The sequence below is a fragment of the Ornithodoros turicata genome, chromosome 1, assembly GCF_037126465.1.
Source record: "Ornithodoros turicata isolate Travis chromosome 1, ASM3712646v1, whole genome shotgun sequence".
Lineage (NCBI taxonomy): Eukaryota > Metazoa > Arthropoda > Arachnida > Ixodida > Argasidae > Ornithodoros > Ornithodoros turicata.
The window spans coordinates 35,020,903-35,165,081 of record NC_088201.1 but is presented as its reverse complement, the minus strand read 5'-3'; the positions used below and the strand labels follow the sequence as shown (position 1 = coordinate 35,165,081).

Here is a 144,179-nt window from a genome sequence, read left to right as displayed (position 1 = left end):
GTCACTTTTTCTTCTATCGCTCTGTGGGCTGGGTTTCCAACCTCCTTTCGTCGGACTGACAGCGATTGCTCTCAAAGAACCCTCGCGCGTTATACTCAAGTGCCCCGAGAAGCATGATGTTCGACTATTTCTCCCGATAGGATAGATCCTGAATATCACTGTCAATTATCATGAATTTGAGTAAATTCGGCACGCTCTTCATGTTAGTGTGATAAAAAGGCGACCTTTACTTGGCAAATTTCCGAGTTCACTTCGCAAAAATTTACATAATTAAACTTAGGTTACATGACATGCACATCAGGAGATCGCAAAAACCTAGTAAGAACAAATACCGTTGACCGCATCATTCTAGGTGGCATAGTTTTTTTTTATTAGAATTCAATGACACGTTTTCTGGGACACCCTGTATATGTGGCACCATGTAGCTACCTGCGTCCGCAAGTCAGACTACAGGAATGCCTTTGCCGCAAGACCAGCCTACTAGAAACATTTTCGTGGCATTCTTTTTATAAGTGCCACATGCTGCACTTCCTATGGTCTCCGATAACACACTTTGTTCAATATCTCGGAGATGCAATAGTTCTAGACGAGTCTTCCATGCAGGGGGTCGGAGACTCATCCGACTCCACGCGTTGCCCGTATGCCTTCCCGAACCAAGAGTGAATGGCAAAGTTTGAGAGAGACTTTAATCGTCAGTCATAAAGAACCAAAGTTCGTCCCGGGTCTGGAGGCAAAGTGGTATTGGTATATCCCAGCCGTGGACGTCCCATCCAAATTGGCCCTCCACGACTCCCGGTCGTAAAACTGTCCAGGCAGTGTGTCTCCACTGCATTCGACCAATCTAACCTTGGGTCCTGATTGACGTGTACGTCTGGTTATCAATCAAAGCTGTCCCCGTTTACGAGTTTCTCGTACATTGCTTTTGTAATTCTCTCGTGCTTTCCGTTCAGCCGAATACGAACCCATTCACGGTAGTTTGGCTGTAAACACTGCCCTGCGAGTCCCGTCCGTCCAACTTCCTAAATTTCGAGTGGAGCTACCGAAGAAACGGCGATGACTGCGAATGTAGTCGAGCTTGCACGGGAAGTCTGTGAGCAACGTTGCCAGTTGCTGCCGGTGAGGGAATATTGCAAACGGGAGGTCACTTCGTAAGTGGTCAGTGAGCATTCAGAGCCGTAAAATAATCTAATCTTGTGTAGTGCCTGCCAAAAACATAGTTTGTATGAGAGCACAACACGTAATACTTATGTTAATTTCGTGCCCATAAATTTAATGGTGATGGACAAATCATGACGCGAATAGAGACGAAATACGAGAGAGACTAGAGGGAATACATATAGCAAGTAAATATAACAGACGAGATGTTTCCAGCATAATTGAAAATGAAAGCCGTCGAGAGCCGGAAGTGGCAAATCTGCGCATTTGGGTGTCCGCCCATTTCGTCAAACGCCATTTCATCGAATGCCGCTTCACTCGCCAAGTGACCATGTGGCTTGTATAAGCCATGCAGATACCTTTCAGGGTCCTTAGTAAGCATAAAATGTTCTTGTTTCCGCACAATAACTTCGATATTTGGCAGTCTATTGCCGATTCAATTCAAGAGTGTCATAACTCTCTTCCTGATCATTGCTATATACGATCTAGTGTAGGGTAGTCGGTAGAGTAAACTACTGCGTGACTGATTCCATATGAATGTCTATTCTACTCGTCAGCTAAATCATCTTCTGACCAAACAAAAAACGAGGAGCGGCCTCGACAACATAGCCCAGTGGTGCCTAGAATGGTAGTTAATTGTTTCTGATTAAACTATCTATTTCCAGACTACAAAAAATATACGGGTTGAGTTAAGTTGAAAAGAAAAGAAAAAGAAATGGAGAAATAGGCACTCATTACGAGAACCGGCTACTCCAGATCACTTAGGAAAACACAAATGGCTATCTACAATAAAACCAATGAGTGACAAAGACTCTCAGTCAGTCCGTCACACACTCACACACACTCACTCGCACACACTGTCCACACACGCTGTCCGCACACGCTGTCCACACACGCTGTCCACACACGCTGCCCGCGCACGCTGCCCGCGCACGCTGCCCGCGCACGCTGTCCGCGCACGCTGTCCACGCACGCTGTCCGCGCACGCTGTCCACACACGCTGTCCACACACGCTGTCCACACACGCTGTCCACACACGCTGCCCACACACGCTGCCCACACACGCTGCCCACACACGCTGCCCACACACGCTGCCCACACACACTGTCCACACACACACTGTCAGTCACACTGTGTCCACCAACTTATAGAGTCTGCGCAAAATCGCACAAACGCTTGCATGGCGTGAAACTGATAGTCGGGTGTCCAAGGGCCCAGAACCCTAACGACATCAAATGGCCTGCCATCCAGCCGAGCTAAGGGAGATTGTTGAGATTGTCTGTGCTGCTGATACCGTGGACAGGATAATAAGATATGTTCAGTGTCCTCAACAGTCCCACAGGTGCCACAGTTGGGTGAATCCGCCTTTCCAAGCTTGTGAAGAAGACGTTGGCTGTAGGGCACGTTGAGGCGGAGCCGGTGGCAAAGTGACGCAAACGGCCTAGGGAACGATGTCGGGAAACTAGAGGCAAGCTCCGGGTCAACGCGGTGTAGCAGCGAGGCGCGAGCCCCGCCAGAGAGCCACTGTGCCTCAACCAGTTGGCGACACCAAGCAGTCAACATGGCCCTAGCGTCGGACTTGGTGAAATATATGAGTCGTGACGCACGCTTCTGATGTGCTCTGCGTGCCGCAGCATCAGCCGCATCATGCCCAGGTATAACGCAGTGTCCTGGAATCCAGTGAAAGAACATGTCGTGTCCAGCAGCCACCGCCTCTGCGTGTAGTTTTACAACATCAGCAACTACAGGGTTGCCAGCACTGGTAGTTTCTGCAGAAACAAGGGACTGCAGAGCAGCCTGGGAATCCGAGATAATAACCCACTTGGTCCGTGAATGAGCCGACGCTATATATTCCATAGCCATGAGCAGAGCGTACAGTTCAGCTGCTGTCGACGATGTCGCATGGGACAAACGCACTTCACTTTCAACACCACAGGCAGGTATGACGAAGGCACTCGTCGATCCAGTCGTTGTAGTGGAGCTATCGGTGTATACCACTACTCGATCTTGCATGTTATGTATTAAGTCGGCAGTCAGCTGCCGCTGGACACAGATTGGTACATATTTCTTCACAGAGAGATTCGGAACCGTCAGCCTCACCCTCGGGATCGCCATACTCCAGACAGGAAGCGGTGACTTCAGCCGCCTATGTCGGGGTGTAGTACCACGGTATGGTTGGAGAGCTTGTGAGTAGGAGGAGCACGACCTCTGATGCATGGCCTGAACTAGGTAGTGGCAATTATGCCGCGTGGACCAACGGGCGAAATGCCGAAGCGACTCTTGCATCCGAAGGGCTGCCAGCGGTGGTTCCCTGGCCTCAGCAATCGCCAGCTTGTTTGATGTGGATGCGTGGACACCTAAGCATACTTTGACGCTTTTGGCCAGTACACTCTCGAGGACAGACTTTGTAGTGCTACACAAACCATGTAAAATCGGGACATGATACGCCAATAGTCTGCGAATCCGGGAGCGATGTAAAGTCAGCATAGCTTTGGACGACGCTCCCCACCGGGTGCCGCTGATGTATCGCATTACATTAACAGTAGAGTCCGTCTTCTCCTTGATGTGCCGTACTTCTGCAGACCAGGACAGCGATCTGTCAACGACGATCCCTAAAAAGCGATGATGAGTGACTCTTCGCAGGCGTTGCCCGTTGACTTGAAGATGAAAGTCCTGAAGAAGTTTTCTTATGAAAGGTAACCACACCGTCTTTTCGTGCGAGATGTCCATTCCCCTCTGTGTCAGAAAGTCAGCAACCATGTCGAGAGCATTCTGCAGACGCGCGCACAGCGCTGGTCACTGCTTACCGGATGACCATAGACATATATCATACGCATAGATGCTAATGTGCACTCCTCGCGGTAAAAGAGATTGAAGAGCAGCCAACAAGGCGTTGAAAAGTGTGGGGCTAAGCGCACCCCCTTGAGGACCTCCAGAAACCACTCTGAACTTCTGTGTGTCTCCTTCGCTGGTACGCATGAAGACCGCTCGTCCACTGAGGTAGCTGGCAATCCATCGTAGCGCTCTGCCCATTATTCCCAGCGAGAACAACCCATACAAGACTTGAGCCTGACTAGCAGTGGCATAGGCCCTCTTGATATCAAGAAACACGGCCGGAGTAATCCTTCCTTGCTCACGCTCTTCCTCAGCTGATGAGACGAGGTCAACAACACAGTCCATCGTGCATCGTGCTCTCCTAAAACCAGCCATAGCCCGGGGAAGGCAGTTGCGAAACTCCAAGACCCACTCAATTCGATTAAGAACACGGCGCTCCATAATCTTGCACAGGCAGCTGGTGAGACTTATGGGACGAAAAGGGTCAACCGCATGCGGAAGCTTCCCAGGCTTCTGAACAGGCACAGCTTGAGACATCTTCCAAGACTCAGGCGCAAAGCTAAGTCTCCAGAGGTTGTTAATTATCTGCAAAAGGACACAAAAGGCTAATGGGCCAAGACGTGCCACCGCATGGTATGTTATTCCGTCCGGCCCTGGCGCTGTCCCCCGGCGAGACGACCCGATCGCTGTTTGTAACTCCTGAGCGTTGAAATCAGTGTCCAGGATGGGATAAGCTGCACTTGCCTGGAGAGCTGCCTCAGTTGCGAGCTGGTACTGGCGAGAGGAAGCAGCTGCGGACAGCTTGAGCAGCATCTGGCAGCATATTTTGAAAATATTTTGAACTACGCTGTAAGCTATTGAAGAATGTTGACTACTTGGGTGTCATTATTAGAAACGATCTAAAATTGGATAGCCATATTGAACACATGTGTTCTAAGGCTACTCGACGACTTTGGATGTGAAAAAGGACATCTCGCTTTGGAGCAACGAAATATATTAACAATATATAAGTTATTAGATCTTCGTTGGAATGTTTGTATCAGGATTCTGTCAATTCCATCGGTCTACATCTGTACGTCGCTCATAGCCACAGTTGCTTCGCGGCGCTGACACGGAATTTAAAAAATATGCCCATGAACGAGAGCCTGCTTCATGATATAGTAAATCTATTTCAAGTACATTACATTACATTAAGGTAGTAATTAATGACGTTTTCTTTGCAAACAGGGAAATTTGCTCAGAGTCCTTTTTTAAGAGGTAACTCGAATGCATCTGTAACAAAAATGTTTCGGACGAAATAAAAAGTGAGTCGATGAAACGGCGGTCACCGATTCAATGAAACTGCGTTCGATGAAACATCCATTTTTCGACGAAATGGCGTTCGGTGAAACGGCATTCGATGAAATGTCCCGGAACCCATCATTTCTGCATCGGTATTAGCTATGTCCATATGCATTGTTGTCAATTACAGATTGGTAGATTGCGAGGGTTATACAAGTTGTATATGTGATGACGGAACTCATAGTTCAATTTAAGAACGAGTTGCCAACCGCTGCATCTTTTGTTTTTCCCGGAAAGACGCCATATTGAAAGAGAAATCATAAAAAGATGCCATGTCCTAAAAGCGCTCCTGGATAATGCGGGACTACGTTCCCCAACGTTTTATCATCATACTTGTCACAGTGTCAAGTGGCTCCCTCGTGCCACGAGACACCTTATTACTTATCTAAGTTTACAGTGCTTCGTTTTCTGGTTACTACCTTTATTTCGGTATTTCCCGGTCAACAACAACAACAAATAAATCATGACTATGGCCTGGGGTGATTCACCGCTTGAGAGCAGTACACTACCCTATTACACGAGAAACATGAGATGTGAAATATGAAAATGAAGTTATGTGCAAGTACAACTCTTGAACTCCCCTCCTCTGGTTGCGCAACGCTACGTCATACAAAAGGAAGAAAGAAGCACATGAAAGAAGCGCCAATGGTCCTTGAGATGCAGGGGAGGACCCTACAGCGTCTGGAGCAAGCCGGTAGCTAAGAGGAACTCCAAGAACATCAGAAGACCTCGACGGTGTTGCACATGGCTGTGACATGGGCCAAGAATTGCAGCCAGGTTGAACCTCTGTCGGCTAGCATCACTAAGCCGAGCACAGAGTTGTCGCCTCTCCGTTTCGTACAGCTTACATTCTATTAGGATGTGCTCAATGTTCGCTACGACGCCACATTTGGAGCATAGGCTGCTGTCACAGTATCCGATTCGGCACTTGAATTGGGGAGTGAAGGCTACGTTGAGACGAAGCCTGTGCATGAGGGACATAAAATAGCTCGGTAAACGGTCAGGAACTGAGAAGGACATAGTGGGATCCACCGAATACATGAGAGACCTGTCAGTGATGTCCCGACTCCACTGCTGGCGAGCTAGTGGCTGAATGAGCTCATTCAGAAGTGATCTCCTGTCTCCTCTTGATAACACCGTTGGTATAATAGTCCGAGACTGTTGGGCAGCCGTTGCCGCTATGTCGGCTTCTTCGTTTCCGCTCAAACCACAGTGACCCGGGATCCACTGCAGGGATATATGATGACCGTGATCGCTTAGACGCTGAACCTGATGGAGGATATCAGTGACAACTGGGGCGAGCGATCCACGTATTCCCATGTTGGCTATACATTGAAGAGCAGCCTTTGAATCCAAGTAGATGACCCAGGCCCGCAGATCGTCACAGGACGTCTTACGTAGAAACAACAGGATAGCATATAGCTCAGCCGACGTTGATGATGTGCGGTGTGAGAGACGGTATCCATGTGACACACACACCGTCAGTTGGAATAACAAATGCAGACGATGAACATTCATGACTGGAGGATCCGTCAGTAAAAACTGCAGTGTGGTCAGAATATCGACTGTGCATCATATCCGCTGCAAGCTGTTTCAGAACTGATGTAGGCAATTGGTTTCGTTTGATATTAAGACCCGGAATTGACAATGCGATCGATGGTACTGGAAGCGACCACGAAGGCGTCGTGGATACCACTGATCTTGCAGAAAACGGGGAACCTTAGGTTTACCTTCCATGAAACAGTTGTATGCGTTACATTGCTTCCGGCGACAAACTTTTGCTATTAGTGGATGGCGGCGGTGGTGTGCTCTGAGACGCAAGTAATGGCGAATGGTCTCCCTCTGCCGTAAGACTTCAATGGGTATTTCGCGGGCTTCTGCAATCACCATCCGCGCTTCCGCAGCTCTCGGGACGCCAAGATTTACCCTTAAGCTCCGTGCTGGAGTACACCGCAGTCGTTGTTCTTGCGTCTGTGAAATTCCGTGCAAGACTGGTAGGCTATATAGCAGAGTCACTCGGACTAGAGCTTTGTGGATGGCCAGAAGAGACTTCTCATTCATTCCCCACTTCGGCCCAGCAAAGTGACGAATGACGGAAATCCACCGGTGTGCCTTTCTGTCCAGGTGACGATGTGTTTCTTCCAGGACAAGTTGGAGTCTAGGATGACACCCAGGAATCTATGGCGTGCTACCTGCCTAAGAGGGGTATCGCCAAGGAAGAGCTGATACCGATGCATCCCGGTCAAGCCCCCCCCCCCCTTCAGTGCCATCCACAGTTCTTTTTCATTCACCTTCTGAGGAGCAAACAGCGGACTTTGTGTTCGTACACCGTTAAGCGACAAAGTGGCCGTTCGTATCGCTGCACATAATCACGGTGGAAACGTTGGCGGGGTTAATGCGCCGTGTCCAAAGAGGGGGTGGGGCTCACGTTAATAACTACGTAAGAACCCAGGCAGAATTTCTGCACCTGTCCCGAGATACATCATCCGCTAAATATACACGCACGTGTGGTGAGCAACAGCACGCGATCTTTGTTTGAGCCGCAACCGAGATAGAGTTAAGTGGAGCAAAGAGGAGTACGACACTTGTGACAGATTTCTTGACTGATTGGCTCACTTTTACATGGTACAAAGTGAAGTCAGATGGTAACCTTTCTTCGAAGAAGACTGGGGCTTTCATGAAAGCCGCTCACCTCTCCTGCAAGGAATTGGTCATTGGTCCCGTACATTTTGTGTCCGATACCAATGTGGGCGTTACCGGGGAAAGATTGTCAATGAAAACGTGCTCACTGTGTTCAGTTGCACCCAAAACCCATCGACAAAAGCAGGTTTTAGTAACTGTGTAATTTCGTCGGGACCTTCTTGGACGTGCGCTACACAACCGCCTTCTCATCAAATGAACTTACCGCATAGCACGCTCTTAGCCAACCATGATCTGGAATGATATCGTTATCTTTCCTGATTCGTTGAAAACGGGAGGCGTACGCCTTTTTTGTGGCACTTATGCTGTTCATAATTGTCACAAAAAAGGCGTACGCCTCCCGTTTTCAACAAATTAGGGCAGTTAACGATATCATTCGAGATCATGGTTGGCTAGGAGCCTGCTATGCGGTCAAATTCATTTTTAAGAGTGTACACTGTTAAAACAGGGGGGGGGGGGGGGGGGGGGTCGAGGTAGCTTGCCGTTGTTGGCCGCACTCAAGTGGTCATCGTCACGACTATAGCCAAAAAAAAAAAGTGGGAGAGGAGAGTTGAGGACTTCAAAGTGATGTAGAGGCAGGATGACCGATACTGATGGGACGGAAGCACACTGTAGGTGAGAGGTGCACTAGAGTGGTCTCGCCGCTAGGCCCGTGTGGTGAAGTTCTGTTAAAACAGAACTTCACCACATAGCACGCTCCTAGCCAACCACCATACAGAATGATATCATTCTGTGTCATGATTCGTCCAAAACAGCGGGAGGAGCCTAACTGGGACAAGCATAATGTGTCCCAGATAGGCGCCTCCTCCCATTTTCAGCAAATAAGGACACAGAATGATATCATTCGGAATGGCGGTTGGCTAGGAGCGTGCTATGTGGTGAAGTTCTGTTTTAACAGTGTAGTCTTATAGAAACGTTAAGGGGAGAGTATCAGCACGAGAGCCGACGATATTTCGAACAGAGGCTGTCCTTTCTATTGTGCCCAGAAGAATAAGCATCCATTTTACACCAACTACTACTTAGTATACTTTTCATTTATTTTTATTTTATTTTTTTTTACAGTTCCGTCTTTGTGTGACTCTTCGTGAGTCTAGTGTAGGTTTTCTTAGTTGTCTACATGGTATGGAGTAGCCGGCTTCCACATTGGAGGTGCCAATTTTCTCAATTTTTTCTTTTTTATTCACTCACTCACTCACTCACTCACTCACTCACTCACTCACTCACTCACTCACTCACTACTAAATATCGCCAGGACCAGTGCTTCCCTATGAAATGAGTTTTCTCCACACGCCCAAATGTCTTACTTGCGATGTTGAAGCTGATAGTTCACATCTTCTCCTCGACTGCCGCAGACTCGACACCCCTCGAGTCACGCTCACTGCGACGTCTACTCGAGCTGCGGTGCACAGACTCTTCTCTGGCCCCTCTGTTCGGCCCAGTACGACATCCCAAACAGCGGTCTGTGATCAAAGCAGTTTTGACGTCCCTCAGCGACACGGGTCTCATGAACAGCCTGTGAACTCAAGTCTTGTCATCTCATTCGTCAGTGTTCCACTCTTACCTCTCACCCTCATACAAATTGCTATAGTCTTTTTTTTGTATATATAATCTTATTTGTATTTACTCTATCGCATCCTTCTTTCATCTTTTGTTGTATCGTTTATCGTTTAGTTCCTAATTCTTTTCTTTTCATTATTATTACCTTTTTTTAACTTCAACATTTCTAGGCTTATAGAGAGCGATACAACTTGAGTCAACGTCTGTCCCTGTTCGTGAAGAAGGCGTAGCCATTGTCATAGCGATGACTTCCTTATAAGCTTCCCCGTAACAATTCTAAGGTAGTTTAACCATCGGTAAACTTGCATTTTTTATTACTCTTCCTATACGTGTGTTGTCCGCATCTAATTTATGTTTTTACTTACATCACTTCATTAATCAGGTATTCATAAGGATGCTTTATTTGGAAGACTTACAGCACAGTCAAATAATAGTACGTCAGTGGAGCTGAGAGTATGAGTGAGCAGCCATACGTTCGTGCCTCTCATTCGCGATCGCTTAATCGCTTCCACGCGTAACGAGCTATCGAAGTCTGCCTTAGAAGTCTGCCCAGGACGCACATTCCCCCAGAGCTTTAGTTGTGACGTTGCCCACCTCTGTGATAAAACGCGTGCACGGCGCTCTTCGCGCGATATGTGAAGGGCGGAGCATACGTCACGCGCAATGTGGCACGTGCTCGTCTTTTTGAATTTCCCGCCACTCGTTAGCTCGTTAGACGTGCAAGCGACTAAGCCCCAGGATTTAGTTGTTATGGGAAAATTTATTATGAACGGAATACGCAATTTGTACACAACGCAAACTAAACCGATTACGACAGGGAACTATAGAGACTCGAATGAGTATACACCGCACGCGACACGCAGTCACTATATGCAGGATAAACTATATACACTAGATACATCTAAAATGTATTGGCCAATACACGACCTGGACTATAGGCTACACCATATGTATATGTAACTTAAGTCTAAAACGTAAAGAAAATATTTGCGCAACGTACACTATGTAGAATCGAGGCGGTGTTAGCTAGTGTAATGTCCGCTCTGGAGTAATCAGCGAAACTACTCTACTGCGATGCCGTCATCTTGCACGGTTAGAAATGAGTTTATTTTCCAAAATCTCAGCAACCAAAATGCTTTCTTTTTCTCTTTCTTTCTTTCTTTATTTTTTTATTTTTTTGTTCCTTTCTATTCGTTCAGACTTGCGGGCGTTACAGACATGCAAGCGGTCATGTGACCCTTTCCCCAGCAGTTCATCGCTGTGTCAAGGCAAAACGGCAGCGGTATTGATTTTCGAGGCACCGTTATTAGGAAGTTGGTTATGTGTGTGCATATTGTAGAAGAGTTGCAGCCCTCCTTAAATCTACCTTGTGGGGTTGCCTCTTGATTAAGCTCGACGAAGTTCCTCAAACGTCGTCATGCCCTCACCTTCTGCGTATTTTTGTAACTTGTATTCCGCTTCCGGACATTTAGAAATTAATAAGAGCTTCAGTGCGACGTAAATTGGCAGTGACTCGAGCGTTTCGGTCAAGTAATTTAGATTAAAGTAAGAAAGGCAGTCCACCTATTCAATCATATGTATGCGGAAAAAGCACACGTTCATATAGTGCTGCCGGAGGAATTCGATTATGAGTCTCCGTAGAATAGAAACTTGCTCTTTCACGTCGATATTTGAAAATTAAACGTCCCTGCAATTTTTGTTGTAGCGTTCAAACGCAACACTTGTCTTGGCACGAATTATGAGAAATGTGATCAACTTTGGGTGGTTTCTCACAGGCAGTCGGAGTATGTCGCACTACAAGATGCTGAATGCTCGCTTGTTTATCCATTAGGCTGACTCACCTTATGCATAAATCTACTCCCAATTATTATTAACCTTTATAGGCGATGACGTTGTGTGGCATTTTTAAATCGAATCTGCTTTTAATGTTGCACTGCACGGCTTCTAACGCGCGCGCTTACGTATATATCCATAGATGATGATGATGATGATGTGACTTAGAAACAAACGCAAAACCTCCGTAAATTGGGAGAGCACGAATATATGGTATATTTGTGTGTGTGTGCGGGTTCTTAATTTGTCTGGCCCCTTTTCCACGTCCTCGGTAGGAAACCCTAACGGGTGACGCGCATGCCAGTCACGTCATCAATGTGGGGCAAAAACAACAAAGCTGATGCTCGACTGGAAGGGAAAACACGCCCGTCTTCAAAGGGAGCCGTAAAAACAAAGACGTGCTCGGCGAAAATGTGGGTAGAAAGACTAGGAATCCTACACGCTTGCCGCCGGGAACATTTTCCACTATTTCGGGCCCCCTAACTTCCCGTGTCAGGGTGCTCAAACCTCGGCGATCCGTGACGTCACGCCGATGTTACGGAGTTGCTGCTGGCCGGAAGAACCCTTTGCTGCCGTCTCTTTGAGTATCGTGTTGACGGTTTCGGGGATGAATGACTACTGGGAACGCGACGTGCTCACCTTGGTTAAGTTGCGAATCCCCCTGTACGACTCATAAAGCATATGCAAATAACGTCACTGTCGACCGTTGTACCCGGAATAGATCCGCCTCAGGATATAGGATGTGTTCCGAACACAAAACCTTGTGTGACGAACCCTTAGTAATGACGTATATGGTGAGCATAGGCCACGTTGCGGGCTACAGTGTAAGATAGAAATACGAACGCTGGATGCAAAAAGGACAAGTCCAAGAATATCGACAACGAGCGTAAGTCAGCTGTGAAAATGAGATAAATAAACTCTTCCCGCGCACATATCGCATTCAACACTCGAAGTCATAAAGCATGCAGCAAATTGAACGCATTTCATGTAATCTGTCTTTGCTTATTATTACGTGTTTTGGACGAGTTCGCCAATGGCTGGGAAATCCGAGTCTCCTATTTCGCGTTAACGATGATATGAAACGACACTGTAGAAACTTCCCGGGATGTGGCGCTACCGTGTTAGTGTCGGAGTCGCATCGTGTTTTAAAACACGTGGTTGAGTGGTATGTACTGAGTGTGAGTAAGCGACCTCAAGCAAGTCAAACACATCAACAAGGGCCTAAGCTCCTACCAGCATTATGGCCCATAAATCGTTCTTCTGGCAGCGAGAAGGCTCTGTGGCCACATGCTCCTAATTTACAGCTCCACTAGTTCGCTTTGGCAGCGTCTGAGCTTCAGAGGTGGAACCCGCGACACCCAGGGGCTCGCTGTTCTACTTATATCCAATGAGCACGGTCAACGTCGACCTTGCAGGCTTGAAGGCGTTAGCTAAGAAGAACAGGTCAGATGTGTACGCATACAATCAGGCTGTTTCCAACAATGATTTGACCAACAGTAGTCTTTTGAGTGACATGCAACGCAGCAAATATGTAAAACTACACTGAAAAAAAAAAAAAAGAAATCTGTTATTTTACCTACAAGTGACTGCTAACTCTGTTGTCGTTATATGTGCCGCAAAGTAGTTATTGCAAAAAATTTGTTTGGAGTGCACACTGCACAGCTCCATAAGCGAAACGAGAGCCACTTACATTAAAGGGATATTAAACTGTGAAAACCCAGTCTGGAACTGTTCAGTGTGCACTCCAAACGGATTTTGTACAACATATATATATAGGTTACGGCACATATGCCGGCGACAGAGTTAGCAGTCACTTGTACAGTAAAATTACGGATATTTTTCTTATAGTTTAGGTAACATCGCCATTTTTTTCTATCTCATCTAATGTAGGCGATTGGTTAATGGGATGACCGCTTCACATGTGAAAGAGAGTGAAACTTCAAGAACATGAAGGATAAACCCAGAGAAACTCCCTAGCTAGAATTCAGTGGTTCTCACCCTCTTTCGCTCGATGCACCACTTCTGCCGTTCATCAAAGCCGTTACCCCCCCTCCCCACCCTTCCATATAACTACAAAAGCATAGACTCATCAAATGTATTTTATTCCTTCTTTCCAGTTTTTTGAAAGTATTGTGTGTGGCGATAGCGCCGTTTGCTAGATAGCCCTTCCAGTACCCTGCGCACCCAGGAGCCACCATGACATACCGTACAGGTGTTTAGGTGTCCTGTGAATGATCCACTACGCAGAATGCGCGCAAATTAATTCCTCACAGATTGAGAACCCCTGTTAGATATTGTGTGCCTGATAATTGTGTCCGGCGTTGGTCTTTCCGCACTCCGTGTAGTATTCCGTTACATCCTCTCTCTCTTTCAATACACTTTCACTAATGATTTTTTTTTTCTGTTTTCTTGGTCTCTCGTTTTGCAGTAAATAGCCGCTTAATGATCGCTATATTAATCGTATGGAAATACTTTTCCTTTCGAACATGCCTAAAATGAAAATGCGTTGTTGAAAATGGTTATACCAACATGAAAATGACGTGTCAACGCTACACCAAGTGGTGTTGCACGTTGAAGGGGAAATTTATTGAACCAACCATAGTTGTTTTCGTTACTCAAATTTCATAGATATGTTCTGTGCACAAAACCAATGTAAATGAAAACTATGTGCCTGAGAACCAGTTAAATCCAGCACCCGTCTCATCCAGTCTCCACTTGAGTACATTTTGACTGTGGATATTTTGTTAGCCAACAGAGGGTGGAGTGACAAGGATATAACCTAGGGACCGCGGCGAATACATGTGTACGTATAATGAGAGGGCAAACCACGCATTTCACAATTTCACTTAACATCCCAGACCAGTCGTGCACATGCTGCAGCATGTTCCCTGTCATAAAAGCGTAGCGGGAGACCGAAGTTTGACGCGATATCACCGTCGATGAAACAGTTTTCTTTTCTGCTTCTGGAATTTTTCTTCGTCGTCCAGCCTCTTTTACCCCTTACGGGCGACTAATAGGTAAACGGTGCAAGTTAAGAGCCACTTATTAAACTTATTTATGTACCGGCGGGCCCGCAAATGTGGCCAGTGGAGCAGACAACCATTATGAGCTGGAGATCATACAGCGAAGGGGCTTTATTTACAAGCGGCTTTCTTCGTTCTCGCTCCTTTCCATGAAGCTGTCATTTCGCCAGCATTTAATGTGGCCACAATTAGTGGGCTTTCCAATTCATTAACGGGTTTCCACAACCCTGTGTGTCGACCCCAGCTTTATAGGAAGCTGCCTTCACCTCATTACGCGATTGCATAAGGTGCCGCTGCTTCGATCCGTACCCTCCTGCCTTTTTTAACTCGCTAATTAGAAAAGAGGATAGCACGCTCTCGGCTATGACCAACACTATCCCATTGTGTGCGTTGAGGTGAAGTCTTTTGATTTTGTGCCGTCGTTAAGGTGTGCTGGAACAAAGATTCTCCAGGGACCCATGCTGACGCTCTGTTCATTTCCATGCTGCTACGTGTTGTGACGGGGGCTTCTTTTTTCTTGCCCACCGCTACCTTTGGTCCTTTCCAAGTTCTGCCTCCACTACGGTAATGAGAAAGTGTCTGTCGTCTTTTGTGGATAACAAAAAAAGAAAAGAACGAAAAAGAATAAGGACTTTTCCTCTTTAGAACACTTCGAGCCGGGTGACCACCATGCACGCGCTCTTGATGAATTCACGCAACGTCAAAAGTATTTTGCCGAAATGGACAACACATCGCTTGCGATTTGCACGTGCAGTAAATAAATAAAGTGCTTCACGATGCATTCTCCTTTTCCACTTCGCACTTCATTTCGGTACACGCAGGCATCAGGGATGTACAGACTGCACGTCACAAAGTTGACACAGTATACGGCAGTAAGGCTGCTAGAAAACTGGATTGAGCGGAAGCGATTCCCGTCGGGCGCTTAATGTTTCGCGATTCAAAACATTACTGTTTATTCATGGCAATGTATCACAACATTACAGAAGGTAACTTACGCGTGCTGATAATGCTGTAGACCGCAACTACAAATAAAATAGTGTCTGTTACAGACCGTGTAGTCTGTGAGGCATGAATGGTGGGCTGGCCACTTGCATGTAAGCGGTCAGTCCATCAACGACGCACGTCAAAGGGTCGTTTCTATCCAGGATTTTCGGAAGGTGACGTCGGGCAGATTTTTATGACCTGCATTGAAGTAGGATGCACTTCCGCCTGTGTCTTGCGCTTCTCCATACGCAAGACAGTTTGTAGTCATTCGCAGCTTTTGGAAAGGTGCGTGTCTGTCCGAATGAAATATGTGTCACGATGTTGGTGAAGAGTCAGAGTGATGGTACCGAGCGGCCCGAGGCTATCCGACCAGCGGGACAAAATAAGTATCTTTGAAAGAACTCTGCCTCAGCTCAAAGGGGACACATTAAACAGTTGACTGGTTATGATGACGTTTTTTTTTGTTTATTTATTTATTTATTTTTTATCCTACGGCAGGACCAACTGGACCGTGTATGGCTGAAGCATCTGTATCATTCGTCGTGTGATGAAACATCGAAAGCGCGATAATCGAATGTCCTAGGAAGATCTCCTTTGACAGGAGCACGTCGGCAACAAATTTTGATACATAAACAAAGATATATTTACACTGATCTCGCAGCTCGCAGAACGCTGTCATCTGATCCAGTATGCATGCGTGGACACAGTAGTAAAAAACGATCGAGCGTTTATTTGAAGCCTGAAATTCAGTTTGAATAACGAAGTCATTTATTTCTTTCGGTGCTCCCAGACCCACGTAGGGAAAACAAATCCTCGACTCAGGAGAGCGCACCATGACAAGTTGTACAAATGAAATGCACACATGTTACTAAACAGCAAAATACGCACGTACGAAGATAGTTATCACATACGCTATAAGTTATCATATAGGAAGGAGCTATGAGAACGAGCACAAGTGGAGCAGCGCATGCTCTTTATACCTTTTTTATGTCAAGGAGGGAGTAAGCACTTGCAATCCTTACGTATTACTGGTTATGGCACATTGCTATTAAAGAGCTTATTTTCTGTAGAATATAATTGGTGTGACCTTTTGGTACAGATAGTTGAGGTGTGGAGCACAGGGTATAGGGCGCCCAGTAAGGCAAACCAAAAGATGAGAAGAAAGAGTCGTCACTGTCTTTTCCCCTGGCGATTCTCATTAGTTGAACTCCCTCTCCTCCTCTCCGTCTACTTCTTTTATTTCCTCCGATTTTTACTCGGATTTTCTTTTCATTCGCCAATGAAGTGTAGTCCGCCCCTGTCGCGACTTACGTCCTGCTCAGCAGCCTGGATGAGGTGACAGTACTAACGTTTGCAATGGCGCGTATAGCTCTTTTTCTGTACTTTCAACAAACTATAAAAAAAGAGTTTGTGTAACTGTATACTGTTATACAAACTTAGTTTGGGTTTACCAGTGGTATCAGATACAGAATATGCTTTGCTGGTATGGGGTAGACATTCCTAGTCCTACATAACATGCCGGCTTCTTTTGCGGTCTCACTTCAAACCAGCATGCGCACATGCTCATTCCATCAAAGATTATCGCCAAATACAACTCCTAGAAATTTTAAAGGTGTAGCTCGCTTAATCCTAAGACCATTGAACACCATCACATGCTCATTGAAAGCGTAGCGGCGTAGCGGTATGCATATCTGAGCCGAAATCAGAAGACCCAGGTTTGATTCCTGGCTTCAGCACCTTTTCGTGTAGTTGCTTAATTCATAGAAAACTGGTTCGTTACGGGGTCTGAACAAAACATATTTAGTTTTCTTCACATTCAATCGACGGTGATTTGCCATCAGCCAGTTGCAGAGAGCAGTCGTCAGCACATTCGTTTGTTTTTCCAGGTGTTGTAAGGTGGAGTTCGAAAGAACAGTGTCAGTGAATCAATATCGGAAGAACAGCTGTATGCATATACTCTATATACTCTAGCTATATATAGTCTATCTATATACTCTAGAACTGACGCTGCATTCTTACATTTCCGTCCTCAGTTGTCTCGCGACGTATAACACTCAATTATTAATTATTAGATTTCCGTAAAGCATTCGATGTGGTCCCACATACCAAACTTCTACGTATATAAGCACTCCAGTCTAAATCTGAATTATCATGTTCTTCGGTGGATAGAAGCATTTTTTATAAAACGGTCATTGAACTCATGTAACAACTTCCATTGTCAGAAATCCCAGTCACATCTGGCATACCGCAGGGCTCTGTTCTCGGACCTCTACTGTTCCTCATACATATATCAATGACTTACCCAATGGCCTAACATCAATCGTTCGACTCTTCGCTGACGATTGCGTCATATGTCGTAAAATAATTTCCCCTCTGGACCACTCAACGTTACAAAATGATTTAACACAAATACAGGAATGGTGCACAGCATGGCAAATGCCCTTGAACATAAATAAATGTAACATTGTCTCTTTCTCACGACAACGACTCTGCACCCTTCCCCCATTTTCTTACATAATCGATAACGTCATTCTGCCACGAGCAGATTCTTACAAATACATTGGCATTCATCTCTCAGCAAACTTTACATGGGATACGCACATTTAGTACATAATTTCGAACGCTAATCGTTTACTTGGCTTTGTCCGTCGAACCTTGAAGCAGGCATCTCTTCACTTAAAACTTCTACATACCTCAATCCGCAATATGGGATCCTGCTCAAAGAACCTCATTGATAGTCTTGAACGCATCCATAACAGGGTTTCACAATTTATATTCAACAATTTCTGCACCACGACGTCAGTAACTGCCTTGAAAGCTGACTTTAACCTCTCGACCTTAGCACATCGTCGTACTATTTCAAAGTTATCCCTCTTTTACCAATTTTTCCATACTTTTTTTTACTACATTTTTCCATCAAGTCGATGGTTTTCCAGGATGTCCGGGATCCCAGGGTGCTGCATAAGAACTATCTCATTGATGACCAATTTTCTGTCGCTGTCTCCCAGGGTTGGCAAACTAGGGCTAGTGCTGTGGTGTGCAGCAGATGCTAGTTGGTCGGCTTTTTCGTTGCCACTGATGCCGACATGGGAGGGGATCCATTGCAGGGAGATGTCTCCACCGATTGTCTTGTATTGGGCACATGACGTTCTGATACACCGGGCTAGAATGCTATTGCATGTGGGGTTCATCACCATTTGGAGAGCGCTACGCGTGTCGGTGAGGATGACAGCCTTGGTGATTCCCTTGACCTGCACCGCAGCTGCTGCAAACAGAACTGTTGCTGCTTGAAACAGAACTTCACCGCATAGCATGCTCTTTGCCAACCACCATCCCGAACCCCGGCGTCGGGATAGTGGCGCTCCCATCGCCCGGCAGGCTTTGCCTACCGCAGTAACCCTCTCCCACCGCATGGCAGGGTCACCATGGGAGTAGTAGACCCCCACACCGAGCTGTGTGTGGCAACCCGTACCCAGGGAGAAGGGACCTCTGGTGACTGAGCTGAACCTACAGATGTTTCGGACCCTTGCGGCCCTGTGGGGGAAGCAACACGTCACTTTGACCCCAGATTCCTGAAGACGGGGACCCTGGAAGGGCCGGCCAGGGTCATTCAGCTAGTTGCTTTCCTCTCTTTTTTCCATTCCTTCCTATCCCTTTACTGTCTCCTCTCCTATCTTCCTCTTTTCTAGCTTTGGCAGCAAGGGTCAACCTTGTACAGGGCTGCTTCATCAGATAAAATCCTGTACCTGGGTATATTCTTTTCCTAAGCCTGGTATTCGGACGAATGCCCCCTTGTTGGGCTCCGTGGTGGGCGGACTGGGCAAAGAAGAACACTTATCTTTTTCATATGGCTTTTTCAAAACACAACACTACGATCGTGGCTGCTAAAAGGCCGCGGACCGAAGACATAATTTTTGAGATAAATAACTCGCAAGACAAAACTTCCTTGGTTGTACACTCAGCATCAGAGACCCCACTTGGGAAAATGTCCCCTTTTGTCATAAATAGGGCGATCACCCAATCATTCAATGGAGCGTCAAAGATATCGAAACTGTGGAATGGAGACTTCCTCGTCGAAGTTAAACTTCCAGAGAATCTCGAAAAACTTTTGCACATAACCAATATGGGTGGCATACCGGTTGAGGTATCCCTACACCGAAGTTTAAACTTCAGTAAAGGGGTCATTGCAGTAGATGACTTAATGTAAATCTCTGAAGACGAAACCTTGGAAAATATCAAAGACCAGGGTATCTGCGAAGTAAAGAGAATCAAGATACGTCGAAATGGCGTAAAAATCCCGACAAGAAATTTAGTTCTCACTTTCAGCATGACAAAACTACCAGAAGAAATCAAAATAGCTTACCTGAACTGTAAAGTACGCCCTTACGTACCAAATCCGTTGCGGTGTTACAAATGCCGAAGATATGGACATGCCACTAAAACGTGTCGGGGAAAGGAGACCTGTGCACAGTGTGGAGGAAAAGAACATGATAGCAAAACTTGTACCGGACAACCAAAATGTGTCAATTGCTCTGGCCCCCATGCAGCTTATAACCGTATCTGCCCACGGTGGCGGGAGGAGAAGGAGATACAACATCTAAGAGTAACAGAACATTTAGCTTACCATGAAGCGAAAAAAACGAATCATGCCTTTCAGAGCGTCAAGAAGCATTGCTTCCAGTAATATAGAGGATATAAAGGATTTCATGCAGAAGCACAAACCTATTGCTTTTTTGCCTTCAGGAAACTTTTCTGTCTCCTGACTACCGTTTTCGACTTGGAAGAAGTAATATTTATAGAAAAGACAGATCACCACAAGAACGTGGTGGTGGAGTTGCAATAATTGTGAGGCCCGACGTATCATCAAATGCTATTACATTGAACACGCAACTTGAAGCTGTTGCTGCAAGGGTGGCCTTTAAAGGCGCTAACGCCCTATGTTGCCTATATCACCGTCCAAATCAACATGTAACTCGTGAAGAGTTAAGGAATTTGTGCCAGCAACTCCCACCCATTTTTTACTTCTTGGAGATTTTAACGCCCACAGCACTTTGTGGGGAAGCACACACCTAGACTCTAGAGGCAAAGTAATAGAAGATTTTATTCTGCAAGAGCAACTAGTTTTATTGAACACCCAAAAGCCTACCTTTTTTAGTTCTGCGTCGAATACCTTCTCGGCTCTTGATTCGTCTATGTGCTCACCATCACTGACTCCCTTACTACATTGGGAGACATACAAGAATATCTTATGCAGTGATCATTACCCTGTTGTAATCAAGTATTGTAAGAAGCAACCGTGTGTTCCGAACCGTCCCCGTCGTTGGCTCCTTGAGAAGGCAAATTGGGACACATTTAAATCACTAGCTGACCTACAACAAGAAAGTTTGCTTAGTGACGACGTACAAACACACACACACACATACATTGGATGGTGATGGGGTGGGCGATTCACCGCCGCTGAGGCGGTACACTGCCCTATTTCGCGTTGGGGGAGGATGAAGGGATGATGATGGGGCTTTCAAAGAGCCGTCGCCAGACCGGTGGAGCACAAGTACTCCGCCAGAAGACGAAGGCCCTGCGTCTGGTGGGCAGCGTTCGACCACGGACCGAGGACCAGTGACGACGTAGAAACTGCAACGTCAGACCTGACTTCAGTCCTTGTAGAGGCCGCACAGGCCTCAATTCGAAAAACATCATCACGTTTTCCAATGTACCCAAGCCATGGTGGAATGCAGATTGCCTGAGAGCTCGTCGTAAACGGAATGCAGCATGGACTCGCTTCAGACGATACCCCACCTCTGAAAACTTGATGCTTTTTAAAAAGATGAAAGCACTGTTCCGTAGAACAATCAACCATGCCAAGAGAGAATCGTGGCAGCAATTTATATCAACAATTTCCCCAGAGACTCCCTCGCAGAAGGTGTGGGAGATAAGAAAAATACATGGCCGTTACAGAAATAGGCCATCGCCTATAATAATGCAAAACGGACAAGAAATTACAGATCCTAAGCAACAAGCAAATACACTAGGTGCTCTTTTTCAAAATCTGTCTAGCAGCTGCAACTGTAACTTGAAATTTCAAGTTTTCCGGCAGGCATCAGAGAAAAAAACAACTTAACATAACTTTGGATAACACAGAACCATATAATTTACCTTTTTCTATGCAAGAGTTGGAAAGAGCTATGAAGCGTGGAAACAAGTCTGCCGCTGGTCCAGATGATATCCACTATGAAATGCTTACTCATTTAAACCAATCTTCCAAACGTACACTCTTAGATTTCTTCAACCGACTTTGGGACAGGGGTGAGTTTCCTTTATCGTGGCGGGAGGGTGTGGTTATCCTTGTCCCAAAGCCTGGAAAGGATGATGCTTTACCCACAAGCTATCGACCAATAGCTTTGACGAGTTGTATTTGCAGAACGATGGAACGCATGGTGAACAGTCGAAAACGGTGCATGGTGAACAGTGGGAAATGTAAGAGCTGACAAAGCAGCACGTGTAAGTGATCACCATCACATCCTGGAGGCAAAATTGCCGCACACCGACCTTCGGCCCCTAGTATTCAAACACTTAATGCAACGATGGCAACAACGGTGGGACTTATGCACTGCAAATAAACTGAGAATGGTAAAACCCTCAGGTAAACCCTTGGTGCACAAATACTGACACGCCCAGGGCCCAAAAAATTATACTTACGAGACTACGCATGGATCATACGCATATGAACCATGAGTATCTGCTAGAAGGGGAAACTATACCATTATGCAATGTCTGTCTCGTACCTCTTACTGTGATACATATTTTGTCTGGATGCCCAAAATATGAGGCACAATACAAGCACCATTTCGGGATGCTCTCAGATTACTGTATCCCATTTCATCCCATACTAATGCTTGGGGAGGATCCGCTGATCCCTACAGAATGCTTGTTAAGCTACCTAGAAGCAACTGGCCTTACTAAGTCAATATCGCTCAGCATCTCATCCGGGCGTCTGCTGGTTGTGGGTGTGACGGAACCAGGAGAATAAACAACCACCCGCCTGGGCATACCTCGAAGTCGTGTGGACGGAGGAGAAATGGCGACTCCCTCGCCTGGGGATGCCCAGAATCTCAACATGGGTAGGGGGTTCGGGTGAGCTCCTCGCCCCGGAAATGTCTCGAAGTCTTTTAGACAGAGGAAAATACGCGACTTCCTCGCCAGAGACTTTTTCACAAAGCTTCTGAGCCGTCGCAGTGCGGTGGGCGCCATGGATGCGACGATCACAGAAGGGAGGCCGGAGGGTATTAGTGGCAGTTTATTGCCGTTGCTAAATCCCACATACCTTTCCGTGCCTTGCTTCAAGCTTAACAACACACCTATTTTTTCTTTCTTAGCACGGTAGTCAAAACAAAAACAGTCACAGCTCCTTTTAAACAAAAGACACATAAGACCCTTCTTGTTTCAAACCGGCACAGAACATGCAAAACACAGCACGGAGAATAAATCATGTGTCTTGGCACTATTTGGCCTTAGTCGCTCTTGTGCCATAAAGCACCAAAACACTACCCTTCCACAAAAGCAACGGCACAGAGAGCCGCCACCACAGCTGCGGTGAATGGCCCATATCATCCTATCTATATGCATGTATGTGTGTGGGTGAGTGCTTCCACGAAATCTCTACCCGCATATTTCAGTTTTCGGAACCTCTTCACCCGCCTATTTATTTCCTACCGTTTTTAATCTCACGCGGTGTGCTGTAAGTCACCTGACATTAGCGGCATTTTTCTTTTCGGGCTCAGGATCGTTAGCAGCAAAGTTGGAATAGAACTAGTTAGGAACCTCCAGAGAGTTGAAAGTCAAGCTCAGTTCTTGCTCGCAGTCCAAAGCGGCGTTCATGCACCACCGCCATCTCGAGGCTCTTTTGCGCGCCCGACGCATTTATTTAAGTGCGGACAATGGATCCCGTTGTAGGCAACAAGAAGGCGTGTGGCCCTCCAGCAAAGGAATGAGCGCAGTACAGGGACGTCACATTAATTACGCCCCCTTTTAACGGTAGCTGCCCTGGAAGACTGCCCGAATTGAAAGTGCTCCCCACTGTTACTTCCGGGCGGGTGCTCATTGTTTTTTCCCCAATCTGTTTGTAACACAGGACACTACAGCAGCCGTTCGGACGCGACACATTACCTTACACCTGACTGATGGTGTTGAAACAATTCAGCATTTATAGACATGACCCTGAGTTTGAGGTAAAGACGCATGCGACACACGAAATAGAGAGGGCGAGACTCTTTTACGTCTCATCAATTCACGAGCATTTATTGCTGCCGATGTACTGCTCAACGTATTTGAGCGTATAAATTGTGTAAGGTGACGATAATGTCATACTTGTTAACATTGGCACTGGGGCAGCGCCCAGCCTGCTGGCCGGCATCAGTCTCATCTCATCATCGTGTTATTATGTGTGCGTGTGTGTCGTGCTGCACAACTCATTACAAATATACTATAGTCTATAAGTTTACAGTCAGGTAAACGCGGCCAGGGATTTCCTTACAGCCCCTGGTTTTTTTGCAACACCTGGGGGTGTACTGGGGGAACTACTGAACGCGACTGCAGCTGTAGATAACATATGCTTGTATACCTAATAAATGCAATGTGGTCATTGATACCGCTTAGAGATGCAAAATTTCCGGAAATTTTGAATCGCTCGAAAAAAAAAACGTTTTTTTAGGGGGGGGGTTCCGAAAAATTGGAAAAATGGAAACAAACGTGGTTACTGCTCAGTCGAAGCATTGCCGGCCAAACCACAGCATACAATGAGGTAGGAGATTTAGTAGTGTTCATCCTCTAGGCATAAATGCAGAGCATAGCATCCCATGACACTGCTGTCTACCCAGCGATAGGTAATTAGAACAACTCGTCCATTCCGACCACGAAATAGAACAATTCCCATATCGGCCCCCACTCCTGGGAACAAGGCTAACCGGAAGTCGCGCGTACTCTTCTAGTAATGAATTGCGCTGTTATTTGTAAATTTCTAGGTGAGGTTAGGTTGGTTAGACTAACAGACTGCGAAGCCGTTGGCTAGGTCGGTGCGCCATGGCAGAAGCATTGCGGCAGGCGAAACAACCGTTGCTGCATCAGCTGCACTTCCGTCTAAGCCTCTTTCCCAGTGCTAAATCTGAGCGTGTCCAATGTGGGACATGTTCCGCACTCATTCCGACCAGAACTCCGACATTATGTGAACGCGATGGCGATCGCTTGGAGCGGCCAGACGGGGCTCTAAGTTGGTGGTGGTTGGCGGATTAGAGGCACCTAAGGCACTGTTGGCGTGTTGGAACGCATCAAATGCACGAAAATTAACATTTTTTAATTTTGTCGCCTGGAGATTTTGGGCTATTTTTCCGGAGACGGAGGGAAAAAAACTAAACTGTTTTTCCACGCAGGTAATTGCATGGAACTGTACCTCAACCACACAGCGCGCAACATTTACCTGTACAAATGAATTTTACTTCGATTTCTGGGAGGAACCAGTCTTGAAGGCCGTCCTTTGATACCGTACCTGATGTTAGTAAGGTGAGCTCTTACTTTCAGTTTGTAACTTACACCGTTTTGCTTTCGAATGGCAGCATTGCTACCGTGTGACATTCGATGGTGCTAAGTTATTATATTAATAGGAGCCTTCATGATGCATATAACGGCGGAAGATGTGAGACCCAAGAAGGGCCATCTCACGAGGTAATGTTGTTCCGGAAAATGAGCACTGCTGAATACTCAACTTTTCGCGTGACGTTTTGGGATATGAAACAGTACGAGCGACGTTGCTTTGATCACTGGCGCCTCAATGATGAATATACGTCCAACGTCCATACGTCCTTTTTTAGCAGTTTAATGGAAATTGGCATGCGGACTGTTAAACGCGTTTCAATAAAACATTTTGGAATAGAAATATGAGCTCTGCGTGCGTATACCTATAATGCATAGCTGTTCCGCCGTAATGGTCAACCAAACACCAAAAGGCGGGTGCCCTTTCGACCGTCATCATTTCAACGTCTCATATCATATCATCTCATCTCACCTAATCCTGGCTACAGTCGTGACGCTGCCCGGATGAGTGAAGCCAACACCGGCAAGCCGGTTTCGTCACAATCACCGCCACCCTAGTCATTCCTTCTTCCAAGCTGTGTCGAGCGAAAGGGTTTTTGTCACTCTTGTGGGAATCGTTTTCCACCAGCAGATGACTGCGCAGTGAAGACCGTGATGTTAATTGCTTGACCAGTCTCACTTAGAGTATAGTTTCCCATTAACAAAAAGCTGGAGAAGGAGAAAAAAAACTTGTCTCCACACTTTATTTGCATAAATCGCACGGAGAAAGGGTGTCGAAGGTTCAATATCCACGGACCTATGTCATGTCGGCGGTGACGAAGCAAGCCCTTCTGATGGGGGACGCGATTTATTGAAAACTGCCACCCTTATCATCATGCAACACAGGGCTTCCTTCACACTTGTTGAGGAGAAGGGTTGGAGGAATGTATCGTTTTAGTTTGTCTGTTCCTGGCTTTCCCTGTGTGCGCACTCGTGTCGAGTGAGAGATTAAAATGTAAATCCGCGCGCGTGCCGCCACCGAAAGCGCAACCAAAGTAGAAAGCGGAAAATCAAAGCCGATGAGAGTGATATTGAACGCGGAATGTTTATCACCCCATATTTTTTTATTATGGAGGCGTTTTTCTTTCTTCTCTTTTTTTCTTCTTTGTGTTAGAGCCGCATAGAAAGAAAGAGGTATACACCAACGTCAGAAACGAATGAGGCGCTTCTACGAACGAGCAAGTAGAAACACTTCAGAAAGAGGAAACCTGCCTGTCTACGGATTTGCATTCAGATGGATCTGGAAGGTTTGAATCTCAAGCAGGTGTCTTCGGAACTTTCGCGAATTTCTCATCAGGATGCAGATGAAAACTATTACGGTTATTACGAACGCTTGCCGTCGTTGAGGAACGCCGTCCTTTGCGTTTCTTAAGGGCAACATTTTCGGAGTATGCACAGACCATACACAGACTATATGTTTCATTTTATTGTAGCATTTATTTTCATTCCATTCATGTTAGCATTCTCCCAACGTTATAACATTTTCAGAGTTTCAAATGTTACAACATTGGGAGAATGCTAACATGAATGAATGAAAACAAATGCTCCAATAAAATGCAACGTAGTCTGCGTACACTCTAAAAACTGAACTTCACCGCATAGCACGCTGTGCGCCAACCATTACCACGGTTGATAGGGTTATAGCTTCTGATCCGAGGAGAGAGGGAGGCGTACGCCTTTTTATGTCAGTTATCATGTATCCAAATTGTCACAAAACAAAAAGGCGTACGCCCCCTCTCTCTCTCTCTCTCTCTCTCTCTTCGAATCAGAAGCTATAGCCCTATCAATCGTGGCAATGGTTGGCGCACAGCGTGCTATGCGGTGAAGTTCTGTTTTTAGAGTGCATGGTCTGTGCACAGTGCAACATCGTCTGAACGGACCCTGTGCTCATTAAGCGTCGCACGAGCTCATATGGATTTGTAGGGTCTGACTTCTTCGGGTTAAACCCAATTTGTCTCCTCTTTGAAGTGTGATACGCCTCCCGTTTTCAACAAATGGTTCCGGGTAGGAGCGTGCTATGCAGTGTAGTTCACTTTTAAGAGTGTAGGGTCCTGCGACCACCACGGGGAAGCATCCCATGTCGTCATCATTTTCCCTTCATTCCATTCCATTTCTTTTTTTTTTTTTTCAACCATTAAACATATCGCTTCTTTTCATTCATTTATTATTATTGTTGTTGTTGTTGTTCTCCGAATTCCAGTCACGTATATCACGTTTCATTACGATACTATGTAGCAGTGATGTCAAATAGTTAACTACATGTAGTTAAACTACCTGATTGTAGTTAAAAAGTAGTTCAAAAATCAACTACTTGCAGAAATGTAGTGACAACTACTAGTTAAACTACTATTTCGAGTAGTTAACTACTGTAGTTAGGTTACTGCAGGCGCCAACTACTTCCGATTTTGCCGCAAGCTTTACGGCACGATTCTGCTTCCGACTTTTACCTTGAGCTACTTGTTTGATGAGAACGGAGGTACAGAGCAATTGTGCCGTGCATGTGTACTAAATCTTCACTTTTAATGCTTGTCTAGTGAAGCCTCATTTGCTGTGAAATAATTCTGCAACTTAGTTTATCGCGTAGGCACAGAAAGAATCCCGCAGCAAGCTTTGTATTTGACGATCGTAGCGGCCTGCGTAATACCTTGGTTACCGTACTGGTGTGCACATAACCGCATAGGATGGCTATCGTGATCGATTATCGTGGCTAAGCGAAAATATTTTACGGTCCACAGTGGTCCAATCGGCACCCACCACAATATTTGTGCGTGGCGCATTGATCTGTGACGAAGGAGCCTGAGTGTAAATCTCATACATGGTCCGTCGTATGTTGTACGTACCTCTTTTGTCAGCGCATAACATACAAGAAACAGGCAGTGGATTTTACGACAGTATGTGAATTAAGCGGCGTAGGCACAAGGGTATATTTTTAATATCATTATCACTGCTTGTGATTCACATTTAGGCGTCCAAGAACACTACAAGGGATTGGTGTTCATGGACAACGTTAAGTAGTTATAGATGTAGTTAAAATACATTACAGTAGTTAAAGAAGTAGTTTTAGCTACTCCCCTGAAAAGTAGTTGAACTCTTTAAAGTTAGACTACTCCAGCGCGAAGTAGTTATAGTTAAACTACTGTAGAAGTAGTTAGCGGCCATCACTGCTATGTAGTACCAATCCGTGCGCATGTATGATGTAAATATTATTTGAGTGCAACAAGAAACTATGCGAAACACGTTTGGTGTCACAACATGTGGTACGTGCCTGTGACTATAATTAGCGAAGGATGCATGCTCGACCAGTATATGTACATTTAACTGCGGGTCGCTTCCTGAACAGAAAGAAAACAAAAATAACCCGATTTTTCCCCCTCCGAATCTGGGAAAGCATTTAACCCGAAAAAGTCAAATCGGTGCATGTATTTTCTATGCATCGGACTTACTCTGACTTCGCAACACGTACGAGAATATTGCCAAACAGGGGAATAAAAAAAACTCATTGAAGGCAGAAAAGCCGGAAAACAAAAATATAAAAGAAAACACGAGGCCTTGAGTTTTAACAGCTTAATTTACGTGACGTTTCGCGCAGAGTTAGTCGAATGCACGGAAACAACACACACTGCCAAAATGACTTTATATTATACTCCTTGGTTCCAATGCGTGTCGTGCAGGCAAGTAAAAATAAGAATTGATACACGTTGACACCCTTCATTCTCGGAACCCCTTCCTTCAGTGAAAATAGGCTAGCATTCAAACATTCCCATATCCATCTCATCACCCTAGAAAAGAAACTTCTCTCTTTACACCGTCCCTCCTGGCTGGCTTCTTAATTATGCGGTATTGGAAGCATTTAATAACGACAGCAGCCCAGGTGTTGCTCTGGAAAGACGGAAAAGACGTTAGCTCAAGTTGGCGGGGCGCATGTTGCCGAGCTCGGCAGAAACTTTGCTCATCTCACTTTGTTGCGGCACCAAACTATTGTTTATTTAAAATAGGAAAGCTCTGGATAACTCGATTTCCGAGCAAACGGTTTCCCGGCTACCTTTGCTGTTGATTCCCGCCCGGTGACTTCCCAATATGCGCTCCATACATTCCCGCTCGCTAACTTTGTTTTCGCTCTCTGCTGACGCGCTCGGGCTTTTGAAAACGTGAGGTGTGAGATCCGCAAAAGCGAGCGCTAATTGGAATGAATTACGCCTAAACTGCGGAGAAATCATTTGATGTGAGCCCATGTTGATCAGTGGGAGGCAGACTTGGAGTTGACTAAGGAGCTCTATTAGCCCAACGTCTATTAGAAGAAAAATGCCGACCGGCTTGGATTAATAATGCAGGCATGTGCGAGCGCACAGAATGTGTATTTTGTGTGGGGCGCCGTTATAGCGCTACATGAAGGATATCGCGGGGAGTCTGAGTTCGGTAGTAGTTGGAATTAAAAATAGCGAAAAGAGCAATATATATATATATATATATACATACAGGATGTTTGCTCTAACGTGTCCAGAAATTATATTTAAAGTGAGCGATAAAAGAAAAGTAAGTGGTACTTTTCTGCTACTTGAGTAAGAAACAGGTACTGCTTCACTAGTAGCACCTGTTTCTTAGTCAAGTAGCTGAAAAGTAGCGCTCGTTTCTCTTTTATCGCTCCTTTAAATAAAATTTCTGGACACGTTAGAGCAAACACCCTGTACATATAATTGCATAGCAAAATTTGGCGATTTATATCTCAGAGTACGTGCACGTTCCATGATATTTAAAAAGAGATGGGCTTAAAGATTTAAATAATGGCTGGCTCCAATTCTCCTCTCTCGCAAATCCTCGAAAACATCTAATTAATATGTTCATTAATAAATTGTATGTAATTCGTCGTCCTGTAGTACACGCTCTTTCCCGCAGGATGTCTCCTGGCCGCATAACCCACCTGTGAAAACCGCATCTAGGTAGTTCTCATAGCTTTATTGTAAAAATTCTGTAAAGGATAAAAAAACGCCCTGTATAATGTGTACTAATTCTTACTAATAGTAGTAACATTGGCAGAAATTCTATGATGTTTGCTTAATTCTTTCAATTTCAACATCGCGCTTCGTGGGACACTCTTAAGCAACGGTACGACAACTCCGATAATTTGAGCGGAAGTCTCTGAGTTCAGCTCACCCGACTTCTTTGTGTTGTGCGGAGAGGGTCAAAACATTGTTTTACGTTGTGAAAGCTGTAAACATATCAGGGAAGTCCTTGGAGTGGCAGCATGAAGAGCGATGTCGAAGGCTTCTACCGCCAGCAGATGTCTCACGTGGTGATGGCTGGGAATCGATGGTGATGGCTTCCAGCCAAAGGTCTTTATCGGCTTACGTCAAAAATAGAGGCGTTCGCGAGCAGTCATTGACGTGACAGAGACGATTGCGGCAGACCTGGCCGAGAACCCGACGGGTCGTCCACTGGTGGTTGCACACCTCTTTAGTGTAAAAAAGGTATATCTCGAAAGAGTGACTCCGTGACCTTATTTAGAGAGACATCCTTGTCGTACGCGTGCTGTATCCTCACATTCGGACTTCGAGGGTGGCTCTGAGCGCGGACAGGACTTTTGGAATTGGATGGCTGTGGCGATGTCCGCGGTATTTACAGACAGGAAGCGCTTCCACATGAACGTTCTTGCATTGAACATAGTTCGGATGAAACATAATTGAAAGCATAATGCTCGACTCTTCCGGAGGAGAGGTCTCCCCGATGGTTGGTCACGGCAGTTGACAAGTTCAGTGAGATCTAGAAAAATGTCACTGCGGGTGAACGAGAGGCTGACTGCCAGATCAAAGTAACATCAAAGTTATTCAGCCTTAACAAGGGAATCGCTTTTATTTGCGAAATTAAGAATCTTTCGTTAAACATCTGTCTTATGTTCTCGTTCTACAAGAACCCATATTGAATCCGTTATATCCTTCGAGGAGGTGAAGAAACTTGTATCCAGGAAAGCATTTATTGGCGATGTTAAAAGAATTGTGCATCACATGTCAACGCGGGTTCTGAAGAGCGATGAGGCGCGCGCTCACATCTGCGTCCGCGTACCGAAACATCCGCTGGCATAGAAATCGCAGCATAGCTCTTGTTGATAAAATAGGAGTACAATAACCGTGTATTCACATGAGTGACATCCTCACGGAAGATTCTAGTGGAAGAAAAAGCGAAAACACTGCACACAGAGCCGGAGTTCCGTCTTGTGTTACGCTGAGTATTCACACGGTGCGCAATATCGGGAGTGGCGTGCTCCACACTTAGCAGACGACACTTAGCATACGCATAGGTCGGCGCGATCATGATCGCGGCAGCCTTGGCAGTGCTTCGTGATCGCACTCATGATCGCGATCATGATTGCACCGACCTATGAGCATACGACACCGTCAATTCTGCTACCCCCAAAAAAAGTTCACCGATGATGTATCTTCTTCCTCAAAATTACTGTTTCCCATTAATGATAGTCCACAAGGGCAATCGTGCAAAACGGTCTGGACAGCGTTATAAGCGGTAAGTTCCTTTCAGTATAGTTGAACTGTATAAAACTAATGTATCGGGGGCTTGTGGTTTTGGGTCCCATAAGAAAATAACACCGCTGCAAGTTAGTGCTGTCCGCTTCTGTTATAAAGCCGAAGCAGTGATTTGTTTGAACTTCTTGATACTCGAGCCACTTCGCCATGCACGTAAAAATCATCCGCGGACCACCAGCACCCCAGACCATTTTTAATTAAATGGCAAACCACCAGCCCATTTTAAATTTGAATAATACCCCCAACGCGATACAACCAAAATAGTTGAAAGTGACCATTTTCTTACTTAGTGGCTTGTCATACGGGTTACTCATCAGTGTCGACTCATCGTCAGTGTTACTCATCAAATTAAGTGCCGTAATCCTCTATGCCTCCACATGGCTCTGTCTTAAAGCATATGACGAACCACCTCAAACTTGTGGGGAAATTTCCCACTATGTGGTCCCGAATCCTTTGCGAAAGGCCCCAGAAAGAAAAGCATATCACACTATGGTATAACACGAACAGAATAGGTTCTTCAAATACCTTCAAAGACCAGCCACCCAAGTTCGCCTTGCCTTGCCTTCCTTCCTGGGCCCTTTGGCAAAGGGTTCGGGACCACATGGTCGGAAATTTCCCACAGACTATACATCGTATCCCACTAGAGACTAGTAGACCACACTCTAATATCCACTTTCCCAGAGGGACATACAACGATGATATTCTGCCCTAATAACCCAACTCACCGTTATAATTTGCCTCATCTTTCAATAAAAGGAAGATTACAGAATATATGAGTCCTTCCAAGAACATGGGCACATACGTTCATGATTGAACGGCGTGATGGAACAGCATGACGGAACGGCTACAAGAAGGTTTTCGCGTTGACAGAGGGATATGATGCATGGCAAGTTGGCAACGGAGTGGTGTGTCTCCACCTGTGGAGGAGCAGTTTAAAAATACGGGACCGAAACAACAAACGCACGCAGCCATCTGGGTGCGCCCGGCAGCAGCTTCCTCTGTTTACCTCCAAGTGTCTAGTTTTCGGCCGCAAAATGCGAACTTTGTATCGCCGTGATTCAACTTCCCGTAAAAGAACCCTGGGAAACTCGTCGTCTGCCATCGCGTGCCCACGTTACGACACACCGGTTACGATCATCGTCTGGAGTTCCATAGTCTACTGACCGAACCTTGTATCCTTAGCCCGCCTTTGTTGGGAGACCTTGTACAACCTCTAAGGACGCTCCTGAGCATATTGTTGAGAGCGTCCTTTCTAAAATTCAGCCAAAAACGCCGGCGCGTTATAGTTACAGCTGTAGTTGGAGAATATAGTTACTTCCCCCTGTCGTCTGTGCAGTTTTAGATATTGTCAGATTTGGAGTCTTTACGCCGAGAACTGTACACTAGTTCTAACCAGTTATATTCCGATGTCGACAAGATATTCTGGGGTGTACTGATTCAACGTTTGATTTGTTAATACTACGGTCCCTCAATATACTCTTTCTGGTCGAGAAACTCCGCTCGAATACAATAGGAAAGGTCGCTTAGGGACCATAGCTCCCGCCCGGGGGCGATCGCGTCGTTCGGGGGAAGACACCCTCGTGGAGCAGACGACGTTTTCGCAGCACTGCGTGTTCTCATCGAAGATTGGAACTGTTATTTTTGGAGGTTAGTTCCTGGTTCAAAGGAGAAACAATTAACACTCGAACCGATTCATGATTTGAATCTGTACATTACGATTCAGTGAACCGATTTTAGGCCTTTTGACCATTGATTGAGCGCAGATTGCAACTTTCGTTGTTGTCTTTTTCTAACACGCAAAATTTTAAATAAATGAGATTACAACATGATTTAAGCAGGGTTAGATACACAAGATCGAATTCCTTCTTACTAAAGTGTTGCCTGATAACACTTCCCGGCTAGAAATTGGCTGACAATATTCGGATATCACATTCAGCTGCCAAACTATCATTGTGATGTAGATAGCCTGGGCATATGAGTTAGGTCAGTTCCAGGACATTCCACTGAACAAACTATCTGACATGGTGGAATGGCACGTAGAGTTTTATTTGGAAACGATCACTGTTCTCATAGCGCAACAGGAAATTTTGGGATTGCCCAGAAACTACATTGACGAGGACAACGTGGTGGTAGTTGGTGAGAAATAAATAACAGCTGGAAAGAGATAAGCAGGGGGAAAGGCAGTAAATATCTTGAGTTATTCTAGCCCTTCGCTTGAAATTCATAATGACGACAAGGAAGCGATAATCCTCACCTAATAGCACCGAATCCTCTGTTTTGTGTGTTTCGTCTCGTGAAAGCGTAAGGTTCTCATACGAACGTGCTTGATTTGCCTTTTGATTGCCTTGATTTTGCCCGTTTTAAGTAGTTTGTTTTTAATTAGTCGTTAGTTATGTTTTCAAAATGTAGTGAAAGGATTAGCACTATGCTATATGGCTTGCAAGAGAATCAGTACAGGATTGGTTGTTTCATGCAAGCTTTTCAGCTGAACTGTTTCGCGAAGCGGTAGCTGCTTCAGGCTATTTCGTCTGAGCAGTAGAAACCATTTTCGGTTCGCTTCCGGTTGAGCAAAAATAATTGGTATGAGTGATCTTCGTTTACAAAGCAGATTTGGCAAAACATCTTTCCCCGCAAGTTCTGCTCTCAGACATGTTATTCTATTGACATCGTGTAGAAAGATCCATCCTTTGAAAATTTTACGGTTCTCGGTGTGTTACATATGTCACCTAGTGATCTACTCGAAGGAGATCAACAGCTCATCGCAGTACATCTCCAATAAAGGCTGTTAGCGAAAGTTTTCTGTTTATTCGCGTAGGCAAAGGTATCGTGATGCAAATCACTGTTTTGTAGACCAAGAAAACATACTTTCGTTCACTTCTCGTGAAGTTCAGGCTCCCCTTGCATGAAGAAAATAGTCATCACAAAATGCTCCCCGCTCGAATTCTGCGAAGTCTCCTGATGTGTGTAGATCATTCTTACATACACACAGATCGCAAAGATTGCAATAACCTTGAAGAACATTTCAAAAAGAACCTCTGCTTACGCACGAAAAACTCAAGCATCAAAAAGAAAAAACGTGTACACGTCCGAACACCCGCAGAAACACCATTGAGGCCATACGTGCAGGCACCAGTGGACACCAAAGGTCTCCCCCGAAACGACCGATGCGCCGCCACGCATCATCGGGGCGCTCTAAGCGAACTTTTCGCCGGAGTTCCCTAACCAGAAAGAGTATTGAGGGACCGTGCTAGCACCAAGTTCACCAGAGAACAGAGGCAACAACAGGAACGAAGCCTGTGGATCTCGTGTCCAAGGTTGCCTGCAGCGTAACTTGGCTTAAGCGCTTTTATGTTTCAATCGTTATTGCATTTCTTTCTCCAGTTTTCCTCCGAACTGGCTGTGGAAAATCTCCAGATTATCTTTCTCGAACACGATATAACTCCGTTCCCACAGCGTAATCATAACTAACCCAATCGGCCTGTTGACACTAGACTCTTAAAAATGACAGTGGTGGTGGTGGTGAAAGGGCTCGCCATTCTTAAAAATGAACTTCACCACATAGCACGCTCCTAGCCAACCATCATCCCGAATGACAACGTTCTTGCCCCTGATTTGTTGAAAACGGGAGGCGGAGCCTATTTTGTTACATTATGTACGGCATAATTGTACAAGAAAGGCGTACACCTACCACTGTCATCAAATCAAGGGAGAGATCGTTGTCATTCGCGATGATGGTTGGCCAGGAGCGTGCTATGTGGTGAAGTTCATTTGGTGACGCCTGCTGTGGCCACTGTCAAGAACCCGAAACAATCGAACACATCCTGCGAGACTGCCGAGCATACCATTCTGCGCGCGAAACACATCTCCCTCGCTCCACCTCGGGCTCGCTAGCAGACATCCTCTACCCCGCTGGTTCTTCTGCCGAACGTTCCGCCAAAGCAAGAAACCTCATTCTCTTCCTGCTGAAGACAGGCCTTGCTGATCGACCCATCTAATACTGTACTCTCCCCGATGAACTCATGCACCTCACCGCATCCCCATCCTTCAACCTCCTCTATCCTCCATCCGTCCGTCCTTCCTTTGTGTTTTGTTTTGCTATGCGCTTTCCTTTTCTTTTTTTGGCTATAGTCGTGACGACGCCCACTTCTGTGTGGCCAACAACGGCGAGCCTATCCTGCCATCACCCCCCCCCCCCCCCCTCATTTTTAAGTGTGTACATGGTAAGACTTACCAGATCCCGTTTTACCAGATACGCTCTTAAAACAGAACTGCACCGCATAACTCTCTCCTAGCCAACCATCATCCCAAATGACATCGTGCACTCCCCTGATTTGTTGAAAATGGCAGACGTACGCCTTTTTGTGACACAAAGGCGTACGCCCCACGCTTTCCACAAATCAGTAGTGATAACGGTATCATTCTGAGCAGTGGTCGGCCTTCAGCACGTTATGTGGTAAAGTTCCGTTTTAAGAATAGACTGACTGACCTTACGTGGAAAGTCCGTGCACATTGATATGGCGAGCGCCAAGGTTTCAAATAAAATAAAAATGGAAGTACAATGGAAAATTACTGGCGACTATGATACACCACTGCTAACAACATGCAGTTGGTTCCATTCACGTAGAGAACTCAGTGTTTTTCGTTTTCTTTTTTTTTTCTTTGTTCTTTTTTATTATATTTGTGTGCGGACATCTCGGTACGGATATACAGCATACTTGCATAAATGAAATCAAATGGCGATGATGGCTCTCAGGTGTTTCGAACCCCCTACTTTGGCGCTTCAAGGGGAAAATACAACGCAAAAATAAAAGTTTCCTCAAGAACGTTTTCTCATGAAACCAGAACCTGTAAACTGCATCACTCTGTGCAGTGATGTGCTATGAGTACGTCATGTCGTGAGATTTTATTTCCTAGCGTGAGGGCGCATTCCCAGCTTCTCAGGCCGAAATACATGTTACACCGAGACTGAAGCGCCGTTAATATTCTAGAGGTACGAAGTATGGCGTACAGAAACCGTGGTTTACCTGAAAAGCAGTAGCCTTATACCTAGCGACAAGCAAACAAATTACGTAATCTCCGATGATGACGCTATGTGTCTGATGGGCTGACGTACTAGGTGCTTGTGAGGTATACTTGGAAGTCGTATATCTAATGTATTTTGCTGGAAGGCCATCGTACATTACTCAAGTTCGTGTAACCCTAGCCATGAATTCGGTCGCACATTATACACGCAACGCGGGTGTATATACCAGTACGTTACATTGAACAAGTCTTCTTTCTTTGCAAAGCAGCATCTATATCAAAATATCTGCTGCGCGAGCGTAAACAGAGACACGATAAACAGAAGTAGCGTTATGGATGATTAAATCTTCAATATTCTATAAAACGCCGTGAAATATGTTGGCATCTAAATGATGTGTCGTTTTGTTAAAAATATTACACCGTGACATGTATTTATAGAAATCGGCTTAGACGTAGACTGACGCGCACGGCTGTGTTCTTGTTCCGGCTTTTTTCTTTTTTCTTTTCGTTGCCCGAGGTTATTCCGGTGGGGATTGCAACTCAAGAAGCAAAATGCACTGAAAGCTTCAGTGCATAGGGGCGCACAGGTGTCCACGAGCTTTGCGTTTGGTGCCCAAGTAATGTTGCTAATTGAAGCGCTGCGCTGATGGGGTTCGTGCCAAACTTCGAACCTGCAGGCTTAAATAATCAGCGTACGTCTTCTTAGCAAACATTAGCAAATATTTATATGATTGAGCTCAAAGTGACAATGAAACGGGACTTTGTCCCAACGCATACCATGCGTATCCACGACTTAGAAGCGCGTTTGTTTTTTAACAATCTTGACACCATTTCCGGGATGCAGCTGGCATCTTGTTGCGTAGCAGAAGTCGTAGCGTCCCCAATCATAAAACAGAGCTTCACTACATGGCACACTGATGGTCAACCATTTTGCACAGAGTCATACCGTTATCACTCCTAATTTGTGGAAAACGCGGGGCGTACGCCTTCGTGTGACAATTAACATAACTGCATAAGTGTCACAAATAGGAGTACAGCCACCGCCCAGATATGCCCACCAAAATGGCAAGCTGGTAACGCTATCATCACCACCACCTCCTACATTCCATATACTCATTTCTATAAGCATAATTGGTTAGAAAATGGAGCATACTCAGAGTTTAACCCTTGTAATTAATTTGGTGAACGCTCGTACATCGCGCTTAATTTCTCTAAGTAACGTCCGGCGGTGTTGACATCGCAACTAGAAAGTGTTTAGATAGCAGTACCGCATTTCTTAATGGCTTAGTACTGTGATATAACCTGAACATAAACTTCGTTTATTTAGACGTGCAGTTATAGTGACAACGTATATCAGACACATTTTATTTACAAGTGTACGTAATTACGCGCGGTGAAACGTTCTTTTCGACTACAGGCCGGAAATACTCGTATATCTACAGGCACTTCAAGGAAACCTCGAGTACAGTTCTGGACGACAGCTCACGGAACACCGGAGCATCGTCCTTCTGCTTCAACCTGGCGGTGGCCGGAAGCGGGCGCACATTCCGAGGGATTGTCAAGTTAAAATCCCAGGAGGCCGTAGCTATGAGCTTAATGGAATGAAACGCTAAATGGCCACAAAAGTGCAAAAATTTCTCCTCGCGTAAAGATGCCGTTACGTTGACAGCGACACAAAAGGAACGGGATACATCGGTTGCGGCGTTCGTGATTTATGATCGATAGCAAAAAACGCAATGTACCCTTCCTCTCTCTCTCTCTCCTTCTCAAGAAGGCTGACAAAGCGGAGCTGGCTCTCATGGTCTCCTCAAACGATTTGCCCAATAATCGCGAGCGTTTGAGGAGGCCAATCCGAGTCATCTCCGCATTGTCGCGCTTCTTGAGAAGGAGAGGGAGAGCATAAACTGCGGGTTCTTTCGCTCATAAATCACGAACGACACAACCGATGTATCCCGTTCCTTTTGTGTTAGTGTCAAGGTAACGACATCTTTCATTCCGCGAGGAGAAACGTTTGCACTTCAGTGTGTCCTTTCAAGGGAAGATCCTCAGGACGAGAGCCGCTGATATATCGAACAGAGAACAGAGAGAAGGGATTGAAATATTGCAGTTGTCGAAAAAGTCAGGCACCACCTCTTACCGTGACCAAGAGGTGCAGGTTCTAGTCCTGCTGCTGTCTGGCTTTTTCGACTACTACTATATTTTAATATTTCACATTCTTAGACGCTTTACGGCTGCTTGTGTTGTGTCTGTGAATTTGCGTGTGCCAGTATCAGAACAGTTACATTCCATCGCTCCAGGAGAGTTCTCGTTTCGCATACTTGATCAAAAGCCCACAGGTCACTACATGGTCATACTCTAGGGCTCTGAAAAGAATGAAAGTATAAGCTGCATTTGTAGCAGAAGCATTTTTTAAGGAAAGCTGCGTAAGCATTATTGTAGCATGACGCTATTGTGGCTGGGCTATGAGCACATGACCGTGGCGCTGTTCCTCTGGCAAGTACTTGGTCTGGTGACATGACCGCGGCAACTGGAAACCCCCAGAGAGTGGGACTTGCACGAGAGCGCACGGGAATGAAACACAATCTCGGCTGCATAAACTTTACGCGCGGAAAGGGGAAGGGGGCAGTAGCGCGATATTCCGTGAAAGGCCATTTATAAACGGATATCACCCCAGACTTAAGGTAAACACCTGCTCGGCTCGTTCGACCTGAGACAGGCACGTCTTTCCTGCAGCATTCAGGAATTGTTGCAATCCATGAGAGCTCATAAACAAGGAGCACTGCGCTTCACCGTGTAATAAATGACGGTCCAATGTACGGCGACGTGACGCGTGCAGTGCCGCGAGGGAAGAGAAGGAGCGCATGTAGTGTACCCGGCAAAAGAAACGGATTGTCCAATTATACGTGAATTCTCTGCGTTAGCGGGAGACTGTGGGAAATGTTTCTCTTGCGGAGGTCACCCGTGTGATCCCCGCGATATGTATAATTGGAGAGTCTGCTCGGCAGACGTAACCGCAACAGTCGTCTTCCATTTCATCCACTTTGCCCCATTTTCTGGGAGTGGGCCACGTTCCGCAAGAGTAAAGTGTCTCGCAGCAGGTAAAACGAGCGAGTTCTACTTGCCAAAGAGACTTCGCCCACGCATAAGATGCATGGAATGGCCGTAGACATGAAGTGAGTGGCAGTCGAATGATGAAACGGAGAGCAACAGGAAAACCCATACAGCATACAATTTAACTTACTGAACTGGTGCATTCAAAGACTGGCGCACCGAAAGACTAGTGCATATCTGTGTGAGGTCGACAGTGGGAAGCCAGTCTACCATCAGCACCCGGACAAAACCAGGTGGGCCATTCCAGCCGAAACCAGAGAGAGGTGAAGGTCTACCCTCTTAGATTTCGCTGAAAAAAATTGTGTGCATTCCATTAGGGGTGTGGATTTGTTCCCGTTCCATATGCCCTTCAGGAAGCTAGATCGACCCTTCCCCTCTAAGACCAGGCAAAGAAAGCGCAGAAATGTCGTCTGTATATGTCAGAAGGACGCGCGAAACGGACAACACTTTTTCGTGTTTGCCTAAGTTCGAGGTGCCCCCAATGTTCAAGAAAACAAAATCTTGAAACGAAAAAAAAAATATATCCCACATACACACCCATAAGGGAATGCATACATTTTTTAGGCGAAATTTAAGAAGGTCGGGTACGAGCTACACCTCTAGCTGGTTTCGGCTGGAATGGCACAGGTTGTGATTCACCTTCGTTATCAGCGTCAGCACTTGAGCGTATTTGACCAGAGCACCTCGAAGCAGCCATGAATGGGTTACAGATGTTGACAACTGAGAAGATGACAGCAGGAAAATGATAGAGGGGTCAGGTGTCACATCTCCATATTTTTTTATTTCTGAATCAATCGATCAGGGAGATCGTCTGCTGAAAAAATAAACGAAATATATTGAGAAGACAGCGGATGGCGGGATTTCTCACTCAAATTGCTCATTTATATCAACAGTTACTCCGTCTTGTCATTTAGTTCTTTTACTGATAGTTTGTAACGGTGACGTTGCGCAACAAACGGGAATTTTAAACACTTTTCGGAGTTACAAATTAAGTTTGTGCACAGCGTAGACTACCAGCATCCCCATTCCGCGTAGTTACAATGACCATTCGGTTCTCGTGGCAAATTTAGGGTTTGTTCAAGGTTGGAGTACGGTTGTCGTATAACACCACCGCATCCTTCGGTGCTTATCCTTGTAGTAGCATCGTCTGCTGCCAAAGCAAACGACTGACCTTTGCTTTGTTACCTAGCTTCGGTTTCCTTTACTGTGCGCGTGCAGATAAGAGTGTCACTTTCACTTCTTGATAAGCTTGCAACATAGGAGTGCCCTCGAGATTCTTTGTTATCTGTATGCAAATGGGGCGCAGACTATTCGTTTGCGGCAGACAGAGAAAACGAAGCCAATCGTGTTTTGGACCTTGTAGGGAGATATGGTGTTGACACGGCACAGATTACAAATTCACCAGTGAATGTCATCTTGATATAAGACACTTGTGGAACAAGACAGGTGCCCGTTAATGCTACAAATAATACAGTTTTTTAATTACCGAAGTTAACGAAAATTAATATAGGTCATATAGGCGCATATCTAGGTTAAACGTAAAGTCTTGTTGTCAGTGCAGCTCATACAGCGAATGCCAATTGTTGCCACACAAATTTCGGATCTGTTTTGCCGACAAACAATCGTAAGTTTCGGTTTGCAATTTCGTGTGCAGTGTTGCGTAATTTAGTTGCGTAACTCACACGAGTTGGAAGCAAATTTACATGTCTGCGGCCAGTCCTGCGAAGAGGAGTAAATTCAGCAACAATGTCGTCGTTAAATGAATGGAAGGTCTGTTCATTTAGCTAATTATAATGATTACCTACCTATTACCTATTATTAGCTAATTATTATGACAATTGATCTCAGTTGTCTCGCGACGTAAACACCCAATTATTATTATTATGACAATTCATGGCTTTGCGCCATAGTTGTCTCGGTACGTAAAAGCCAGGAATTATCATTGTCAAACTTGAAATCAGTAGAGATAGACGAAGCGGCAATACAATATTTAATCGCAAGCTTTCGTGCATGACAACAGAACTCCGACCTGTCGTTGCTTCATTCTCACCATAATTCATCCTCTCATATTAACCACTGTGAAATGGGGTAGTGTCCTGTGGCTACCACGGGGAAACATCCCATGTCATCATCACTTCTTCATTTATTGTTGTTGTTCGTGCATGAGGCTGCACTTCTTCGGATGAAAAAGAAGTATAGACTAAAAAGGTGTGATTACTATGCGTTTTATTGGTGCGTCGTCCGCCTTCATTTATTTTTCAAGTTTTTAGGCTTCACTAAGCTGTAAGCATTAATTTGCCTTACTCCAGTTACCTTGTAATTATCCTGAGCCAAATGAATACATGTTCCCTTCAGTTGGAACACGTTACTGCATTTAACAGACATGTACGCTGCTGTCCCTCACGTTTGTGGATGGTATTAAAACTGGAAATGGAAGAAGAAAGAAAAAAAAACTCTGTCGTGATGAAACCATTCGATGAAGCCAAAAAAGGCACATTTCGCAAAACAAAATTGCCATTCCGGCCCACGCAACCCATAATGACACGCGATAATGTGGTTGTAGAGACACTCCTTTACGTTTCGGTCTTTTCTTTTTTTTTTTTTTTTTTTTTCTAACCAATCACCAGACTTTTCTCTTTTTTGTCCACTCGTGAGAGTATACAATATTTTATTTAGTTTTACTTATTACGCGTACTTCTAGTAACCCTTCTGGGTAGTTACACGAGAGGGTTTGAACACGTAAAGAATCGAAATTCCACACACCCTTGAAACACAGGTGGGGGTGACGAAAACCGGCTTGCCGTTGTTGGCCTTACTTATGTGGGCAGCGTCACGACTAAAACAGAACTTCACCGCAAAACACGCTCCTTTACCCAACCACCACCGCGAAATGCATCGTTCTTTCCGCTGATTCTTTGAAAACGGGTGGCGTACGCCTTTTTGTGACATTTATGCGGTTTTTAAATGTAGAAAGGCGTCCGCGCTTTCCACAAATCAAGGGTTATATGTTGTGACTGCACATTTACCTCTGTTTCAGACCCTGTATTTCTGTACTTGAGTATTTCCAATTTTTTAGATGTGCCACTATTACCTTTACTAGTTTCTATTATGTTGTTGATTGTGTTTGAATTTGGGGTGCACCATCACCTAGGCAGCTGCTGTTCATGGGCACCATAAAAATACCAATAATAAATAAATACCAATAAATAAATAATAGTATCATCATGTGCTCCGTGGTTGGCCTTCACCACAAAACACGCTGCTAGCCGACTGTCATTCCGAATTATACCGTTATCACACCTGATTTGTTGAAAACTGGGTGGATCCACTTGTCTATCTTCTTTTTCTTTTCCGCCTTTTTTTCCCGGTTTGCATAATGTTTCCAAAAGAGGCGTACGCCTCCTGATTTCGACAAGTCAGGAGAGGATATCATTCCGGGTGACGCTTGGCTCCGGGCGGTGTTATGTGGCGAAGTTGCGTTTGAACAGTGTGGTGACTAGGCTAAATGTCAAAGTGATGAGCGAGAGAGAAAGATGAAATAACATAGGACCACTTTGATGCCGTGAGAGTTGTCCCATTCTATGACGCTTCCCGGGAAGGATGGACGCGAAAACTGAATGCTATAATATACAGATGTGTAGCAAACGCGAAAAATTCGATTTTGAAGGACCCAGTCTATAGAACAAATATCAAAAGCTGGAGTAATTATATATGATGCGGTGGGACGACTGCGGGAGAGCTTACGAAGGAGACGTAGACGAAGGTTGGGAAGGCGAACAGAAATCAGTTAGTACATAGGCCGAATAGCTTATGCAAGAGGTATTCAAGGCTGTATCGTTATCTGCGACGTAACCGACACCGCAGCGCGTATAGTAATACGTTTCCCCAGCCACCGAAGCCTTAACTTGGTAACGTTTTCGTTCTTACACTGTCACAGAAGACCAGAAGCCCTAACGTTTCTGGATGTACAATGTGATTCGTAAAATACTCCTTAGTCGTCCGTACAGGCAGATTTCTTTCTCATCGGAGAAGTGATCAATAAGCTTCTCCATACTGGGTCCGTCCAACGTGCTTGGTGTGTGAGACACTGATATTCTTCTAATAAATATTCTTCATTGTAGGCAAAACTATAGCCACAATTACCAGTGTAAAGCCCTCGATAGGTATACGAAAATGGACCAAGTTATGTGAGACTCCGGACCAGCGGCATGTCCGAGCGGGTTAGGGCATCCTCCTCGTTGATGGTAGCCAAGGTCGTGCTACAGACTTGGACGTGGTGAGTTCGAATCCTACCACCGGCTGTGCTGTCTGAGGTTCTCCCTGGATTTTCCGAAGACTTTCCAGACGAATGTCCGCACAGTTCCCCTTGAAGTCGGCCCAGGACGCATACTATCCCCCTGTCCCCCACTCCTTCCTGCTGTCCTCTCTCCATCTGTCCACATCTGTACGCGGCTCATAGCCACAGTTGCTTCGCGGCGCTAACACGGAATATATATATTTACATATTTATACATATATATATTTACTTATTTCTTTAATGGCTTTTTCCCCTCTTTATAATTCACTGGCTTGCACTGTGGCATTGAGGAGTGCTCAGTCACCCTCCCAGGTGTATATCGCTCGCTGAGTGACCCCTGGTTTGCCAATCCCGAACGATGCGCAGCTACCCAGGGCTGACGAGCCGCAAACACGGCGAAACACGTGTCCTCTGGTGCTGTCGCATCGTTCCATGAGTATCTGTTTCTGTACGTGCAGCCATAGAAGCCATCTTAATCTGTAAGTTTGAATTTCAAACACGTCTAGCGTAATTTACTTATTTCTTTACTGGCTTTTCCTCCCCTCTTATATATATATATATATGAGACTCCACATTCACATCTCTTCGTCGAGCGATGCCTCGTTTTGCCTCATGTTAGTACCGTTGCCAACATTTGGTTATTCTACGTCGCCTAGTACGTTTATCTCTATTGTGCTTATCGGGAAGCGAGCAGAGGTCACTAATTCTATGCAAGAATAGCGGTGGAACTACAATGCTCCAAGTTAATGCAATGACTCGTACGCACCTCTATCTCTTACCTGATCTTTTTTTTTTTTTTTATCAGTCTATAGGATACTCTGCTTCCGTACATGTTGTTTAACCATTCGAAGTTTATCTTTCTGGTACAGATTGCGACAAAAACAACAGATAAATTAATGGTGATGAATGGGGAAATTCGCCACAAACAAAATATCAAATCATGCTAAAGTATATCTGTGTGTAAGTTAGTGTCATCTGGTATTTGCGTATTAGCGCACAAGTTGGCTAGACCACCAAGTGGTGTACGTCATGGTCACGCTTCAGATGCAAGAGGACGTCAGCATCACCACCAACAACAAACATATAGTGACGATGAGTGAGGAGGACGTCAACAATTTCGCGTGCAAGTTACAAAAGTGTGCCTCTTCCAACGGGGACGTTAGACAGTAGAAAGTATTTGTATAATGGCTACATTCCTTTGTTTTCAGACTTACAGATGGCGTAATACAATTCACGTTTTGTGTAGTACCTGTAGCGTGCTTTTATGTAAGTTCCTCCTCTCGGTTTCTAGACTGAGATCAAACAATCTTGCGGTGGCTGTCGCTGAAGACTCATCGAAAGAAGCTGTCCACCACCTCATACGACGGGTCACTCGATCGTTACTACCGCCACCCTATGCTGCTGTCAGTATGAGCGCTGCGGGGAGTGTCATCGAACATCCAACCGGCAACACGCTCTACCGCCCTCTCCATCGGCAACCGGACATGTACACCTAACGTAATCCAACCTAGGTATTAGTGTCACCGGAGGGCCTATTCCGAGCTTCCGCGTATTCTCCAAAAGAACAACAACAGTAATTAAATTATAAATGGGCCCTAAATATAATAAAAAGCCTTGAAATGGGTCTCATCATCTTGTAATAAAGTTGTTGTTTTTTAAGAAAAATAAATGAAATTAATGAAATGAAATAATTATGTCATTGGGGTTCCCCCGCTTAGGCTGCGGGACCCTATCCCAGTGCATGTGGGTTGATATAATTTTATGAGTTAGCATTACACGCACGGGAAGGAAGCAGGACAAAAGCTTAGAGTTCGTCCAGTAGACCTGTGGCTGTTAGAAACGTCATAAGTGATCGAAGAGACCAGAGTTGGTGACCAGGTACAAGAATCAAGGAATACTGAACAGTCTGGCGTCGATGGCTTTTAGTCTACGCATAAGGGTGTATTGTCCCCTCGTGTAGTGCCTGCTAAAGGAGGACACATGTAACACTGGCACAAATGATCCGTCAACTGTTTGACTTTTTAAGCTGGAGACAATAGACCTAATGTATACACCGACGTCTCCGTAATTGCCTACGGCGAAGTGTACGCACGCAGTCTCTAACTTCTCTATTGCTGGCCTCGCCAAGTGCTCTCAGAGTAGACAGGCGCAACCGCTGGGCTGCAATATGCGACCATGGGGTTCATTGCACGTACACGTCACCGCTTGCTGGATCATTCACATACGAGTCAAAAGCTGGACTAACAACAATGATGGAAGGAATAGGTCGTCAACACACATAGTTATCTACATCCTTGCATCATTGGGATAAACGTCCGACAACAACCACTACGTCAAATTTCAATGGAGCTCCGGTAGGACAGGCAATGCGGCAGCAGTGTGCAACGTTCACAGCATGCATCGCGTCCAAGTTCTATCTATTTGACGAAGAGTCATGTTAAGCTAATGTTTTGTCCTCTACATCTTTGATCTGTGGGGAATCTATGTTCATGGGAAATATTAGAGATTCATCGTGAAAGAAGATAAGATCGGTCGGAACTTCGGATCGATGAGCGATCGGATATATTTATTAGAACCAGGGTGTCGAACCACAAAAAATACGGGTTCGGTTCGGGTTCGGGTTCACATTGTTTTGATTTCGTTCCGGTTCGGTTCCGGTTCGGCCACGCCAAGAATCGAACCGGTTCGCAAACCGGTTCGCAGCCCCGAACCGGTTCGCGAACCGGTTCAACGCTTCCGTTTTATATGTTCCATAAAACAGCTTTTATCAGGAAATGCGTGGCTAATAGCTTACTGCTGTTGTCTGCATTGACGTCTCTAGCGGTGAGGTAGCCCTTTAGCGAGAGAAATGAGGAATGGATGAACACTTATTGCAAATAGAGTCCACGCTGTTGAAGCGGTGTAGTCCTGCTACTTTCTGTTCCCAAAATCTCTTTTTTCACACGCACAGTGCCAGCAAGATACACTTAAAGGAAGCCTAATAAGATGGACAGCGTAATATAGACGACAGTACTAGCCGGCACACTGCCTTCGCAACGTGAATCGATCTGAAACCGTACTGAAGCATGTCGAAAATAAGCCTGCCAGCATTACTCTGTCCGAGCTCACAGCAGTGTACTAGTTAATCCACAACACAAAGGCAATATGTCACGACACAACTGCACTACCAATAAGCAGAACCACATTTACTTTTGAAGCCACGACCAATCAAACAGGCACCATTCTGCGTACGCTCCTTCTCCACTTCTCATGTTTCTGACTTGTTTAATTTGTACTCCTCACGTGTAACGGGAAATCTTGGGCACTTATTTGATCGCATATTCGGCTTGTAGAGCTACATAACTGGCCTACTCCATTCCTGTTTCATTCGTCCGCGTGGCACCTCGTCTCTGAAGAGTAGATGCCGCACCGCGTGCGTGGGGCGCTAGCCGCGGCGCTCACAAGGACAACTGCGCTTCAACATGTTAAAAAGACGCTGAAAGTATACTTACTATACGTCGTCGTCTCACTGTTAGGTGAAAATTTCTGAAATCCATGATATAGGCGCGTGATGATGATACCAATGTCTCTTCGTTCGGGGATAGAGAGGAACTCTTATGCTGACTTCTTTTATGTCCGAACCGTTTTGTTGCGAACCGGTTACCGCTATTATTTTTTACGGTTCTGCTCCGGTTCGGGTTCAACAGTGTCATGAAAATTTCGGTTCGGGTTCGGTTCCGGCAAAAATAACGGTTCGGGTACGGTTTTCGGTTCGGGTTCGGTTCGACACCCTGATTAGAACAAAGGAAAAAATGGGGGAAAGGTCAGCCAAACGGGACGCCGGCTTGCTATTCCCAAAGAAAAAAAAAGAGAGAAATCAATTAAAGAATAAAATAAATAAAAAAGAAAAGAATTAGGAAATAAAGGATAAATAACAAACGGTGAAAGAAGGATGGGATAGATTAAAGACAAAGATGGCAAAAAAAAGTGACTAACAAACGGTGAAAGAAGGGCGAGATGGATTACAGAAAAAGATGACCTTAAAAAACATGACGTTAATGCGTGGAGGGTGAGAGTGGGGAACTTCAGCTTGATGGTGGCGGTCACCGTGACGTGGTAAACATATGGTCGTGGTGGTGGTGATGGTGAAAGGGTGACGGTGGTGAACAGATGGTGGTAGTGGTGGTGGTGGTGAAAGGGCTCACCATGAAACAGAACTTCACCACATAGCACGCTCTTAGCCAATCACCATCCCGAATGACATCATTCTACCCCCTGATTGGTTAAAAATGGGAGGCATAACGCCTTTGTGGAGCACTTATGCAGTTCCAAAAAGGGCGTACGCCCTGCGCTTTTCACAAATCGGTAGTGATAAAGGTATCATTCTGTGCAATGGTTGGCCTTCACCGTGCTATGTGGTGAAGTTCTGTTTTTCAAGTGAATTCAGCGACTCCTACTTGATATGAGGTAGACGCCATGTGCACAATTCAGGCAACCCCGATTGTGATGTGTGTGTCCGTGTGTGTCTGTATTGTGGTGGGGGTCGTTGAGAATATCCTCCTTCGGTGCTCAGGCTATTGGAGCAGTCCTTAAGTCTGACCTCGTTCGATTAGATGATCCATCATTCACGACAGGAAAGGTTTCAGGACGCTCACCAGCCCAGCTAAATGTTTAAGCACTGCATACAGAAATATATCTCGCATTTTTCATATAAACTAAATGAGTCGCGTACTGGGATGCATCAACAGCAAGAAATGTAACAAAAAAGCTGGTGATGAATAGAAGAAAAAAATGGCAAAAATGCTCTTTGTTAGGGTTTAAGCTATTTAAACGCATATTACGGCGGAGGCAGGAAATGCCTTTCACAAGATTACTTCGCAAACATTGCATCAGTCACCAATACAGCTTTTTCGTGTAAAGTACGTGATAAATGTATATAAAGGTTAAACAATAAAATGTGCGAAGCGTAAGTTGTAAGCCAGCAATCTTAGACTCCGGGCTTGTGACAATCACTGATACCAATGGTTCATGACAGTGGCGTAACCAGAAAACTATTTTGAGAGGGATTCTATGGGAAATTTGCGAGGATGATTTCATCCCCGTTTTCCCTTTTCCAAATGCACTTTACCAAACGCAATGCATGCAATTTACCAAAAAATACGAGTCCGGGGAAGGGTTTTTGAACCCCCTAAAAAGTTCATGATGTCTGTTTTTGCAATACGTTCCACGTGATCAACGCACGAAATCGAATTCGTAAATCCAAGTCCTGAAATCCGTTCAACCGTCTCATAACTGCAAACAAACAAACAAAATACCGCGTAGACAAACTGCACAAATTTGCTATAGCAATGTGCATTTTTGCCAAACCAACGGGTCAGACCACGGGTTTGCCATCCGACTACGGGGTACCACAGGGAAGTGTGCTTAGCCCGCTTCCCTTCAACGTAGTTGTGGCCGGTCTTAAGGACTCCACGCAGTGGATCCGTCTCTCTCATTGTCGCTTCCTCATCGTCATCCGCGACACTATGCATCTCTTCTCCACCGCATGCGGCTGAATGTTGCATTTGCACCAGTTATGAGGTAGCGTCTTGGCCGTGCGCCATCGGACCTTTGGGCTTCATGCAATGTGCGCGCTGGCCTGCACCACCTGCTTATGGACTGCCCTGACTACCAGCGGGAGAGCGAGATCTTGCAGCACGGACTGCATGCAATCGATCACCGCCCTTTCACCATAGGCAAGGTGCTGGGCTCATGGTCCAGTGCCGTCCATATGCACCAAGGTCTCCGTCACCTTTGGGATTTCCTGTCATCAACAGGCCTCTCCACCCTGCTTTGATTACCGGAATCCTCATCTCCATTATCATCTCTCATTACCTACAAATGACACTGGTGTGTGTGTGCGTGCGCACGCGCGCGCGCGTGTGTGTGCGCGTGTGTGTGTGCGAGTGTGTGCGCTCCGCAAAAACAGGTTAGTGTCATACTCTAGCAAATGCCTGAGGATTTGACTTCGTTGAACAAAATAATAATGTCGTTCATATAAATCAGACGTTGATCGTCTTCGATCGACCGCATCAACTCATTCTTCACGAACCGCATGCTGGCATCAGTCTACCAGAAGCACAATCCACTCGCGGATTAAATAAAGAACGCACTCAGCAGCAGTCCCACCTACGTTTGGGTGCATTTTAAAAGGTTGCAAACGAATGTACTGGTATTTCATAAATAGCAACGGCAAATGATACTATATTCTTTTCAGGTGCTGAACAGTATTCCAGGTATTGAAACAAAATTTCTTAAACTGGCTATTAAAAGTGTTTCTAAAACCTACTTGTAGCAGAAACAGTGTATCTATCCTTTGAACTTTCATGGAACAAGGGAAACTGCAGATGCGCTCTCATCGGTCTTCGCCTGTCAGACGAATGAGGAACTTGACAAATGGAGACGCATCGCGAATGCATTCCGCACCGATAGCTGGGCGGTCACCAGTCTTATTTCGCCTCGTTAGCGCTTCGAATGAAGCCTCGGAATGGTAAACCCTTGTGCACCTGCGCTCTCTGTACACAGGGAACTTGAAACTGACTTCCAAACTGACGGAACCGCGAATGAGTCTCTGAACTGAAGGGTCACGCCGTGCTCTGTCGCTAGACGGGGTCTGCGCGCTTCTGTGCCACCCTGTCGTCCCACAGCCAACCTTATCTATACTATTCTGTTATTATCTTATCTAGCCAATCTATTAATCTTATGAGTTACGCAATGCCCTTGCGTGTTCATCTGTAGGGCCAGCACTGTGGTCACAGTGTTTGAGGGCCCTGTCTGAATAAACTGTTCCCCTCGCGTTGTTTTAATCACATTCGATAAGGATAGATAGATGTAAAAAAAAAAAAATGGAGACGTAGGTCGCGCCAGTGCGACCAGCTGCTCCATGACGCTTTGTGCATGAGCGCGCGGAACACTAGGTGTTGAGCAAGCAACCCGTATGTCCTCGAGATAGCTCAGGAAACATCAGCGCGGCTTGTGGGTGCTCCTTTGGCCGGCTCCTCAGTACCTTCTCAACGCTGAAGGGTCGATGGTGTAGTTTATCAAGGGCGTTCTTCGATGTTTGCCGACTAGTAGCGTCGGCAGGTGATCAGTATACGTGCTCCGTGTCCTCCAGGGTTCGGCATGTTGAACAATTCGGAGATCTTATGCAGGAATGCTGCTGTTAACGGGACATTGAGTCGCAGGCGATGCGTTATGCACTGTAAGGCCGCGTACCCACATGCGGCAAAAGCGCGCGGTAAAGCGTATGCGGAGCGAAAAATTCTTGCCGCGGTGCGGAAGAAGCCGCCTCCGCGTTCCACTTAACCTCGACCTCGCAATGCACGATCTTTAGCGGCATGCCGCGCATCTTCGTCTAATCCGGTGGTCAACAGAGATTGCGTCACGCTCTTGTTTTCTTCCGGCCACTCACGCAGTCTGCAGCACGTTGACGCGTCAGCGTTCATATCTTGAGAGCCGCGGAACCACAGGCGGTATAGCGGCTGCTAGGCGGCGGCAGCGCGCAGGCGGTTTCCGCACGTGTTCTTAAAGAGCCGATTTCTTAATGAAGTGAGCAAATTCGATCAGGAATGATGATATATCTAGATTTCTGCGACTGTGGGCGAGAAACCTGTTCTGGATTCATTACTAGTTTTATATATCTATGTTCAAGTTTAGGCTTTCATTCCTCCTTTTTTGCTCGTCTAGGTGGATCAGCTCGTAATGCGTCCGTTCCTTGATCCCAAGGTTTCGGGTGCGAACCCGACCGAAGACACCAGCAACATGGTATATCGCAGAGTACAAGCAGACTCGTCGTCCTCCGCGAGAATGGTTCAATACGGTGTGGCGAATGCGGAGGCTTCAGCGCACTTTAACGAACCCCTAGGTAGGAAAGATTAATCGGGACCATGGTGGCGCCTCTCGTGACCTATAGCTGCCTCGCGACGTAAAACTCAGAACTATTACTAGTATTATAAGTTTAATCGATTGATATATGATCTGATATTGATATATCTGATCTGATATCTCGTTTTTGATGAATTGATATGAATTGTGAATTCAATTACTATTATCTATTCCACTATTAGCTTCGCACGATGAGCAGCCGTTTGGTAAAATAAACCTAGAAAGCTAGCGCGACATCCGTGCGTAATTTTATGACATTCTGCCAATTCCATTTGAATCCCAGTGGTATAGATTGGACATTGATTAATCATGTCGCTCCAATGCACCACAAGAGTAATCGCATTCCGCGCGACAAATTCCTCCAGCAGGTACTACTCCGGGACTGTTCTCAATGGACCCAGCGTTCTTCGAAGCCGAGGCGATAACAACCCGAGAAAGCAAGTCACTTAACGTTCGGTTAATTAATGGCTGCACGATTCGTCCAGTCCGTCTTCAGCTTTTACAGAGCACGTGGGAACAGATATCGCGACATCCTAAAAAGGGCAGTACGGTCAACTTTGACAATAAGCGCTTCCGACGGATGATAAGGAGGCGAGAATCCGCGGATTCCGCAAAGAACCAACTCATTTCCTCTCACTGGCTACACAATAGGGTAGGTACCGCCCCGATCACCGGCCTGTCCTACCTGGAGATAATTCTTCCATCAGTGGGTTTTCGCCGGACATTAGGGATATCACCTGGAAATTCGACTCGTGCTGGCAATGGAAGTGCGGTCCTAATGTCTCACAAGTGTTTCGTCGCGTTATTTTGTAGATATATTATGCATCATTGAAAGTGTCATCGAACAATGAACGCCGTTTCATCCGACGACGGATTCCATGTACGATTGTTTCAAGGCTCTCTCGTGCGGCCTCCCAATAACGAAGTCCTTCACAGTGTAGCCTTCTGAAATGTCGATATTGGGTACATTGCTGCGTTTTTTCTCGTGTGCGTTTTATTATTGCAGTGATTACACACGTGTATAGCCTACCCTGCTAAACATCAGCGCGGTTCTTGCTTTTCATTTCATTTATTTTATTTTATTTCAGTTTGCTGAAAAATATCATCCAGAAATTAGTAAACATTTAAAATTCGCCAGTTTCTTTCTGTATAAATACTGTGTTTTCGTTTTGGAATCTATCGAGTGAACTTTCTGCTTTCGAGGACACAAGATGTAGCTAAACAACGAAACTCGCAATGCCTGCATGGCCGATGCCATCCATCACCCTGTTTATATGCAACGCTTTGAAATCGGCGGATTCTGTCACTGACCCTGAAATTCTTTACGATGAAAACGGCGATAATGTTTTAATAGTAACGAATTTGAGATGGTTTTTACTCAGTCCGTAGCATAACCGCACCGTACTCACACCTAACCCTTTAAATATCATGCCAATGATGAGGACGGTGCCCAGAAGAAGAACAGTCTCTGTTCGAAATATCGGCGGCTTCTGTCCTGAGGCAACTCCCTTCCTTTATTTTCCTGAGACTGTTAATTATTTAGTTTAATGGTCCCTTAACAGTGTGTCTCTTGAGTATTCTGCTTTGAAGATAATCTCGGCAGGTACTATGATTAAAAACATTTGGACATCATTAAAGCATTAAAAGATCAAGATGGAGTAAAAGTTACTATAATGTGAAAGAATTTAGACAGTCTATGTCAACGCTGTTTAAAAATGATGTTGTTACCGGACGCTGATATGATGGATACGTTGCAAGTATACGAATTTCAGTCGAGAAACTTCATACAACCCATCCGCGTCGCAGAAACCCAACACACCGTGTTCCGGCACGTTCCATATGGAGCATGCATACAAATTGTAACGAAACTGAAAACAAAGATCGCTTGGAGCCAATATGTTTGCCGAAAAGCAAAATGATATCAAAAGCCTGACTCGCGCGTGCGACAGTAACCGGAATCGCGTCGAAATTTTAAAAAATCGACAGTTAGCGATCTTAGGGCGTAAGCTGCCCACCTTACATATGCGTTTTATTCGAGGCATGCCGTCGATTGACATGGTTTGTCGGCCGGCGAGTTGTCCAACGTTTTTCCTTACTCAGGAGTCAAACTGCCACGCTTGCTTAACCCTACTAGCAGGAACTTAAATGGTTGCACTATTTCAACGTGGAACACTGATTTGGAACGTGCGCTTTTTGTCTGTACTCTTGCCCCTTTTCTCTTATCTCAGCAACATCTTTTGTCAGGATGCGTCGTTTATTCATTGGATGCGACTCAAATTTCGGTTGCACTGCTCGGCTGCGTTGCCGCTCGCCAACCGTGGACTTGGGGAGTCCCCCAAGCTAGCTGCCAGAACTGTGGTGACTTATGGCATCTTCGACTGGTAGCCACCGATCGCTCTATCATCGATTGGTCAAAAGGGAACGCTCTGACAACAGTTTCGGCAGTTGTTTCTTTCTTCAATCTTCTTCCTTCCTCTACCGGCCTCGGTGGCTCAGTCGGTAGCGTGTTCGCCTTCTGATCCCGAGATCGCGGGTTCGAACCCGGCCGAGGACGCCAGCAACTTGGTGGCAGGGTACAAGTTGCTTAGACACGCCGTCTTCCGCGAGGGACGTTAAATACGGGGTGCCGTGTAATGAGCTTTCATTGCACGTTAAAGAACCCTCAGGTGGGCAAAAGCAATCCACAGACCGACCGCTGTGGCGTCGCTCATGATCTCAGTTGTCTCGCGACGTAAACACCCAATTATTATTATTATTATTATCTTCCTTCCTCCAGCTCGGAGCGTTCTGGATTACAGCATTGGTACTGCCAGTCGAAGATACCATTAGAAAATCTGAAACACCTCCTTCCCCATTGCCCGCACCACTTGCCTTTCAGCACTACATTTACAGTGCTAGACTCCCGCCCTCTCGCCATGATGAAATTGCTGTGTCCATGGTCCAATCCAGCTCACTAACACCACGCCCTAAATGCACTGCTTACCTTTCTCGACGCTGTGGGACCCTCGGTCCTCACTGTGAATCTCATCATTATATTTTTACCAAACTACGGCGACCAATGAGGTAGAGAATCGCCCATCGCGATGAAACACCCCACTCATCTCACCATCCATATTGTTGGCGGTGTACATTTCTGCGCATTGCCTGCTTGAAGTTTGTGAACGATCGTTTGAACTTGCGTGACACCCATGTCATCGTCACTATCTATTTGCTTTTGTTGTTGTCCGTTTCTTCCAAGATTGTTGCGTCCGGTTTAAATTTGAACTGTCTGTAAGTAATTGAATATGTTATGCGGTAAAGCTGTTAGTTGGTTGGCTCGGTTAATTCTGGAACATAAATGGTCTTTTAAAGTGATTGCAGCCTGGATATTAAAGCACAGATATGGCGAATTTAGGCAGTATAATAAAAGGCAGAGGCATCACTCTCACAGGAAAGTTCTTTACTGTCAAAGCTATGGTACTTCCGTTGGTAATTATGGCTGTTAGAGACCCAGTATGATGAAAGTTGAGCGGCGAAGAATTGGAAGTTTTCAAATGTTGTGCTCGAGAAGACTTTTCGGGGGCAGCAAAGGGATCGCATCAATCAATATTAAGAGAAATCAACACGGATTGAAAGGGCGGGTATTGAAACTAAAGCTCAAATACTTTGGCTGCATAATAAGAAGTAAGAAAGGAGATGACCACGGAAGACAGTGGAGGACAGGAGGGCATCACGTGCTGTGTTTGATATATACGGTTACGACGGGTTGGACACAACTGTGAACGACACACAGCGTTATTTAATTTCGTTTTTCTCTGTCTTCCTTTGCAGTTCCTTAAGCCGCGCCATTGTGTGAGCGGACTATAGGACGACAGTGTTATGTTGCTGTACACATCACAGCGGAAAAACGCCGTTAGGTACAATGACGTCAATGCGAGCAGTATAGTAGTGCAATTGTCAAAACAACTGGGGTAGTCAGACGTCTCTCGTTATATAAGCGACTCATTTATTTCGTCTTTGGTTGCGCATCACATAAACAATAGGCCAACATCCTGTTTTGTTGGTATAGCGCAGTTCCTAGGCCAGTATAACTCTGCCGGCGTAAATTACCCAAGCATTTTGCCTGCGAGCATGATATCATAATTCTTCAGAAGATTATGGGCCACTTGAGCTCGACAGACGGCAGCTGATACGTGTCTACGTTTATTCTGACCTTTTCAAGTGAGAGGGGTATCTAATTCAGCTGAAAGTAGTTCATAGAGGGGTCCATTCGTGATTTCTTCTTCGTACACATGACCATGGTCACCATGACTTTGTATTCGTCAAGACTCAGGAGCTCTACCTTTCACGTTAGCTGGTTCTTATAAGGTGTCTTATCAGAGATGTCTTGACAGATATGTGCATATATGCATGCCACCAGAAACGAAATAGAGAGGGAAATAGAGAGATAAACCGCAAGCCATATTTGAAGCCACCCTGGATGGCGCCATGTTGACCTCACCTTGCCTTGTTTACAAATGGCGGGCATTAGGGACTCACGCTATGAGCGTCTCTGTACGTGTATGCTTCGAAATTTCGTGGCATTTATTGGTTCCGTAATGCCGCCAACAATTTAAGGAACCGGCTTTATAGCAAATTGAACTGGTTGTTTTGGTGCAGAAAAAGTTGCACTGGCTCGAGTGTGCATGTCACACGGCCGCGTCAACCCAGCACTCACGTTTCATTGGTCCTTCGGTTCGTTCTTCGTTCGTTTGTGCCTTGAACGAAGGAGTGCGAGAGGTGTTCTTGAAGTTTCAAAGATCAAGGGGAAAGGCCGGGCGGTTGCGCGCTCTGTGTATCTCTATCTATTGGCCACCAGATATAAGCTCCGTCAATAAGTCCTTCGTTCTCGGGGTTATATAAAACCCTTACACTAGAGAACGTAGAAAGAACACACACAAACAAGGTCTCAAACAGAGACTGTTTGTGTTCTTTTTACGCTCCTTGGTATCGGGGTTTTTTGTCATGAATCCTGTCCTTCCTGCCGAGAAGCTGTTCGAGAAGGTTAAATTCCGCCGTATTTTCCTCCAAGAGCCGCTGAAGTCGAGCTCTTTTCCACGTCCTTTTTCTCTCGCTCCTTCTCTGAGGTTATACGAAGGCTTTCTCGGGTTCTCTTCACCCGTCGCTGTGGGAGAGAGAAAGGAGGAGTATCCATGTAGCGCCCAAACAGCGGTAGCAAAAAAAGCCTTCTTTTCACCGCTGGGTCACTTTCATAAACGACAGTGGTTAATGAGACGGGATGAGTGAATATTGTGGGTAGTTCTAGCTCAGTACGTTTGTTACGCGTGCCAGGGAATGATGTTTACCAATTCGAGTAAATCAAGAACAAAAATACTTGGACCTATTTGTTTATTTATTTTGAGTGCATAAACTTTGAGACGTATGTGGACATTTTCAGATAATTTACGGAACAATCAACGACATTCATTTGAAAATGGGGTACTTCGAACCAGATGGAGCCACATGTCACACCTCCCACATTCTTAAAACAAAACTTACCAGCGGAATGGCCGAGTGGGTGAAAGCATCCCCTCGTTGGTGGTAGCCAAAGGTCGTGCTGGAGACTGGGAGGTGGTGGGTTCGAATCCTACCACCGGCTGTGCTGTCTAGTGAGGTTTTCCCTGAAGTCTGCATAAGATGCACACTAACCCCCCTGTTCCCGACTCCTTCCTGCTGTCGTCTCTCCATCTGTTCACGTCTGTGCGCTGCTCATAGCCACAGTTGCTTCGCGGCGCTAATACTGAATTGAAAAAAAAAACAGAACTTCACTGCAAAACATGCTCCTAGACAACCATCATCCGGAATGTCATCGTTTTCTCCCCTGATTTGTTGAAAATGACAGGCGTACGCCTTTCTATGACGCTTATGTAGTGATGTTATTTGTCGCAAAAAGAAGTACGCTCCACGCTTTCCACAAGTCAGACGTGATAAAGGTATCATTCAGTGCAGTGGTTGACCTTCAGCGTGTTATGCGGCGAATGAGCGTAAATTTTCGCTTTACAGGAAGATCACGGCACTTTCGGTTTCAGTTTCTGGTTTGTATGCACACCTGCGCCACTGCTCGTGGAGTGCGAGTGTCTTAGGGTCTCAAAATATTGATTTTTAGCCACATTCAAATGCAAGGTTATGACTGTTGGCACCACCATTACGAGATGTGACCTAAAAAAATGTGACACGAAATACTGAGCATTTTCAATCACCTGTCCCGTAATGATGCCAACAAGGCTTATGCAAAAAACCTTTACTGGTACCCTTCAATAAGAAAGAGGGTGACGTGGTTGTTGTAGACAGTGTTGGTGGCCCAGGCTGCTACAGATGTATAGCACTTCGACATGCTACCTAGCTTACTTAAATGGTCGTGCTTAAATCCTCAGCAAAACAAGAAACCATTTGTGTGCATTGTCAGGTGTTGGGTACTCTCGCAATGTCGTGGGTAGGTTTCATGAAGAACAGTGGAGGACATCGAGGAAACTTTAGCACGGGCTATTTTTGCACCATTACACACCGGCGCAAGCTCTCTATTACGGATATCTGTCTGCCGTCGAAGTGGTAACGCGGTGATGGGACCTGTTGTGCCGTCGATGGAAAGTGTCGGCCATTTTGACACGGACGTCCTTGGCGTACCAGCTAGAAGAGCAAAAGGGCGCGGCGGGAAGTAACATCGTGAAAAAGAGGGCCCTTTCGGGCGTCGCCAGCTCGAGGGAGGGGCCCCCTGTGGCCAATGAGAGGCCCCAAAGGGTTACGAGCGGGCCCCAGACGGGCCCTAGGCTCCACCTCCTTTGTCGATCGATGCGCATTCCGCAAATTCCGTATAGGATGCTCCTCAATGTTCGGCATGCCGTCGTCCAATGTCCGCATCGCGCACCGTGTCCGGGGCGAGGGCCCCGGTCGGCTAGCGAGGAGCAACAGCCCTTCCCTTCGTGAACCGCAAAAGCTGTCACCGAAAGACCTTCCAGTTGTTCTGGCGCAGCATCGTTCTCCGGAAGGGGAACCGAAACCTAGACTCGCTAGCAAAGATGGCGAGAGCTCCATTTCGTTTTCTTTCCTTTTTTTCTTTAAAAAGGGACGGTATTGTATAAAAATCTTATTCTTGGGAGCTGCTTGAATTGCATAACGATATCAACTTCAACTGCGCTATAAAACGAAACTTCACCGCATAGTGTGGTCAAGGCCAACCACTGCGCTGAATGATCCCAGTAACACTCCTAATTTGTGGAGGGGGCTTCCGCCTTTTTGTGACTGTTAATATATATGCAACGTGTCCCAGGAAGACATACGCTTCCCATTTTCAGGAGAAATAACGATGTAATCCGGAATCATGGTTGACTAGGAGCGTGTTGCGTGGTGAAGTTCTGTATTCAGTGTGCTATTGACATATTACACATCATGTTCCTCCGAGGCTGGCTTAAAGATAAGATTTGTCTGTGCACACTTTATTTACAACACAAGAACGATCTTTTACATAATCCTTTCAAAATTTGTCACCTTCGATTGCAATACAATTGTTCAATTCTTCTAGGGGCCTGCTGATTTGAAAAGTTTATTGGCTACTTGTTAAACTGGCTGCGCGCAGCTTCGATGACCTCTTCATTGTTGTTGGACTTTTTGCCTCGTAAAGGTATTTTGTAAGGTCGTCTAAATAATTAATAGTCGAACTGAACCACATCACGGCTGTAGAGTTGGTGATACAAAACATCCCACCTGCGTTAACGGACAGTTCGCGTCCAGCGAACGAGCGGAAGCCTGAATCAATCTGGAAGCTTAGTCTTCGTTTACAGGGAATGGCTTTCATCCAACGGTGCTGAACAATACTACACAGTGGCACTTTTCGAGTGGTAAAAAAGTTCAGGTTAACACCCTTTCAGTCCAGAACACTAAGAACTTGTCTTTCCTTTACTCGGAAGAGAGACGTCCAATGTTTCCGCTGCATACGTTTTCGCTCAGGTGCAGATTGGTTGCTCGTCGTTGGAAGCAATGGAGCTTAAAAATTTGCTTTTTTTCTTTCTTCTTACTCACGACGGTCCACAGGTAGACACTTCTAGTAACGTTCAACGTTCAGAACGTCGTCAACTTGAAATTGCTGTCGACAACAAGTACGTACATGAAGTGGCGATGAAAGAGGAAATGTGCCACTTAATTTGTGGTTCATTACTTCGAGCCACAGTGGTCAGTGTATGATATGAAACGATGAGCTAGGAGGCAAGTAATGTTCTAAGCGTTCTTTGTATGATAAAATAACACGTATCCATGCACGACATTCCCAAAGTTACGTATGTACACCGCGTAACATCCTAGTACAAACGTAGCAGTCACAGCACGAACCCATCATAACCAGGTAATGTCATTGCACACGGCTTAAAAGTCGCGATATGAGTTGAGATCAGTTCAAGCTGCAATGAAGGACCAGTGCTCCTTGGAAAGTTTGGGAAGGAATACACACGTTGTCAACACGAAGTTGGTCTTAAAAATGCGCCGTCCAATGATGACAGCGCAGGTTATTGCATCACGGTCAGTGAGTTTAGGCTTTATAGCAATCGTCCTCCCCAGAGATAATGTCCGTCGGTCGGCCACCGTTTACGACAGAACAGTGAGACGTAGCGCAACCAGAACACCCAATACAAGCGTTTATTGCACAACCAAGAGACATTTTTCTCGCGAAAGAAAATTACTGTCACATGTGTGGTAAGTAGCATCGCAACGTAACATCATCCATATTCCTGGCAGCGTTAGTTGTCTTTTGGATCGTACTTGCTGAAATCTGATTAGCGTTTATCCAGCGAAAGGAACAGCACGCACAAGATAGTCGTCATTTTTAATGGCTTCTGCTGGACAAAATTATTTATTAAATTAAACAACAAGAACACGCTGTGTCACGGGTCCTCCTCAGCTAAAACCCGGACCACTGAATTCAAAAATAAATAAATAGTGAACTCAATTGTTCGAGTTGTCATTAACTGTCCTGTCTCATTCTCTGGAACTTCTTGCGTTTCTTATATCTGACAATTTTAGAATGGCAACCCAAGCGCTTTGGGACCCCAGAAGGAACAAGGGGTTGTCACTACGCATACAATGAAGGCAAACAGCATTTTGCGCAATGCGGCTCCGTATTTCTTTGCGGGCTCCAAAACGCTCTGTTCTAGAACAGATAACTCTGAATCTTAGGGCCTGTTCTCACATGCAACGCTTCGCTTCAGAGCGCTGGAAATCAGGCACTGTTTTCTACCTTAGCACACAGCGCTCGACCGCCTCGGAAGTTCAAGTCTCGCGAAACATCATTGCCGACGTGACGCAGCGTCGTTTCGTCTTTCTAACAGACATACTTCCAAGAACGTTTGCTTGGCCGAATTGCATGGAAATGCAATAGAAGAAACTAATAACTTTCGGAAAAAGAAAGTACCGTTTCACAGGTACAGCAGATCATATCACGCTTTGTTCGCTCTAAAACAGGACTTCTCCACCGCACAAAGATCTGGAGCCTACCCGAACGGTCTGTCTGTCCCCCGACTTATTCAGAGCGTAGGGCACACTCCCTTTCGCGGGACAGTTCACTTGACGGCGCACCACATAACGTCATCATCACTCATTGCCAATGCTTCTTTAAATGACTCTCTAAACTCTTTAACATTCTAAAGGGATTTGGAGAGCTATATTCTCTAATAAAGAGTTTTAGCAAATCGTTCATAACGTTGCTTGCGTCGAACCGTATCAACCAGAACCAATCAGTGGAGAAGATTCTGAGTCACACACGACTGCGATTGGTTCAGATAGGCACGATAACCTTACCAACGGTTTGCTAAAGCTGCCTATTGTCTTGTGGTCGCTATGTTATGCACAGTACAGTGCAAGCGTGTAAGCAGTATTTTTCGCGTGTTGAAATTGAAACTATGGGTATTTCCAACGACGCCTGCGGTGTACTTTCAATATGCCTCACCAAATTTACAAGGCACGATGTACATCACGTCAGTACTTAAATGGCAACATTCATTAAAGTAACAGAGAAACCAGACAGCATGCAATACCTAAGGGACGCCACGAGGTTTCTCTGCGTGGTCCACCACGCGAAAGCTTTTACATATTAAACTTAGAAAGCTTCAGTGTTGTTCTTGAGTGTTCAACATTTCATATCTTCCAACTTAAGATTTAGGTGCTCACTGGTTATGAGAGCATGTGGAAACGTGCAACATCATGGCTCGCGCGAGCATGAGGTTGATAATAACTTAACTTCGTCGATAACACGCTCAGCGTCAGTCATGCAGGTGCGGAAGGCCATGCATCTTCGAATTTGCTGTAAAAGGATGCCTTCCCTGCCTTGTTAATTTGCATAATGTGACGGAGGCGCAGTGGACGCAGGCGTCATCATCGCGGCCGCCACAATGTGGATTGGACTGGAAAATAGAAATAGGGAGAGATTGACTCGTCGGGCGACGAATTCTGCTACTCTCATATACAGGGTGTTCCAGTTAAATCCACGGACTAAATAATTCGCGAACCGGTGCACCAATCGAATAACTTTCTTTTTTACAAGTATCTGCCCAATACCGCCTACAAGATGCGCACCGCGTGAATGAGCGGGAGGCGCTCTACCCCTTCTGGGACCTTCAGTAGATACCTTTTAGAGAAAAATCTGCAACCGAAGCCGGTCATTTGTTGCAGTAATTAACTGGTTTCGGTTTACATATTTTTGTCGCGGCTGGTCGCGGTGAAGCGCAAAAGGACGCTCTTTCACTCCCATGTCCACCAATGAATTATGTCCTTACACCAATGAATTACACCAATGAATTACGTCCTTTTGTGCTTCGCCGCGACCTGCCGCGACAAAAATACGTAAACCGAAACCAATTAATTACTGCAACAAATGACCCGCTTCGGTGGCAGATTTTTCTCTAAAAGGTGTCCACTGAAGGTCCCAAAAGGGGTAGTACCCATTTTAATGCCGACGGCGCCCTGCTTTAGAAATTAGCTTTTTTCACGAAACTCATTTGAATTTTTATTTAAATAATGAGCGCCTCCCACTCATTCACGCGGTGCGCATCTTGTAGGCGGTATTGGACAGATACTTGTAAAAAAGAAAGTTATTCGATTAGTGCACCGGTTCGCGAATTATTTAGCCCGTGAAACACCTGGTATACGAGCAAGAAAAGCATTCTGCTTCGCACTGGTCATTATCCTAGGCTATTTCATTCTTACATTTCGTGGAGGTGCTGGGTATTGGCATTTATTCTGTCACGGAGTGACGATGGCGTTATGCGGTGCGCCCTCAAGTGAACTGTGTCGCGAAAGGGAGTGTGCCCTATACACTCTGAATAAGTCGGGGACAGAGAGACCGTTAGGTAGGCTCCAGATCCTTGTGATGGAGAGATCCTGTTTTAAAGTGAACAAAGCCTGGTATCTGCTGTACCTGTGAAACGGTACCTTCTTTTTCTTAAAGTTATTAGTTTCTTCTATTGCATTTCCGTTCAACTCGGCCAAGCAAACGTTTCTTGGCGTTGTCTCGAGACGTAAAGCCCCGAATTATTATTACAAGCGTTCTTGGAAGTACATATTCCTGTTAGAAAGAAGAAACGGCGCTGCGTCACGTCGCCAATGAGGTTTCGCGAGACTGCCGAGGCGGTCGAGCGCTGTGCGCTAGGGTATAAAACAGTGCCTGATTTCCAGCGCTCTGAAGCGAAGCGATGCATGTGCACTCTAAGAAAAAAAGGAGTACTTTTACTCCTTTGAGGGACTAAATTCATTGCCACAAAAAATAGTCCCTTTCGGGAGTAAATGCACGGGAGTAAATGAATGTCACAGAGTGGAGACTGCATTTCACGCGCTGTTGTAAGAGTCCCAAGTAAATAATTCGTGTGCATGCATGAAAATACTTTGAAGCAAACCGTCAACCGTGATATACGTAAAATCTTGCGCCATACATAGGGCACAATTTGCGAATAACGATGTGCTAACTGTTTCTTGCTCGGTGTGGCTGGAAAATTGCTACGTTGGCTGAGTTATACAGCCTTATGCCGTTCAAATTGACCAAGGGCGCATGTTTACGTAGACTGTTGCATTCAGGAGACCATTCGCGAAGTTCAGTGACAATTTGCAGTCCTGGGGAGTAAATGTCGGGACTAAATGTCGGGTTAGGGGACTAAAATGGGGAGTCATTGGAGGGCAGACTAGGGGAGTAGAAGCTGCAATTACTCCCCGTTTTACTCCTTTTTTTCTTACAGTGTGAGAACAGGCCCTAAGATTCACAGTTACCTGTCCTATGACTGACGACGTCTGTTAAGGTGTTCATAAATATACGCTACTGTACGTGTTAACGGAAGAGGCTCAGGACGAGAGACGCTGACATTTCAAACAGAGAATGTTCTTCTTCTGGGCACAAGGACGGTGCCCAGAAGAACCGTTTCTGTTCGAAATATCGATGGCTCTCGTCCTGAGGTTCTTCCTTCAACATTTCCTCACCGCTTCGCTGGATTTTCTGCTTTTCTGCACTGCGGTACGTTTGTTATCATACTCAAAATGTTCACAGTCACCCGGGGTATAGTTTTAACAGAGCTTAACCGGGACCCTGCGTACGCATCCATCTAGAAAAGCCTAAGCAAACGCCTAAGCAAAAAGCTCACCTATAGTCCATATCGAATGTCGTCGTATGTTACGCGATAAAGTCCTTGACGACTTTGATAAATTGTGGTGAAACGACATCGTTCGTGTCCACGCATAAACTCCCGTTGGAGAAACGGTGGCAAACGTGTTTCTCCACAGTTCTTGCCAAATTTAATGTGTCGTGGGACTACAGCGCAGCGTACATCTCTTGAAGTCCCATAAGACCTCATGTAACATCTTTGTAATTATCTGCATCATCTGTAGTTAAATCCTTATAATGTTTCTACATGACTACACGTGTAAAGGCGAACCGCGCCTTGTGCCTTCACACAGACTACAGCTTATAGTCTTCTGTCATGGGTCATTACACCTTTTACCCTGATGCAAAAGGTTTGTAATGGGATTAATTATACCCAACACTCTTAAAAATGAACTTCACCGCATAGCAAGCTCCTAGCCAACCATCATCGCGAATGATATCGTTATCTGCCTTGATTTATTGAAAATGGGAGGCGTACGCATTTTCTGTGACAATTATGAACAGCATAAGTGTCACAAAAAAGGCGTACGCCTCCCGTTTTCAACAAATCAGGGCAGATAACGATATCATTCGAGATGATGGTTGGCTAGGAGCGTGCTATGCGGTGAAGTTCATTTTTAAGAGTGTAGCCACACATGCAAACTTAATGCATTAAACGGAATGGCAGTAACTTCACCTCCTAACCAACCGTCATCTCGAATGACATCGTTCTCTCCCCTGATTTGTTGAAAACAGGAGGCGTACGCCTTTTTTTTTTTTATCATTCGAGATGATGGTTGGTTAGGAGGTGAAGCTACTGCCATTCCGTTTAATACATAAAGTTTGCCGTGTGGCTAGGGTATAAGGGTCTGCACCTGACCTTATGCAGCACACCCTCATATATTCATACCGGTCATATAGTATCTGCACTCTTATAACAGATGGTGGTGACTTGACGACTTCGGCTTGAAGTTCTTGAAACCAAACTTTGCGGCATAAAAACCCTCCTTTCTCTCTCCTTATTTTCTGAAAGTGGTAGGCGTGCACCTTTTTGTGACACATGACATTGATGCTAATTGTGCCGTGCTCTCTCAAGTCAAGGTTGTTAACGTTATCATTCCGTCTATAGTGGTTAGCATTGAGCGTCTTATGTTGTGAACTTCTGTTTTAAACGAGTGGTCGACCTTGTAGCGTATCCGGCTACATATTCACGCGAAACCTAATGGTGACAGCATTTAAAAGAATAAACTTATGTCAGAGACTTATGAAAGGCGATTGTTCGTTAACTGGTGTCCCACCACAAAAACACGTACGATTTCCGTTTTCATCAAATCGCAGAAGAGCAATGTCATTCGAGGTGATGGTTGGCTAGGAGACTGTTATGCGGTGAAGTTCTGTTTTAAGAGTGTACCAACAATGTACCTCGATAAATGTTCATAAATTAAAAAGAAAACACTACTGGTTCTTTGACACAACACATAAGACCCGGCTCTTTTTGTGTACTTCCGTACGTGTCCAACTGCGTGCAACTTGGATTTATTTTAACATCGTCGTTAAAGTTTAAGAATTTGTTTTTGTTCATATTACTAAAACCCCGAGACTATAGGGAACTGCGAAAACAGTGTCGGGGTTTTAGTTATATGAATTCTAATCACCAGCTCGCTTGCTCTTTTGCTATTCTTTCATTGTTTTTTTGTAATACTCGATGTTTACAGCAAAACTTACGTCCCATGTAGCCACTACATATTTGTACTGGAAAGCAGAAGAACCGGAAGCAATTTTCGCGCGATACGATTAAACAAGCACGTTCATGAAAGGAAAACTTCCCAAACATCCATGAAAGGCAAACAGCGCTTGGAATCACAGAAGAATAAGCCACAAAATGGTGCAACGCATGGAAACTGAGTATCGACAATGCCTTTGGTACTCGCGAGTGTTGACCCAGAAAAGAAGGCAAAAACAAGACTCTTTTAATGTTTGCGAGCTCCGACATTATTTCTTTTTATTTTTATTTTAACCTCGTTGTCTAAAGATCAAGGGTAATATAAATCAGGTTGCGCATTGAACTGCACAGTGACACCTGCTGGGTATATCTATGCATCGAAAATTTGAAATCAGCTATATAGCGTGTTATTCGGGGTTAGTCCAAAACAAAACACACATAGTTCCCATTTCTTATTGTTATTGTTTTCTTTTACAGTGTCATTGTCTCATCTATCGACGTCACCGTTGGTGTCAGGTCCTCAATAATCATTATCGATTTTAATGTGTGCTCCGTTCCTCCTGTTTCAGTGACTTAGAGTGCCTGCAAGACATTCTCCTCCTGAAGAAGCTCAAGCCAGTGTTGACTTGCTGGACCTCGTGAGTTTTTAATTACTAGCTACATGACTACCGACCTTGTCACTTATTCCTGCGGATGATCACATCTATTAGAATGAGTTCCTTCTCTTTACTGCTGTGCAAGCGTAGGCCTGAGTAAGCTGAAACGCTTCGAGGCTCGAGGAATCACTTTCGTTTTACGCATCTTTAACTACAAAAGCCAATCGCTCGAATTTAACCTGTGAGAAATGCTTTTGTTTAAGTATTACAAGAGGTGTCACATTTTCAAGTCGTCTGAGAGCCTTACAGACGCGTATACGTTAGATGACGATGGGATGGGTGATTCATCGCCGTTGTGGCGGTATACTGCCCCATTGCTTTTTGGGCATGAATGGTCGTCTGAGAGGGTGTAGCAGCATACCCTCAAAGCAGCGCTTCATTATTTTAAAAATACCACTACGCAAGGAACCAATCAATGTAGAGCGCAGTGCTTTATTCTGACAAAAGAGAATAATCTTGACGTAAAAGTCATGTGAAAATTGGGCGAAGATGGTTTTGGTACAGTTCACCTCTGGTGGACCGCGACATTTATCCGTTTAGCAATTTTGAGGCATAATTTTCGCGCCTGTTGTTTCCCGACGAATAAACATGCCTTCTAGAGTTAATTTCAAAGCGACATTGGTACGCCGATAACTGATGGAAATGGCTGAATAGGCTACTCGCAATGTGTTGACAGTGACGAGCCTCTTTGGTCCTCCCAAATTACGATGATCTGCAATACTTTGGAAGAATAGCCAAGAACTGGAGAAAAAACGAAACTTAGGATTGCCGTAATACGAAAGTAATTGTAATAGTTGCAGACTACATACGAAGCGGTGTTTTGACATTTCTCTACACAGGAGAAGCATAGCAGGGGGAACCTGCTAGAGCACAAGGACGGCAAACACCCATATCATGTATGTCTCCCATTTCCGTGCCTTTGCTTGCCCTCTAGTGAAGTACTAACTGAGTTTTGACCAGTGAGTCTCATTCTACCCCTCTGCTTTTTCACTATTTACCGTCAGCTACACAGAGCCGCAATATGGGAACAGTAGAATTCAGCTACTCAGCATTCCCCAACTCATAGTCTGCTATCGCCGAATGAAATGAGAACGGTTCTTTTGCATTCACTAAAGTTTTCTTCTGCTGTTTCGTTCCCTACTCTTTCCTGTCTCGCTTCAGAAAAGAGATCTTGAGGTGCTCTCTTGGTGATGAACACTATGACCCAATAATAGCGTCATACTACATGCGTCACTCTTACAGCGCGTCAGGACGTCCCACTTTGATAAGAACTCCTCGCTCAGTTTGATCGCCACCAGACGGACAGCGAGGTCTCTGCATTATCTCCTGTAAACGTCACCGATAATAGATGTTGATTGTGTATATCGCGTGAAGACCATACGAAGATCGGAGAAGGAAAGTAACGTCACTTCGTTTCCGTGCTCACAACGATTCATATCTCCCTTTTACAACAAAGGGAAGGCCAGGAGCGATCTTATTCCAGACTCGTTGCGCGTCACGCACTACGTTTTGTCTCTATTGTCGTATTCGTCGTAGCGCTTTTGCGGAGGTCGCTTTATTTATGTATTTGACGGGGGACGAGCTCTGTGCAGTTCAGAAATTGCAGCATCCCAAGGCACCAGGTTCAGGGAGCGCCGACTTGACGGCGCGCAACAGGTTTTAGTCGAGACATTCCGTTTCACGCAGTCCAGGTAGGATAGTATAGGACTGTGCCGGACCAATGAGTCACTCTACAAGGGAGAAACAATTATGGAATTTTCGTGCTTGCATTTTTTGCGGCTGCAAGAAAGCTATACTAGAAATATTCAGGCGATTGGAAAAATCCAAAATTTTGTGGAAGCCTTTGGGGAACGGACGCCACTATGGTCGATTTACAATGTGGTATATTTCTGCATCCAATAACAATACTGGTGGATTATTATTGTATTTGAGAAGTTCTAGGGCTGTGGGCCTTCTGGAAGTTTCAACGGTCTTTTTCGGGACCGCAGACTCGCGCCTCACACACTGTTCTATGAACTGTTGTTCAATAATTATTCTAATTAATCTATTATTAGACATAACTGGCAGAAGTTAATACCGTAATCGCGTTTACTCTTAGTAGAGATTATGCTTACAGTGAAACCGCGAGCATGAAATTCCACTTCGGCAGTAAACAGCTGTCCTCACATAGAAAGCTACCGCCAAGTGGCACGCTTTCTGCGTCCTAATCTTGAAGGATTACATGGACAGGGATATGCACGTGACGCACGTCTGGTCAGATGAGTCTCTTCTATTCATCTCGTTGTTGCGTCGCTGTAAATGATCATGATGTGAATCAAGCGACATAATGAACTGCATCTATCGACAAATTTTTTACAAAATAATGAGATGCGAGACATCTAATGCACGACACAACGCACTTCCACAGTTATTTTCTTGATATGTTATCTGGAATAAGAAAAATATTTCCAGAAACAACTTTACGTCTATATTTTGACCCATGGGTGCAAGAAAGGATCCTGAATGGAATTCATTTTCAAGACCTAAGGTCAGCAGTAGGGATGTCATTAAAGCTGACGTCAAGAAAGTTGAATGCCGGCAAATTTTGATGCTCTTTGGAATAGAAGAAATAGACTATATATATGGCATATTTTGAAAAACAGTATTTACAAGTGATATCAATTAAATTTGTTACGTAAGTGACTTGCTGTATGCGAATCCCGTCGTTTTCCTCTATGCAGCGGGTGTCTGCTGAGAAACTATGTATTATTAACAAGTTGAATTTAACGAAAATACAAAACCTGAACTCTTAAAGGAATGTGCTCTAGTTCTTGAATCGACGAGCATTTTCGTTCGAGCGTTTCGAGTCTTTGGTTCACTCACTTAGATAGAAGCGCTGGCTGTTCTCGCATCACTCTTCCAAAATACGGGGAACATTTTTTCTAGCAGTTTGAAAAGAACACAGTTCAAATCTCCTCTTTATTGCTTTGTGAACGGAAGCTGTTCTCCAAAGACGTATAGTAAGTTAATAACGCAACGGTCCGACATTACTATATCATTACGCTTTGAGTGACCCGCAACGTGGGAAAGCGTGAAACCAATGGCATATGGTGCTGCACAGTATCGCATGGCTCATATAACGCATTAACTAAAATATAGAGCCACGTTCCCAAGAGCACGCGACCTCCTGCATTGAACACGTAACTGTATTCTCAAACAAATGTCTCATAATTAGCTTACGACTTACTCATTGGGTAGCCCTTTACATAAATGATCCCAGAAAAATATCGCCGAAATGTGACTTGAGATGTGCCGTTGTCGGCCTCGAGCACGCGGCACCGTGCACAGACTCTTTCTTCATCGTCATTTGCTTGTCGTTTTTAGACTGAAAACCTTGGCCGCCTAAAAGCAGTCAACGTGTGCCGAATCATCAGTGCGTTTACAAGGTGGCTAGACCTACGCTGTTAAAACGGAACTTCACCACATAAAACGCTCCTAGCCAACCACCATTCCGAATGATATTATTCTGTGTTCTTATTTGCTGAAAATGAGAGGAGGCGCCTATCAGGGGCACATTATGCATGTCCAAGATAGGCTCCTCCCCCTGTTTTGAATGAATCATGATACAGAATAATATCATTCGAAATTATGGTTGGCTAGGAGCGTGCTATGTGGTGAAGTTCTATTTTACCTTTCACCATCACCACCACCACCACCTCTATTTTAACAAGGTTAGGCAAATAGCCTTGTACCCTGGGAGGTACCCGGGTTCGAATCCCGGTGCCGGCTGTGCTGTCTGGGGTTTTTCCTGGGTTTTCCTCAGACGCTTTCAGACATATGTCGGCGCAGTTCCCTTAGAAGTCGGCCCAGGACGCACATTCCCCCAGGGCGTGAGTCGTGACGTTGCCCACATACGTGAGGCCGACAACGGCAAGCCCTATCACCACCACCACCACCACCACCACCACCACCACCTATCTATTTTAACAAGCCCTTTCACCCACCACCACCATCTATTTTAGCAGTGTATAAAAGTTAGGTCTCCCCGGTCCTCTGCATGCAGTACAGCGGTTATAATAAGAGCGATGGTGCCGATTTCTACAAAGGCGACCAAGAGAGTAAAAAAGACAAGCAAGCTGGTGTAATGGTGTTGAAGGTAACATTTCCTTCAGTTTGAGGAGGTGTAAAGAAGGTGACACCAAGTGGCGAAGAGAACGTTGTTCTCACAAACATGGAAGCCACCAATTCGAGACAAAACTACACTCTTAAAACAAAGCTTCACCACATAGCACGCTGAAGGCTGTTTTAAGACTGCAGGGCAACAAACTAAAAAACACATCATATTATGGATCCTGGATACTCTGTTTTTAAATGGAAGACTACATTGGCTTTTCCGTGCTTCCGACGCTCTACCTCTAAATCTTCATTTGCCAGTTCTTGCCGATTATTATTTGATAGTTCATATTCTCGACTACACTATAAAAACAGAACTTCACCATGGAGCACGCTCCTAGCCAACCTTCATTCCGAATGTCATCGTTCTTCCCCCCCCCCCCATTTTCTTGAAAACGGGAAGAGTACGCCCTTTTATGACACTTACGCAGTTATGTTAATTGTCACAAAAAGGCGCACGCTCTGTACTCTCCTCAAATCGCAAGACATAAATGTATCGTTTGGCGCAATGGTTGGCGCAGACCGTGTTATGCGGTGAAGTTCAGTTCCTCAGACGCTTAAAGACAAATGTCGGTACAGTTCCCTGTGAAGTCGGCCCAGGATGCACGGTCACCCCCAGCGATAGTCGTGACGTTGCCCGCCTAAGCATGGTCGACTACGGCAAGCAGTTCCATCATCACCACCACCACCACCACCATCTGTTTTTGGAGTGTATAATTTCTTGTATTTTAAAAAATGCTAACAGATATAGTTTCGAAAACTAAACTTATTCTAAATGAAGTTTTAGTTTCAATTTAGAATCTATTTTACGTAGTCGATTAAAAAATAAGGAGCATAGCACCGTCGTGCAATCTAAACACAGAACTTCACCGCATAGCACCCTGTGCGCCGACCATTGCCACGGAAGATAGGGTTATCGCTTGTGAATGGAAGACAGAGGGGGTCGTACGCCTATTTGTGGCAATTTTCATATATCCAAATTGCCACACAAAGGCGTACGCCCCTTCTCTCTTCGATAAACCTATCATTTCTGGCAATGGTTGGCGCCCAACGTGCTATGTGGTGAAGTTCTGTTTTCATGTGAAAAAGAAAACACGCATTATCCGACAGTTACAGGAATTAGAAGTTTTATATTAGTGCATGAGACGAGCATTTAACGGGATATTCGGTAATCACGGGTGGCAAGGCATGAAGGATTCCATGGAAATCGGGATCTGAGCTAGTGGAGTTCGTAAACATGAAGTGCTGAGAAGCAGGTATAATTGGCAAATTACACAGAGAACCCACTGGAGGCATTGTTAGCAGAGTGTGGCGTGGCTTCCTCTTTCGCTCTCTGTGCCCTTTCGTTCGTTGGTCTTTCAAGGCACCGCTTCGTGGACCTAAACGATCCGCATTATCATTACTCGCTGTGTGCTCGAGGAATGTTCGTTGACCGCAACATTGTGTTCATTTCGAGATCCCTGCTTTTTATGCAGCCGAAACTCCTTTTCAGTAACACAGTTTCACAGCAATGGCAACAACAAATGGTTACGTACGCATTTATTGCCTTTTGATTTACATCGGCACAGTCCCTTCGGCCTGAATATCAACAACTTTATATGGCAGCATGAGGCGCCGTACCGGACATTGGCAACGAACACAAATATTGGGATTGCCCCACACTCTGTGGAAATTGGTGCAGATAAATTTATTCGCGGAACGAAGAACAAAGGCGAAATCATATTTTAGACGCTCTAAAACTAATAAAAAACGGTACTTGACAAACACATGTAACAAACCATAACATATAACACTTGATTTACATGCATTAATGTGTATTGTTATCACAGCATAAAAAATTATCACTGGCATTTCAAATGTGCCCACTATAGAGTACGCGTAGCTTCATGCATATCTCTAGCAGTATTGGGAAATAATATGCGGCTTGGAATTTATAGCAGCTTACGATGAAGAATTCGCTTTGACAATAGCGTCACGACTATTTTCTGGTCTACAAAGAAGAAGACGTCAGGTGACCAATAGCAACAGCTGTCTGTAAGGTGTTGATCGTTACGTAACAGAACTGGTGATAAACACTATAAGCCTATGACGATTATTTCCTTTTTGAGACTGCATATGAGGTTGATTCTATTTGATGAATAAAATGGCACTATCAATCACTTGTTATTGTGTCTCGATTTCTTTCGCGAAAGTATATGCTATCAGAGCAATAGTCATGGAGATCATTTTTCTATCACGAATCTTCTACTGTGGCGGAAGTTGCACTTCGTTAAAACCGGTATCGCTTTAAGTGAGTGAATGCGTTCCACCCGCTCGGTTCGACGAAGGGAGGTCAGGCTTATGTCTTTTCACTATATAGGACAAATAAGTTAAACTATACATTATCACAAACTAAAGTTGACACAATTTTTGTACTAACGCTCCTCAAAACGGATCATACATCAGCTGCAAGTACGGACTGAAGTGGACTGTGCCGCACACCGGTATGACTTCACAGTGCCGTGAAGTTATGTCACAACAGAAGGAACAATTCTAAATATGTACATAGAAATAGCGGCATCCTATTACTGGTTCCTTTAAGAGCTCTTAAATCAAGAAGAGGGGATGAAAAAGTGACAATGTTTCTTGGTTGCCTAGGCGACCAAAGAGAAGTATATTTGATTTTGCCAGGCATAAGCTCTGTTCAAATTTATCACTTAAGAGACTAGCTACGTCGGCTTAAAGCCATAGCTTATAGCATTAAATTCAGAGCGTATTTGCACCTGGTATAACCACCATCAGAATCGCGATTCCATCTGCCATTCACTCAACTGCTAGTTGCTCCGAGTTTTGTACATTTGGGTGTGAAACTTCGGGTCTAATTTTAATTATCAGCCATAACCACGTCATAACTTGCTGGTCCATTGTGATGCCACGCTAACTATAATCTGAACGTAGTATCAGAATACACTGCCTCCGTTGTGAAAAATGAGCAATTCCATGAATAAGCACTCGCAACCATTACCTCATAATGCGTGGTGGCGATAGCAAGTGTTTTCCACCTAGGAACTATAACCGGGATCGAAAACACTCTGAAAGCCTTCATAAGCCAAAAACCACAACTGACATTATCTTACTTGCGAATGCGAATGAAGCATTTAGGAAAGGTATGGTTCCCCATCAACCGAAGGAACTTGGTCGCGTTTCACGTTAGTACGATTCACTCGTCAACGCGACTTTTATATACAGCGTGCTATGTACAACAAATAATTTCTCATCTCACTGTCTCTGCATCCACAATGACCCCCATAACGTTTCAACATGTTCGCATACAGAATGACGGAAAGTTTGTGATCCATCCGCAGTTATAAACACGCGCCCACAATAAGCACATTGTCACTACCAGGACTGACGGTAATGATTGCCGTACTCTGTAGGCACGTGCTTATACATCACGCTCAGATCATAGGCTCTTGGTCTGGCATGAGAAAACCGGCACAAAATATAAAACCGTTCAGCATTCCCGAAGCTTCAATACCTGTTTGCCCATACCGTAAAGCATTGTCCAAAATTTTCAAGTGCCCCGGCTGTCGTTTCACCGCTGTCCAGGGCCTCTACTGTTGGTCTTGGGGATGAATATGAAAGGCGAATTTTCTTCCTCTTTTAGCCTTGAGCAGTGAACATGACGAAGACGGCAATGCTGAAAGACGAGGATATACTTCCGAAGAGAGAATGTGATGACAGGGAGCTTGGATGGTGTCTCACGCAGATAGGAAAACAGAGAAACGATAGACATCAGAACACCATTCACCAGAAAGTTTCCCCGGACTGTCTCTCAAGAATGCTGTTCGATTGACGGCCTTCACCTGTTGTCAGTCAAATATTCGCTTGGGATAGTCATTGAAAACGTTTCTGGTCACTTTTTGTGTCCCGTCACCGTTTCATTCTGGCACAGTCCTTTTACCTTTCGCGTTTAGGGGTACTTGCACGCTGGGAGCGTTGAGTTCGATGAGCCTCCTGCAGTGTATGTTCGGCTAGTGTGCGTTCGGGTGTCATTTGTCAAGAACGATCCCCAGCGGGCGGTCCGTCCACGGTCCTGGCACGCTTGGCGTCGGGGTCACATGAGAAAGTCGGGAGAACCAGGACTGCTCGTGGAAGCTACGGTAGAGAGCGAGCTCTGCTGCTGCTGCTGCTGTTGTTGCTGGTGTTGTTGTTGCAGCTGAGCTGCCCGGACGCGGCTCTGCGCAGCGCCTAGCTGCTGCTTGTAGAAGTCCCGCTCTTGGCAGGTCCGCTCCAGCTCCTGACGCAGACGGCTGACTTCAGCCTGCAGGATACGGTTCCTGCTCTCGAGCTCGTGCCTCTGCGCCAGGCGCTTTGTACGGCAATTCTGCGCGTAGCCGCGGTTCTTGAGCGTCCGCCGCTTCTGCTTGAGCCGAACCACTTCTTCGCGGGGGAACCCGTGGAGCCGCTTGTTGAGTTCGCGCACAGACAGGGAGATGAGCTGCTCATCGTCTAGGATGTCCCGCACCGGGAGCTGTGGGGCCACGGAGGACAACGGTGGCCGCTGTTGTTGATGGTGGTTTTGTTGCTGTTGGTGCAGTTCGTAGTCGCGGCGAAGTTGAATCCACTCGAGGTCATTTTGTGGACGCAGATCGAGCGGCTCCTGGTACCGCACACCCTGCTGCGAAAGCCACATCATGCTGTCGTCTGGCATACAGTTTCCGAATTCTGGAGATGCCGTCGAACCTGGAGGTGTGTCGGGTGGTGTTCCAGGTGTACTTCCTACCATTGGTCGTGGACGATGTTGCTGCTGGTGTTGCAGATGCTCCGGCAATGCCAGCTCGGGCTGCAGAGCCTGGTACTTGACTCCCATTTCTTGTTTTACTACCTCCTCGAGGTTGTCTAAGTCGAAGCTGTACTCATCTGCAGCCATAGCGTCGTCATCGAGAGATGAGCTCAGAGATGATGCAGAAGGCGACGGGGTCGCATCCACAGGTGCGGCAACGGCAGGATTTGAAAAGTACGAAGGAGGCTCCGGGGGTGCGCCAGCGAGCCAGGCGGCCACCGCGGCGTCGCCTGGCGCTACTTCGCCTGCGTACAGTGCCACGCTCGTGGCGTGGTGGCCCAGGCGCTGGACCCCTGGTTCTAAGATAGAGTGCGAGCACCGCCGTCGGGAGAACTCCACCGCTGCGCTGCCAACTTGGCTCTCGGGAGAGCGCCGCTCAGACCCCAGCGACTTCAACCACATATTTATGACCGCGCGCGCCGCCGCACTTTCTGCCAATAGCGCGCCGCTCTCTGTGTGACGTCACATAGCATTGGGAGGCCGGCGCCCCCTCTCCCGGCAACTTCGATGCGTCCCGAGCTGAAGTTTCACGGCGCCCGGGCCACGACACCCGTAGGTGAGCCTTTCTGTTTCGTATTTCTCTAGACGGGTGCCTGAAAATGTGCGCGAATTTTATGCTCCGATAGATTTCTAAAGCGAGATGGGTGGCAATCTGGTAGCCGTCTTTCGTCTCGTTCGTTTACACTCGTAGGAAAAAGAAAAAAAAGGGAGGGGGGAATATATGCACACAACGTAGTTAGCCTGCGCTCTGCTTAATATAGTGAACAATTTGCGCGTATTTGCGAAACCATGAAGAATGATAATTACAAATGCTGCTTATGAGTTAATAAGTTTGTCAGCGATTTTTGCCGTTTTCCTACAATGTCGATCTCTCATTACAAGTTTATTCCTTTTCTTTTTATTGGTATTATGCACCGGCTACGTTTCAAACACACGCGTGGGCTTTTTTAGGGCTGTCGCGTAGCTTTCTTATACTTTCACGAGCAACAGGGTTACTAATTCGTCAATACTGCATACGTAAATATTTTGTTTGACATTCCCGAATCCCATCGAAGGTCAAAGCAACCGCCCAAATTGGTATAGTTGTTCGAATTTCGTACCTTCTCCAATTTCTCGCGTAAATGACCATCGTATTTAGCAAAGGAAAAGTTACCTGACAGCACTCGCTTTATAGCAGCGAAATATCCATGTTGCAAGACGCGCGTACATCTTTTTGCATGTCCAGTGCCGCTTTTGTGCGCGGGTTTTGCTGGTAATAAAGCCAGACAGATAAGTTGCTTCGTGTTCTTATCTCGTATGCAAAATACGGGTCAGGCCGTCTACCCTGGAGCACAGCCGTCTGTTTCACACTGGCTATATTATCAACGTCGAGTGATACAGTTTGACGCATATGTTCGAATAGGATGAAGTGCAACGATAAATTGTCCACTTGCCTGAAATGATATGCCGACGATCACAGGTACACGCACCGTGAATATACTCGTGCAAGGGTTGAGGTTCCGGTGACTGCGAATATGTATAGTGCACAGTAAACTCTTTGTGCGTCATGCTGCCGTTTTCCTTACACGTTACTTTGCACAATTTCGGTTGCACTAGTCATTTTCATCGTACAGAGCATTACGTGTGGTTTTTCAATTCCCGTACGTGATGTTTATTTTTTTCTTTGTTCCAATTCTGCACGATCCGCTTATTTATATAGTTTTAGAAACTGTACGAGTATCTTTCTTTTGACTATCTTCGAGGTATGAGAACACTGAAGCTTTCTACATTTATTCATGTGGTTACCTCACGTAGCCACCTTGTTATTGTATATATACATGAACAAGTGCTCCGTTATTTTTTTTTTTTTTTTTTTTTTTTTTACGTGACGAAGCGTGGTCCACCACGAGAAAGCTTGTACCAAATAAATGCAGAAAGCTTCAGTGTTATTACATTTTGAGTGCATTTGCCATTCCGAACCTGATTCTCATTTTGCGCCATTCTCTCTCTATATCATCCTTAAATCGGATCAATTTTTATTTTATTGTTTTTTGTTGTTCTTTTAACTGTTCCCACGACAATGTTACCGCTGACTGTTCTGACACGTAAGCAATATTCGTGCAAGTAACCCCAAAAACTGCGGGGAAGAAATGGCTCGAGTCGTGTCGCACTTTGACTTTCTCATGCGTTACTCGAATTTCAATGATTCCTATGTGTTTGGCGGTCCCGAGGGTGCATGTTTTCAGCAGAGGATGCTCGCATCCGCTATTTGTGTACTTCTATTACTCATATTTATTTCCTACATATTTTGTAGGCAACATGTCCGGAACTCCAGATTGCCCTGGTATCATCTATACACTCTAAAAACAGAACTTCAAATCATGACAAGCTCAGAGCCAACCGTCATTCACAATGATATCGTTCGCTTACCTGATTTGTCCAAAATGGGAGGCATACGCCTTTTTGTGGTAATTTAAATTAACGTTATTTGCCACAAACAGGCGTACGCCCCGCTCTCTCCTCAAATCAGAATAACTACTGTGTTAAAACAGAACTGCGCCACAGAACACCGCTCGGGCCGAACTGTTATTCGGAATGATATTCTTCTCTCAGCTGATTTGTTGAAAATGGGATGGACCCGTCTATTTTGGATAAGTCGCATTGGCATAATGAGTCCCACATACACTCTTAAAACGGGGGGCGGGGGTAATGTCGAAATGGCACGCTACATGGCCCGCTCCTGGTCAACCATCGTCACGAATGGCATCGTTCTCTCCCCAGAAGGGCATACGCCTTTTAGTGACACTTATGTGGTTCTCTTAACTGTCACAAAGAGGCGTACGCTTCCCGTTTCCGACAAATCAGGGGAGAGATCGATGTCGTTTGGGTTGATGGTTGGTTAAGAGCGTGTTATGCGGTGATGTTCTGTTTCTAGAGTGTACGCGGATGTATGTAATTTTCAACAAATCAGGAGAGTACACCATTTAGGTATGTGTGATCTGGCGCAATGGTTGGCGCAGAGCGCTGCTCTGCGCATATGTTCAGCTTTTAGAGTGTAGTAATCGCTCATACCTTCTGGTATTCACAAAGTGCATGTCGGTGGAGTCGATTAAAGGGTTTTGTGACCCCTCGACCAACGTTATGGCGGATAAATATCAGTCGTTTATCGGTACATCGATGTGAAATCGCATTCCGAATTTTACAGCAGAAGGGGTAATACACGTGTACACTCTTAAAACAGGTGGTGGTGGTGGTGATGGGGCTTGCCGTTGTCGGCCTCACATAGGTGGGCAACGTCACGACTGACGCCCTGGGGGAATGTGCGTCCTGGGCCGACTTCTAAGGGAACTGTGCCGACATATGTCTGAAAGCGTCTGAGGACTTAAAACAGGACTTCACCACATAACACGCCCCTAACCAACCACCATTCCGAATAATATTATACTCTCTCGTGATTTGTTAAAACCGGGAGTGTCACAAAAAGGTGTACGCCCGCGCTTTCCACAAGTCGAGAGTGATAACAGTATCATTCAGAGTGTATATAGAAAAGTGGCACCGGGAATACCGAACTCAACTGCCTGTGACATAACGGCCGGCATCACCGCCAGTTAGGCGGCCGCGTGGGAGGTCGCATGTGACATCTCTGACATCCGAGCTTGACACCGCTGTGCATTCGAGGGTCTGAATCCCTCCATCTACGACACGTAGAAGAAAACTTTGTTCTCTCTCACAATATTCTGACGTGCAGCAAAATGCGCGCATGATGTAATGAACCACACTTATCAAAGGTGTCAGAGCCCCTTTCAGTCGCCTGTTTGCGTATGTGCGCAAAGTGTAGAAGTGACCATGGTGCAGTTGCTGCGCAGGTAGCTGTGCGAAGATACTTTTCCTATCAATATCAATCAACCTCGAAAATATCACATCACGCATCTCACAGCCCTGACTAAAGATTACGGCTCGCCCTTTTGCCCCTTTGGGAGGATTTGATCATATAATGCAGATCTCGACCGAAATGTTATATTACATTAGAATATTAGAGAGAAATTGATCAACCCACAATGTGAATTGTTTTACGTCCACGCTATTGACACCCCACTCCCAACCACCCCTAAGAACCTTCCTAAGGCAAATGACTTTTGAAAGTCCTCTGACCTCATGTCGAATCTTCTTTTGTGTCCCTTGGCTATCCTATAAATTTTAGTACTGATTGTGACGCAAGTAAGAGTATTTGAGTTGCGCACGAGAGAAAAATGTGCTACGAGTAAGTTCGTATTGTCTGAATGTGAGTGTGGCTGGCAACAATGTAAGAGAGAATGCGTTGAGGCTAGGAGCCCACGTATTACACCACGTCTGAGGGCTTCACGGTACTCCCATTGAAAACATGGAAGTTAGTTTACCGCAATGGCGCTCGCTACGTGGCCCAGAATGGCGGCGATGTCGTTGGATGACAATAAACATAATATGTGATAACATCTCCAAGGGTAATAGAATAGCGTTTTATAGTACACATTCTGAAGAATTCGATTCGAGCAATAATTGGAGCATATGTGAAGGTTCCTATGTGCACATAATAAAAGAAGTGTGATGACGATTTGCGTCGTCTGCTATGATCATCTGCTGTCGCAGGACGTTCCGGCCGACGGCTAGCATTTAAATCGCTTCAAATTAGCATCCTGTCTCAAATTTCAATAGATTTAAATTTTACTCGGAGACACAGCGGTGACGAATTACACGTGAGTGGTGCACGCAACGCTTTAAGCCACACTGGGGAGAAGCTGCAGCACGCAATAGCTAAGGTGGAGGGAGGTGCATTATAATAATTTGTCGTAGGGCCACATATAAAGAGCGCGAATGTGGTAGGCAAGAGAACTAAGTGTCGCCCAGCTTTTTCTTGGGAGCTTTCAGGCCTGGTGCAATACATGGAGGCTTATAGGTTGCAGGTGAGTCAGTGTCCCTGTGTTTCCTATGCGTGGCTTGGTGCGTTGATCAGGGTGTAGCTAGCATGGTTATGTGCAGCATTTCTCAGTGGGATGTACATAATGTAAATATTGTATCATTCATTATGCAACTCTTATACGTAGCACCATAAACCCCAATAAAAGCTTTGAGGAGAAAAAAACTAGCTAGCATGGTGCAACGGGTAGCATCTCTGACTGGAAAGCAGAGTGTATTAGTCCAAACCTCACTGCCCGAGCTTTCTCATCAACTACCGTTCTTTTATATAAAACCTATAATAATATTTTATAAGGTGCATATTATAAGAAAGTTCTAGAGGACCATGGCCCGTTTGCATAAAACGAATACGAGTCTCAGGCTCAGTTTCATTCTATTCCTAATCTAATCTAATCAATTTCCATAGCCTTGGCAGTGCATTGAGCACGCTCTCGCTGCTCGTGCGGGAAGCGCTGCCAAAGCTCGTACTCAACATTTTTTGAAATGTTGCTCAGTAAATTTTTTGCACACGGGCCCATGTGTTGGTATTGTGCTATTGTAAAGCGGAAACTTAGTGCGTACAGTCCACTTCCACTGTGTTTTCCCGATATTCCCGAAGAACTCCTGTGTCAGTTGAGCCCTACAGTATATTTGCGCATAATGGTAGAGAAAGGACATTTATCATGGGGCCAAAAATGACGGTAGGTAATGTACAATCAGAGGGGGGGGGGGGGTCGAGGTACAATCAGAACTTGACCACATGACACGCTCGAGGCCAACCAACATTCAGAATGATATCGCTCTGTCGGACGCGGAACGTACGCCACTTTTGTAACACTCTGCATACATGTAAAGGGTTATAGAAAATGCGTGCGCCTCCCGTTTTCAACAACCAAAAGACAGATGATATCATTCCGTGTTGTATTAGTTCAGATTGGCTATGCAAAAGACTAAACGGGGAATGTTTAGGACCAGGCTTCCTCACAATCAATGATTACCTCGTGTATGTGTTTCACAACTGTTGGTTTACTCTTCACGTACGTATAATAGGTATAGTATATTACACGCGAGCCAAACCGAAACTGCTGTACCGTAGTTGCCTCTCCACTCTTATAGCGGGACTGCATCATATAACACGCTTAAGATGACAGCGTTATATCACTCCTGATTTTTGGAAGGCACGGAGCGTACGGAGCGTTTTTGTGACAATTAGCGTAATCGCATCAGTGTCATAAAAAGACGTACGCCACCAGTTTTTAGAAAAATCAGGGGAGATAGCGATGCCATTCGGTATGATGGTTGGCTATCCGGTCTCGTCAGCACCACCAACACCACCGTCTGTTTTTAGAGTGTAGCGTGTTGCAGTATAACAGTTCCTATAGTGTGTGAAGGTGAATCTCTTTTCTATCTAATTAATGCTTCTATCCATGCTGCAGGGTTTACGCAATACGTCTACCGTTATCACATTGGCAACGTGTCCCCGCTAAGTCAGTTGTTAAGGGGAAATCGGTTATCGAACACTAATGCAACTTCAAAGAAACGAATATCGGAAGTTGTACTGCACAGAAAATTATTTTTTCACAATTGATCTTCTTTAGCACCATAACATGGCAATTCTTAGGAATTGATTTTACATTAATAGACAAAGGCTTGCGCAACAATTGCTGGTTAAAATAAAGCCCGAATAGTTATTCATTTTCTCCTTATAATTTTCATAACGATTTTTTTTTTACAATGTGGCGAAAACCGTGCAGCAACGACAAGTGCACGCGCGGAAATCGTTACCCAGTAACGGATCAGTACCGATGTGGTAATTAATGAAATGTTATGGCCACAGGTTGAACGAACCCTTCTTTTTGTCCTCCATAGTTTGATAGAATTGTCCGGGAAGTCATCATGCTTTTTGTTTTCATGTCCTTTTCGATGACCGGCAACTACCGTGCACCCATAGTGTGTTGGTTATGTCTCTGTTTGGGAAGAAAACACGGCTTTTTGAATTTTTATTCCTGGCGGCGATATAAGCCCAACATTTGCTGCTTTCATATGACTATTGATGCGGTTCATTTCTCAGTGGTTAAATAGCGAGAACAGGTGAACAGCAAGGACAAATGCGTAACGAACGATGGAAATACAAAATACCATAGTTATAAATAACGCATGTAAGTCGAATAGGATCATCAAGCAGCCAACAACAGTTGTTATCCTCTGCACCATTTGTCAGAAGCCACCCCGTGAACCCCTCTTATCAATTTTGCTGTGGCAAATCATTCTGAGCGTCAATCAAATCAAAACATTCTGAGGTGCATGGAAATCCTCGTTTACCTTGACCTGTCCTTCAAAATCCAATTTTGTGAAAACCCTGATATCTAAAAGAGCTTGATTTAACGTTGTATGTTTCAACCTGTCGTCCGTTAAAGTAACTATGCTTAATTTCCCGAAGCTGTCGAAATTTATCTCCAATTTTCGGCACATGTTAATGTCTGCATCCTGAAACGTAAGCTAGGGTACAAACCTTTGCGGTGATGGTCCGAATGTCGTAAACAGTGATACCGTGAGTTACACTAGTCTTTTGCTGCAGGTGTTATATAACTGCGCTTTAAAATGGCGGAAGACCAGCTTACTATGTGCTCCCTACGCACTAAGAAGAGAACTTCACCATATAGCACGCTCTTAACCATCCATCGTCCTGAATCGTACAGTTCTCTCTCCCGAGTTCTTCAAAATTGAGGTGTACGCCTTATGGGGACACTTTGCGTTTATGCGACGGACACAGAAACGCGTAGGTCGCTTTCTCTCCTCAGATCGGGAGTGATAACAATATGTTTCCATCCAGTGGTTGGTCTTGTGAAGTTCTCTCTTTAGAATGCACTCCAAAAACAGAACTTCACCGCATACCACGCTGTGCGCCCACCATTGTTACGAATGATAGGATTATCGCTTCTGATTCGAAGAGAGATGGGGACGTACGCCTTTTTGTGCAATTATCATATATCTAAATTGACACAAAACGGCGTGCGCCCTCACTCTCTCTTCGAATCAGCAGCGATAACCGTATCATTCGTGGCAATTGTTGGCGCACAGCGTACTAGGCGGTGAAGTTCTGTACATAGCATAGCGAACACAAAATATGCCATAAATCAGTGAATTCATCGAGCAGAACTCCACTGTGAGTTCTGCTCTCCATGAGTATGAATGAAACTGAAAAAAATGAAGGAATGACAAATCCACCAAACTCCATCAGTATTATTTTTAGATGAGTATACTCTTTACTAAAATCACTGCTGAACCAAACTTTTATGGGCTGTTCTACAAGCATTCCACTACGGTGTGCACGCGGGAGTAGTTGGTGACGATTCATACTGAGTGAACAAGCACAACATCTTGCAGCTGTCCTTGTCATTATCTCGTCTATGTTCTTCTTGCTACTTGTTCACTCGGTATGGTTTTACAAGCCGCCTTAGTAATGAGGGTATAAAAGTCCCATTTCACTTTTTTTTTCGTACTGTTTCTACCTATACCTGTAACGATGCGTATCTGCAGTTCATTTTGCATGCAACGAAAGTTAGATGCACCGCCGCGACTGCTCACAGACCATAGCGATAGAGCTACACATTCGCGAGTTGAACCACGGGCTGGTCGTGGAATCTTTCTGACTTGGTTTCCTGGCTGTCTATTTATACGCCCTTTCTCAGGAGGAACGACACGACAGGAACAAGTGCAAACCTGGAAGCCCCATCGCTCGTGTTTCCACTGCGGCTTTGAAGTAAAGAGCATTAAGCTTTTAAAAAATATATCAATGGACAGGTCTCGACATCATGCAGATGTAAATTAAAGGAAGAATGAAAGGAAAGGAAAGTGAAAAATTTATACTCGCAGAATGAAAGATGCTCTTGCACGATCTCCCATGATGATTGGACAAATCGTTTGAGAAGGCCAATCACAGGCCGCTCCACACTGCAGCCCTTCTTGAGAAGGAAAAGAGTGAAAGCGTAAATTGCGGTTTCGTTTTCGCAAAAAATCACGAACGCCGCAACGGATGAAACCCGTTCCTTTTGGATTGCTGTCAAGGTAACGGCATCTTTTACGCCCCTAGCGAACCATCACCTCGGATGACACCGCTCTCTCCCCTTGTTTGTTAAAGACGGGAGCCGTACGCCTTTTGGTGACACTTATGTAGTTATGTTAACTGTCACAGAAAGGTGTACACCCCGCGCTTTCCAGAAATCGGGAGTAACAACGGTATTATTCTGTGCAGTGGTTGGCCTCCAGCGTGTTACGTGGTGAAGTCCTGTTTCCGGCCGGCACCGGGATTCGAACCTGGGAGGTACCCGGGTTCGAATCCCGGTGCCGGTTGTGTGCTGCCTGGGGTTTTTCCTGGGATTTCCTCAGACGCTTTCAGACGTATATCGGCACAGTTCCCTTTGAAGTCGGCCCAGGACGCACATTCCCCCTGGTCCCACAAGAAGAACAATCTCTGTTCGAAATATCGGCTGCTCTCGTCCTGAGGCAATCCCCTTCATAGTTCCTTACCGGTTCGCTGGATTTCTACCCGTCTACATTCCCCCGGGGCGTTAGTCGTGACGTTGCCCACCTCGTGAGTCCGACAACGGCGTGCCACCACCACCACCACCACCACCACCTGTTTTAAGAGTAGTATATGTATTTTACCTTACCTTTTGGCTGTTTTAAGAGTGTAGAGTAGTGGTAGCCGGCATTATGATCTTGTCTGCTCAAAAGTACTGCCCAAATTTTAGTTGAAGGTTTTTAATAGTTGTAGAGCTTTAAACGTAAAGAACATAGGTTTCTACAACGAACCCTTTCATAGGCGTGCACCCTTAAAAATGAACTTCACCGCATAGCACGCTCATAGCCAACCATTACCTCGAATGATATCGTTATCTGCCCTGATTTGTTGAAAAGGGGAGGCGTACGCCTTTTTTGTGACAATTATGAACAGCATAAGTGTCACAAAAAAGGCGTACGCCTCCCGTTTTCAACAAATCAGGGCAGATAACGATATCATTCGAGATCATGGTTGGCTAGGAGCGTGCTATGCGGTGAAGTTCATTTCTGAGCGTGTACTTTACCGCATGGTAATTTTTGTAACGGACGATATTTCCTCCTGAAGGAAGCAGCACAGGCAGTGCTTCCTTTTATTATTATTATTATTTAAATATTTCCTGCGAAGTCTACTGTGACCTAATACAAATCGCTTGAAAATTTTGTTTGAAATCAACATTTCACGAAACAAGTTAGTCCGGAATATTGTACCTGCCGACTAGTGAATCCAGTAGTTTCCATGTGGTTAACGTATAAATGGAGCGACGTGGAATGGCACCGCAATCGCCGTGTAATTGCAGCGTCAGGGCTCTCTGACACTGTCAATATCTCTGAGCTGCTTTTGCAAACCTTCCTCACTGAGCACAGATACGTCGCGCGGATCTTTAAAAAAAAATATATATATATATATTTTATTTTGTATTTATTTTTTATATTTTATTATATTTTATATATTTTTGGTGTGTATATATATATATATACATATATACACACCAGTGTACCTTTTTCCCCGTTCACCTACTGGGATGTGATAAGGGACGCAGTCAGTGGTCTTTTTGTCCTGCTGCCGCTCTTTCCAGTGTCAGCGCTTCCACGTGGAACCATAACGTAGGTTTGCAGCCAGCCTCCTTGGTAGACGTTGAACGGGCTGTGCGGAAAGTTTGCTTTTTGAAGTGCGTCTCCGCAGCCCAAGATGAAAGCGGAAGCATATATAACTCGAGTCGTGTCCGGACGAACCAGACTTTGTTTCATTGAAACGCTCCGTCTACTGTCGGCTGGAACTTAGACGTCACGCTTTCTTTTCTGTTTGCGCTTTACCCATTAGGAGGCGGCATGGGTTACGTTTGGAGTGAAGGAGGTAGATGGGAAAAGACCGCAGCGGGAGTTCGTGAAAAGAAACACAGTGTATGCGAGGAGACAACCACACTCTTAAAACAGAACTTCACCGCTCCTCGCCAACCATCATCCCGAACGGCATCTTTCTGTCTCCTGACTTGTTGAAAACGAGAGGCGTACACGTCTTTTTGCTATACTTACGCAATTATGTTAATTGGCACTGAAAGACGTGCATCCCGCGTTTTCCACAAATTAGGAGGGCTAACAGTATTATTCTGCGCAATGGTTGGCCTTCAGCGTGATATGTGTTGAAGTTATGTTTTAGTGTGTCGGCTTTGTAAAACTAAGAAATTTGAGAAGCGTACAGTCCTAAAACAGGATATCGTTGCACAACGCGCTGAAGGCCAACCATTTTATGTGATTATCAGTTCGGATTCCGAAAACATAAATGAACAAAACTAGCAGTACTTTCAATTTGTGAACTTATTAAAAGTAATGTCGAAATAAAACTATTAACTATAGGGATATTTGTCGACTTGCGAAAGGCATGTGACGCCACTCAATATTATGCAAGAAACTTGAACGCTACGGGATTAGACGTAATTGAATCGTGGCAAGATAAGGCACCAGCCGTGGAATTCGAACCCACAACCTCTGATAATCCCAATCGAATCCCGCTGTTGTGCTTTTTCTTGAACTGCCACCATTCAATTGAAGTATGCAACTGGGCGTTGTGAAGCTTGTGAACACGGTGTGTGAACACGGTACAACAGTAACTATTATGGGGCTGGAAAACACAGACAAACACAACACTAGCATCCCGCCGCTGCCTCGCTTTTTCGATGTCTGCCGTATTTCTAGTGAGGCGTGTGTTGTGTTCGTCCTTCTATGTTTAATTGTCTCATCTACTACTCGTACATTAGAGGACAAAACTCTAAACTTGTTGATTAATTATTTGCAGAATCGAAAGCAGTTTGTGCAAGTTGCCGACGCTTCCTCTTGTCTACAGATAGTGTTTTCGCACGCGTTCCGCAAAGGTCAATGCTTGGGCCATTTTTATTTCTGATTTATATAAAGGACTTGGTAACTCTACTTGATCTGTCCACACGACAACAACAAACACTGATGATGATGACTGGGGAAATTCGCCACCTGGGTTGTGGCCCACTACCCCAATGCCGACGGGAGTGCATGAGATGTAACTGACAATGATGCGCCGACCATATTATATGCCGATGACACATCAATATTTGTTCAAAGTCGTAATATTGTGAAATTGTATGAAAAGGCGAATAATGTGTATAACAAAGCTGGGTGCTTGGCTTAATTATAATAAATTGATAGTAAGCCCATCTAAGTCAGGCCACCACAGACGCCTCCAAGTACATGCACTCAGGATGTACTTCTTGGTCCTGACGTCATTAATAAACGTTCATCAGTTAAAATGTTAGGAATACTACCACACGGGGTGCCACGAGCATATTTCTTACATTTTCATTTTTCATTTTCCTTGCTATGTGTTCTGTAATGTGTGTGTGTGTGCGTGTATATGTCTCATCTCCTTCATCGCCATCCCACTCATATATTAACCGACATGCACTGAGGTAGGGTATCGCAATATCCGCAGTGAAACACCTCATCCCATCGTCATACATGTAGTCGTTTTTGTTGTTGTTGTTGTTGTTGTTACATATTTGTAAAAAGATATATTCTGGCATTTTATTTTATTTAATTATTTTCCCTATGCATATTCTTATAACAACCTACTTGTCATTCATTCAAAGCCGTGGTATAGAAAGTTTCGCCCTGACATACGACTCTACGATAAAGCCGTTGCATGTTGCACATAGGAAAGCACTACGTACTATGTTGTCGCTGCAGAATCATGAGAGCGTTACGTTTGCATTTACACTTATGAGCATTCCTAGAGTTACAGAATTATTTCACTCCAGATTATGCGCAGTTGCATATAAGCTAACACACCAACTCTGTGTTGCACCATTTATAACCTTGACTAAACGTAAACTTACAGCTCGAATACGAAATTATGGCTCATATTCACTCTGTTTACCTAAAATACGTACTTTTTTTTAATTCCGTGCTAGCGCCGCGAAGCAACTGTGGCTATGAGTGGCGTACAGATGGAGAGAGGACAGCAGGAAGGAGTGGGACACGGGGGGGGGGTTAGTATGCATCCTGGGCCGACTTCGGGGAAAACTGTGCCAACATTTGTCTGGAAAGTCTTCGGAACACCCAGGGAAAACCTCAGACAGCACAGCCGGTGGTAGGATTCGAACCCTCCACCTCCCAGTCTTCAGCACGACCTTGGCTACCACGAACGAGCGGGACGCCTTAACCCGCTCGGCCATGCCGCTGGTATACGTACTTTTCATTTCAATGCATTTCATTTCATTTTCTTATCATTTCTTCGCCGGAAAGTTATGGAATTCGATACCTGAGTCTATTCAAAAATTGTAAATAATTATTTATGTAGACACATGTCCCTGAGTTTTTGGGAAGAAAAGAAAACAAACCACAGCACAATTCAGCACACCAGCTGGCTTGCCTCATATTCCTTTCTTCGTTATTTATGTTGAGAAAACAAGTAAGAAGTTATCTGAGATCCCATAGTTGGTTAGACGGGAAAACATTTGAAATTTGTATTTCCATATCTAGCTCTTGGATTCAAGCTTGAGATATGTGGAATGTGCGTGCATGTGCTGCATGATAGTATAATGTTTGTGAACCTGCCATATATTTATTTCTAGCTATGTTGTTATGACTCGGATCAGTGACACGCCGCTGGCGTTTGATCCCTTTCGTTTTGTCATCAATTCCAAATCTTATTAACCCTGCGAAGCTGGCAGTATGTTATGTAAAGTCGGCGTGGCCCTCGTGTAGGACATGAAGCACCGTCTTTCGCAGTTCTCTGGGCACAACAACCCGGGATCCTAGCAGCACGCACCCTTCATGTAGGCTTAGATGCTGGAATCGAGCTCGGAAAGAATTCAAATATGAGTCCATTGGTAACGCTGATCCGTGTTACTGCCGTTATTGCCGTTACGCTGATCCGTTACTGCCTCTCGCACACTTTGAAGATAAGGGTCTCGTGTTGTTGCTTCCTGCATAACGACTGCTGACAGAATTCTTGAGTACTCTCTTTCCAGCATGAAAATCTCAGCTGGTTTTCCTGTTTCTCTGTCCTCACTTGGCCAAGGTACTCTACTTAAATCGTCGTTCATCGTCTCATCATCAGGACACCTCTCATTCCGTCCATTGTGCCTTGGGCTAGTGGGCCGCACCTCATGCGGCGAATTTCCCCATTCATCGTCATTAATTTATCTGTTGTTGTTGTTCCATTGCACAGAATGATTCCGTTATCACTCCTAATTTGTGGATAACGCCGGGCATACACCTTTTTGTAACACCAAACATATCTGGGAACGTGTGTCAAAAAGGCGTACGTCCGTCGTTTCCAAGACACTTGGAAAAAGAACGATGTCATTCGGGATGATAGTGGGTTAGGAGCGTGTTATCCGGTGCGGTTCTGTCATAAGACTCCAGGACATCTTTGCTGCCAGTTAAAAAGTCAAAGCATTATCGACTTACCACCTTCTACGCACCTTTGGCGCTTTGCACGTGTTCCTTACAATAACACACGTAGTCTTTGCAAAGGAAAAAGACCAGAAAGAGAAATAAAACTTTTTGTTTTTAGTTTCCCGTGTGGATTGCATGCCCCTGGGGTCGCGAGGACGGCTGCGAGGAGAAGCCTTCCCCCCTAGCGTTCAGATTTCTCCTGAGTCATCTCTTCTGTCCCCCTGTCTTTCTCTCCCGTCGGCCGAGATCGATATTTAAAAGGCTGAGGGCTGCCTGCCATTCCTCTTTCCGTTCGTGATCGGTTGCTGTTGGGATGACGGGATCAACTGTTGTAGCAGAGAGCGAACAGAACCCCCCCCCCCCCCTAAATGGCAACATCGGAGCATTTATGTTCTTTCTTCCACCTGAAAGATGACTTCAAAAACGAAAAAAAAAAACTTTGTTTAGAGCTTTACTTGTTCTTGAACTTATACACGGCAACCTTGTGGTATGATGGGGGAAGTGATATCAAATGTGAACTTGACAAACCAACGCGTGTGTCTTATGTCTATAGTAGTGGAACTTCATCTATTTTCGTTTAAGCCATTTTGGTTCTTCGATATGGCTGTTATGCAGTGTCTGGTCAGATCGTACTTAGTATGTCAGCGTGAAGCAGTTGGTGGACATTAGGACATTATCGGCATAACGAGTAGTAAGCTGATTACATCAATGGTCTGCGAACGTTTTAGATCTAGAATCATGGTAAAATTGTATATATAATGGAGAATAGATTACCCGTATTGATCAACCTGGGAGAGTACGTTTAGACTGTCTTTTTTCACTCAGTGCTGAGAATTGAGTGTTCGTACTGATAAGCCCCACCCTAAGCACTCTTTGTGTTCACTGCTGCTTTCCGCACGTTGTGCTGCGTGAGTTGATTGGTGTGGTCAAGTAATGCGCCTTGCGCCTGTTTGGCTTTGCATAAATATCTGGCATACGTCTTACGTCTAAAACCATCACACGTACATTGAAATTTTTTCCTCAAATTATGTACGCGTATGCCTAAATTTGTGTACTTCGGAACTCAATTAGTGGCTGTTTCGTATTCGGGATAACACCAAATTGATATTTCTGTCACAACTTCGCATTTATTCTCTGCTTCACTGCAAATTCGGGTGTACTAGCAGGACCAAGTCCCAAATGAGGACTAAAGAACACTGATTTCCTGTGGCAGCAAATTCCAAAACCAACAACTGATCACAGATGTCACAAAACAACAACAAATGATGGAGAAGTGATGATGACATGGGATGTTTCCCCGTGGCATCCACAAGACCCACACATGGCGATATTGGTGAAAAACGGACTTTTTCTCTTCAATAGATGACACGCGGATTGCATGGCTCAGCACAGTCATTTAGCTTAAAAGTGTAATGGCAGCGTATATTAACCCTTCAGTACCGATAGTGTGTACATACATTCTTAAAACAGAACACAGTGAAGGCCAACCATTGCACAGAATGATACCGTTGTCACTACTGATTTGTGCGTGCGCCTTTTTGTGACAATTAACATAACTGCATAAGTGTCATAAAAATGCGTACGCCTCCTGCTTCCAACAAATTAGGGCAGAGAGCGATGTCATTCGGGATGATGGTTTGCTAGGAGCCTGTTATGCGGTCAAGTTCTGTTTTAATAAGTGTACCAACAATGTGCCTCCAAAAAGGTTCATAAATTTTAAAAAGAAAAACTATATCTACTGGATGTTTGACACACCACAGTATAGCACACTCTTAAAACAGAGGTGGTGCTTTTCAAAGGGCTCGCCGTTGTCGGCGTCACAGAGGTGGGCAACGTCACGACTGACCCCTGTGGGAAAGTGCGTCCTGGGCCGACTTCTAAGGAAACTGTGCCGACATATGTCGGAAAGCGTCTGAGGAAAACCCAGGAAAAACCCCAGACAGCACAGCCGGCACCACAGAACTTCACCACATAGCACGCTGAAGGCCAGTCGTTGTACAGAATGATACCTTTATCACCCTTGATTTGTGGAAAGCGCGGGGTACACATTTTTGTGACAATTAACATAACTGCATAAGTGTCCCAAAAATTAGGGAATAAAACTAGGGCTTCCAACAAATTAGGGAAGAGAACGATGTCATTTGGGATTTATGGTTGGCTAGACTCTAAAAACAGAACTTCACCACATAGCACGCTCTTAGCCAATCACCATCCCGAATGACATCGTTCTGCCCCCTAATTGGTTAAAAACGGGAGGCGTACCCCCTTTTTTTTCTTCTTTCTTTTTTTCTTTTCTTTTCCTTTCTTTCTTTTTTTTTTTTTTTTGAACACTTATGCAGTTCCAAAAAAAGGCGTACGCCCCGCGCTCTCCACAAATCGGGAGTGATAAAGGTATCATTCTGTGCAATGGTTGGCCTTCACCGTGCTATGTGGGGAAGTTATGTTTTTAGAGTGTAGGAGCCTGTTATGCGGTCAAGTTCTCTTCTAAGAGTGTTCCACCAATGTGCCTTCAGAAATGTTCATACATTTAAAAAAAAAAACGATATCTACTGGGCGTTTGACACAGCACAGTAGCACAGCAAGAATGTAGTGCACTGAGATACATAAGAGGATTTGCAAAGAGCAGTGCAATTCAAGGTCGAATGCCTTCTTTGTGCATCACCTTTCATGGACAAAAAAGGCGCTACACTCAAAGGCATTCGGTCCATGTCGTTTGCATGTGTGAGATACATCTCCATTTTGCTGAACTGTCTTTTAACTTCTATTGAGATACCGTATGTTCAGCTCATTACGTTCCAAAGATACCCCGCTTCCTTAATGAGGCTGTTAGCGCAATACTGAAGAATGATGTGCTCAAATCCGACGCATCAGTGTTCCCTCTGGTTGGATCAGTGCTCACAACGTTGTCAAAGCTAGTGCTAGTAAAACCCGTATGCGTACATATGATCCATAGTACTCCCATCAGCTTCGTTGAAAAAACACGCACGTTTTTTCATCGTTTCTGAACAGTGACGGTAGGTTGCCAAACGCGGTTCTACCAGCACGTTAAAGCAACACGCTAAAAGTGACCGGAAAGTTTCCGAGCAACAGAATGTACTCGTGGGTGCGACGACGGACGCAGTAATAAACTGTATTATATGGAAGAAAATATTTACATGTTAACCTCACGATACTGTTCGTATGAAGATAAACCATTGTTCCGGTTTCGGTTTCCTAAATTGACACTGATTCCGAACTTATTCGTCACCCGCGAAAACGGGATGCATTGCTTCACTGAGACAAAATAGACGGGACGAGGTCGGGCCCAAAAAAATCGCGTGTGGGTCCCCTTGGCATGCGGCCCCTGAGGTAGGCCCCAGTACACTTGGTTTTTTGGCTCTCGTGGGCCCCTTTAGTGTTCTTATGTGTAAAGGGGTCTACCTCCATAGATAGCTCTCCTGCTTGATGGCAACACATAACCCTGATATTGATAAATTAAGAATACAAACTCTGATAACATTTCGCCCTACTTTGTGGTCATCAGCAGGCCTTCCCCATAGGCAACGGTTAATGTGTTTGCGCAAAGAAAATCAGGCTTCCTTACAAGGAGAATGGCGCACCTTTGCTGGCCACCATGCAGACCATTGATTCATAAAGCCTTCTCCTCAGAACTCAATGCGTATATATTCTCGCAAGTACTTATTCAGATGATCGCTCAGTTCTGCAGAATGATGAGAACGTCAGAGTAGAAGCCTGGCGTTTAGGGTTTCGTGATTACGTGATTACTTCTCTCTAATGCGGGCGCCGTTTCTCGCAAAATATGAAGCATTTCGGCATCTAATTTTAAGCGAAAAAATATATACCGAATACGTTGGTGCCATATGAACGACATGTCATACCCAGCACAACAACTAAGGACGGCGTTCCTTACCAAGCGACCAGGGGTACAAACTATGGAAAGGCGTATAATATAAAGATAGATTTTTCTGTAATGTGCCTATTTTAAACAAATATCCATACGGTATGTCTAACAGTTTTCGACACACTCCCACAACACGGAGCGCTATTTTTTGTATTAACCCGCACGCAATGGAAACAATCAATCCCAAACCTTCAAGTGGCAATTGTGGAAAAGCAACATGGGGGCAGTGTGATGGAACGATGTGGCAGCAACGTAGAACCCCTTTTCCATAGGCTTGTTCTCAGTTCGTGGGCGTCACTGTTACCTTTTGGGTTTTGCGGCAAGGTGGGTGGTGCATCGATGCTGCGTTTTAATCAGAAGGCGGAAGCGAGGGCTCTCCAGAAAGAAAGGGTTGCCGCGGAAGATGCTGACTCGGAGGGAACCAGTTTGATCCCACTCTAACAAGGGATTAGGAGCTTTGTTTTTGAATATCGAAGAGATGCGCGCTCTTTCTTTCTTTTTTCTTCCCCTCGTTCTCTTCACAGTGAGGTGTGTGCCCTCGTCTTTCTTGCTTTGCGGTTGCAGTTTTCACTCCCTCATTCGACGTATTACGAGAGAGTCGATTTTTTTCCCCAAAGACTGCTCTAGACTGAGGAAAAGGACAGCCGGAATTGGCGAGAAATTGCGATGGAAATTTCTCGTGATGCTTGTTTCAGGAACGCCTTTCCTTTAAAAAATTGTCATCTGTACGTAGCGTGATGATATTTCGGATGGTAGGAAACGGGACATAAGAGAGGGTGTAGCGGGGGTGCCAAACATTGAGCACACTGAGCCTAAAGTGCTGAAATTATTTTTTGCTTCATACAAAAAGACAGTACAATCCTGAACCGAAAGATGTCTCTGCGGCCTCCATGCGCAACAGAAAAACACGTATCGCAGATTTGACAAAGAACTCTGCTGCTAGATACAGTTGAACCTAAGAGGGAAAAAACAAATTCCTCCTGGAGAACTTTGTTGAAAACGCACGCGCGTTTTTGCGCCATTTCTGAACAACGACGGGAGGTTGCCAAAAACGAGGTTCTACAAGCGCGCTAAATTCAGCAACACAAACGTTCCTGTGCACCCATCTCTGCGCAAAAGAAAGTGCTCCCGGATGTAGTAACCGACGCAGTAATAAATTGTATGCCATGGAAGAAAAAATTTTTATGGTATGTGTATTTAAAAAATATTCGCATGTGAGGAGTAAACATTGTCGTGGCATCACTTTCCTCGCTTCGTGCTGGTTACGAAACTACTTCGCCATTCGCGAAAACGGGACTATCACCTCATTTAGCCAAAAAGAAGTCGTGACGGCGGGCCGACCCTCCAAAACGGAACTCTCCAGGCCAAAACGGGATATTTCCTAGAGAGGAATGGTGAGATCCTACAACGGGAATCTTATCCGCTGCCCCGCAGCGTTTCATTCCATGTGCAACATTTTCCGGGAGCATAGCTAGCACTCTGTTATTAGGAGTTGTGACGCCTCACATGCTCTTTTTCTTTTTTCTTTTTTTTTTGTCTGCATATTTTTATTTCTGCGCTCATCGTTTTATTTTACTTGCTCCGTGATTTTCTTCGAAAATATTCCTTTACGGTTGCGATATGCCGGAAGTGGTAATTATTTCTTTTCGTCTTGGGTACACGTTGACATAAGGTACCATCAGGCATAAATATCTGGCTTCTGCACAGTTATTTTTCGACGTTGCTCGCGTTTCATTTCGTACGACGCAATACGAAGGTGTGTGACCGCGTGGGCAATAATTTCTTTGCGAAGACCTATAGCGTGACCCTGCAGATAAGTCGCAGCACATGTCTTACCCCATGTCCTTCCGATACGGTTCGTGATACTGCATACATCAAAACTGCGAAATGAAATAGCAGTATAAGAGTCAGGCTTCCATGTTCAGGGTGTCTCGCGTAACCTGAAGGAAGTTTTACACGAGGGCGAAACCAACGAGATTTGGTTGGCAGTCGTCTTGCGCAATTCCGGATATTCTTTGTATTGCCCCTAATTAATTCATTGAGATTAATTTCTAGAGCCGAGAAAAAATACGCAAGTTTTTGAGCGTCTCCAGAAATCCCGCATTCAGTTGTTTGCAATCAAGTGCCTTTTGCGTGGTTCCTTTTTGCAGGTTCGAAATAAAGTTCGCTAAACTTGAAAACTGACGCATTTCGTACGCCATTTCTGTGGTATTATGCAGTTCATAATTGCCACAAAAATGGCGTACGCCCCCCCCCCCCCCCCGTTTCCAGCAAATCAGGGGAGAGAACGCTGTCATTCGCGATAGTGGTTGGCTAGGAGAATTTTTATGCGGTGGAAGTTCTGTTCTAAGAGTGTATTTCCATTCATATTGTTGCTCTTCAATGTACTGCATTAGTCGTCTACCCCTTCCATGATGTTGTGAGATTTGCTCGGGCTGAACTCTATCAAACTCTACATTCCTCTCTCTCTCTCTCTGTTTGTGCCTTTGCCTGATTTGAGTGTCATTTGTCCGCTACGCTGGATGTCTCTACATGGGATTTCGCAAGATCTTTTAAATGCTCTTTGTTATCAGCATATTTTCGCAGTCTACAAGCTGGGGTAGCCAGACTCGATTCCGACCAGACTAACATCTATATTTTTCATTTTTAAAATTTCTATCATTTTTAAAATTTGATATTGCAAACTGTACGATGGGACAGATTCCTATGTCTCCTAACCATTTAGCCCGCCAGCCAAGTTCCACCACGAGAAGTTGCCTGTGATTTTACGGAAACATCTTTTTAGGGTGTCGTGCATGAGGAGCATTGCAAATATACCTTTTCTTTTTCCCTTTCTGTACCGCGTGCTTTCCCTTCCCATGAAGGCGTACAGCATCCGACGGCTGGCTTTATTCGATAGCCACACGGAGACCCATTCATCAGAGTGCCGTTATGCTTTGGCGTGGTGTTGATGGTTAAGGATATTTTACCCACTGCCTGACCTCTGCTCCTCCTCGACGTCATGACCGAGATCAGATAACCCTTTATCATGCAAATTAACACTGTAAGAGCATCTGCCAGACGGGTATAAATATAGTTATAATAATTTATTAGAGCCAGCCCTTGAATGGCTGAGACTATTTACTATTCGGCGGCGAGACAGAAGTGTAACTGATCTGTCGCCATTTTTCGGAGAACGCGAAGCGCCGGAAACGTTCTCATGGACGTTTTCATCTAAAAATATAAAGGAGCTATAAAGTACGGAAAGTACACTTCTACTGAAATTAAATTAAATGAAGATGAAATAATTTGACGCTCGTACTTGTTACCAGTTATCAAATGTTTTGTGAACCGTGCATCCTTGTTTCAGTACGCTTTAAAGACAGATGTTAACCGCTTAACAAGCTCAACGGCATTGCACAGATACCATTGCACTTCTGCACAAGTACACTGCACACATAGTACCGCCATCGCCCCTGATCTGAGAAAAAAAAGTCTTTCTGTGACTATTAACACAATGCTAATTGTCCCAATCAGGCGTACGCTCGCACCTCCGGAGAGACGACGAACAACAGATAAAGAAAGAGGAATATATTATTCCGAATGATTGGCCGATTAGGGTCGTGTTATGCAGTCACACCCTGTGCTGTCTTGGGTTTTTCCTGGGTTTTCCTCAGACGCTTTCAGACATATGTCGGCACAGTTCCCTTAGAAGTCGGCCCAGGACGCACATTCCCCGTCAGTCATGACGTTGCCCACCTCTGTGAGGCCGACAACGGCGACCGCTTTCACCACCGCCGCAGATACTTAGCCGATAGATAATCCCAGTGCGAAGATACCCAAGCAGCACAATGTCTGTACTGAAAGTTCAAGTGCGGGGGGAGGGGGCTGCTATAGGTGTCTTATCAGTGCGATGCTTCATTTCACAGCAAGACATACCCAGGAACATGACAACCCTGATCTCCCTGTACACCCTTGTGCACTCTTACTTTCAGTGCATTGTGCTGCTTGGGTCGACGTATGTCAGCCCCAGCCCCCAATGTACAGGGTGTATGCTATAAAAGGTCAGTCACATTTTCGTGCAAGAAGATGATGATCTCCTTGATGCTATACCTCTATCACGAAAAGACTTCCTCTGCCTCAAAGTGAATAATTTATGCTAGAGGAACCTACGAAACGATTGTGGTTACCTAGCACTGTGTAACAAAATAAATATGACCATGCAAACTTTCACCTCCATCTATCGGTATTGCGCATAGGAAACACATGAAGACGAAAGTTTCCGTGGCCGTGTTTATTTTATTACGCAGTGAATGGTAACCACAATTTTTTTCGTAGGTTTCTCTGGCATAAGTGATACACTGTATGGCAGCACAAGTCCGTCTCTCAAATAGATATAGTGTCACGCGCGAAAATGTCACTGACCTTTTATAGCATACACCCTGTACTTCTGTTCGCGTGTAGTGCTTCCAGATCACACGTCCTCCAGATGGAATCTAACGAATTCAGCCTACTGTCTAGTGATTGTACGGACCTTCTTTCTGTCGCTGTTTTTAAATCACTCGAGTGGGATGTCAAATATGGTATGTGGAGTCCTTTGTTGCCGATATCAGTCCTTGAAAGATGAAGAGAAAATTATACCGAACAGCGCAGATAGCTCATATATTAAAAAAAAAGTAGTATTATGAAACGCAGCAGAAAAGTAGTAATAACAGCGTTAAGTTTTTCTTTTGAACTTTTGGAGTGTAAAGCTTACATTGTGTCGGGATTGCCACTTTACTCTTTAGGAGGGTACAGTTTTTCTTTTTCCGCGTATGAGAGTTACAGTAAGACATCGGTTTCTGCCATTGGAGGAACGCGGGTGAGCTGCTTGGGCTTACCTTGCGAACGCGAAATCCCGCCATGACCCCCGTCCTTCATACGATAATGCCCAAACATGTCCGAAAGCACATCTTTTATTCTCCTGCACCACTCCGGGGTTATGTCCGTGCCGTTAGGACAACATTTGTCCTGTAAAAACGGCCTTTCTCACGCATTTCCCGTGTAGAGACCTTGGTCCTTTTTCTGTGTTCCCATATATCACTTCTGAAGGGCGTCATGAACGTAGCTCTGAGACGTCTCAGTGTGTAGTCATTGGCCCTCGTAGTCCTTAGAGGACAACAGAGACGCGTCTGCTGACCCCAGGCGTCTGACCCGCGTCACGTCAGTCAGACGGTTTTCGCAACGCCCATGCAAATAGGCGGCTTCTTGTTGTTTTCCGGCGCAACCTTCGCCCTTCCAAATCGACTGTCTGCGTCTTCCTTTTTTCTTCCGGCCCGGAGAAATTTGAGCCTTCCGCGTCTTCATCGCACCCTCTCCTCCTCCCGCGGAAGGCAGCCAAAATTGAGGACCGCTTAAGTTTATGCTGTCTCTCTCCATTTGCTACCGCTGTAACGTACGGAAAAGCGTTGATCCCATGTAGTTAAAGGGAACTCCACTTCAGGTTCCTCTGCCCATGGTTTTCATCATTGGCTAAACGTGAAAGGCCCAGCATCTAAACACTGATGAGGTGCTGTTCCGTAGACGCAAGGACAAGACCTGGTAGAATGCACAATTAGGCACTTCAAGTACTGTATTAGTACAGACTATAGAGCACAACACTTCACTCTTCACGCAGTTTTTTCACTGGTATTCAGTGTATCTCTGTTATTATCCTGGTCTGTTCAACAGGGCTTGCCCTTTCAGTCCTATTGTACCTGTACTTTGATAAATGTGGTAAAATGCAATAAAAAGAAAGAAAGAAAGAAAGAAAGGAAATAAAGTTTCATTCTGCGTGGCTGCCTTATACAACTACTCCTCTCTTGCTCTCAGCTCGGCGATATATCGTTCCTTTCCACTGTGGCAAACATAACCCAAAACAATGGGCTCCTAATTGACAGGAAGGTTCCTAGTTCTATCCCTTCCTTTGACCTCTTAAATCACCAGCATACTAACAAGGAAATTTCGCTTGAGGCAAGATAGAGTCCCCAATTCATTAGGAAGAGAAGTTCCCGAACTCCTGAATGAATGGTGGTGATCGGATCCCGGCGACATGTCTGAAGACAAGGTTTTGTGAGTGGCAGTCTGTGGTCTTCTATCACCGTGCGTTCTCAGTGCCGCGAGCCACAGCGCCATTTTCTGTGTTTACATGTAGAGCGGACTGCGCAACCTTTGCAACAAAGGACAGGGCTCAAGGCGACTCGAGGATGTGATTGTCGCAGAGCTTATTGGTCCTTGCTCCCCGTACGGTCTGTAGTTAAATATCTGGAAGTACACGGGAAGCTTCAAAGGAAACTAACCCCTGGAAGCTAATTTTGTTTATGCTGTGACGGCTTGTATCGTGATGTGAACATAACAGGGCAACGAAGCTGGCAAGCAGTGTTGTACATAGCGGTAGTAGCGCCGCTACCGTATTCGCTACTTTTTTCAGTGGCGGAGTAGCGATCGCGCTACTTTTTGTATTCGTAACGGAAAAAGTATTTCCGCTACAAATATACGGGTAGCGGCGGACCCTTTCTCCGCTACCGCTACTTTTCATAATATGGAAAGACGTGGAACAGAGAGAGAAAAAGTGAGATAACGACGAAGCAGGATTTCTTCTTGTCATTATTTTTAGATACTTGTTAATGAGGGAGTCTGATGTGACGATCTTCCTCAGTTTCACTAACTTTTATAAGCTAAGCGCAATTGTGTAGTTAGGAATATAGTCTGTGTTATTCTGTGTATTTTCTAACTTTGTAGCTCATATTTGCGAAACACACACAGATAGGTATAACATACTGCATAATATTGGCTATACGAAGGTAGTTTCAGTCATACAATCAGTTGAAAAACTAGTGTGAGCGTGTTGATAGCACATTTAAAACTTGTCTTTTGCTCTATTGTTCGGAGCAGATAAACAAAGCGTCGTGTCTTTTGGAACAGGAATACGAAAATATATCGGAAACACAATGAGATATCGCTATAGTCATTCATTGCCCTCCAAACGTACCGCCGACTTTCCTTTAAGGTGTTGTGCCCCGGGTGAAGCATTTCTGGCGAGATAGAATTACATAAACTTACACAGGTTGCCGAACGCGGTCTAGTTATTTTCTCACATTACATACGTTACACTGTGGGTATATGAGCCACACAAAATGAATAATAATAATATCCTGGAGTAAGTGTACGCCAACATGCTTATTAATGATCTTTGCACAATTGCGTGGTGGCGGTACACAGGCGGTTAACCTGAAAGCAATTCATTGTTGACAGCGTTTGAGATGTTCAGGGAAAAGCTACATCATATTTTTTCTCTCTTCAAATGTTTCATTACGGAGGTGATCTCAGATGGGTAGATACTTACTGAGGAACTCATACTCCAAGAAAAAGCTTATTAAACGTAGATTTTCGTATAGTCAAACGCTTTGTAAGGGAAGCCGGCGTGTGGCTGGAAGAAGGGAAGCAGGGGGTAAGCAACAACATTAACTCCTAATTCCTGTGAGACCTAACCTTTGGTACAGTATGCCAACAGCACGGTGTTGGCCCTTGCGCGAGCAAACATTATGCCATTTGTTTGACGTTTTCACCTCATGGTAGCCACTTATTGATGACTCGATGTGTCGTCGCTTATCATGGCAGTGGCGCCACTTGATCACGCTGATCAATCCGTCGACAGGAAGCAGACGGATATCTCTGTTTGAGTTTCGGATCCGCGGATATCTCGTACAAAATACTGTCACTGCAGAAAAATCGTATTGTGTTTCAAACATTCTGACGGGAGAATTATTAAATGCACACATGCGCTAGGTTCATCAAATTATGTTTTAAATGCGCATCATCTCAAGGTCAAGATCAACGTGAAATAATATATATTGGCTGTAGGTAGCGGTATACTTTATGCTGCATGCCAGCTATGTGAGGGAAATTAAATATTGCACCGTCTTTAGACAGATTCATATTCATATTCATATTTTATTTATCCATACAACCATTATACAAACAAAAGAAAAAGTGCGATTCGACTACGAGATGCCTACGGTAAGGTGTTGCATAGAGAAGCATATCTTGTTTCAAATGCAGTGTTCCCAATTCGACATCATTTTGTAAGTAATTTGCACGTCTCCTCCAATGATCAGTGAGGCAATGATTACTTCCGTATATTCGTATTTCTCCGTGTTTTTCTTTTCTTCACTCACTCACTCGCTCACTCACTCTCACTCCGTATATGCGGCGCGTGCAGAGCCGACAAGGCATTGTTATTATTGTTATTATTATTTCCTTGATCCTAACGAACTAGAACAGCTGTAAGAGAAGGTGTAACTGTAACGATGAGGGCCTTCTTAAACGGCCGGTAATCCTGAAGACTTTGCGGGTTATAATGCAGACCGCGTAAGCCACCGGGATTACTCCCGTGGGATGCGAAGCCAATGAATCGCACGTCCTTATCCGGTTTCGTTCTCCACATACCTTGGTCCTCTTCTCCCGCGCAATGGGAACCACACTGAGGGGCGTCGTTGAGGAGAAAAAAAAAAAAGAAAAGCTACCGCGGAAAAGAGACTTCAGACAAGGCTTGCAGTCGAGGATGACTTGCAGTTTGTATGGGTTCGAACGTTTGCCATCCGCGCAACGAAACAGAAGGTTAGAACTTTCGCGTTATTCAGGAGCCCTCTTCTACCTGCACTCTAAAAACAGAACATCACCGCGTAACGTGGTCTATTCAACTTGCATTCACGATGATATCGCTCTGTTTCCCCGATTGTTGGCGACGCGAGTTTGCGTCTTTTCTGTAACACTTTACATAAGCACAGAGTTTTACAAAATGGCGTACGCTCTTCGTTCTCATCAAATCAAGAGACAGAGTGATATCATTCCGAATACTGGTTGGATTTGAGCGTGTTATGCGGTGAAGTTCTCTCTTTTTCGAGTGTGCAAGGCTGGTAACGACTGACAAAGAAAAAGAGAGAGCTGTTAATGTTGCTTGAGCGCTGTTTGTTTCAGGTGATATTGATCAAATGCCGAAATTTAAAAAAAAAGTACTTTTCAGGACATTTACGTTCCCTGAAACACATTCCAAAATAAGTCGTGCTATAGTTGCAGCTTCATTTCATATTAATAATTCGATACTTTACAAATAATTAGTGGTCGGTTTCTTAGATTAATTCTGGCCACCTGAGGGTTCCTCAACGTGCCCAGAAAGCTCAACCCATGGCACACCGTATACGTCCCTCACGAAATACGGCGTGTCTAAGCAACTTGTACCCCGCCACCAAGTTGCTAGCGTCCTCGGCCAGTTTCGTACCCGCATCCTTGGGATCAATAGGTGGACGCGCTACCAGCTGACCCATTGAGTCTTGTAGCTTCATTATAGAAGCGAATTAAGTAATATTCGAATTAATATATTATTTAACCACACATTACTGCACTTGTCCTGCAAGCACTGGTCGCGCTTTTTCTTTCATTACTGCATGATTGATGAAGATGAACTGTGGAGGTAAACTTCACAGCGTGTCGACCAACGCTTCTTTCAAATGGTGAATATTATCGTTGAAGTAGCCATGTGTAGTGGAGAGACTGGACACCTCGATAAACACAATAAATCGGTATTACTTGACACACTTCTCCCGCAATTGGCTCCTCCTTCGAAACTGTTTTGTCCATAACACTATCCCTCTATGTCATAGAGCACCAAGAGCATGTTTTGCGCCCTCCAGCATAGATTCCCCTCCGTAGCTAGACCCAGCAAAAGTTGCCATTGCTATATCCCCGCTTGGCTGTAGAAATATTCCAGTTTAATAAATATAACAGCGTCAGGTCTATTTCGGGCTTGAGACTAATGCCCGAAAATGGCCGGTCGATACTTCACTTTCTTCTTATCATCACCGAAAGAAAACGCTCCGCGTCGGATATCAATCGGCATTTAAACTCCGACAGTTTTAGCAATTCCTCGAAATCACCCCGGAGTAATCGGATTTCTTTTGGTCTTTGGGAGCTTTAGGTGCGTTTGAACAAGGAAATGTTTCTCTAGAGAAGTTGAGAATGGAACTGAAGAAAGGCGCTGACTTTCGAAAGTAACTCTCGTAAGGCCAGTTAAACTCTCCTAAAAAAAGAAAGAAAATAAGATGATGAAACTGTGACTGCCATGTCTGCGATTCCAATACCAGATGTCGTTTTGCATACCATCCTACGACCTTCAACGGTCATGAGTTTCATTTTTAAAGCATAACTGTATAGGGCGAACCATCGTGTAGGTCCGTCCGTGACATTACAGCACCACGTGACAGCACCACTACCACGTGATCGACAGGTGATGGTGATATGATAAAGAAAAAATTTATCGCCAGGCTGCGTTTGCGGTACACTGAAACTGTAACCGCCACAGTTTATGCGAAGTTTAAAGACTACATATGTGCAGAGCTGGGGAGTAAATTTCAGGTAAAGGACTAAAATGCGGAGTAATTGGGATCTCGGGGACTAGAAGTCGAACTTACTCCTCAATTTACTCTTTCTTTTTTTTTTTTCTTAAAGTGTGCGAGGTTATACGCAATGCACTGCTCGTATGCGCTGCCGGTTTTCACGCATCCGCGCAACCTGTACGATACCTAAACCAGGACCTTAATTCGCCAGAGCAACCGTTTCAAAAAGGTACCCTTCATTCTCTGAAGGATGGTTCGCTAGGGATAGTTTTTCGCTAAAACGAGGCTCCTTGAACTGGAGGGAAACTCCGACGAGATCACTTCGTACAACCGCGCGAACAACCACGGCGGTTTCTTGCTCCGGTCTTGCGTGTAACAGGAGAATGGTGATGTTCAATTGGTAGAGCTAGAAACTGAATGTGAAATAGAGAAGAAGGAGTCGTGCACTGAATTAAGAGCATATGCAACCGTCGCTGTCCACGAAAGTGTGGAAAATTGCATGGAGAGCTCAGATAAGAATATACTGCAAAGACAAACCAACTGGAGACGAAACAACTTCCCTTATGCTCTTTACCAAAGATAGCTTAAAAATAGCTACTTAACCGGCAGTTTACTTGTATTCCAAATAACGAGTTACCCATTACTATAAAAGCAGCTTTACTGCACGAGCTTGTTCGGAAGTCATCCCCATATCATCGTCATCATGTATTTCTCTATCTCTCTCTCTCTCTGTTCCTTCCATTATTTGTACAGCAGTAGAACTGAACAATAATATCGCGAACGAGACGATAGAGAAGCTCCAGTGCTAACCTTTCTCTTGTAAAGTGGACTCTGAGTCTACAGACTGCACCCCTACCCAAGTATAATTCAGAATGATACCGTTCTCTTTTCTGATGTGTTGAAATTGGGACGCGTACGTCGTTTCAGGACACATTGCATTGTCACAAAAAAATGCTTCTGGTGTGAGAAGTGATAACGCTTACGTTCTGTGCAGTGGTTGGCCCAGAGCGTGTTATGTGAGGTTCTGTTCTTAGAGTGTGCGGCAGATTGTGTCTTTCTACTATGGTGGCGCTTTAAAACTCTGGATCCCACTGTACTCTAAAAACAAAGCGATACCAAATAACACGCTCAGAGCCTACTGTCATTCCGAATACTCTCATTAAATCTCCTCAACTCGTTGAAATCGCGAGACTTACCCCTCTTTGTGGTATTGCGTGTCTGTAGATTGCCACGAACAGGCGTACGCCCAGCTCTCTCGTCAAATCAGAAGTGGTAACGGTACTATTCTACGCTGTGGTTGGCCTCGAGCGCGTGATGCGGTGAAGCTCTGTTTTTAGATTGTAGTTGTGGCGAAAAGAAAAAGGAACCGTTGCGAAAAAAGTGTTTCTTGACTGTGGCGTATGCTCTCCATTCCACGGAATCTAACAAACAGACACACAAATAAGACTCTCTTGGTGCCTCTCCACCAATAGCATCCTCCTGCATGCAGCTATCTCACATTCTTTTGGAAGTCACGCGCAAAGTTTCAAGAAGAGAGAGGTGCGGAACATGCACCTGAGGAGTAGTATTGGGCAATGTGCAGGAGCGATGGTGCATGCCACAGGCTAAGTAGAGGAAAGCCTCTCCTGCGCCGGCTAAAACAAAAAGGTCCCTACCCAAAAACAATGGTGCGAAGACCAAGTGGAGGAGGGTGGCAAATGGGCCGTACCGGAAGCGACGACTGATCGTGACCAATAAATCAGCTGTTCCTTCTCGCCCTCTTTTTCCAGTAGTAGGAGCGGGAGCGGCGTTCAAACCATTGGACACGAGCTTTGACTTTACGCCACCAGCCTGTACTGTGCGTTTTGCGCGCTGCCATAACAGGACCGTACCGTTGCGTCATTGAGTTTGAAGTTAAGCTGTACATTCTAATAACAAAACTTCACGACGTAACATGCTCTGCGCCATTTCGCCGAATGATACAGCTTCTGGTTTGATAAGAAAGGGGGGTGTTCACCTTTTTTATCTTTAATTGTCGCAATTAACACCCCCTTTTGAAACAGAACTTCACGACGTAACGCGGTGAAGGCCAACCATTATACACAATGGCATCGTTATCATTCCTGATTTGTGGAAAGCGCAAGGCGTACGCCCTTTTGTGACGATTGATTCTGCATAAGTGTCACAGAAAGGTCTGCTCCTCCAGTTTTTAGCGAATCGGGGGGGGGGGGGGGGAGAACAGTGTCACTCTGGATTGCGATGTCATTCTGAATGGCGGTTGGTTGGCAACATGCGCGAGTCAGCGTATTGTGTGGTGAAATTCTGCTTTTACAGTGTAGGTACTGAACATCCTTGATTAGAAGCACGATGTTCTTTCTCCTGTGGCAGGTATCTACATTTCATCTCTTTTCACTTTCTTTCCGTTCTCCACGTGATATCTTCTTCTTTTTCAGGAATGGGTGCTCTCACATCATTTGGGTGTCAGGTTCAACCATTGGCCACTCCGTCTTGTTCCAACTTGCGTTCTTCTTGACGCTTTTTCTTTCTCCGCGGCATTCTTTTCATATTTCGCTTTCAGTTCGCGATACATTCAGTAAATGTGTACAGTATCCGTCGCGGAAAGTCAAGTGCCGAAGCCACCGATTGCTTGCAACGTAAAGTGGAGCGGGACCGACGAAAGAAAAGCGAAATATTGGAAGAGGATGAAATCAAAGATGAGCAAAGGAAGAGACATCGGATTTGAAATCTGACTCAGCATCTGAATGCAAATGAGATTCCCGTTCTGTTACCTGTAGGAGGAGGAAAATAAATAAAACAAGATTAAACAGTGGGGCACGCTCGGCTTGGAGCATGACGGTATGGAGGGTGTTATTGTCGCGGTAAAGGCAAGTTTTGACAGCAATTTTGGGAGCTAAAATGAAACTGGATTTGGAGAGTTCACTTTGCAGTTTTTATAGATATGAAAATGCCGTCGACGATGGTGATTTTTGAAGCGTTTGCACTGATGCAAGTGATGATAACGGCGTGAATTTTTGGTTCGCACAATATAAAAGCGATCAATTTAACCTTGAAGTGTGGCGCTGATGAGAAGATGCAGTGTGCAGGACGCATCCTCAACAACACAGAGGCGACTAATTAGTTATAGCAGTGTGCGTGCGGAAACGAAAGTCTATTCTGTGGAGCAAGGAAATAGTTTGTTTACGTTACGACTAACTTGTGAAATAATTGTAATAGTATGAAGTATGTAGAAGCTCCATTCCGGCATATGCATATCTGTTGGCAAGGACAGGAACGTCCACGAGATCACATAGAAAATAAGAAAAGACGAAAGCATTCGAATATTGACTCCGCTCCTAAGTCAGCGCTTTTGTTCAGGGAATCCATTTTAGCATAATCATTTCACTTTTAAACTGGTTATTCACTTTTCCCCAGGGTTTGGTGTCCTGCTTATAAAACTCTAATCATCATCACAGCGTTCACAAAAAGATGAAACAAAACTCAGATGTCTGGGTGGCGCCACCGGTCATCATTTTGTTCCTCCAACATTTCTCGCAAAGGTAATATGACGACTACTCTAAAATTTCGTTTTCGAGTGCTTAACGCAAAATATCTGATTGGTTAGCGCACTCGATCGGCAATGCAGAGGTATGTGGTTCGATTCCCGCCGCTGCCTGGCTTTTTCGACTACTGCCGTATTTCAATCTTTCTTGTCTAATTTTTCGTACCGGTGCATTCTATAGTGCCTATACTTCGACTGTTTGCCGCGTCTTGCCAGTCACATTTGCCTTTATTTCGATCGACCACGGTAAAAGTGGTAATTCACGTAATCCGTCATGATGAATGACGTCTCAATTCTATACTTTTCATAGATTCAGCAACGTGCGCGCTTCGGCTAATTACCTCAGGCCACAACTCGCAGAGTCGTTGGATGCGCGATTCGGAGTGCAAGTGCGCAGCCGAGCCGAGGTTTGGTATACTTAATGTGACATTACCAGACGTATAGGAAGATAATGTACATGCTCGAAAAGAACCGTAATTATTTTGTGTAGGCTTCGTGTAGCTATACGGGACTTGCTGTAATTAGTTCGTGGAACGTGTTGTAGGCCTTTACTACCTCGAAACCTGAACACAAATCGTCAATGTAGTGATGATCATCTACTCCTCGCAGCTGCGCAGATCTACTCATCTCATCAGCTGCTTCAAGCGTCTGCTCTCCCGAATCGCTTTGAGTGTGTTATTAACGATTTATTATGTTGAGCAACTGATGAAGAATGTCAAATGTACCCGCGACTTTTAGAAATAAATCACAACCGTTGATAATATCTATGTAGTTTGTCGGTTCACAAATAATTCTTACTGCGCTTTCGGCTTTGTGTGTATTTCGAAAAAAGCTTGACAGAGAGCAGTGCGCTTTCTCTTGGCAGCCCCGACGAAGCAGTCAAGAGTGAGGCGCGACAAGTTATTTATTGGATCTTTTCGTATTTGTTTAAAGAGAGCCCAGAGAAGACCAAAACGATCGGTACAAGTTGAGACTCACTAACCCCATGCTCGTACCGTTCTCCACAGCACGTCGGAAACCCACGGGACAACAGAAGGCAATTCAGGGTGCACCCATGGAACAGAACTTCACCACATAACACGGTGAAGGTGCAGTTGCTACAGGTCTACAGGGCTAGCATATTTTCTACGTGGTCTGCTTAATTTCTTCCGCACTTCAGGACACTCATAAAACAGAACTTCATCACATAACACGCTGAAGGCCATAAATTGCACAAAATGATACCGCTTTCTCTCCTGATTTGTGAAAAGCGCGGGGCTTACGCCTTTTTGTGACAATTAACATAACTGCATAAGTGTCACAAAAAGGCGTACGTCTCCCGTTTTCAACAAATCACAGGGGGAGAGAGCGATGTCATTCGAGATGATGGTTGGCTAAGAGCGTGCTATGCGGTGAAGTTCGATTTTAAGAGATTCAAACCTGAGAGGTACTCGGGTTCGAATCCCGGTGCCGGCTGTGCTGTCTGGGGTTTTTCCAGTGTTTTCCTCAGACGCTGTCAGTCATATGTTGGCACAGTTCCCTTAGAAGTCGGCCTAGGACGCACATTCCCCCAAAGCGTTAGTCGTGACGTTGCCCACCTCTGTGAGGCCGACATCTGCGAGCTCTTTCAAAAGCACCACCACCACCTCTGTTTTAAGAGTGGGCGGCAAAGTACAGAGAGGACACGTCGTCAGACGTCGTTCACATACTCATAAAACAGAAAAGGGGGGGGGGGGGGTAATGGCAGGATCGGCTCGCCGTTGTTGGCCACACCAAAGTGGGCGTCGTCTCGACTATAGCCATAAAAAAACGACGGATGGAGGATGAAGGGTGGAGATGCGTAGAGGGTGCGTGAGTTCGTCGGGGAGTGCAAAGTGTTAGAGGGCTCGTTGAGCAAGACCCGCCTCCTGCAGAAAAAAGAACTAGGTTTCTTGCTTTAGCGGAACGTTCTGAACTACCGGGGTAGAGGATGTCCGCTAGCGTGCCAGAGTTGGAGTGAGGGAGATGGCCTCCACGCGCAGAATGGTATGCTCGCCAGCCTCGCAGGATGTGCTCGATTGTTTCAGGTTGTTGACAGTGACCACAGCAGGCGTCAGCCCTAGAGCCGATCTTGAATAATTGAGAGTTGGTGAACACAGATCCAGTGCGTAGCCTTTGGAGCATGGTCTGTATGCTTCTAGGAAGGTTTTTCATGGGAAGAAGGGGGCGATGTTGGTGGACGATGTCACGTATCCTAGGGTGGTGCAGGTCAACAAGCTGCTGAACGACCATTTGCCTGCCTTCATCACATAACACGCTGAAGGCCAACCATTGCACAGAATGATACCGCTTTCTTGTGGAAATGATATCGCTGTGGAATGATGCCGCTGATTTGTGGAAAGCGCGGGGCTTACGCCTTTTTTGTAACGATTACCATAACTGCATAAGTGCCACAAAAGGGCGTATGCCTCCCGTTTTCAACAAATCAGGGCAGAGAACGATGTCATTCGAGATGGTGGTTGGCTAAGAGCGTGCTATGCGGTGAAGTTCTATTTTAACGTCAGAGTCGGTCACACACTCACAAAATAGAACATCACATAACACACAGAAGGCCAACTATTGCACAGGATGATACCGCTTTCACTTCTGTTTTGTGGGAAGCGCAGGGCTTACGCCTTTTTGTGACAGTTAACGTAACTGCATAAGTGTCACAAAAAGGCGTACGCCTCCCGTTTTCAACAAATCATGGGAGAGAACGATGTCACTCGTGATGGTAGTTGGCTAGGAGCGTGTGTAAATCACGAACGACTAAAAGGATGACTCCCGTTCGTTTTGTATTAGTCTCAATGTAAAAGCGCTGTTCATTCCGCGGGCATTCCGTGCATTTTAATCATGGCTTCAAGCCTTCGATCTGACACTGTAATTACAGAACTCCAATAATGAAAACGGGGGGCGTATGTATTTTCTGGAAAAGTTGCGTAGCTCCCCCTAAAGGATGTTTTCTTGAAATTTTCAAGATTTCTTTTTTATAGTCAAGAAAGTGCGTATACCAATGACAGATGAAACTATAATGTTGTAGGTCGCACGCACATATAAATGCATGTTTCTCGAAGCTCAAAAAATTTTCACGTGTTCTTCAAAAAAGTCAGGATAATGTGCAATTTAATTTATCATCGGGGCATTCACCTAAACTCCTTTATGCTTCTGGGATTTCATATACCGTGTGGTAACAAACAACGTCCTACTTAAACTCAATTTGACGTCTGCCCAAAATAACTAAACAAGAAAACATCGTCTCGTAGGTAGCCGTTTGTTCTCATTTACCGCAGCGATTTCTTTTGCCCACCAACAACTCCCAAAAACAAAGAACACAGGTTAACGATGCGTGATCGTTACGACCATCCGGGCGGCTCGTTCGAAAGTGAAAACGTTAGATGCCATGTTGTTTTCTGCTTTGTGTGAAAAGCCTGAAATCGAGCCCGGTTTTTTGGTGGCCTTCCCACGGCCCCTTATCTTGGCATAAAACTTCACTTTCTCCATTCTGCCTACAATCCGAAACCGTTGACAGTTTATCGGGAGGGGCCGACTCTTCCTGCTTCTTGGTAAGGAATATAACTAACAGGCTTCCACAAGACAGCCGGTTTCTGGTTACTGATAACAGCGTTACTAACAGGACACGGTAGCGGGATCTTGCGAACTTGAGATAATCGCTCATCTTCCGTTGGCTTGGGTACAAAAAAGAGCGTCGAATATTTAGGTTCTGAATGCATTTCACTGCAACACAGTACCGTAAATGTGACAGCCCTGGAACGAAACATGCGGAAATTTATGCAGACATGCACTACCTGTTATCTTTGAACAAACGCACGGATAAACCATCAAGGAGCGCATCTAACATACCAAAACACCTCCTGCATATCGAAGGGCGCATACTCAAAGAAAGAATGAGTGAGATTGGGAGCAGCTGGCAGCTTCTAGTCCCCTAGATTGCGGTTGCTACCCATTTTAGTCGCTATAACTCTAAAACTTACTCCCTAGCACCGCAAATAGTCCGTAAACTTCGCATAAACTTCGCATAAACTTTCGTACATTTAGTCCTGACAGGGAGTAATACTTGCGGCGATGCATATAGTCCCGAAAAAGACTAAAATTATCCTTTTTTTTTTTTTTTTGGCTGCAGTTGAGACCTACCGTTTTTTTATGTATGTGACTTGTACAGTGAAGAAATCAAATGGCCTTCCTTCCAATTCTCGACGCCCTGGACCAACTGTACTACGTTGGACTATGCTGTTGCTTTTCTGATGGGGAAATTTTTGTGTAACTCGAGTCCAGCAAAATCCAATTCTCCAGCATAAAACCGTTCCCGTACTCCAAGGAAGCTTTAGTGTTTTGGGGGGATTAGATGCAAGGCCACAACCACTAGTCCCTTTCGAGACAAAATGCACGGATGTTTCTGCGAGGTTTAGGGATTATTTGCAGTGCTGGGGGAACAAATTTCAGGGTCAGGGGATTAAAATGGGGAGTAATTCCAACCTACACTCTAAAAACAGAACTTCACCGCATAACACGCTCCTAGCCAACCATCTTCCCGAATGGCAAGGTTGTCTCCCTTGATTTGCTGAAAACGGGGGGCGTACGCCATTTCTGTGGAAATTATGAACTTCATATGCCACAAAAATGGCGTACACCCCCCGTCTTCAGCAAATCAGGGGAAAGATCGATGTCTATCGGGATGACGGTTGGCTAGGAGCGTGCTATAATAATATTAATAATACTTTATTTATAATTGTGCCCACAAACAGCGTACGCCTGCACAGCAGTGCACCTTCGTACATTATACCAAGCTGAGGTTTTGGAGGACCTCCTGTCTAAAGTGGTTAAAACTGGGATGAAATAAATCAATGTCATTGGTGAAAAGATGTTTGTATTCGTCGAGACGGTGACTGTCGAGCAGCCATATCTTTAACATAGAACAGAGAACTGCGTCGGACAGTATGGAGTGGGGCATGAAAATGTAAAAGGTGAATGACAGACTCTGCATGTATAACGTTGTGAACACATTTGTACAGAAAAATGAAATCCCTACTTAATCTTCGGTTACACAGAAAGCGTTCAGATTCGCGTTGCATATCACCAAGTGGGAATCTTCGAGAACAGATTTTCAAATAAACCAGCTCCCGTGGCATAGTGGTTAGGATGATCGCTTTCCACGCAGAGACTGAGAGGTGACATGGGTTTGAATCCTGTCACCGGCTGTGCTGTCTGAGGTTTTCCCTGGGTTTTCCGAAGACTTTCCAGACGAATGTCGGCACAGTTCCCCCTGAAGTCGGCCCAGGACGCATACTAACCCCCCTGTCTCCCATTCCTTCCTGCTGTCCTCTCTCCATCTGTACGCCGCTCATAGCCACAGTTGCTTCGCGGCGCTAACACGGAATTTAAAAAAAAATTTCAAATAACGCTTATAAACTGCTAACATTAGTTTGTCCAACACAATTCCATGCAACTGACTCAAATTCTAAGACAGGTAAAAGAAGAGATACAAAAAGAGTCTGCAAACAATCTGGTCCGCTCAAGTCACGAGTTATTCTAGTGATAATACGTAGAATTCGGTGGGCTTTTTTTTACAACGTGTTCCACGTGGACATTAAATGAGAGACGATGATCCAACCAGATCCCAAGGTCTCTGATAGCGAACACTCTACATAGCTCTGTGTCATACAGTTGATAAACAAAAACCGTGGGGTTTACTTTGTTGGTGAACGACAATACTTTAGTCTTTCCTGTGTTCAATACGAGCCCGTTGTGAAGGCACGAAGTAGCAATAGCATCAACATCGTCTTGAAGCAATACACAATCCGATATATCAGATACAGCAAGAAAAATTTTCAGGTCATCGGCAAACTTGAGAAGTTTAGCCGAGCTTACTACGTGATCCACATCATCGATGAAGACATTGAACAATAATGGCCCCAAAATGGAGCCTTGTGGTACATCTGACTTTGCAACATAATTTGTAGAGAAGCTGTTACAGACTCTCACCGTGTTCAACCTCCCGTCTAGATAACTGATAAACCATTGACAAAAATGTGAGCACATGCCATAATGCCGGAGTTTGCGCACAAGAAGCGAGTGGTTCACAAGGTCAAATGCCTTGGTGCAGTCAAAGTAAACGATATCCACTTGACCCTGCTTATGCAGATACGGCGCAAAATAATCAAGAAAGGTAACCAAGTTTGTCTCAACCGACCGACGGGGGAGAAATTCATGTTGGGTATCAAACAACTGATTCTTAAGATGAGACAGCATATATTTGTGCAGAACCTTTTCAGAAACCTTGGAAAAAGTGGGGAGCAACAATATGGGTCGATAGTTCGTCACATCATCAGTTCTATCACCTTTAGAAATGGGAGCAACAGCAGCAAGCTTCCAAGATGTTGGGAAATGGCAGTGGGATAAAGAAAGGTTAAATATATGAACCAGTATAGGCGTAAGAACACTACTACAGCCCTTAAGTATGAAGGATGGGACACAGTCATGTCCAGCTGTCTTCCCTGAAGAGATTCCACGAATTGCTTGTGCTACGTCTTCTTCCGAAATGATCGGGATTTGTATGCCATCACCCGTCGCGCAGGCAAACTCCGGGTCATCAAGGTCACCACACGTGAAAACACTCGAGAAGTAGTACTGGGCAAAGAGTTCACTTAACTCTGCTGGGTCGCTGATGTGTTCACCATCTCGACGGAGCGTTAGCTGATTTGAGTTCGTGCTGTTCTTCCGTTGTTTCACGAACCTCCAGAAAGTTTTCGGGCACTTACGCAAACTCGAAGAGATTCTTGTATCATAGGTCATCTTATCACATCTGTAGACTCGCATTACTTCACGCCGGCAGGCGCTGAATTTTTTGTACCAACCTTCGCACCTGGTCTTTTTAAATTTACGAAAGCACTTGAGCTTTATTCTCATTAGTTTCCTCAGTTCTGCAGAGAACCACGAATGATATGAAGACAGCTTTGTAATTATGGTCAGTATAAATGCATTCATGGCCGTTGTTACCAGTTCTGTGAGCGCGGTGACCGCTTCGTCCACATTATTCGACCAAAGCGCATGCGACCAGTCTGAGCCTTGTAAGAAATTGTATAGTCCAATGTATTCACCACGGGCGTACGCATATTTTTGCGTCCCACCACACGCTTGCATCTCCCTCCTGTGCACTAACGTAAATTACGCCATAAAAGGGGGGTGCCACAGATCGACCTTGACAAGGGGCGATACTGAGATGTCCAAAAAAATGACTTGCATATTGGTTAGAATGAGGTCCAATACATTTCCTGCTGGGTTTACTTTAGCATTCTTCTGGGTAATGCCGCTAAAATGAAGGAAAGATGACAACGCATCAAAGTAAGCGCGGCCATCGGAGCTGGTTAGGCTTCCGCTGATCCAGTCAACACCAGGAACGTTGAAGTCTCCGAAAATAAGCACGTCGTGTGTGTCGACTGGGACGTTATTACTCAGCCACTCCATCGTCTGGGTGAACTGCTGCACCCTATACCGTGGTGGAAAATAATAATTTCCAATCAAAACATTTCGTGATTCCTTAACTTCAGCTCAACCCAAACACTTTCTTCATAAATTTCAAGGTCAGAGTGCCGATGGCTGGGAATTGAATTCTTCACAGAGATCAAGACACCGCCTCCAAATTTACAGGATTCACTGTAGTGCCTCGGCGCCATCTTGCCAAGTGTGTTGTGAAGTTCATTTTTAAGAGTGCAGGAGTGATAAATGTATCGTTCTGTGCTATGGTTGAGCTTCAGCGTGTTATGTAGTGAAGCTCTGTTCTGTTCTGTGACCCACCTAGCCCATAGCACTCCCCGACGAACTCACGCACCCTCTACGCGCCCCCACCATTCATCGTCCATCCTCCTTTTCTTTCTTTCTTTCTTTTTTTTTCTTTTTTACTGCTATAGTCATGACTATGCCCACTTCTGTGTGGCCAAAAACGGCGAGCCGGTTAAGACATCACCCCCTCTGTTTCTGTTGCTCATTATTCCAACCTCTTTCTGTTACTGTTAGAGGACTAGAAGCTGTAATTTCTCCAAAATTCACTCCTTTCTTTGTTTCTTTTTTTTTTTTTTCCTTAGAGTGTGGCATCCAAATATTGGACAGACATTTGTGACGCAGCGACATGCAACGCAAAGTTTGTGTTCCACGTGAAGTTTTTGACGCGTACAGTTGTGAAACCGACATGGTTAGCTTCTGATGATAAATGCCAGAGAAGGAAAGGAAGAAGCATACAATGAAATGAAGTCAAAAGGGCCATACGGAACGTGGCTCTCGCGTGCTCCTATACTCTATCGATAGAGCCATATTACTGTTCAATGCCCGTTCTTTTAGAAAAAAAAAAAAAAAAGACGCGAGCAACAAGCGTGTACACACATTCGTTCGGTGAGACTCTAGTGAAAGCAGTCTCCATAGAACAATAGCCGCTAAGAAAGAAAAAAAAAAACATGCACGGGACCATATTCTTGCTCAGACATGCGCACGTTTTCCGTTCGGTAGTATTTCTTTTCAGCGAAGAAGTTTCCTTCTGGTCTGGAAAGTTGATAGTTGATGGACAACAATAATATATGTAGCGAATAAAAAGACTCGAGTGGGCTGCTAGGGAAAAAGAGGAGGCGGGCGGGGGTGTTAAAATAAATACGACGGAGTCAGACGACAGTTGGTTAGTTGGCTTCTCCCTTATACATAATTCTCCGTATTACTTCCCGTTCAGAGAACTCGAAGGGGGGAGAACGCGTTGTTTGCTTCTTTTCTGGCGCTGTATTTGCGCATCGAGATGTAGTTTTCAGCGACGGCTTTTGTTCTCACGTGCCACTTCACTCCGGTTACTTTTCCCACTTCAAATGCGAAGGTGGCCCTGTTGACTCTCCCTCTTCTATTTGACCTCGCACCTTTCCAAGCTTTTAACGAACGCATTTATTATAGCGAATTCCATACTGACCTTTTTTTCTTTACTTTAGCGGCGAGGGTTTTCACTTTTTTATGCCTCTTTCTTTTCTTTCATTCTTTTCTTTTTCTCTCTGTGTGTAGGGAAAGATTTCTTTTGCTCGGAGAAGGGGTGGTTCATGAAGTGTCTCACTTTTCTTCTTTTTCTCGAAATTTTCACCCTGGATTCCTGGCCAGAGAAGGCTTCGCGCACGGATGGCTCTCTTTCGGCCTTTTAGGCGGCTTCTGCTACTGTACAGCGACTCGCGAGATTGACTAGAGGTTCTGCATGACAAAGCCGTCAAGATTCATTCGCCTCCAGTGCAAGCGAAGCAGTCAAGTACAACATTTCAGTCAATATCACCGCACAACTCGTTTCTACATGGAATGAGTTCAAGATGTATCTTTCCTTTTTTTACAACGAATATCTGTTATCAAATTGTCCTTCCGAATCAACCCGGAGCACACTTGCCGACAAAAATGTTTGCTACGGAATGATTGCAGCTTTCTCTGACACGCGAAGCAGTACCAGTCCAGCTCCAGCTGACTATTCGCGTCCGCGGTATCACTTACCTTCAACGTATTTAGCACCACCATTTCACCAATTAGTACATTCCCTCACCCTGTATGCTGTCAAGAGCGAGAAAAAAAAAACGTTGATCAAATCATTCTTAATAGTACAGCGAAGATGTGGCACTACACGCCTTCAGTAACTGTGGGTTTTCAACACAACGCATATTGTTCTTTGTTTCTTCGTCAGTAATAATTTGGCAACAAAACAACGCTTTTGTACTTGACACGAGATTAATAAGTTGCAGTTTTCGAAACAGATGTATAAGCTACTAGAAACATGTTATGAAGTTACATTTACGTGTCTTTGACAGTCATTGAATTGCAGAAAAAGTTACTGAAGAAGAAATGTAACTCTTACATTTACTCATCAAATGTTGTTGTGGTGCCCTTAAATTACTTAAGGCTATGTGCTCTTTGACCAGACGTCAAAACGATGCTCACCACAAAGTAGAAATAAGGGTCGCTCAACGAAAGTGAGTACACCGAACAAATTTGGAGGGATCCGGTGTATGGACTTCTCTGGGGTTCATAACTTTAGGAGCCTCAGCGACCTCCGTAATCCACAGTCTATCAGGACAGTCTACTAAAGACTTAAATCTCATGTCTTCGGAATCCTACACTAAAACATTTCCCTAATTTTGCAGCACAATGACCGTTAAATCTGTTGCCGACGTATGTGCCGTAACCTAGGCTGGACAAAATCCGTTTGGTGTGCGCATTGTACAGTTCCGGACTGGGCGTTCGCAATTTAATATCCCTTTAATGCAAGTGTCATTCTTTTCGCTTATGGGAGCTGTGTAGTGTGCATGCCAAACGAATACTCCGCACGCCAAACTCGGTTACGGCACATATGCCGGCAACAGAGTGAGCAGTAGCTTGTGAGTAAAATTACGGAGTTTTTTTACGGTGTACCAAATTTATGTCATTGCAGTCTACCTGTCTCCCACTGTGCTCTCCCGAAATATTGCTTCTCTTCGTGACGCGGAAGCATCATAAAACAAATTTCTAGTTTTGAAAAATATGACTTCATGGGATGGGGCCCAGTGTACCAACGCGCCTGGCAACATGGTTTCACGAAGGTCGACTTCAGTCTCCTCACCATCACTGCTGCTGGCAGGCTGGCTGGCAGTCTTCCAACGCGGAGCGGAGAGCGGAGACGCACGCAGGTGCTACACTCTACAAAATGAGGGGGGGAGGGTAATGGCAGGACCTGCTCGCCGTTGTTGGCCACACAGAAGTGGGCATCGTCACGACTATAGCAAAAAAAAAAAAAAAAAAAACGGGTGGAAGATAAAGGGCGGAGATGCGTTGAGGGTGCGTGAATCCGTCGGGGAGTGCGGCTAGAGGGGTCGTTGGGCAAGACCCGCCTTCTGCAGAAAGAGAACAAGGTTCCTTGCTTTAGCGGAACGTTCGGCATAAGGACTACCGGGGTACACTCTTAAAAAGGAACTTCACCGCATAGCACGCTCCCAGTCAGCCATCATCCCGAGTGACATCGTTCTTTCCCCTGATTTGCTGAAAGCGGGGGCGTACGCCATTTTGTGGCATTATGCAGTTCATAATTCCCACAAGAAAAATCGGGTACGCCCACCCCCCACCCCACCCCCATTTTCGTCAAATCAAGGGCGAGAACGTTGTCATTCGGGATTATGGTTGGCTAGGATCGTGCTATGCGGTGAAGCTCTGTTTTCAGAGTGTAGAGGATGTCCACTAGCGTGCCAGAGCTGGAGTGAGGAACGTGGGCTTCGCGCGCAGAGTGGTATGCTTGGCATTCTCGCAGGATGTGCTCGATTGTTTCAGGTTGTTGACAGTGGCCGCAGCCGGCGTCACCCCTAGAGCCGACCTTGAATAGTTGAGCGTTGGTGAACGCAGATCCAGTGCGTAGCCTATGGAGCATGGTCTGTATGCTTCGAGGAAGGTTTTTCATGGGAAGAAGGGGGCGATGATAGTGCATGATGTGCCGTATCCCAGGGTGGTGCAGTTGAACAAGTACCTGAGCGGCCATTTGCCTGTCGTTATCGTCCAGAGCTTGTAAACAAGGGCTGCAGTTCAGGTATGCTGAGTACGCTATCGCTGATCCGCCGCTTCGTCGCCGCCGATACCGACGTGGGACGGAATCCATTGGAATGCTCCGTTTAGTTAAGGTTAAAAATGAGCTTCACCACATGGCACTCTTCTAGCCAACTATCATCCTGAGTGACATTGTTGTCACCCCTGAGTTGCTGAAAACGGGGGGGGGGGGGAGTACGCCATTTTGTGGCCTCACGGAATTTATAATTGCCACAAAAATAACGTACGCCCCCCCCCCCCCCCGTTTTCATCAAATCAAGGGGTGCCAACGATGTGACTCAGGATGATGGTTGGCTAGAAGAGTGCCATGGTGTGAAGTTCTGTCTTTAGAGTGTAAGAGCATGCTGTGTGGTGAAGTTCATTGTTAAGAGTGTAGGGGAGAGACACTAGCGCTCCCGGTGACGTCACCTAGTCTTCGAGAATCTGAAACTATGAAGTCTTGCAGATTCTTTCGAAAATTCGTGGAAGCACATACTGTTCACTGACGGCATTTATATTTTGCGTGCCGGGTGTTTGGACGGGGTTTACCTGTAATACGAAATAAAATATGTATGTTTTTAGTGTGTAGTGGCATTTTAAAGAATACTGAATACACGCATGCTGAAGTTAATTTGATTAATTTAGTGAAGTGCTTCTGCAAATTTGTAGTACTCTGCATGGTTGTTTTCAAAACTTCGATCTTTTGCAAACAAAGCTTGCACTTCGTCTCAATGTTGTTTTCGTAAAGCTTTCCACTGATGTGAAGACGGCCGCGGCAACTGTGTGACTACATCACGTCAGTCCAGTAGAAGTGGAGTGTACAGTGCTGGACAAAAGTTCACGGAACACGCTCCGGCACATTCCTTACTCAGAATGACACGCTAGCAGCAAGTAGGACCATGCGGACTAACAGACATATGCCTAGGTAACCCAGTTACCTGTCTGCAAGCCCGTACGGTAGCATTCGCTGCTAGCCGTGTCGCTCAATAGAAGGAATGCACCGGAGCGTGTTCCGTAAACTATTGTCCAGTACTGTACCATGGCATTAGAGTATGGATTGAGGAAAACCTTCCCAAAAGGGCTTCTGATCTCGAAAAAGGCAATGAAGGCGGGGTATTTGGTAGTTGGTTGTTACTAGTGGTGGTATAGTTACATGGTATGGATATCGGAAACCCGCCCAACATCCTGGCGACACATCCCACTACATCAGCATGACTTATTTGTTGTTGCTGCTGCTGCACAGCTGCTTGCGACAAGTGCACCCTTCACAATGCCGACACCGTGGTGACTTAGCAAATCTGGAATACGTCCGTTTTCCCTCACTACCATCCTTTCAGGACCACACTTCTGGTGCCTTCAAATCCGCTAGGCACCCGCCGAAATTACATGGTCCCTGGTCAAATCCGTCACACCTTTCTGGACAATGTAGGACCTTTGTAAATCTACTGCAATTACCACCTGTGAAGCTTTTCATTATATTCAGAATTTTCTTCAGCAGACTCCCACGAGCAACGGGGTAGAGTGTCGCCTGCCTCGATGTCGTCATCATGCAAATAATGTGTTGTTACTGTTGCTGGTTTGGTCCAAGGTTGGCAACACATTACTAATGCCACTGTCAATTTCAGAACTCAACCAACACTGCACACAACACGACATCATCTGTTCAGAATGTTTTATAAACAGTTATCTAATTACACAAGTAACTGCACAGGTTACACTTTGTTTTTAACTAACACAATAACAACGTAAATGTTCTACATGCAAACTATCGTTACAAGTATGTCAAACTATAGCTGCTAAAAATATGTGCAATCTACCATTCGTACGTACACATATCAGGCGAAATTCGACTGAAAAATTGGTTGTGATTATTTACGCTATTTACATATTCTGAATCCCTTGTTAGAAAACGAGGTTCCTCAGAGCAACGCGCTCATACTTTACGCATATGTACACTCTAAATAATTTTACACCTTAAAGAGTGTAAAAGAACATGTGCATGGCGCACACCTTTTAAGGCGTAACGGAACACCCTCAAGAAATCAAGGGTGTAATTGTGTGGAAGGGTGCAATGTAACCTGCAAACCATAGAAGAGGTAGCTGGAGATTATTACAGCTTCATTGCGAATGTATAGTGTTTCTAGTTTTTACAGAAGCCACATGCTTGGTACTTTGGAGTGCCATTGTGGCTATCTTGGCATCACTCTTCGATCACAGCCATGCAAAATATTATTTAAAAGGCCAAGAATATACTTTTCTCACACTGAACTTGTAATACTTTCCAGGTATACTACTCAGCTGTACCCCCTGTGAAGCAAAAATACGACATTGCAGACACATGTTGCACAGCACACACATGTTATAGGTGATTGATGGGGGCATATGCGGGCATCATACATAGAAGGCACAATCACGGGAACTGAATAGTTATGCTTTTATTAGGTTGACATTAGGCCATGCAGCATACATATCCTACATTACGCAGGCAAAAAGGTATACAAACGTATCACTTAATACAGCTTTATCACATAGTCCTCTAACCTTGAGGGGTTATATGACACTGTACCAAATGTTGAGTAACTGGGCATTTGGTCTTTATATCACAACTTGTATCACAAGCTTAAGTTTTGAGTTCCACAAGCACTCCAACACTGCACAGGAACAGAAATACATTTAGCCTGTGTAATGGAGCCTGTCCCACCTCCAAATACACCCTTTGTTGCACCCTGATCACACCCTCCTGAAGTGTCTCATAAAAGGGTGTAATCCACCATAGTTACACCCTCAAAAATTTTCAAGCCAAGCTTCTAGGGTGTAAAATAGGTGTAATATATGAGAATACACCACTTTTACACCTTTAAAGGTGTGAAAATATTTAGAGTGTACCGATTAGCCCACTGACGCAGGAATTCCTGGTTATTTCCTGCTCCCCTAGCGAATAGAGACGGTGCTCAAGGTAGTCACGGAGCAAACACATTACAAGAGTAAGTTTCGGATGCATTGCTCCAATACGGGGATTCTGAGCTACAGCCCGACATCGGAACTTCCAGAGTACGTATGGCACAATTATTGTGATTAGATGGTCAAAATTACTTCGAGCGCTCACTGCAACGTTGCGCCTTACAGCGAAGCGGCGGCGCACTAAAGTCCACAATGTCGTCACTACAACACACTTATGTAGAACATGTGTAATCGTTTCATTTGCACCACAGTTAGGGCAAGTACAATTTCTTGTAGTTCCCCATTTGACCAGCCGATCTTTTGTTGGAAGTATACCAAAAAGCGTGTTGCTCATGGAATAAATTATCCAATGTTCGGTCCAAGTTTTTTGCAAGGCCCCCATGCTTGGTATCCTGGATAAACCACAGCACCTTGCTGTCTGTTCTGGGAAGAATACGTCACACAATGTCGGTGGAGCAAGCCTGACAAATGCTATGCAAGACCCATATTGCCCAGTTGTCGTGAGTATATAAGTGCAGCATAGAAAGCGTCGACAGAAATCCTAATCGTTCTAGGTAAACCCTTCGAAAACGACGCAATCAAGTAAACCCTACGAAAACTTTTGATTTCGTACCAGTGTCCTCAAATATGTATCACGTGAAGACGGTTTGGACTTCATATGTTCATGCTGCTTGTATTCGAATACTATCGTCATTAAACGCGCGTTCAGTCAGTGCTACCTACCATTCATTAGATCGCAGCCTTCTTCTCCCATATGCCCCCGCAGTCAACAACCATTGAGCCCTGGTGTCCTGTTTTGACGACACGTAGCCATTTTAATAACTATGAACTGAATTTTTTTTTTTATGTAAGCATACTACGTATATGGGTGAACAGTAGTAACAAAAAGTATATTTTAAAATATCTGGCCCAAAATAAATAATTCCAGGGCCGAAAGGGTTAAGAAAAAAAGAAAGGAAAGGTCAGCCAGACAGAGGTACCGAACTTGATCGAAGTATTATGCTGTCGGATTACAGTTTCACAATCTAAATCGCGTCAGAGAATGCTTTCTCCCATAGGTGCACATGAGGTCGTAGAGAGCACGTTATTCGCTGTTAGACGCGACGGAAGAAAACAACTAACGAAGTGACAGGAGAATCTTGGAACCAGTCAACAGCGATTGGTGCGAATACATGCTCTCTCACAGTTCGTCCGCATTACATCGTACAACGGCATACTTCTCAGGACTGATTATTTAAGGCATTTTCTGGTAAGTTGGCACTAATATTCCCCCCTCTTCTTATCTCTTTCATTATCAAAGTTCTTGTTCATTTAACGAGCATAATTCTCAAACGGCTTTCAAACTGCGCTGTACGCATCCTTTGCCTACAATATCTCATCATTATTCATGCGTTCTCGTATAATCCCGACCAGAACGCAGCACTGCTCCTTGCAGAACGGTATCGGTTTTCCCTCCAGTAATGAGTCGTGCGCGTCTAGCCTCGACGATTTTATTCTCTGTGCTTCGTCATTAATTGTTTTTCCGAGTGTTTGTCGGATGCAAGCCGAGTCAGTGCAGCCCAGGCACAAATACAATCTTCCGCGATATCCGTTACATTTGCATACAAATGATGCTGCTCATTAAAAGTAAGCATCCCAGCATCAGGGGTTTCCGTCGACGGAAGGTTTACATACAATGTGTTCCTGATAAATTTTATGTCTGCCTTCGATACGGTGAAACCGTATCTTTGAGCATGCGGCGTATCTGTCGACCTACACGCGCCATCAGCGTGCGGTAGAAATAAATTTGAGTAGGCCGTATATTTCATGTTTTCATGGCTGACCAATGAGGGCACTCACTTAGCTTTGTCATTTAGGATGCAGAAAATGTTGACAGAATGTGCCGCATATCAAAAACATTTTGTTTTCGTTGTGTGTCGCATTTTAACGATGCATAAGTGTTTTCGTCGTGCAATTTGTCCATAGAGGGAAGAAACAAAATTCTACTCATGTGCAAAATGATGTTACGATAATAATATAGGGCCAAGACTTGAAATTTCAACAACAACTACTTTGGTGATTACGAATGGGACGTCAAGTTTCAGATTACCAGATCTTCGTAAGAGATATATCACACAAAACATCATTTTGCGCTTAAAACAGAACTTCACATAACACGCTCAAGGCCAACCATTGTATAGAGTGATAGCTTTATCTGTGTAAAGCTCGAGGCATACGCCGTTTTGTGACAATTAACCTAACTGCATAAGTGCAACAGAAAGAAATAGAATACGTTCAGAGACGTTTCATCTCAGTTTATCACACTCGTCACCTCGGTAGCTCTCGGTACGCCTATTTGTGTCAATTTGGATATATGATAATTAACACAAAAAGACGTACGCCTGTCGTTTTCAACGTATCAGGAGAGAGAACAACGTCATTCGGTATGATCGTTGGCTAGCTGCGTACTATGTAGTGCAGTTTTTTTTTCTTTTTTTTTTTCGAGTGTAGGACCTGTTTAGCGTTCAAATTTCCTCACTCATCATCATCCACAACAAAAACAATAGATGAAGTGACGATGAATGAGGATTGATTAATTGATTGATTGAAAAAAAATGAACTGAATGAGGAAATCCACTCATCACCACCACATGTTTGCTGTTGTCCAACATTCTTACACGTAAAAAGCATGCTTTCGTTAACCGCTAATTTCATAAATGGGCAAATTTTGATAAATCATAAACAACCCAGCAATCATCATCATCATCAACAAAATAAAGTTCTTGTTGCTGATCAATCACAGAGGAGATGTTTTTTGTTCGTCTCCCCGTTTTCGTAGACATGGTGATCCTCTCTGTGTTTCGTCACATACACTATCCGGCTATGTTTCGATTATCTCGGGAATCTTCAAAGAAGAAAGAATTCTAGATGCTGAGGAAGGCAGCTCGCTGGAAACAGTTGGGACATTCCAACCTCTGCAGAGCGGAACTATTGTTCAGGGCTGTGTTGGGACACCCGTTCTTTTTCGTCCATATCGTGGAAATCTCCGACAACAGTTTTGCGAATGTGCTGACTGCGAAGTGGGCAGCAACCCCCAAACAAGGCAGGAACACTGACCAGTTGTTGGAATCTCTCGCGTTTCTGTCCTTGCAGGGAATCGCGCATTTGTATCATTTTCGCCACGCTTCGAATAGTCGCACGCACATTCATTGGCCTTATTACACGTTGGGCACTGATCACTGCTTTATTACTGGGCACATAGTACCATATGATAATTCGCAGATAGTCCGTACTGTCATGTATCGTGTGAATTTGATGAGAGCTAATGGGGAAATCAATGGCTGACGAATAGTATTTTAAATTCGCTGACACTGGAAGGGTTTTAGAGGTGAGCCTGTCTCGTGTGGATTCCCGAGCCTTCGTGATTGCGAAACTGTTAGGTCCTCAATCGTCGGACAAGGCGCTGAGGGCATTTGGAGATTTTCTACGTACAACTGGGCTAATGGATATTCTATGACTTGCTATGTGTGTGCTTCCTCAGCGATTCCTCTTCTTTTTTTACATGTTACATTCACTCGTTTGAAACTTTCTCCGTCAGTTTAACCCGTTCATCTGATTGTATTTACCGTGCGTAGGCGTGCTGGGGTAGCCTGGGATAGCCAGTCCGACTGCGTCGCGACTCACATCCCCATTTTTCTTTCTTTACCATATCACCATCACCAGTATTTTATATTCTAAGTGCGACTAAACGTTCCTGGTAATTCGAAATGAAATAGGCCCTGGCTCATAAGTGAACGGCGCTCACTCCCTGATCTTAACGGTCGTGGGTCGGTGTCCCACCTGGGACTCGGTAGCGATTTTATGACATAGTACAACCTTCCTGTAAACGCCGCCTTTCCTGAGAGACATCAAAAGCAATCTGAGCAGACCTCTGATTTCAGAGACATCTTTGTACGATAAAACTAAGCCACGGTTCAATCACTGTGGTAGCATGAAACCATGACTGCGGAAATTTCAGCGCACGCTAAGCAACTCTCGGATAAGCAAAATATGTGTAACTGTGGCGTCATGAATCGTAGCTGTCTAGCGACGAAAGGCCGGTCTCCAATTGCGAACTCCAAACCAAACTTCCGCAAAACCTGCGTTCCTATTGGTTCAGTAAAGCGCGTGTCTCTTGGATGAACTGCAAGTGAAGTATTTGAAAACAGCATGTCGATGTTAAGTCCCGCTTCGCAAGTGTTCTCCAGAATTAATCAGGTGTACCAAAGGGGTCTGCTTTGTGTCCGCCGTTATTACTACGCTGAGTATATTCCAGACCCTATAAGGTTAAACTCTTTCTTGACTGCTCAATGTACTGTTCAGTTAAGAAGGAAGGAAACCAGGATGGCTCACAATGACTGCTGTACATGCCTACTCCCTTCTAATTTCGTGCGGATGACACATGGAGATGCTTCTCCAAGCTTCCGAGTTTTACTTTTAGTTTATCGACGTGAGTTGCGCTCGAAGATAGACATCGGATGGCTGTGACCGCAACTTAGACCTGTTGAGATACGTGAGCGAAAAGAAGTGCTCACATTCGTATGTGCTGCCAAACATGGGCAGGAGCAGTACTATACGCCGTGTAAGTGTAAAACCAATGCTTAAAAATATCGCTTTATTGCTGATTCTTCATTCAGTTTCCCTGAGAGGGCTGCTTCCTTCTGTTTGGTGGTCAAAGGCTCTTGTGCCACAGAATAGCCAACTGCGGGCTGCGCCCGTGCGCTAAGGGAAAGGTCGGCCCAGAGCAGTTTATGAGGCCCTGTGTCGACACAGGACGCACGCCTCTAGCGGCATACCACCATATCACGCACTAGCTTCCCATCGCAAATAGTTACAATTTACGAAGAGCTTAGCATCAAAAGCACAAATTAGTCGTGGCCGACAGCAAAGGCAACGGAAAGTGAACAAGAAAACATACGGATGACGGGGCTGTGCATGGACAGAGACATTCATACAGGTTACATAGCAATGAGTAGCAGGTGTGATGGGAACTAGGAACTGAAAACAAGAAATGTAAAGAAACTGGGGACGAAACAAGTTCTGCAGCGCCGCTGTGGAACCTTAACATTTCCACGAGAAAGAACGGATCAAAACGAACAAAAGGATCTGAGACAAAGTGTCTACGCTTAAAGCGAAGAAATAGAACGCGTACTTGACTAAGCTGTCTTTTCCAACTTTTTTTTTATCTTACTCACGTACTCCATCTGTTTAATAAGCACTGAAGAGTTGAAGTAGAACACTCCGATAATTGGTTAAGGGTGCGAACAGGTGATACCAATTAGGAGGCCAGGTACGACCGCATTGCAGGCAACCAGGAGGTGGAGCGCCTATCTAGCCAACGGGAAAGCACCAGCTAATGAATAAGGCGGTCTTGCCTTCTCTGCTTCTTCTTTTCCCTTTTATTGTTACCTCTACGCCCATGTTTTGTTCGAGCATTGGCAGCTACACTGCCTTCTACTTATCCGCGATAAAAGAACTGTGGAGCAGGTGTGGGCAATTAAGAACTGGCACGGCAGCATCCTTCCAAGTATAGCTCTCCTTTATTGAGAGCATAAAGCAAAATATAGAAAAAGGCATGGAACGTAGTAAAGGTTTGTAACAAACGGATATTTCATGTTGCGGATGTTCCAATACGCATCGACGTTACGAACTGTGGAAGGTATTGTAGGCTAATAGGACACTGACATGGACAGGACCTGCGCCACGAGACGGCATGCGATCTAAGAACACAACTTCACCGCATAGCACGCTGAGTGCCAACCATTGCCACGAATGATAGGGTTATCGCTTCTGATTCGAAGAGAGACGGGGACGTACGCCTTTTTGTGGCAATCTGGACATATGGTATTTGCCATAAAAAAGCGTACGCCCCATGTCTCTTCGAAGCAGAAGTGATAACCCTATCATTCGTGGCAATAGTTGGCGCACAGTGTGCTTTGCGGCGGAGCTCTGTTTTTAGATAGTGGTTTTGTCGCATGCTTTCCTGTAGTGTTTCTTCGGATTGATTAATCTAATAGTGCACTCTTAAAAATGAACTTCACCACATAGCACGCTCCTAGCCAACTATCATCCCGAGTCACCAGGGCCGGCGGGAGGGTGGAGCAGCCGGGAATGGTGCCCCGGGCCACTTCAGGGGCCTGTGGGACCCAAGGCCTGTCATATAATCATATAAAGAAGAAATACTTGGACTGTGTATCGAGACGTGAGGAGGGGGCCCGGGCATGACCAACCGGGGCCCGTAATTTGTCTCGCCGGCCCTGCGGGTAACGTCGATCTTTTTCCTGATTTGCTGAAAACAGGAGGTGTACGCCATTTTTGTGGCATTATGCCGTTCATAATTGCCACAAAAATGGCGTACGCCCACGTTTTCATCAAATCAAGGGAAAAAACGTTGTCATTCGGGATGCTTTGATCCCGGTCTAATGTACTGACTTTCGCGTGATTTTGTTCGACTAGTGCTCTATTAAAACAGAGCTTCACCGCGTAACACGCTCCTAGCCAGCCGTCCACCATCCCGAATAACATTGTTCTCTCCCCTGATTTGTTCAAAACGGGAGGCGTGGGCGTGTTTGTGACACTTATGCAGTTATGCTAAGGGTCACAAAAAGGCGGACGCCCTGCGCTTTCCACAGTTCAGGAATACCGCAACGGTATAATTCTGTGTAGTATTTGGCGTGATGAAGCTCTGTTTTAACAGTGTAGGATGTGGCAAATGTTTGAACTACTTGGAAGGACCAGTAGCTTGCTCACACGCTGGTGCATGACTACAAAACGACAGTACACTCTTAAAAATGCACTTCACCGCATAGCACGCTCCTAGCCAATCATCATCTTGCATGATATCGTTATCTGCCCTGATTTGTTAAAAACGAGAGGCGTACACTTTATTTGTGACACTTATGCTGTTCATAATTGTCACAAAAAAGGCGTACGCCTCCTGTTTTCAACAAATCAGGGCAGATAACGATATCATTCAAGATGATGGTTGGTTAGGAGCGTGCTATGGGGTGAAGTTCATTTTTAACAGTATACTCGAGACCACCTGCATTTTGTGCGAAGAAAGGACTTCTCAAGGAATCGAGATAGCCACACGTGGCAATTGCGTAAGCGAGCCCTCTCTCATTCCTCTTCTCCAGCTTTGGAGGTTTTTTTGAATGTGTAGTGGGTTGTTGCCCATTAAACTTGTGTGGGGTAATGATAATCTTCTGTGTGTTGTCTCTCTCTTTGTCTCGGGTATCGTCCTCTTGAAGTTTGATGTGCTAGCCAGTTAAAACACAGCTTCCTATTCTAAAAAGCTAAAAATTCTGCGTGTGGAACACTGGTACAGTCGAAGAGGACGACACAAGACGCAAACCAGTAATGAAACATTTATTCCGATGTTAACACACCTACAAAAAAAATCGAAGGGCACGTAGGTACGGCTTAGAAGGTCAACAAGACGGGGAACGATAACAATGGAGGGCGGACTCGCCACACATAGGATGGTAGCCGTGGAGGTAGATTCCAGGAAGATGCGGGAACGTTCGTGTTGGTTCCTGTTTACGATCGGCAAGAGTTCTTGTGTTTTTAGAACAAGGGGAGCAGCTATTGCAAGAGCTAGGTGCTGATATAATGGCTCATTTACACGAACGTGGCGCTTTTTACGTCGGTAAAAAACGGACGCAAAAATTGTCGCATTTGTGTGATTGATTGATTGATTGATCGATCGATCGAAAAATAAAAAATATGCACATGTGAGCACCGACAAAGTCTGGACAGGCTACTCCAGAACAGCGAATAGAAAAGAAAGTAGAAATACAGGACAAATGCTACCCCAAGATTACCAAGAGGAATAACAAGAACAAGCAGGGTCCAATTAATGAATGAGTCCAGTCAATGACCATCCGTGTGTACGTTCCGCTTCCATCCACACAACTGCGTCTCCCTTCCAGAAAAACGCTTCAAGCGGGGAGTTTGTCGGGACGGACACACGGTTCATGAAAAAAAAAACAGAAGAAGAATGTGTGAATAGTGAGTCCGTGTGCTGTAATTTAAAAGAACGGACAGCACACGGATGAGAAGAACGTTAATGTGAAACAGCCCTAGCTCACGTGCAGCAATAAAATTTATCGCTTCGTTTTCATGTTTTCTAAGACGTGTGTTAATGCACAACAGCGAGAGGCCCGAGTATACTACAGACTTTCTGCTGTTGACAAAGCTTTGCCATTGCAAGAACAGTGCAATCGTCTTTTTCCACAATAATTTTTCGTCAATAAACACACAATTGTGGGCGGACTCACATTACGTGCAAATCTACTCCCAATTACTATTAGATATTTCCACCTCCTCCTCTTTTTCGGTAGCCCCGTGACTCCCGCTAAATTTCATAGCTCATGTTTGATAAAATACGCGTTATTCGCTAAAAAATAGACAAAGATGGAACAGCGGTAAGGCTATACATTAGCACAAACTGTAATAATAACAATTGGATGTAGATTTCCACGTAAGGTGCGAGCACGAATTATGTTCTGAAGGATGTCTGTCGTCCACTGATAAAACGATATTGAGTCTCACGTTATCCTCCTCTCTTGTATCTCTATTTTGCGGATTCAAGAAAATGCTGCCTCCATCTCGTATCTCCGCCGTTAAATGTTCTGTTATGTGTCGTGTCTGTGTCGTGTTTGACATAGAAAAATTACCTTTCGGAGTTCTAAGCTGCATACAGCTACTAAGCGCTTGCAACCTGCGACGTGTCCCATCGTAGAGATGAAATGAAAGATAATGTGTGAACGATAATGTGGCTGCGCCTCTGTACAAAGCAGCCCCGTCTGAAAGCAGCCTCTCCCTCCATGACAAGTTTGTTACAGGCACTGTCAATAAGAGGGTCTCTCAATGCACGACCCTTTTGCTCCTCCCTGAGAGGCTCATGTCGGGATCTGTCGCCGTTGTCACACGCTTCCTTCGTCGAGATTGTCATCGGCGATGGGTTGCACAGCTCCGCGGACCTGTTTGCCAATTCAACGACCCTGCACAAATCGGTAGATACGTTGTCAATGGCCAGCATCGCCTCTTCGAATATATCTTTAGCACTTTTCGTTCGCTATGAAGCGTCGTAGGTCCATATTAATGCTGCTCTGCTTTTGGTGCACTTTTTATGGCTAGTGACTTAACACGACGATCGCGTGTGCAGGGTTCCGCCGTTCAAGAAATGGCTATGATTTCGGAACAGACGTTCGATATTGACGCAGATTTCGAATGTGGAAACTCAAGACGTCTTTCAGACGCGGTAAAAAAAATGGGTTTCTAAATTCAGGTGCAACGTGAAGCCCGTTGACGTTTCCCTGAAAGCGTTGCCTTTATCAGGCGAGTCCGACAAAGCGTTTTCTCACACCAAGTTTTGCTCGTTGCACCTCCCCATTTTTCAATAGCTGCATGTTCGTGAGCAACAGTTACACGGAAGGCTTCGCAATGAGTTTATGTGTGTATTATTACTTGTAAATACACACGAATCAAGTTGAGCTCTGCACGGCTGAATCCAATGTGATCGTGGTATAACAATGTACGCTTTCGGTACACAAGGTCAGAATACTCAAAAACAGTAGACACTGAAGCTTTCCTAATTTATTTACGGTACTACCTAACTTTCGCGTGGCAAATAATTGCGGCAAATGTCGAATACTCGTCAAATACTCGACAAATGTCGAATGATTGGCCGGTGCACGAGCAGTTTCTCAAGTTTTCGGTCGGGGAGCGATTCCGAGCAACTCGAGTGGCTGGGGTTGCTGGTGTCGGCTGATTGCTAGCAACTCCAAAAATTGCTCAGAGTTGCTGGGAAAAGTTTCCACCTGTGAACGCTGCCTTCAAGAGTGCTTTCTTTTGGGTGCAGTAACGTTTCCAGAATGTTGAAACTCGGTGATAGGAACCCAGTGTTAGAATCACGCTTAAAGTTTCCCTCTTGCGATGCATAATGCGAAGTGAACTCTACAAATAACGAGTCAAGTCGGACAAAGCTTGTGTCCGTCTGTCCGTGGCGGGCTCCTGTGAAGCTACAAAAGAAACGCAAAGTGCCTGTGAAGCGTGCTTTCACTGCATTGATGTGGTGTACGCAGGAGAAGTAGCCAAGCAACCTCTCTTCGAAACTCTTAGCGCTGATAGTGAAGCGAGCCCTTCGTGTTTGCTTAGATACACATCCTGAGGAGACAGTAATGCATTGTAATTCAGAAAGCGAGGACGGTAGCGACTAAATGAAGAGACCGAAGCCTGAGCCTGTGTTCAGTACATCGCTCATTTCAGACATCGGAAAACCCATTCTATGCACCATGAGTTCAAACACGCCCGAAGAGCGCAAGTCACACAGCACCAAATGCAGGAGTACTTGGCGATCCGAACCACGCAGGAAAAACGTATACGTTTTACTATATTGGCTTTGACTTTCGCGTCGGAATTGCCTATACAGTAAGTAAAATCCATTCTGCATACGCAGGTACGGTCATGATCAAGATACCTTTTGTTGTCGGTCTTTCACTGGGTTGCATTTTATGATTTCAATGAAGTGAACATTCTTTTTATTGTGTTGCACCTCTGCAGTTTTCTCTCCGCCTGTTCCTCTTTACATGCCGCTCCCTATTCCCTATAGATTTTGTTTTCGAAATCACGTTTTGTTATGCCTTTGCAATCGACATTTGCGCAAGTTATTTTGCGTCCTCAAATCCATCAATTGATACGTGTTGAGTGAAGCACTCGTTCAGACGTGACACGTTTGCATTACATTCGGCACGGGCAACTCTGTAGTGCGCGCGTAACCCGTGACACTACTGTCCAGCATACAACGAGTTCCTCATACTGACACGTTCGCTTAAAGTGTCTTCTGTGCGCAAGAAAAACGCAATTCTCATCGACTATGAAAAGATGATATTTTTAGACCCCGTCTAGTAGCAGCGGGCAGAGTGGTAAACGTCGAGGCAGAAGACCGCCAGTCATCTGCGCGTGAAAATTGTTTCTTCCCCTTCAAGTAGCCTCCGCACGTTCGTACCGGGACATGACAAATTCCTATTTTGGGGTACATGTTCCGAAGCGAAGATTGTGCGCACCATCCATCAGAGTAAAACCTTGTATGTGGCCAGACTACAACTGCTTTTTCCGACGTTTGCAGTAGGTCGGCCACGTTTGAAACGGCAAGTATGCATGGATGCAGATACCTACAGCAGATGTACCCAGGAGGATGCACACCAGTTCATGATTAACTTGTGTGCCAGAATTACTGTAGAACTGGAGAACACGAACTATCTGCATATGTACAAGGGTCGTTCAAGCTTGATCGAGACTTTTATTTCTTTAAATACGTACAATGGAAAATTCGGGAAGCACCAAAGTATTCGCCGCGCGCACCGATGTCATCGCTGTGGCAACTCTAATGCATTTGGAGTAGAAAGAAGTGCGCTGCTGTCGTAGCCACTGCAGGACATCTTTCTGGAGGGCTTCAATCTGTGTGGAACGTCTTTCCTCCAAGGTGCTCTTTAAGGGGCCCACACAAATGGTAATCGCTTGGGGCTAAATCTGGGCTGTAAGGGGCAAAGGGCAGAACCTCCCAGAGTATTTCGGCCAGGGTTGCACCGTCAAATTCGCCGTGAGGAAAAATCATGAGGAAAAATGACCCTTCCGGACAACATCCCAGGCCTTTTCTTGCGGATCGCGCTTCGCACGGCACCTTTCGTCAACGTGGGGTAGTAATATGGGCATTAATCATGACCCCTTGCTCCAAGAAGTCAACATGGATGACACCCCGCATTTCCCAGAAGACAGTTCCTGGACTTCCCAGCACACGGCTGCATCTTGTTTCTCTTTGGCGGCAGGGAAGCCTTATGACGCCATTCGATACTGCTTATTTTTGCCTCTGGGGTGAAATGATGCATCCAGGTTTCATCGCATTTGATGGTTGCTTGCAAGAATTCGTCCCCCTCGGATTTAAGCCGGGTCAGCAGCGGCTCAGAGACTGCCATGCGCGCTCCGTTCTTAGCACAAGTAAGGTGTCGGGGAACCCAGCTTGCACAGACTTTGTGGAACAGTAAGTGCTCATGAATAATTCTCTCCACACTTCCGACACTAATATTACGCTGGGCTGCAATGTCCCGAACTGTTACTAGCCGGTTCTCGAGGATGGCTTGCTCAACGCCTGCGATGTTCCCTGCGGCGTGGTTGCAGTCGGATGAAGGTGTCCATGTGGTTCATTCGTCACCATATCCTGTACTTCGCCGAACTGTCTGCACCATTCGTACACTCTTCCCCTTGACAACGTTTGTTCCACATACTGTGCCGCTAATCTTTGCAAAATATCAGCTGGTTTGACATTCTCCTACACGAGGAACTTGATTATGCATCGCTGTTCCGCAGCTGCAGACACACTGCTCGCAGCCATGATAGCTGCCGCTGCTGCACGTACCGCTGACCCGCGAAGGATTGCACTTCCTACTCCGATAGCTTTACTCAGTTACATTCATTCACTCATTTTTCTCGAGCAAACCTCTCAGTGAACCATGAACGACCCGTGTATATGCATACACAGGAAAGAAATAAGCCGGAGCTCAATGACTACACGTAAAGTACGTGTGTGTGTGTGTGTGTGTGTGTGTGTGTGTGTGTGTTTATCGAGCATGTCATTGTCCTTGCTGCGGACGGCCTTCTCTCCCTGATTGGGGCCTCGACGGGACATCAGAATTCACGGTGCTAGCAAATCAATGTGGAAGCCACAGAACCAGGAAGCACATGTCACAGAGCAGCCTCAAAAAGGTGCGTAGTCTGTTCCCCTGGCTTACCTGACTTTTCTCCAGCACTTTCATAGAGGACGGACGCTTGTTTGTCGTGCTGTTAGCGCATGCATGCATCTTGAAATGTGCGTTCCATGGTTCGAAGCCTCAAATTTTCAAGCTCTGGTCCATCTTTGCAGATATAGGACAGTCCAGTAATGAATCAAATAACTTCGTCAAACTTACGGCCATGTTCAACAATGATTTTGCTAATTTCTGCTATGCTTCCAAATTATGCTCAGTCTTAGGCTGTTCTGGCCCGCCGTACTCTTCGTCTTTTTCGTTCCCGTTCATAAAGTGGTGGGAATGCCGAAGAAAATGGCGCACCATAGCGTGCACTTTTGCGTTCAATAGTACCTGAATGCATACATGGCCGCCATCCGCTTTGTAACACACGAGCTGGTCTTATAAGAAAGCTATTTGAATGCATGCAGGGAGACATACATATTCGCCCATAAAGACGGGGCAAAGGCATGTTCCGCTCAACAAACATCGACCGATGCGTGGCTTTTCGACAGGCACTTATCATTTTATTAGAAATCCTTTCTCTCCCCCTCTGCCCAGCGGACTTCCCGCTCAACCCACTGACGGTTAGTGACAGAGAGAAAAAAAAAATGTTTCATTTTGAGGGCTTGTTGGCCCAGCTGGAAAAAAAAAAAAGGAACCAACGCAGTGACAAACGTGCTAAATAATGTGCGGGTTAAAAAATTCGCGTTAAATCTCAATACTGGGGCACTACCTCGGGATTACTTTTCTTTCTTTTCTGAATGCACAGAAGTATTTGACGACTGGGAGAGAACACTTAAGGAACACTTAAAGGGAACGGTGGGGGTGAGAAACGGTGGGAAGGATTATGCAAATAAAAAGCCCTTTTGCTTCTGCCGCGACCTAGAGAAAGCAAAAGATGCGGCCGTGATATTAATTATCTGAGAATTTTCCTTACTGAAGGAGAGGATAACGGTGTGTCGGCTTTTGTGCAGGGTAGGCTTCCATGGGCAGTAGCACTGCTTCAATCTTGCAGCGCGTACGTGTTGCGAATAGTTCACACTGAAACGAAACCGAAACTTTCACGACGGTACTGAGACGTTCGTCAGCGATGTCGAGATATCAGGGCGAGTTTTAGTAGATCGTAAATACTCTACCGAAACGATACGATAAAAGAAGCTGTCAAATCAAAGACGTACAACATGATGTCAGCCACTTCGAGGGAATCCAGAGAATTATGTTATTAATGTTTTCGGAACCATTATCATGAGCGTGCACCTTCCAATCTACAAACACTCGCTCGTGATAAATAGGAGTGTGCTGTTCACAAGAATTTATTGACATGTTTTGAACTCCACAAGGACAATGCAGCGCACTTTGTTGTCGTATAGCTGCGCTTCCGTACTTGACACGCGGCGTTTGTTCCTGCTGTGGGACTGTGTTTAGCAAATATTCTTACTCGGAGGTAGATGGTGTCATTGTCGGAAGTCCTTCTGAGAAAATTACACGGCCTCGCGATTTTCCACACCTCGCTTCAACCTCGACTGTTCCTTTGTTGTTTGCCTCGCAATCGTCGCTCATTCGACAGCGCTGCCATTAATCCGGCGTCTTGGCGCCCGACCCAGCGGTTGACATGCCCCTGCCTCTCACATCGTGCTCATCTAACGCAGGCCAGCTTTGTTGAAAACGTCCATGTGTCCGTGCTGCAGAAAGACGTCGTGTGGTCCTTGAAGAGATGAAACTTTTAACCACCGTGCTGAGTAGCGCAACGACGCAATCCTTCTGCATCTCCACGCCCTACATTTATGTGCCCCCATATACTCTGGCGAGGAGCGAACAGAAGCTTCCTCTCATTTGAACGCATCGCAAAGTACGAATGGCGGTTGGTTCTGAGTGTGTTATGCGGCGAGGTTCTGTTTTTAGAGTGTATCGTTAATACTTGAAATCTTTTGCCTGTGCTGTGTATCGCTAGCAAACAACTGAATTCTTCGCAGGCGAAAGGAGGCAATTTCTCTTTCGCTCTTCCTCTTCCGCTTTCGCTCTCCCTTTCCCTGGCAATGCGGAGCGGTCTGTCTTTGGTATCCTCAAATGATTTGTCCAATCATCGTGGGAGATCGTTTCAGGAGACCACTCCGAGGGCTGTCTGCGTTGTCGCGTTCCTTGAGAAGCAGCGACAAAGGGAAAGCGTAACTTGGCGGTTTCTTTCACTCATAATTCACGAACGGCGAAGAAATAATAATAATAATATTATTACTTTTATTATTAAATTGATTACAACAAAAAAGGAAGAAATGAGCAATAAGCTTGTTCCTTTAATTGATAAGGCCACGAAGCCATCAACTGGTACCGCGCAAGCATCGTGGTAGGGAGCGTCACATCATCACCTTGGCCTTTCAGAAGCTGTTCTTCGCAAAGACGTTTACGAACACATATTCTAGTTTCCTCACCTCTTTTGGCACGAATGGGGGACAAACATTAATCTGGAGGCAGGACGTTGTCTTGTTCTCTGCCCGCCCCGTTATTTATAGAGTGCGGAGGCACACTCCCGCAATCGAGATTCGTCACGGAATGCAAAGTCTCTCTGTCATTCCCGCGTCTTTTTATTATCTCATTGCTTTTTCTTCTTTGTTTACACGCTGACTGACTGTTCCAGGCTATTCTCGGGACACCATCGGATTTAAAACAGAAAAAAAAAAACGGTTTGCCGTCGAGTCATTAGTGGTCGTTTACAGGCATCGTTACATGGTCAGGGTGTGGAAAAATCCTAGCCGGGATCAATCGGCTCACTATCGCTTCTCTTTCACTTTTTTTCTCTCTCCCATTTCTTCTTGATTTGATTAAATGATGAAAAAAGAAAGAAAAATTTAATTAGTATCCGGATGAATTCTGCTACTCCTCCTTTGAGATGAGAAAAATATCACCTCCCACCCCCTCCCGCACTCTGCATACACTTCCCCGAACTTTCATATGTATATGCATGCACGAATGCATACCTGCATCCAAGAAACGTGGTAACGCAAAACCAAGGAACAAGTGATTCGATAGCACATCATGCCACCTATGCGCGACCTACGTTTCCATTTTTTTTCTACATATATTTCGATAGCACACACTCAATTTCAAGTTTACAAACGCCGACAATGCTGCGTTCCTCGTCTTTTGACACATTCGAGTATGAACGTGGGTACAAGGGAACAGCGAACCGGGAAATCGACAAGAACCGAATTGAGAATAAAATCCACTGTTCACAGACTTGAAATGTTGACAAGTCATCTTTTTCGTACTCCCATGACCTGACTTTCTTGCTTTCTTCTTTCCATTGGCAGTTGTATTCAATAAACATTCCATTTCGCAATGCGTGCATGGCTTTATTCCATGAACTGTCCGTCACCGAATTTCGCTATGTCAATGGGCCGAAACCAAAACCGCGCGCCTCAGCTGCGTATGACCTTCGCCGACGAAGGCTTATCTGAGCCGCAAAGCGGTTGATCTGGCCAGCAGATCAGCACCTACTCCACTCATCTCCATATCTCCAAAGCACGTGGCCCTCTGACATGCAATGAGCGCTATGCCCCGTGCGCTCCCGACCGGCGCGGTTTCGGTTCTTTGCATAGCAAAATTCGGCGATAGAGGTACTTGAACGCACGTGCGTGTTTCAGGATTGTTGAAAGATGGAGTGGCTTTCAACGAGGATTGTCTTCCATTCTGCTATCTCGCTTTTGCCCGAAATCCCCTAATTAAAGAGTTAATTAATGAATTTTAGGTCATTAGTGACCTTGTAGTTGCATACTCGCTTCGACAGGATGTCCGCCTGGCCGTTTGACTCAACCGCAAAAACGACACCTACGCTGCCCTCGTAGCTTTTGTATACGAAATCTGTGAAGGAAAAAGAAACGCCTTGTATACGGTGTTTCACTAACGTGATAAAAAATTCTAACTGGCGACGTACTCGCCGAAGGTTTGTGGGACTTTCGGCAATTGCTTTCTGGAACCTTTTGCCACCATTCAGGAAGGCTTTGGACAATTTTTAATTGCGGGAGAGTTATTTTTTCAATTGAACTATGAAAATTGCCAAGCGAACCCCACTTTTTTTTTACAGAAATATGAAATCCTCCACGGATAACCACAGACCCAACAAAAACTATGAACAGTATCACAACAAAAATAATCGGAAAAAATTAGTAAAATTTCCGCTTTAGCGCCGCTTGCGTGATTGTCGCAAAGAAGAGCGCAGGGAAGATGAGGGGAGAGGAGGAAGTGTTCCCGCCTCTTGTTTGACTTTTCTTTCCCCCCCTTTGACCTTGATGCTGGTGACAACCGTCTTATCACAAAGAAAACAAAACAACCGTCTTATCACAACGAAGGCAAAACAAATTAAGGCGGGGAAACTTCGTCCTCTAGATGCACATTTCGCGCGCCCTTCTTTGCGAAAATCAAGCAGGCGGGGCTAAAGCGTAATTTTTACTAATTTTTTTCGACTATTTCCGTTGCAATACTGTGTATAGCTTTTGTTGGGTCTGCGGTTATCCGTGGAGGACTTCATATTTCTGTAAAAAAGAAAAGTGAGGTTCGCTTGTCAGTTTTCAAAGTTCAACTGATAAAAATAAATTTGCCGGAATTAAAAATTGTCCAAACCCTTCCACAATGGTGGCAAAAGTTTCCAGAAGGTAATTGCCGAAAGTTTCAGAATCCTCCGGCGAGTACGTCGCCAGTTAGAATTTTTTATCACTTTAGGTGAAACACCCTGTATATATGCATGTGACGAACAAACCAGGAACAGCCTGTCTGTTGGGAACGAGATGATTTTACTGATGGACGAGAGTCCGAGCCATGTTGCTCGGCCTCTTCTTCCATACATCAACCCCCCTCTCCATGCTGTGGTCAGAAGCAGTCAATCCAAGTAGGTAGTCTTTGAATGCGGGGCCTATAAAACGATTATTGGGGCAGTATCCTTTGCGGTGCTGTTCCCGAGAAGAATTTTTCCTAAAAATGCAACTAGTCAGTGCTGGTGCGTGCAAACTCGTATTTCTTAAACTTCTGTTTCACGTTCTCTGCTTGTAGCACTTCCAGCAAGGTGTCATGGTATGCTAGGTGCTCTTCAAATGTAGGTGCATAGACAACGATGTCATCAAAATAATTGACGACGTTGCGAAGCTGGTGCTTGGTAGTGATGGTCTTAACGGTACTTTTGTAGTAGTTCATCCGGTGTACGTTGTTTTGTCGTCAAAGAGTCGCCTTCTAGATAGCTCTCTGTTCCTAAAGTTGTTGGGGACAGTCCGAGGGAGTTTTGAGGTTGGGATGATGAAGTGTGAGGAGCTACGTCGTGAGTGTTAAGGTTGAGGCGTCGCGAAAGAATTCGAAGTCACAAGCGTTGTCGAGGCCATGAAGTAATTCTGCCTTCATGCCTCGCGGGACATGGACTTAGACTTCTTTCTTTATAAATGTGGACGCGATTCAAGGTTTGTGTTGGCGATGTGACTTGTTCAATTGTTATGCTTAAATTTATGATGAGTTGATATTGTCAGGATAAGTTGAACAGGATTCTCATTAATGAAAACGTTGAAAGGAGTTACTGAAACCTTTGATCGCTATCCCCGTTTCCCTGTTCAGAGCTGAAGGGTGGACATTGATAGTCGGTCCGGGCAGGTGCTTTGCCAATGGAACTGTTGCAGGAGCCTCATTGACGCACAGTACCTACGAGGAATGTTTGGGTGTTGCGAGGGCGACGCGACGGTGCCTTGCATGCTCCTGTGGGGATGCTGAGTGTTATTATTGCTTTTCTTATTTCGTCTGCTCATAGCGAGCTCGATTTTCTGGGCTGCATTGAATTATTATATTGGAGACTCAATGGAAAGTACTGCTAGCGCCAGCTCATCGTCTGCCAAGAGACCGTCGGTCAGACCAGAAACTACGTGGGCGGCCTTGCCCAGACTTCGTTTCTTTTCATAGTATGACCCGATTGACTGACCTGTATTCTGTCGGCAATGACTGGAGGTACAGAAGGAATTGGCAACCGACGTCGCAATGCGGATGGTCATGCGTCCTCCAGAGTTTTATGGGAGTCAAAAATTTAACTGAGTATGAGCGCTCATTGTGGACGGGACGGGACAAGACTGAAAGACGAAGAGCACTACCACTAGCGCAGTCCCGTCCAGAATGAGCGCTCAGACTGAGTCATTGTACCAACTTGCCCAGTCGTCTACCATTCTGATGTCAAAATATTCATTCAGATACCAGCGAAACGCTTCGCCTTCGATGTACTCACTGAAACGCCGTACTTTATCTTCTTGTGTCCAATTGAAGGAGTCAGTCTTGGATTCAGAGAGACGGAGCCATTCTGTGTCGGTACATTGTTGACTCCGCCGTTGTTTTTGGAAATAACGAGCCGTTGATGCTTGGGAGGCATATTCGTGGTTTCAGGTTTTATCCTGTCGACTCATATATGACGAACGAACAAGGAACAGTCAATCTGTTGGGAACGAGATGATTTTAATGCGCGAGAGTACCGTGCTGCTCAGCCTCTTCTTCCATACGTCACATACTTATATTTTTGTATTGTTATATTGTTTTGGTCTAAATAAACGTATATATACAGGACATTTATTTAGATATACGTACATACGTGTTATTTAGATATACGTGTGTATTGTAAGGTAGATGAAGAGGAAGGGGATGAAGCCAGAGGAAGAAGGCACAGTTTGGGAAGCGTAAGGGGACAGTGTAAAGGAAGAATAACCCCCCCCCCTCCCCCTAAACTTCTACCTGCATCGGGCTGGCGTCCACGATTCGCCATTGTGCCCACACTGTGGACAGGACGAAACAGTGGAACACTTCCTTCTCCACTGTCGCCTCTACGACCGACTTCGTCAGAACTATCTGGTTCGCCCTCTGAAAATGCAAGGCGCCCCCCTCTGCCTAGCCTCTCTTCTATCGTTCGGGTCTTCGCATGCAGGGAGGTGGAACTGGACCGTAGCATCTAGTGTGGCTGCCTTCATGACTCTTAGCCAGCGCTTTTGAGCTGTGAACGTATCTTCGCCTCGCCTTTTCTCTTGCGCTTAACTTCACGGCTATCCTCCGCGAATCCCATACCTATCGTTAGTCCGACAAGCCTCAACCTCCTCCTCCTCCTCACATATATAGCTAGTGTTCAGGAAAATCCACGCCTATGATCCTCATCTGGTACTGGCCAATCGCCCTTAGTGGATAACGGCCATTTCCCCGAGGATGAAGAAGAAGAATAAACCCCTCGTAACTTAGTCTTACATGTATTGTCATCAAGTAGGACAACTACGCATGGAAGAAGTCCCCTTTCCAACGACGACGCCATATCAGAGTAGTGTCAGTAGCCAACGCTGATGTGCTGGGTACCTTGTGACCACAAGAGTCAGCACACCATCATGCCAGCCCGAGGCGGCGGCCCCATGACGACCAACAGCGACGTGTGTATCGTCGTCAAGTAATGTATTGTAATGCCAACTAGGACAAAAGGTAATGCTTCCCCACATCATAGTGTATAGTATTGTTGACTGATTTGATGAGTAACAAAAATAGCGAGGCCATCTTCCTTAACGCTTTAGCCTACAATTGTATTACCTACTATGTACAATTGTATTACCTATTATGTACTGTAGGATGGGACAAGACGTAATGCTTCCCCTCCTCAATCTCAGAGTAGTGCCTGGCAGTTGCCCCCCCCCCCCCCCCCCTGCACCCCGTAGACGCCGGCCCTGCTCAAAAGCAAATTTTCTCTGACTACACTTATTGTCTGTGTGCTCGAGGATGCTTGCACAAAAAGCACGAAAGTTGGGACGCACTTTCGCAGTCTTAGCTCTAGTAACTTTTGGCGTTTATCGGTGTCATGCCGCTATGGGGCAAATTGCAACAAGTGTTTCAATTTGTAAACGTAAAGGCGGTATGTACACCGCAGAGAACAGCAAGACGCAGCAAACATTGAGCAGAGGAAAGCCTAGGGCGTCCCAGGAATAAACTACGCCCAAATACTGCTGTGGACGACTTCATGGAATATTACTGTCTGGTGTGACATGAGAAGTATGAACCGAACCAGGAGTGGGTTCAGTGCAAGGTTTGCAAGGGCTGATCACATTGGAATTGTGGTAACAAACACCTATTATACGCTTGCCATGACTGCATGGCAGATCCCTGATTCCTGCCTTATGCAATGCCCAATTGTTTGGACATACCCGCGAAGTTGTTTCGCGACGTAAAGCCCTGAATTATTATTGAACATACCCGTAGCCTGCTGCTACGTGCCCCGAGGTTGGGGCATATTGAAGCACTCTGCCTCCTGTTGCATATTAAATGTTTTGGCCATATTGTCATTAAATATTCGCGTCATTTTTATTCCACAGTATCCAGGCGAATCAACAGTGCGGCTAGTGCACTGAAATGCCTACACCACCAAGTACGTTTCAAATTAGGACAGTTTTCTATAAAAAATGTTTCAACTTGCATGGTGGCATGGACACATTGATGTCTCTTCAGCTGGTACAACACGTTATTTTACGCGTCCACTAATTTTCATAGGCACTCCTATCGGTATTTCATGGGTATTTACACTCAAACACTTGAAAATCTCTGCTCTCTCGAAAGTTTTGGTTCAGTTAGGCACCGCTCTGCATGCCCTTTAGAAAGCCAAGCATGAAGCATTTACGCAAATATATCTGCACAAGTTGAATTACTCCGATGCAAAACACAGCAAAAGAAGATAAAAGTATTCTCAACT

The 144,179-nt window shown here is 45.2% G+C and overlaps 1 protein-coding gene and 4 long non-coding RNA genes across 5 annotated transcripts in view; 2 read left to right on the top strand and 3 right to left on the bottom strand.

The window, feature by feature from the left end:
- LOC135377978 (uncharacterized) overlaps positions 1-45,697 on the top strand; it is a 55,605-nt gene extending 9,908 nt beyond the window's left edge. Inside the window, exons 2-3 of the long non-coding RNA XR_010418231.1 lie at positions 24,851-24,980; positions 45,304-45,697. This is a non-coding gene — a long non-coding RNA (uncharacterized LOC135377978). The remainder of the gene's footprint in view (positions 1-24,850; positions 24,981-45,303) is intronic.
- A 22,759-nt stretch (positions 45,698-68,456) lies between these two features.
- On the bottom strand, positions 68,457-70,250 carry LOC135377977 (uncharacterized). Its single transcript, XR_010418230.1, has 3 exons — positions 70,145-70,250; positions 69,033-69,210; positions 68,457-68,648 (listed from the first exon to the last, which is right to left on the bottom strand). It is a non-coding gene; the product is annotated as an uncharacterized LOC135377977 (long non-coding RNA).
- Positions 70,251-72,592: 2,342 nt separating this feature from the next.
- Positions 72,593-76,328, bottom strand: LOC135377975 (transcription factor MafA-like). The gene has a single exon (XM_064610764.1). The coding sequence runs from the start codon at positions 76,295-76,297 to the stop codon at positions 75,167-75,169; it is 1,131 nt and encodes a 376-aa protein (XP_064466834.1). The 5' UTR covers positions 76,298-76,328; the 3' UTR covers positions 72,593-75,166.
- A 25-nt stretch (positions 76,329-76,353) lies between these two features.
- LOC135377976 (uncharacterized) lies at positions 76,354-107,399 on the top strand. The gene is made up of 3 exons (XR_010418229.1): positions 76,354-76,451; positions 106,904-106,957; positions 107,023-107,399. It is a non-coding gene; the product is annotated as an uncharacterized LOC135377976 (long non-coding RNA).
- A 22,621-nt stretch (positions 107,400-130,020) lies between these two features.
- On the bottom strand, positions 130,021-141,941 carry LOC135398218 (uncharacterized). The gene is made up of 2 exons (XR_010424042.1): positions 141,702-141,941; positions 130,021-131,674 (listed from the first exon to the last, which is right to left on the bottom strand). It is a non-coding gene; the product is annotated as an uncharacterized LOC135398218 (long non-coding RNA).
- Positions 141,942-144,179: the final 2,238 nt, after the last annotated feature.

Bases quoted from the DNA above. Each gene is read 5' to 3' on its own strand.
- LOC135377975 (XM_064610764.1), bottom strand. From the start codon at position 76,297: ATGTGGTTGAAGTCGCTGGGGTCTGAGCGGCGCTCTCCCGAGAGCCAA.